The sequence below is a fragment of the Tyto alba genome, unplaced genomic scaffold (assembly GCF_018691265.1).
Source record: "Tyto alba isolate M040663 unplaced genomic scaffold, T.alba_DEE_v4.0 Super-Scaffold_33, whole genome shotgun sequence".
Taxonomy (NCBI): Eukaryota; Metazoa; Chordata; class Aves; order Strigiformes; family Tytonidae; genus Tyto; species Tyto alba.
The window spans coordinates 935,416-1,049,461 of NW_024881308.1; the positions used below are offsets into that span (position 1 = coordinate 935,416).

Consider the following 114,046-nt stretch of genomic DNA (forward strand, 5'->3'; position numbering starts at 1 on the left):
TGGGCCTGGAAGGATGCCCTGGGATGTCCATCACAAATGCTGCAGACATGTTCTTGGAGAGCTTTGCAAAGATCCAGTCATACTATTATTTCCCGATCTCTTATTTTTTTAGAAGTTTTGGGTAGCTGGATGCAGCATCCTTTTTTTTTTTTTTTTTTTAGTAAAGGACAGGTAAATTATGAGAGCCCTGACTGATTTGCCTGCCATTTGTTGGGTGAAACAAAGCACGCACGTTACCTTCCAGCCCTGTGCCTTGCCAGGAGCCACCAGCACTGCCTCCTAAAACCTCCTGGGTGAAGCAGAAGCCAACACAATCACCATCCTATTTTCAACAGTCATCCAAATATACAGAGTGCCACTGGTTATGCACCTGAGCAGCAGAGCCCAAGGCACCTGCTGGTGTAGACTCATCCCTTGACATACCAAGGCTACAGCTAACTCTCCATTACCTGCGGGCAGGTGATGTGCAGTCAGCTGCCTGCTCGCCCTCTCCAGGCACAGCCATCTCGGGCTTTGCAAGTCAACTCACTGCAGCGTGACTTTCTTCAGCTGCCTGATGGCCAGGACAGTCCAGGAGCAAAAGCCAGGTCACCCCCTGTTAGGGTGGGTGTCCCTGCAGCCTACCCCAGGATGCCACATAGAAGTCACTCTGGTTTTCTTTCCCTTATTCAGTGCCAAGAGGCAGTGCTGGCCCCCGGTACCAAAGAGGGGGCCACTCCAACACCCGCAGGCTCTCCTGGCTGGCCTTGTAACACAGCCAGAAGGCAGAGTGACGTGGACCCCAGTTCAGGGTGGCAGCTCAGTCACACACGCAAGGGCTGGGCAACCACAGCTTCCTGATTGCTGTTCCCTGTGCCAGCAAGATCAACGTAGTTTCCCACTGCCATGTAGGCAAGGCTGTCAACCATCGCTTGAGCCCCACGACTGCAGCGCCCAGGGCCAGCAACCTCTGCTGACTGCTCCAGGCTGGTGCAAAGCTCACTCCTCTGCTTTATTGCGTTTGTGGCACCTTTCCCCCAGCAATAAGTCACTGTGGCTAAAAACTCCCCTGGGCGGGGGGCTGCCTCCCTTTTTTTTCAGTAAGAGACCAGGGCAGGGTGGAGGAGAGACTGAAGCATTTCCCATCCTGAAAGGGACAGAGGGTCACCCCATTAAACCAACCCTTCCAGGGTCAGGCCAGTGTGAATGGGATAGTTTACCCTGGGATAAGTTTAACCCTAGCAAGATTTGTTCTGATGCATTTATTTATTTATACCTACAACAGTGGGATTAAAGGTTAATTGATGCACTCCTGCTTCAGCCAGTAAGAGCCGTGTTGTAATCACTCCATGCAAAACAAATACTAATAAAAGAGGCAAAATTAAACTCCCCTGGCAGTATGAGCTGTCTTCAAGCAGGGACCAGATTGGGGGTCAAGCTTCAGTTATGCCATAATTTCTGGGTGTCTCCTGCGGATGCCTTCACTGCTATGCCCGGTGGTGCTGAGCACCTCCAGCTCTTTGTGGCATTAGTTGAAACTGCTGCTGCCCGCTGGAAATGCCCTCCACAGACATCCCAATCTGCTCCCCTCCCAGCAAAGCAGGGTAAGAGCTCTGCTGGGTGGCAGCTCTCCTCCTGAGATGCTTTACATCCTCCTGCAAGGTCCTTCAACTACAGAAGAACATATGTTATTTAACTTGTGACTGTGAGTTGAATAAGGCTCAATTAAATTCTGCCTCTTGTGAATTTGCAATGGGGAATTCTCACCTGTGGGACTGGATGAGTTCTAACTGTACCATGCGTGACTCAGACACTTAAAATGATCTATTAATGACTGTTTTAATAAATGTTCTATCTTTATGTGGACAATTTCCTGCCGTGTGACAAGCCTGGCACGATGTCAAACCGAAGTTTGCTCCTGTGGTCAGCCCACGATGAGGACGAAGGCGAACCTGGTGCTGCCGAGCATCTCGGGGGGGCTGCAACACTCCCCGGGTGTTTCTGTTTACAACCCTCAGGTCCCGGCCAGCCCCTCTGAGCCCCGGCTTGTTTCGGAGGTGGGGGGAAAGCTGGGTGCCACGGCCTGGGGCTTTCGGCTGCTGCACTTACCTCCAACCCTCCTCATTTGTGCCTCGCCAAAGTTTCTCTTTGAACGAGGCCTTGCTGGCGCAGCAGGGAGGACACGGGTGTCCGGCCGAGGCGGGGGGGGGAGCCCCCCAGGCCTCTGTCCTCCCCGCCGCTGCCCACCCTTTCACTTGGCATCTCCCGCCCGCACCCTTCCTGCCTCCCCCCGCTTCCCCGGGCCGCTGCTGCGCCCCGATAGCGGCCAAGACCGGCCACAGCGCAACGGGCTCCACGGCTTCAGCTCTTCTTTTATTTTTTTTTTTTTTCCGGCATTTCCTCCCTCCCTCCGCTCCCGTCGCATCCCGGCGCCGCCGCTCGCCTTTCCGCCCAGCACACCCCCGCGTTCCTCGGCCTCTCGCCGCCCCTCCTTTGCGGCAGCCCTGCCCCTCCCCGTGGGGCCGCTGCCGCGTCCCTCGGGCCGAGGAAGGGGCCCGGGCGGGCTCGGCCTCGGGCACTTGTGTCCCCGCAGGACCGGCCTCGCCGGGTCGCACGGAGCGGGACCCTCCGCTCGCTGCCCGGCCCCCCGGGCCCCGCTGCCGCCGCCTCGGCTCCGCCCCCCCCTCACCCCCCCCCGCCGCCCCCCCCCCCCGCGGGACCCTGCGCCCCCCCTGGGCGGGGCACCGACCCCGCCCTCCCGCCCCCGCCTCCCATTGGCCGCGGCGCCGCCGGCGGGCGGGCCGCTTGGTGACGTCACGATCAGCTGTCGGGAGGTCCCGATTTGTGCGGGGGAGCGGCGGGCGCTCGGCAGAACCGATCGGCACCGGCAGCGCCTCCCGCCGCTCCCCGCCGCGCCGCCGGCACGGGCAGGGTGAGTGTCCCGCCGGGCGGGGAGGGGCGGCGGGCAAGGCTCGGGCTGAGCGGGGTCACCCCACGCGGGGTCCCCCCGTGGGGGCAGGGCGACGAGGGGGGCCGCTTTGGGGGACACTCGCCGGGCACACCCCAACCCCCCCCCCCCCCCCCCCCCCCCCGCGTTGTTTGTTTCTTCATCACCGGATTAAGATTCGAGGTTGGGGTCCGCTCCCATTGGCTCCGCTCTGGTGACGTCTGATTAATTTGCATATGACATTGAGACATCATGAGGCTGCCCCACCCGCTCCCCCCCGCGGTCGGGGCGCGTTGTCCTGCCGTGACCCCGCGGAGCGCGGCCTCTGCCGGCTCCGTGCCCGCGGCTGCCCGGGGAGGTTCCGCTGGTGCTGGGCGGTCCCGGTGCCGGTAACGCGTGTCCGTCCCTCCCGTGTCCGTCCCTCCCGTGTCCCTGCAGCCGTTCGTCCGGTGTCACCCCGCGAGGTTCCGCTGTGGCTTTCCCCAGGCAAGTTGCAAACGTGGGCCCGTCTCCCCGTGTTTATTAGAGGCTCTTTGGGTGAAAAACGTGGCTGTTTGAAAAGGGAATGTAAACATATAATATAGAAATATATGTGATCGAGAAATAGCGGCCTCTGTATTTTCTATTTAATGCATTTATTTGATGCTTTTGAACACCTCCATCTTTAGATCTTAATTTACTTTGTAAATCCCAGTGCTTTTAATGAGATTTGAGGGTGTGCTTAGCTATTTTTCTTGAGCTAACTGTGATGCGTGGGAAGGAGCCGTGGGGCCCTGTGGAGCGGGTGAACGATGCTGTCAGTGCCAGGCTGAGGTCCATGTCGTGGCATCCTGCCGTGCCACCAGTGTGGCACCACCGTGTCCCAGGATGCTGAGCCCATGAGTCCAAATGGTACCACGTGTAGAGGCTACTTTTGTTATTACTGCTCTAAGCGCATCTGCTTTGGGACAGCTCAAAAAATGTCCTAAAAGGTCAACTTTCTTATGAATTTCATGCCTCTCACATCAGGACCTCAGCAGCTTGGCTGAACCTGGAAGGTCCTGGGCACTAAAACTGTTCCCATCTGAGGGGGCTTATCAGCTGAAAAGCTTGGACTCCATGGAGTGTAACTGTAGAAACATGTTAAAAAAGGCATTATAGCTTTTGTAATATTTTAATACATATGCATATATCTAGACGTTTATGTCTCTTGTGTGCAGGGGTGCTACAGCCCTGCTTGGAGTGCCTGAGCAAAGGCACTGGCACCCTGGGGTCCCAAGTTAATGGCTTAAAGTGCCTCTCTTGGGACCAGCAACACCCACTGCTGACAGCAGCACCAGCAAGGGCTGAGCTGGGCAGGTGCTAAGCGCTGGCTCTAATTTGACTAAGGCTTTGCTGGAGTAGGAAACCATCCCCAAAAGGTTCTGGGCTCCAGTACACGACTGTGCTCTACCTTCTTTCCCACCAGGCTTAGTCTACAAAGTTCCAAGAACAATTTTTTTTTTTCTCTAAAATAAATCTGGAAAAACCCGAGACATGAGCTCTTATCTAAGAGCTTTTTAGCAGTAATTGCACAGTGAGCCCTGCACAGGCAAGTCTTGCCCCAGCGCACACATGGCCCTGGGCAGGCTTGGGAGGAGCTGGTGGGGAGCTCCGGGCTCCTGCGGTATCAAAGTCCAACTTGCCAGTTAGTATTCAGCCTGCTGTGATTTATGGAAGGTGTAATGTTGGGGCTGCTCCCCTCTCACTATGCATGCCCCTAGGGATGTTTCGCCTAGTGCATCCCAGAGAGGAAGCTTCTAAAATTTCATAGGACAGCTCATGGCATATCTAAAAACTTCCTGGTTGCTCGGATTCTGCTGGCCACTGACAGATTTTCCAGGATTCTCTGTGATGATGTCAAATAGCAGGTCAGGTTTGTCCTTGGGGCAAGAACCTCCTTCCTACAGCAGTTACACAGGGGAGCATGTGCTGATGGTGACACCAGGTCCAAGGAATTGTGACCCCAATTCCTCTCCTTCAGGTTGGCTATAGAAGAGTACATGGGGACTCCGGTCCATGCTGACCTCCTGGGCTGGCTGGGGAAAGCCCTTCCAGGCGCTGGCTTGGGCTGTCATTAATAATAAGAGTCTCATGATAAAGAGTTTTTGGGAACTACTCTCTATCTCTACTCTACTTCCCTGCTCTGCAGTGGAAGAGGCTCTGGTTGTGAATCAAGCTCTGGTTTGCTGGAGTCAATCTGTCTACTCCGCCAGCACCCTGAGCTCCAGCTCTGCCCCTGTGGCCAGTGCTCCCTGAGGGGAACCCCATAAATGAAGTTGCTGGCCAAAGTAAAGGGATTAGCAGGAGCTGAGGTGCAGTTGAGTGACCAAATGCTTTAATCCAGCCCTGCTAAACTGTCCTGGGCAAGCTCCTGTCAGCTCTGGTCCCTTCTTCAATGGGGATGGATAGAGGATGGTGTAGGGATGCTTCACTGGTCATTTTTGGGGTGATGAGCAGGGCCCTGACTCGAGCTGCTCAGGTGCCAGACCTCCTTCTCCTTCACCTTGTTTCTGTGCCAGGCTTAGGATTTTGGTACATTCAGCACAGCGAAAGCAGCCTGTGAAACATTTGTCTAATTTAGGTAAAATAAGTTGAAAATAACATTTCCCAAGTGGGTTGGAGGAAAGCACCTGATTTATACCTCCAACGCCTGCTGTGATGACTGCACGGGGTATTCTTAGCTCTACCAAGGAAGGACTGCTTCTGCTGCTTGTCAGCAGCATCCCTCCTGCTGCTGAGTATTTATGGAAAGTTTCAGGGAGCCTGTTGCCATTTCCAAGTGGAGTTGCTGTTGTTCTTGCAGCCTGTGACTTTTGGGAGCTGCCAGTCCTATGAAGCTGTGGCTCCCGCCCTGGCGAGCTCCTGGCACATCCTGGGGCATTGCTGCTGATCCTTTTGTCTATTCTTAGCTCCTGGAGTTATTTGCAGTGATAGTGACTCAGAAAACTAATTATTGTGTCAAGGTTTCTGAAGGGGGAAAGAAAAAAATAACTCGGTGCATTATGGTTTCCTTACTCTAACTTTTAATATTTAATATTCTCTGGCTAGTTTTAAAAGGCTGTTGGACTTTCTGTAAGGATCCTGATAATCTTCATTCATTAAGAAACTCAACTGTCCCCAAGGGAGTGTCACCTGTGGGCTGTCCCCTTGTGCTGGCAGTGGCTTGGGATTGGTTTGATATGCCAAGTAAGGGGGCTTGTGGAAGCCTGGGAAGGATGGGAGCTGTCCTGTGATGGTGACCCCGGCTCTGGCAGAGGACAGAGAACGTGTGTGTGGTTTCAGCTCCACCTCAAGGACGTGGTGCACAGGCAGTGCCTTCACACCTCAGCACTGGCCATACATCTTCCACAGATGTCTGGCAAGATATGGGTGGGCTGGAAGAAGGCACCAGAGCCCTGACTGCCCCTGGCCACCACAGGGGCAGAAGCCACCTCCTGGTCCAAACTGCTGCTGTGGGCACCATCTCTGCCTGGTGACAGGGCACTTCTTGGGCAATAGTGTCTCAAATCTCCTGGCAGGGACACATTTGGGTTCCTCCCACACTGCAGTTTCCATGAGGCTGCTGGCCCCAGTTGTCCTGGTACAAATGGGGCAAATGTTTGCCACAGGGGAAGTGAAGGCTTTCCAAAAACCTGGAAAAAATTTGGAGCTTGATCGCCAATGACTGTGGGTTGTCCCAGCCAGAGAAGGGCTTGTGAAAACTGCAGGGACTGAGGTGGTGTGTGGCCATATCGCCACCTGGGTGCTGTTGGTAACAGCTGGCCATGGAGCCTTTTGCCTCGTGAAGAGCTGAGAAAGTCACCCCCAACTCTCTATGATGGTGAAGTTGAGGAGCTGATGTTCTTGGTGGCTTGCAGGGAGGGTCTGGAGTGGCTCCCTTCTAAGGTAGACGGGAGGTCATAGACTCACAGAATCGTTTGGGTGGGAATGGGCCTTCAGAGACCTTCTAGTCCAACCCCTCTGCTGTGGGCCAGGACATCTTTCACTAGATTAGGTTGCTCAAAGCACTGTCCAACCTGACCTTGAACGCTTCCAATGATGGGGCAGCCATAGCTTCTCTGCACAACCTGGTCCACTGTCTCACCACCCTCATTGTAAAACATTTCTTCCTTATGTTCGGTTTAATCCTATCCTCTTTCAGTTTAAAACCGTTGCCCCTTGTCCTGTCACTACAGGCCCTGGTAAAGCCTTTCTCCATCTTTTTCATAAGCGCCCTTTAAGTACTGAAAGGCTGCAATAAGGTCTCCCTGGGGCCTTCTCTTCTCCAGGCTGAAGAATCCCAACTCTCTCAGCATTTCTTCACAGGAGAGGTACTCCGTTTCCGTGACCTCCTTTGGACCCCCTCCAACAGGTCCATGTTTATCTTGCCCTGGGGACCCCAGGGCTGGACGCAGTACTCCAAGTGGGGCCTTGTGAGGATGAGGCAGAAGGGGAGAATCGCCTCTCTCGACCTGCTGGTCGTGCTGTCTGTGATGCCACCCAGGACACGGTCGGCTTTCTGGGCTGTGAGCACACGCTGCCGGCTCACATCCCATTTGTCACCCACCCGTATCCCCTGGTCCTTCCCCGCAAGGCTGCTCTCAGTCCATCCATCCCCTGGTCTGTGCTGGTACTGGGGATCGCCCCAACCCACGTGCAGGACCTTTCACTTGGCCTGGCTGAACTTCATGAGGTTCACCGGAGCCCTCTCCTCCAGCCTGCCAAGGTCCCTCTGGACAGCGTCCCTTCCCTCTGGCAAAGCAACTGCACCACTCAGTTCGGGGACACCCGCAAACTTGCTGAGGGTGGATCTCAGAGACAAAGAGCCTGCCTGGTCCTGCCTCTTTAACCCCGTGTTGCTGAGGATTTCAGAGCAGACAGGATAAAGTGAATGTGAAGATTAAAGCTCATTTGGGTCCTTGCTTGCCAGGATCTAGCTCCTGTCTCCACCCTGCAGGTTTGATCCCGAAGGCTTTGCCAGCTGTGCTGGCAGGAGCTCCCCTGCGGCTCCCCGAGTGCCCCCAGGGACAGCCCTGGGAAGGCTGCTCGGACTCTCAGGAAGCCTTATGCTCTCCTCCTATGAAGCTTGTCTGATCACACTGTCTGTCCCTCTGCCCAGCTCTTGCTCCGGCCAGAACGGGCAGCCGAGGCAGAGCCTGGCCCAGCAGCCCCCGGCAGGCATTCTGCAAGGATCGCGGCGCAGTCCCCTGGCTTCGCTGGGTCTGTCTATGCTGCCACCAACCCGTGGTTGCTCTTGCGGGTTTTACCAGTGAACTGACCTCCCCAAGGTCCTGTTTAGGATTGAAATGTCCCCGAGCATTGGGAACTTGTGGGACTTGCTTTATCCAAGGGGCTGATGCTGCAAGCTCTGCCCTGCCCGTGTAGCCCACCCATGCACCATGGTACCTCCTCGCGCCAGTGGGTGGTTCAGGGCCACCCCGCACTCCTTGGCATGGAGCAGGGGATAGCTGATGAACTTATTCAAGTTCTTTGGGGAATGATCCTTTAAAATGATCCACCTCCACTTTTGCTCTTGGGGGAGCTTTTAACTCTTTCCTGCTGCCCTTAAAGCTATCGCAGCTGCCTGCAAGCCCCCTTGTCCTGCCTGTGAGCCCCCTTCCCTTTTGCCCCAGCCCTCCTGGTGTGCTGTGGGTTTTCTCTGGAGCAGGATGGCCCCTGACAGCCCATGATCATGGGGTTGGCTGTATGTGATGGGAGCGTGGTTATCCCAGGACCTTTAATTATAGAAATGAGTCAAATGAAGTTAAATTTGTGAGAGGAGGCAACTGAAACGAATAGTATCCACTGTGCCTTCAGCAAAAAAATCTTCGGGTTAGGGTGGGCAGCTGTGGAGTTCAGACACTTCAGCTCCTGACCTTCTTGTTGATGCACCCTGTGATTTTATTGGGGACTACTCCTAAGTAGAAGGGTGCTGGGGGAATGAGCCCCACTCCTGGAGGGGAGTGGAGGGGGAGATCAGCTTTACTACTGTCTAGTGAAAGCTGCTGTCAAGTTTTAATGAAATAAAAATAAGAGGTTTTCTGCTCTCTGTTTTGACTGTGTAATTTATCATTTGGCTTTGAACTCTTTTGAGGATGGACTCCTTGCTGGGGGCTCTCCAAACCAAACCCACAGAGTGGAGAGGAGCACGCCAGTGCTGTCCAGGCAAGGAGCTCTGGCAGGGCTGTGCGTGCCGAGCTAGCTTGCAGTCCAGCAGCAAGTTTGTTCCAGGCTGGCTTTGCTGAGGCAATGGGGAGAATCTCTGCCTGGCTCAGACCTTGCCCTGCAGTAGCTGCTTGGATGCAGTGTGTGACCTTCCCCTTGCAGCTGGACTGAGGCCGCCGGTCTCCCAGGGTGCCAGCTCTTGTCCCTAGCTCTCTGCTGTTGTGTGGCATGCACATCTGAGGGTGAAAAAAAAAAAAAAAAAAAATTGAAATTTGCATGTAGGGCACTGGCTGTGGCAGACCAAAAGCATTTCATGTGTCCTCCTCAGCAAGGTGGGCTCAGGGGACCCTGCTGTCCCCAGCCCCCTTCAAGCCCTCGTGGGTCACCCTGGGAAGCTGCATGGTGACACTGGTGTCAGCTTTGGCTCAACACTTCTGCCAGCCTGGGAATGCCACAGGCAGAGCTGCCCCAGCTCAAAAAGCTCATGAACCCACTCCTGGCCTTGCACTGGGACAGGACCACGCTGGCACTGGGGGACTGGAGCCCCCTGTGCCTGCCATGGGCTGCTGAGTGCTTCCTGCCCCCCTCCCTCCTGCTTGGGGACCTGGGAAAGAGCAAACAGCAGGAAGCCCTGAGACATCACCAGCAGGTGCCTGAGAGCAGCAGTGTTTCTGCTGCAATTAGATATTTAATACATTTATTACAAAATTAATATGCTATTAAAAGGTATTTACTAACTAGGCAAGTGTTCCAGGCGGATGCCAGATTTCAGACTGCAGGGAGGGAGAACTGGCGTGTAATGAAACCATGGCTGTGTACTGCAGCCTTCAGGGCTGTCCTGGGTGCCTTTTGCCAGCCTGGCCCAGGAGAGGATGGATGCACACATCGGTCCCATGGGAGAGAAACCCCCACTGTGCTCAGCATGGAGCACATGAGAGAGCCTGATGGGCCAGCTTCCATTCGTCGCCCAGCTGGGTATCAGCTGCTCTTCATGTTGTTTCCCTACCTTATATTATTACCCTACTTTCCCGGAGCATTAAATTGTATCTGGATAATTTAATCATGAGCGCACTGGAGGAGAAGAGAAAAGCTGTGGCTTTGCTACTGTCGTGGTGGTGATGGGGGGCTGGGAGGCGAGAGCTGCTTTCGCTGAGCCTGCAGCTTTTGCTGCAGTTGGAGGAAACAACTCTGTTGTGTCTCAGTGCCCCAAAGCCCTCCACTCAGTGCTTCCAGGGGAAGCCAGGAAACCTCTTAGGACACAGAGCAGGGAATCCTTGCCGACCTCCAGTTCATCATGGCAAGAGGCTCTGTGAGTCTCAGCCAAGCCCGTTTGGAACGGGCCAGCCCAGCCAGGACCCAGCTGGTTTAGCTGCAGCCTTTCCCCTTGGCTGGAGCTGGGCGCAGGATGTGAGTGGGAGGGATGGACCGTGGCGGGGAGGGGGCTGCCATCCTAGAGAGAGTGAGAAGCACATGGTGCTGGGGGGGCTGGACCCCTGAGCACTGGGATCTGGAGCCAGGCACTGTTGTAGCCACGTAGGCTGCTCTGCCCCACCTCTGGGGCAGCTGAAGTCACCTGGGGCTGGAGACCTGCTCAAGGGGACAGGTAGTGTCACGCTGCTGCCCTGGCCGTGCCAGGAAGGGAGAGCTGGGTGTCACAGGGCTGCTTCATGCTCTGACACTCCCTTCTGCATCTGGGATTGGCAGAGCTCAGGATGATTCCCTGAAGCCCAGGGCATCCCATGCGTGGGGAAAGGCTCCCCTTGATTTTCCGTTTTCTGCCTTCTGGAGCAGATGATGTACCTCCTGAGGCATGTAAGAGAAGGCAAAAGAGTGGCCCCATAGCAGATAAATAGAAGCATGCCTGAGCCACAGAACCACAGCAAGCACCCAGGCCAGCTGTCCTTCCCAGCAGTGTTGAAGCTGGAGACACCACTTCATTGGGAGGTGGGTAGCTGAGCTGAAACTTGAGCTGTTGGACTTGCATACAGACCAAGGCTCAGGCACATCGTGCCTCCCATTTCACATGGCCCAGAGCAGGTGGGGCTTCACCAGGGTCCAGGACAACTTGCAGGCTCTCTGCTACCTTGGTCAACAGAGCCATGGTCTGAGGGTTTGCCCTCTGGATGCACCCATGGCAATGCACCAAGCAAGGCAGCACACAGCTGTCCTCTCTCCCTGCATCTAGCTCTTGATGGCCATTTTAATGGCCTTTAATGTCTCTGGACCAAAAAACATTTTCTCCCCACAAATAACACACTGCACCTCGTGACTGCTGTCTGTCTGTACCTCTTCAAGAGTTTTGGTGTCATTAATAAAATTAGTGAGTCCTAACCTCCCCCTGAGTTGGGGTGAATGTGTTTCCCCAGGGGTAAAACAGTGATGAGCATAGATGGAGCACTCACCCAGGGCTGGGATAACGCTGTCATTGCCCTGCCCTGCTATGAGGGTGGTGACACACTCATGGCTGCTCACTCCTGCATGCTGATGCCTGAGCACCTGGGGATGAGACACAACCCATAGCCAAGCTCTTTGTCCTGTGGCTCCTTATAAGGTTCTTGTAAAGGAGCAGCGATGACACTTGTGACACTGTCATCTTTTGGGGCAGAGGGTGGCAATGAAAATGCAGCTGTATCAGAAGAGCATCCTTGCAGATATACACAGACAGCAACTCTAACAGTAATGACTTGCAAAATTAAACCAACCTCCAGCAGGTATCTGCACAGGCAGGGCTTGAGCAAAATGCAGTCAAGGGCTTCTTGGGACCCAGCTTGAGGAGGGAAGGGTGGCCACACTGGCCTGGCTGTCAGTGGGTTGCTGGTGGGTTTTAGGGATGGATTGTGCCATCGGTCCTCAGGTAGGACAGCATCATCACACCCTTTTCCCCGCCCTAACATGCCCACCCTTTGCCCTTAGTGCCATCAGCCGTGCTCAGTGCCAAGGAAGGCAGGTCCCAGCCTGACTTTGGGACAATGTTTGGCTCTACCCCTGGCAGCTCTGGTGGATGGGTCTCCCAGGACACACTGCCTGTGAAGAAGGGGACACGATGCAGGGCTCTGTGCAGGCGGAGGGCTGCAGGGCACGGGCACCCAGCCCTTCACTGCTGCTCTCAGGCAGGGTGTGTGATGCCCTTGGAGATGCCAGCAGCTGGGACAGCCCACAGCACAGATCAGTGCCGGAGCCACCTTTTCACTGTCCCCTCCAGGCTGTCTGAGCCCCCAGGATGCAGGAGGGCCACGTTACCAACCAGTCCAAATGCTTTATTTCTTTTTCTTTCCCTTTTACAGGCCTTTGCACTGAAGCCAAGCGAAGAACCTCAGAATTGCACTACACGCCATTTAACTGAGCTACGATTTCACTAGCAGCAAAGTATCTCCACCACCAAGACCTCAAGTGCTGGTTTTCCCCCTCTGTACCCTTTGATTCTGTCTCCACGCCTGGAAGCCAGTGCTCAGCAGTAGCTCTAACTCACCGTCCATCCCACCAGACTGCTCCCCACCATGCTGCAGCGTCTCACCAGCCTCTTCTTCAGCGACAGCAACACGCCAGAAGGCCTGGAGGAGCCCAAACCCTTTGTCGAAGAGGAGGAAGAGGAGGATGGCTGGCTCATAATTGATCTTGCAGGTGAGAAAAGCAGGGGGGACTGTTTCCCCACAGCCTCTGCTGCACCTTGTCTTTTCAGAGCTGGGCAAACCCCCTGAGATGACAGCAGGTGAGCCTCCACCACGTGTGATCAGCTCTGCCCTACATCCCTCCTCCCCTGGTGCCCTGCCCTGCCCATGGCACCCAGCAGCCCCCAACCTGCTCCTCCTTTTCCCCTTTCCTCTCCCAGTGGTGGTTCCCAGCTGTCTGCCAGTGTGGGGGCAGCAGCAGTGTCCCAGGCTGGGGCTGCTGCTGCCTGGGAGCCTCCAGGTGCCTCTGTGCCAGGATGGGGCCCTGGCACAGCACCAGCCCAGGGGGGTCACCCAGGGTTTTGGTGTGATCCTGCACACCGGGGGTTCGGTGGGGTGGGGGACACCAACCCACGCGGGCTGCCTGTGAGCTGTGGCAGTGCCACGGCCTTGGCTAAGCTGTGCTATGTGCAGCACTTTGCCAGGAGTAGCTGGGCTCAGCTGCTCCCTACGATGTCCCTGCTGGGAGAAAACCGGGAGCCTCTTCCCCTGGGAGAAACCCCTGGACACTGGGGGGGGGGGGGGGGGGGCAGGGCTTTCCCCACGTGAGGGCAGGCAGCAGTGGTGCCTGCCTGTCCCAGCTGGGTACATGCTGCTGGTGATCTGGCCATGTTTGGGTCATATGAGTCCATCAGGGGAACAAATCTCAACTCCAAAGGGCTTATCTTCCGAAATCATTCCCAGTGCCCCTGCCAACTCAGACAAGGGATGTTTGGTGCAAGGTCCCCATCCCCAGAGAGACCTCAGGGACTCCCCGTTCCCAGGGATGGTGGTAACCATCTGGAGTCTCCTGTGACACCAACCAGAAGGATCAAATTCCTTGTGTGCCGAGAGCTTCTTCAGATCCATTAAGACCTTGGTGTTTCTATTGTAGGGTCGATGACTCAAACAATTGCAATGATAATTTTATGACCTTTTGCTTGCAAATAGAGCAGTGGACTTAGACAAACAAGCCTGCCTGTGTGGGAGCTCCTTAATGGCTACGGTCTGCTTTTGGAGCCTCTGTTTAGTTGTAGTGCCCCATCCCTGGGGGACCACAAATATATCCTGCAGGTTTAGGAGGAAGATTTTGTTCTCCCTCTTGCAGGCGCCTGTTCTCCAAGCAGATGCTCCCTGCCTGTCCCCCGTGCACTGAGCAGAGCTTGTTTTTGTGATACGAGTCATTCATTAGGATTTTTCCCCTATATGGTGAGCTGGAGAGGGGACCAGAGCATGGACAAGCCTGGGATGGGGGTCAGGGACAGTCCCATGCCTGGTGGGAGCACTATGGAGAGCTGGTGCAGGTGGGTGTGTGGTGTGGGCATGGGCAGCTGCAGAGGATTTCCTGTCCTCTGGGCTCTCTGGTGACTGTCCCAGGGGGGTCACAGCAGTGACACGGCAGGGAGCTGGTTGCAAGGAGGTCCCTGGAGCAACGGGCACGCAGCTACCACATGTCGGGGCCAGCTGGCAACGGCTGCAGCATGCACAAAGCATGCCAGAAGGAGCCAGGAGTTTCCCCAGACAGAGAAACTCTGGGCTGTGCCCTGATCCCCTGGGTCCGAGGCTGCAGCCAGCTCAGCAGGAATCCAGGGATGACTTTGGTACAAAAAGCTCCCATTTTTTTTTCCAGTCAAGCAGCCAGGCTCTCGGTGCAGAGCTGGCTTTCAGCAGTGTGTCTGCCTGGGACCTGCCACCCCACTGCTAATTCTCACTGGCTCTGCTGCTGCCTTTTCCTGTAGCATTCCCCAGCCAGTGAAGGACTGATTTATTTCAGCCCTATTTCTGAGGCTGGAGTTATGCAAAGCACTTTAAAAACTAAACCCTTTGGCTCTAGCCCCCATCCTTCATCTTGGAGCCACAGCAGCTGGCAAGCATCCCACAGCCTGGCTCCCTCCCAGTGGGAGGGCAGCCTAATGGGCCTCCGAATTCACTCCCTCGCAGCCAGGTCTTTGAGCCACGTGTTGCAAAATGCACCTGAATTAACCAGATCTCCCAGGAGCATTTCAGATGCCCCTCTCACCCCATCGCCCAGCTTGGATCTGCTCAGCACCCAGGGAGGGAACAAAGAGCATTTCCCAGTGCTTAGTGATACAGCTGCAAGTCACCCAGGGATTTGGGGATCCCGAAATATTCCTTCTGACATTAGAACCCGCCTTGGCAAAGGATGGGGACAGGTATCCATGGGTGGCTGGGTCAGTGTTCAGCTGTGCTGGCTCCCCTGCTCCCCGTGCCCGCATTGCAGGAGTGCTGCTGGACTGGGAACGCTCCAGCCAGGCTCAGCGGCTCTCTCCAGGCTGACAAATAATCTCCAGCCCGGCATGTCAGCAGCTATTAATAGCTTGATATCCACTGGCCTGAAGAAAGATGCTGTTGTGTTTGCAAGGCTAATTGTGGCCTGCCCTAAGCCCCGGGTCGAGGCATCACCTGCAGGAGGAGCCGAGGACATGCTGGGTGGTGAGTGCCAGCCCCATACTTCGTGCGCTGCATTTCTCCACCACAAGAACACATTCACCTCTGATTTCTCCTGCATTTGCATCCTCCCATGAGACCAGTTCCCTGGAATACCCCTGATGAGGCTGGGAGTGGGTCTGGGTATCCCAATGAGCCCAACATGAGGCTCAGGCTCCCTTCCCACAATACAACAAGTAATTCTGAGCACAGGCAGCCCAGAAAAGCACCAGCCCAAGTGCTTTTACCAGGCGGAGGTGAGGAAGGGAAGGCACCTGGGGTGTCAGAGGGATGTGGGGGGCAGCCCCTAGATCAACCACCCAAAACTCGGCCTCTAATGGACTGAAGCTGAAGGTGCAGTGAAAACATTTGCTGAAGAATTTATTCCCCTGATTTCTTCCAGAAAAAAAGGTGTGGACTGTTTTTTTCCTCTGTGTTTGCTTGGTTTCAATGTTTGCAAAGTGCCGAGCGGTGTTTGCAAGTGCAGGTGGGCTGACGTTCCTCCGAAAGGACACAGCACAGCTCAGGTGCCGTAAAAACAGGCAAAAGCAGCATTTCTTGCCAGCTGAATTTCTTCCTTCGTCTTGAGAAGGAAAAAAAAAAAAAAAAAAATGGTGTGGTAAACCCTGCTGGTTTCCCCCACATTTTGGTTAAAGTGCCTAGCCAGAAGCATTCCCAACGCTTGCTGGCTTAGCAGAGCTGGGCCCCACAGCCCTGGCAGCTGCCCTGGTGCGGAGGGTGCCGGTCGGGGAGCGGTGCAGGGCAGTGCTGGTGTCTCCCTCCCCACGAGGTCCCGTGGCCGCCGCGCCGGTCTCGAGCGATGGTGATGGTGGTGGGGTGTCTCTTGCACTAACGATGCCCCTTTCTCTCCCCCCCCTCCCCTCCCCACTGTACATGGTATGTGTGTGTGTCCCCGCTGCGCCCCGCATGGCTCTGTACCCCCGCCACCCCCAGGCAGCCGTGCCCGCCCCAGCGCAGCCCGGCGAGTGGGTGCTGGTGGCACCGGGCGCTCGACGCGATCCCGCCCAGCACCCCCCGGTCTGCTGCTGCCGCCGGCCGCTTCCCCGGCTCCGGCCGGTCCCTGCTTGATGGACGAGAGTTGGTTTGTCACCCCTCCCCCCTGTTTTACTGCAGAGGGGCCTGGCCCCGGCGGCGTGGGGAGCAGCCCCATGGAGGACCTGCTCATCGAGCACCCCAGCATGTCCGTCTATGTCACCAGCACCCTCGAGGTGGATGGGGAGGGCCTCGAGGACGATGCTGCCAGGTGAGTGCGGCTCGGGGGTGCTTGCTGGGGGGCTGCTGGCCCCAGAACTCACTGGGCGACTGGGGTGGACAGTCAGTCCCAGCATCCCAAATCACTGTGTGCGCCTGGGATCATTTCACCCGTGCTGCCCACGGATGGAGTGGGGCTGTGTCGGACCTCAATGTCCCCGTGTCCCACCTTAGGGAGCACCCTGAACAGCTGGCAGGGTGCCCTGGCTGGTGCTGTGCAAGGGCGGCGGCCTCTGTGTCCCAAAATACTCTGCTAAGAGGATCTCAGCACCATGTTGATCCTGGCCGTGGGTGCAGGACCGTGAGCTTGGTGCTGGGCTGCAAAGGAGAGGGCTGTGTCCTACCACCCTGCTGCAAGCAGAGTCTCCTGGTGCAGCTGCCAATACTGCCTGTCACCCCACTGCCTGGCTAGGGGGGTTTGCCCTTAAACACAGGGCTTTGCACAAGTATGGCACAAGCACAGCAAACCCACTGGGACAAGGTGGCCTTTGGGCACAGTAGTCCCCTCAGGACCCCCAGGCAGGAGGATGCTGCAGTCCCTCGATCACCCTCCTGGCTCTGTACTGGCTCAGCACAGGGGTGTCCCAGAGTCATGGCGGGGGAAGGTTAAACAGAAATGCCCCAAATGGCCCTACTGCTTTCTCCTGCCCTGGGAGCTGTGGGCTTGAGCTCCCCACCACCCTTCCCCAGGGCTGCAGGCTCTCCCCTCTGCCTGTGCCTGCCCTCCATTGCCCTGGGGCACTGGGAAAGCCCTGATCATGCACATGCTCAGCCCTGCCACTGCCAGCTGACCCCTGGGTCCAACCATGCTGTGGGGTCCCCACTGCTCAGCAGTCCCAGCCCTCCAGCAGCTCCCCCGGGAGCTCCTCACTGGGGCAGGGGAGGAGGAACATTTGGGTTGAACTGCCACCTGAACTAAGGGACACCGTTCCTCCAGGACTTCTCTCTTTGCAGAGTCTCCCTGAGGACCACAGCTTGATCTCAAGAGCTTCAGAGGATCCTCAGTGCTGGAGGGTGCAGAAAGGGGGCCAAAGGGAGCTAGAAATGGGTCAGGAGACCAAATGGGTCACAATGGGGCTGGGCCTGGCTTCCCTCCACCGGGCTCAAGGGGCTTGGCCACTGTGGGGGACTGTGGAGATGCCCCCATTCCTGGTGGTGTCTGGGTTTATCTCGGGTGTCCTAGAGCTTGCCTGTGCTGGAGCATCCCCACTGCTCAGCAGGCTGCTGCGGCGGGAAGGTGGCCGGGTCCATCCTGGGGGCACAGTGTGATGGGGAGGGGGTTGGAGACCCCGGTCCCCTTCTTGCCAGGGCGGGTGAGGGCCGGGTGCCCGTGGCCACCGACGGCTTTTTTTCCTCTGCAGGGAGGTGCCGGAGCCCCGGCTGGAGCGGCACGTGCCCCACCACGGCAGGTCTCTCTCGATGAAGGCGGCTATTTTGGAGAAGGTTGGGCAGGCACGGCGGGTGCAGCGGGCCAAGCAGCTGGCGGAGAAGCACCAGCTCAGCCAGAAGGCACTGCAGCGGCAGAACCGGGCCCGCCAGCGCCCGCTGCGCCGGGCCGAGCAGCACGGTGGGACCTTCATCCACCAGCCCTGCCAGCGCCACTGCAACTACTGACCTCGCCAGCACGCCCGCGCTGCCACCCCCCCCCACCCCCCCCACCGCCTCCCCCGGCAGAAGAAGACTTCACACCCCACCCTGATACCGGCCACCCCGGGGGGCGCCGGCCCCAACGAACGCCCGTGACATGGTTTCACTCCGCACACTCCCACATGGCTGCACACCCGGCCCCCCCCCCACACTCCTTGTCTTCCTCATCCTGCCTTCTGCTCCCCTTGCCCTTTGTCTCCGGCACCAGCTAGGCCAGCGACCCCCAGAGCCGCCAGCCCGGAGGGCTGCACCACCCCCTCCACCCTCGCAGCCGTGCCAGCCTTCACGCCGGAGGTTGGCGTTCCCGGTGAAATCGCCCGTTTCTGAAATCCACGGCAAAGTCTGTCTGTCCTGACAAGCCTGTGACATCAGTGCCTTTCTTCATGTTGTCATCACTCCACGTATAGCCAGGCTGGGATGTCACAAGCAGAGACACCAAGCGCAAGTGAAAAGAAGAACAAAGCAAGAAGATGTGGGATTTTTAGGAAAATCTCATCAATGGCACTAAATAATGCTTCCTCACCCCAAAACCAGCAAATACTGCCCCCCCCTCCCCTTTGATTTCTTAATTACATTTTTATCATGATAAGACAAAAACCCCACTGTCGGTCCCAAAAGGGCTTGTCATGGGGAAGAGCTGATAGTCATCTTCATGGCAGGGTCAGCCGGGCAGCTTGCGGTGCCTCATGGTGTTTTTTTTAAAGACGACCTTAAAAGCAATCTCAGGAACCAAAGCACCGTCCCAGCACCTCTCCAGAGCCCTTTGCCAAACTGGGAGGGAGTGTCCAGCCTGGAGCCAGTGGTAGCATTATCATGACTGGTGGTCCCCCAAGCTGCTGGCTTGTCCGAGCGATCCCCCTTGTCCTGGAGCCACTTATCTGCCCAAGCCGTACCTATATACATGTATATGTGTGTGTATATCTTTCTCTAAATACTTATATTCTTGGATGAAGTGTTAATCCCTGTGAAGGGAGTGGTGGCAGGGACCTGTGGAGCTTCCCTGGGGTGGCAAAAGCACGTCGAAGCTGGTGGTGAGGGGATGCTGAAGAGGAGGCTGGAGGGAAGAGGCTGAAGTAAGGGCAAAGATAGACCTGGGAGCGACTGCAAAGGGTCAGGATGGGGAAAGCCCAGGCAGCAGGGCTGGGCGAGAGGATTGTTGCAGTGGAGCTGTAATGGGAATGCTTTCTTCCCCCGCTAAAAATTGCATCCGTTCCTGCGAAGGGCCAAATTACGTTGTGGGCAATGATGATTTTTAATGCAAATCCCTCCCCAACCCATGACGGACTCATTCTGCCTTTTTAAGGACACGGTTCAGACTTTTCAATGGCTCCAACACCAGCTGAGATGGCTCCAACCACAGAAGAAATTTGCCGATTTCCGACCCAGCTCCCTCCCTTTAGGGATTGGTTTTGTACCCTGTGCCCCTGGGAAGGTCTGGCCATCGCATCCTGCTCATGGCCAGCTCACAGCCTGGATTCCCACTCTTTTAGACAAGAAATAATACACACCTTTCCCAAAAATGCTGATTTCACAGGCGTTTCTTCCATTCATGATGTTACATCCCTTAGTATCATATTGGAACCTAGGTTGAAGGAATTGTGGTAAAACCAACCTCAGACAGCTGTTTAGTGATTTTTTTTTTTTTTTTTTTAATGAGCATATAAACAAAACAAACCCTCTTGCAAGCACCAGCCCTCAGCTCTGTGCCTGGGAGCCTGGACTGTGGGAGAGCTGGCTGATGATGCTCACCTACAGTGTTTATCTTTTGCTCTGGTGACATGGCGTTCCCAAAAGCACAGAAAAAAAAAACCTGAAGAACTGATTTCAAGTATTTCTTTTCAGCCTTTCCCTTTCAATTCTTCCAGGCCAGATTCTTGTTTCAAGACACCAGGCACCCGCCACACTGCTTTGGTCCTCCGCTTTTTCAGCCTCGCTGGTAAGCACAGCAGCTTTGGAGTGGATTTTTTCACAGCCAGTGGTTTATCAGCAGAGAAAGAGCGGGATGGGGGAGCTGGCATTACCCCCAGCCACTCGGTATCACCTGCTACTCCTTGGGCCTCACCGCAATCACCATCCCTCATCGCCGAACCTAAAACCACACTGGAGATCACCCTATTTCATCTCTGGTGTCCTCTTGGTGGAGACTGACAACTCCTTGACTCGAGGGGAACGTTTACATCCTTTGGCTTCCTGGGATTCCCATTAAACGCCTTTAGTTTCCCTCTGAAGTGATGCCTGGTATGAGCCAGGAGCACGGCATTTGTGCTGGCACAGGTGCATGTGAAGACAAGCAGAGGCTAAGCCCGAGCTCTTGGCTGTGCCATGGATGTCTGATGAGGTGCTGCCTTCCCCATGCTGCGATTTCCCGTGTCGCTGGGTGAGATGCTCTGTGGCCACCGGGCAACAGTGTTGGAGGAAGCATTTTCTGTCTAGCCCAAATATACATCAAGAAGTGGACAACTCAAGCAACATCCTGTCTCCCAGCCTGTTCTCCACTGCAGAGTCTCCTGTGCATCCAAGATGCCACCAGTCCCTCCGGAGCACTCCCAAAATCAGGGGCTCACTGCAGCACCGTCACTCCCCCTGCATCTCCCCAGGGAAGACAGGCTTGGGGAGCGGAAAGGCCGGCTGGGAACGGGGTCCCGGGGGGATCCTGCCATGGCTCACCTACCAGGCCTTCCCATGCCCACCAGTCTGCTTGCAAATGGTACCCCAGGAGGAGAAACCCCTCATCGAAATCCTCCTCCGCGTCCTGCTCATCTGCCATGAGCCAGAAACCCTGGGCTGTGGTCCTGGGCGGCTCAGTGCCCTCATGGCTGCCAACCGCCGGCACCCAGCATGCAGTTCACATGGTTTGTGCTGTTCCTCCGTCCTGGTTTTCAGAAGCGAATGTAAGCTGCTTTCTTTCTTCTTTCCGTGCCAGTCTGAGACATCATTCATCACACTGTGCCCAGCCAGCACAGGACATGAAACAGAACTATTATCACACTTTATATTGAGAATATGTTTATAAAGGCTCAATAAATTATTAATAATGTTTTCATGAAGAGGTTAATCCAGAGTCCTAGCATCCTGCAGGTCAACGAAGCGTGCTTACCACAGCGTATATGGGCTCCTGCCATGCCCCCTCTGTTGTTTGCACACTTGCTCCTGTATTAGCATCTAATAATCACTTATTAACCCCCTACAAAGCAACTGTTGATCCTCCAGTGTGACAACCCTTCTTATGCTGCAGCAAAGGTGTGTTCAAATTTGCAGAAGCCGTGCAACACTCCTCTCCTGCCCAACAGTGAGCACAAGACCTGGCCTGATACCAAATCTCCTGCCCAGTGTTGCCAGAGCAAGAAAACCCCTTTACACTGAGGTTACAAGTCTCCTCAGATTTTGAAACAAATGAAAGGTGCTTAAAAACTGAGAACTTTGTGTGCACATGTGTGCATGTGTAGATACTTCACAACACAGTGTGGGTGTTTGGTAGGTTGTTTTGGTGTGTGGGTTTTAGGGGGTTTTTAGGGGATTATTGGGGTTTTTTTTGCACCCAGTATTTTCAATCTGTGACTAGCTGTGCAGTGCTCTCCATGGGAAGGTAAAGCAAACACAGTGCTGGCTGGCAGGGAGGCCCATGGACTGGTGTCCTGCTTGAATGGCTAGGGTGAGTCTTGCTTTCTTTTCTTTACTCGAGTAGGGGGAAACTACACCATGGACTCAGGGACAAACAAATATGCTGGGGTCTTTAAAAATGTGTTTTTTCCATGCTTCTCTGTTCAGATGTGGGGTTTGTTTCTGCCTATGAGGCCTTTGGCTGTGCAAACCTGAAGGATGCTGCAGGGATGTGTTTGTAGCCTTTGGCAGCATGTGTCGATGAAAGGCTGTGCAAGCTGCTGTGCGTTGGAAGAGCTGCAGGGTCTGATGCTCCGACACAGCACCTGCATGGAAAAGGAGCTGTGGCCACTTGTGGTGGAATCATCCCTGAGCAGCAGCCCCTCTTCGTTTGCCTATGTCCGGAAAATTCACCTTACAGTTGCTAGAGTGCGGCTGGACCCTCCCTTGGGCTTGTCTGTGAACAACCAGATATGGATTTTAAGCAATGAGCCCCCGAGGATTTGGGAAGTGGTGCTGCTTTCTGCAGCTGGCCTGGTTCCCACTGTGTTCCTGGGATCAGAAGGCAGCTGGGATGGGGAAAGCCATCGAAGCAATCACATGGAGAAATGCTGATGCAGGTGACAGATTGGTGGGAGGAAATTTTTTTGGAGCTTGGATGGGCTCTGGGCCTGGCAGCAGCTCTCCAGCCCTGCGCTGGTATCGCGGCGAGGGGCAGGCACGGACAGGCAGGCTTGGAGGCATCGGGACACTGGAGCTTGTGGAGGCAGCAGACAGTGACATTCAAAGCCCCTGTGGTGTAGGAGATCTTCTCCGAGCAGCGAACGGGAGATTCACATCTCAGTTGCCTTCTTTCGGTACAGGGCAGGGCAGCCTGGCTCCCTGCCAGTGCAATGGATGAACTCAAGCAAGTAGCAAGGGTCCCGCAGCCATCAGGACAAGATCAGGAGAGGCAGCCCTCCTGGAGAAGTGCCACCTCTCAAGATGAAAACCAGATCATACCAGGGCATGTCTAAACCCATGTACCACCGTGCAACCCCCCTCCCAGGGCAAGTCCCTGTGTGGCTGTGCTTGCCACACTGTGCAGAGGCAGGCTAGTGGCCACGGCACCCGCAGGACACCCCGTTGGCAGCCACATCAGCTGTGACAAAGTCCTTTCACTAAATTTTGGCTCTCGCCTGCACTGCAAGGCTGGGGGGAGCTGCCGGAGGAGGTGCAGCAAAAGTCCTTGTCACCCAATGCTCTGAAACTTGCACTCACAAATGGGCTTTCCAAAAAACTGCTGTAAAAGCTCCATCTGGAAGGAAAACGATTCTTTCCACTGGAATCGGTGTTTCTTTTTCATCATGGATAGCATAAACACATGGCTCATTCCAAAGATCACTGTTGTGGGAATCGTCACTCTTCCTTTAGGCACATTTCTAATCAATAGATAATTTTACATTTACATCTTACTGATACCTTTTGCTCTTCCATCCAGCCCCACTGGGGATTAAAAATAACCCCACTAGATGTCTTGTCATACCACTCAGAACAGAAAAAAAAAAAAAAAAAATTCCAGTGAGGTTCTAGGCTTGAAACACAGAGCTTTGCAATTGCTCCCATGGAATATAAATATTGGTTCCAGTGCCCTGCATAAAGTAAAACTAAATTTTGAGTGAATTTATCAAAAAACAAGTGACTCCCCAAAGATTAAGCCATATTATAACTAGAAAACAGCCAGTAAAAAGCGATAGGACACCTCAAGTCAAGAAATAATGATTCTCAGCATCTGCCTGTTGCTGCCTGCCAGAAGGCAGCACTGAGCCCTGCTCCCCTGTGCTGGGGGGGAGTGATGGCAGTCCCCAAGTCTTCCCTGGGTGTCCAGGTTTAAAACAAGAGGCCACCCATGTCCAGCTGGTGCCATGGTGACTTTCTAGCCACTGAGGATTGTCAACAGCCACCGTTTCCCCATGTGGCACAGATGTGCCTCAAGTTTGCTGTACCTTCTTTGCTGTCTGCACCCAGAAATAACTGGTGCTGGTGGGAGGGACGTGCCAGCACTCCAGCATCCCCCCAACAGTCCTCAGAGCTTCCCCTCAAGTTCTTCTCCACCACAGGACTATGTCTGGTGACCTCCTCAGCACAGCTGCTCACAGGAACCAGAGCCCAAGGACAGCCACCCACCACACTTGCAGCCTCTCCATCCCAGGAGGTTCCCACCATCAGACCAGCCGGGGACATTAATGGAGTTGATCACCACAGGGCTTGTCTTCTTCAAGGTGGAGCTTTCCGTCTCTGCCTATTTCTCTCAGCTCTGCTCAATACAATGTCAAAGTCATCAAGGGCTCAGTTTGTCCTATTGACATGACCAGAGTGGCTGTCGTGAGTTGCATGACTGTGTCTGCAGAAGCTGGATGAAGTGGTGGGACATGCTCTGTGTGGTTGGCAAGTCCTTCTTTTGGTGAGAAGTGTCCTCAAACCTGTCGGAGATGCTGCCTTCTCCTCCGCTCGACTCCAGAATGCCAGTGGTGGGAGCACTCCTCAGCTTGGGCAGGACGTCTTCCCACGGCCTCCCATTTCATGCCATTCATTGATGCATCATCAAGCAGCCTTTCTTTTTGCTTCTTAAAAGAGATCTGTGTCATTAACTAAACCCACAAGTCTTCCCTTATAAGGACGAAGATGACAAAAACGAGCAGCTCCATCTACTAACAGTAGTCCTTTTTAAAATTCTTTTTCACAGAGAGGTGACACAAAGGTGTCCCCCTGTTACACTAGTTGGGGGGGCTTTGCTTTTCCAGCCCCATACCCAGAGCAAGTGCAAAGCTCTGTTAGAGGGATGCTACTGCATGCCCTGGAGCATGAAAACACTGTGGCAAAGCATTGGCTCTGTTACAGCTAACCATGAAAATCCTTCTACGTTTGACTCTGGTTGCATTTTATCACCTCTGCAGGGGGAAGATTTTATTCCTTACAAATGGAGGGGGAAACTAAAACAGTAAATTGTAAGTGTAGCTTAAAAATGGGTTGCACAAGGGATCCCAAAGTTCCTCCGTTCTTTCACGCTCACCTCATGTATCCATGTCAGGGAAGCCAGGAGCAGCTACGTCCAAGTCTCGCTGAAATCTTATCCTCAGCTTTGTGTTGACACAGTTATGCTTTGGAAAATCTAGGGATGAGGGAACAGCACAAGGCACAACAGTATTTTCTCTCATATCATAAATACACCCATAGGGAGAGCCACTGAGCACTGCAATATTTTGTTTGTATGTATCAACCCTAGGTATTCTGCTTGTAAAACTCATCCACGTGCATTATCCATCTCCATGCTGGACTGACTGTACATGTGCCTTTCACCCTTTTTCATGGTTTGTCGTCTTTTTTTAACACAACTGCAGAACTTGAATAAATCAGTGAACTATAGTTAAAAGTCCTATGCAAGAGATGACTGGGGAGTCAGTTTTCAGTATTTCTGTGTTTCTATGTTGTTTTGAAAGTAGATGCTGGGATTTTCAGAGAAGCCTATCAGAATTAATGCCCTAAAAAGCATTTAGGTTGGTTTGGGGTTTTTGTTTTTTTGGGGCTTTTTTGTTTGTTTTTGTTTTGTTTTGTTTTGTTTTAGCTAAAAACCATTTAGCATTTCAGATGCTAAGTCTCTCAGGCAGCTTTGAAAATCTCAGCCTAAACCCCAGTTCCTCAGCGGTTTGTGCGTGGAGAGTGAGCAGTAGCAGGAGACCGAGCAACCGTGCTCCGCCAGGATGAACAGTGCGTTCAGTAGCCAGTGTTTCCTTTCAAGGGAAAGGAGGAGAAAATGTCATTTGGTCAGGAAAGTTTGCCTTAAGCCTTCCCTAAAATGCATCGGAGGCTGTTACTGTCGCGGGCTGCCAGCCCTGCGCCCACCGCTGCCCCGGGGCAGAGCAGCCGCGCGGCTGCCCTGGCCGGGGAGCTGCAGAGGACCCACGCCATCAAGCAGATGCCCACGCAGCAGCTCCCGATCAGCCGTGCTCTGCTGAATGCCTTACAACAGCGGGATCAACCTTCACACCGGGATTTTGAGAAGAGGAAAAAAAAAAAAAAAGCTCCACGTTTTTCTACATGACCTATGCTGTAGGACTGAAACCTCGTCCGAAACTCAATGCTAACAGAATATGTCCTTTATGTGTGTTACATGTTGAATCAGTGTAAGCAAGGTTAGTAGAGAGGGGGTGTCTACTTCTTGTAGGACATTGTTTAAACATTTGCCGTGTGTCAACAGACCGAAGGACATGACTGCCTGGAATACATTATGTAGTGCGCCTGTGTGTATGTAACCTGGTTTTGGTTGTTAGGTTGTAATGCTGTCTTTTGACTGAAAAAAAAAATCTAATATAAAGAAAAACCACAAGAAACATTAAAAAAAATATATATTTAAACTCTACTTTATGTGTATTCCTCTAAAGCCTACAAGTAAACCTGTTTTCAGAAAGCTGTGGTTTTTAAAATAAGCTTTTAAAAGTCAGTGCTGTAACTATCAGAGACAAGTCAATAGAAAAAAGTCCCCTTTGAAGACAAGGATGCGCAGGGGAGGGGATGGTACAGGCTGAGTTGTTTGAGTTTTTTTTTTTTCCCTCCCCATTACCAAACCCTAAAACTCAGTAGATGATTGCAAGGGCTAAAGCAGATGCTAATTGCCCTGAGAAAGATGAGTCCCACATCAGCCGATCTCTACAGCATCAGCTGGTTTCCAAACACGTGAACAACAGCCTGATGTGTTCTTACCACCCACCTTGTAATTGAGAGGCAGACAGATGACTCTAAGATAATTATGAGCTTGGAGCATCTGATGGATGAGGAGAGGCTGAGGGCTGGGACTGGTCAGCCTGGAGAAGACTCTGGGGGATCCCATCCGTGTGTGCAGATACTCGATGAGGAGAGCACAGAAGGTGGTGCCAGACTCTTCTCAGCCCAGGGGCAGGATGAGAGGCACAAATTGAAGTAAAAAAAACAGAAGAGAAATTTCACTAAAACATAAGAAAACACTTTTTTTTTACTGCAAGTGGTGTTGACTACAGGAGCAGGTCGCCTGCTGAAGTTGAGGTCACTGCTCATCCTTGGAGATGCCCAAGTGGCCACGGCCATGAGCACCCTGCTTTGGGCAGGGGTGGCACGGGGCTTTCCGAGCCCAGCAGCAGTGGCTGCACCAGCTCCTCCAGCAGATCAAGGCCAAGGGGTGCTCTGGGTGTTACATCTGCAACCCCCCAGCTGCTGGGAGAAGCACTTCAAGGTATTAGGTTAGATATCGGGAATGAAAAAAATTAGAGCAAATTTTGATCAACCTGCTCATGGGAAAAGCAAATCCGGCAGCAGGAGACAAAGCCCAGGGTCATTCAGGCTGGGATGGACCTCAGGAGGTCTTCAGTCCAACCTCCTGCTCACAGTAGGGTAGGTACCAAATTCAGACCACATTGTACAGGCCTTTGCCCAGCCAATTCTTTAAAATCTCCAAAGAGAGAGATCCCACCACCTCTCTGAGCCCTGGTCCAGTACCCAGCTGTCCCCAGAGAGAATTTTTTGTTCTATCCAGCCAGAACATTCTCTTCTCCCATTTATTCTAGTGATGTCCTCTCCTCCCAGCACCCACCTCTGTAAGAGCTTGGCTCCATCTTCTCCAGTACCTGAAGGGGTGGCAAAAGCCCATCTCTCTCAATCTCCTATTTGGCCAGGTGTTCCCAGCCCCTGGCCATCTGGCAGCCCTCTACTGAGCCCCTTCTACATTATCAACATCTTTCTTGGGCGGGGGGTGTGTGGTGTGGAAGGCAGGTGATATTCCAGATGTGGTCGAACAAGTGCCAAGGAGACACTTGTTGATCACTTCCCTTACCCACCTGCTGCACTCCTGCGAGCACAGCCTGGCAGAGCAGCCCTCGCTGCCTTAAGCCAGGCTTAGCTTGCTCTCCCCGGGGGCTCTGACTGCAGAGCTGCTCCCCAGCCAGTCACTGCCAAGTGCACCAGCGGGCACCAGTACAACGGTTCCGAGGCTCCTTCCCAGGTGTAGGATCTTGCATCTGTCCTTTCCCAAGGTCTGCGCCTCTGTAAACGGTGACCCTGTCCTCAAGCTCACCCGCTTCCCCCCAGCGTGGCGCTTTACACAAAACCCGAGCGCATCCTCTCTCTTCCCCTAGTTGACTGGTACGCGGGCCCCGCCTGTGAAGACAACCTTCCAGTTCTGTGGACTTTGTCCAGCTCCTCATTCTCCAAACCTGCCCCGACCCGCAGTGACAGTGCCGAGGCCGGGCACGGAGCAGGATGACCACCAGGTTACCTGCACGCTTGCCCCTCCCGTTTCGGGCAGACTGAGTGGGCAGGACACCAAACAGCAACACCGCAACGGGGCCTCTCCCACCCCACCAAAGACTTCTGACAGGCGTGGGGCAATCCCGCCTTGTTCCTAGCGCAAACTGGCATGTGGAATAAAACCAATTTTGTCAGCTGGCCAACTAAAGTTGAGGGTTAAGAAGCACAACATGGAGGATGGAAGTGGTAAAAATAGGCCGTTTCAGAAACTGCTTCCTATTGACTGAATTCATGGGTGTGCATGAGCGCAGAGAGAAATATATACATACATATATAAATGTGCATGCATATGTAATCCTAAAGTAGATAACTCTTTGTGGAAACCAGCTTCGTATCATCTCCCCATGCAAAGTATGAGAAGTGAGAGCACCTGGGGGGAAAGCAGGGGCTTCAGAGAACAGAGGCTCTCGGGGAGTGGGAGGAGGCAGCATTCCCACACCAGCATCCAACTTTACCCATGCAGAAGACACTGAGAATCCAAACTGATACTGGGCAAGGCTGTTACCTAGTGCACAGTTTCTGTCATTATAAAAGGTGACCATTTAGATTTAATTTATATCTAATCAGCCTTTTGATATACATAAATACACTTTTTAAATTCTGTAAGAAAAAAGGTTACAGTTATCTCTTTGTGCACAAAGCAACAAGCCATCTGAAAAGACTGGCTTCTCAGTTTCTCACCGTGAGAAGCTTCCCAGAACAAAGAGGCTGACCTACTTTCTGCTGCAGTACACACAAACCAGTCACCACTGATGGCAGTATAGTTATCCAGATAAATATACTGCAGGCTACCACATTTCATTAAGTCGTCAAACCATTTAATACGCCATTTTTCTCTGCCATGCTGAGAAGCTTTATTTGCAGGGAGTGCTGTCTTCTGGGTCTCACTGGGTATTCACTGCACATATCCCGAGGGCAGGAGGGTGGCCTTTGTGTTTTTTCTTGCTTTGGAAGAACAGCTGCATCGGTTAATTCGTTTGTGGTTAAACAAATTCCTTTCTAAAGCTCCATATAAGGAGCTTGCAGGCCTAGAGCTCTAAATAATCCCCTCCAATCTTTCTCTGGAATGTTGCTGTTGTTGCTGCTAATAATAATACAACCCAAATTATAGGACAATAACATTTATTTAGAGCATGAGGGATTCCACATTATACAAACCCTTAAATTTATTTTTTTTTGTTTCACTGGTCCATTTCTACAACAAATACATCAGATCTACTATATAATAAAATTATTTACATTTCCAAACAAGGTAGGGTTTTTTTATAAACCCTCTTACTGCTATTCACATACAGTACTTAAACAACAGCACAATACATTAATACCTAAAAATGACAACCCTGTATTCTAATTTGTTTATGAAAATTGGAAACAAATAAATTTACAATTGTCTTTCCCTCCCCTTCCATTTCATACAAAACACATTAACCTAATGTGCTAACCCTGGACTTCACTTTGTAAATCCAGGGGGTTTTAGAATAACCCAGTTTTTATAACTATTTATCTGTTTTTTAGAAAAAAAATCATTTATTTGGAACAGTATAATATTAAAATGACTTACTGTACAGAATTTTATTTAAAAAAGAAAAATCACAGCTCAAAATTGCTATCGGTAAATTCACACTCATTTACAAGTTTCATGTTTCCATGCAGTAATTTACTTGGATTTTCTTCTTTTTGACTGCATTGCACTGGCACTCGTTTCTGAAATTAAGAGAAGAAAAAAAGCATGGATACGGAGTCGGTAAGCCATTCACCAGAGGTGCACAGATTGCCCTTTTATTTTTCCAAAGTCACACCAGTAGAAACCTCTGAAGATCAGAATTTCCACAGAACCAGGACTGACTCTTCACAAGATGCAACACGAAGGGACCCTTTACCCTGGCGACAGCTGCCAGCAGCGAAACAACACAAACTTCCCCCAAGCTTCTGTTAGGACACTATTTCTGAGTGTTGTTAATTTAACACTTCTGAAGCTCTAACATAATGGCCTTAAAAATAAGAGTTGCCTATTTTTCAACTGGTCTCTAACTTGAGATCCCCACATGCCACAACTTGCTCAGCCGTACCACAGAAGGAAGTCTCCGTGAAACAGCAGTACAGCATTGGGCACAAACTGCATCAATCAGACCTGAGCATCATGGAGATGGTGTTATAAAAAAAACTTAGAACAGTATTTTGGAGCCTGCCATGCAAGTTAAAAATCTAGCTGTTTGAGTCCTTGGAAAGTGAAGTCATTAGAAAACAAGTCTCTTCAGTGTACAGTACGATTCACACAAGAACAGCTTATGCAGAAAGACACAAAACTGCAGCACTGTAGCAGAACAACCAGAAGCACTTGCAGAAGCTACAGTGAAAGCATATGACATTTTCAGTGCACTTACCAAGGCACTAAGTTTCCATTTCAAAACAAAAAAAGAGTAAGGACCAAGGGTATTTGCATCTTTACATCTTTTAAAAATGTGATTTTAAATGTTGGCAAGGTATCTTTGGCTCTCTACAGTATTTTTCAAAAGCTATCAGAGCTGTCTGTATTTTAAGAGTCAAAAGGGAAAAAATTTCCAAGGCATCTAAAACTAGAAAAGCAACGGTACAACTCCATGGCTGTTAAATGTTGTATTAAAAAAACTTCAACATTTCAAAATTTAACACACTCAAAGCTACAGTAAATGCTGAAACAGCCCTTGCCGGAAAGGTGCTCCAAAAAGTGAAAATACCAATACAGTACCAGTTTTCAGAAGTGAAACATCTTAACAGGCATGACTTCCAGTCACCGGAGTTCCCTCCAAGCAGCAATGCAGCTTTAAGTAGCTTGGTCAGCAGCAGCAGCAGCTGTAGCTGTTCCTGCTGCTGCTGAAGTTTCCGTGTTTGGGAGAACAAACGGGTCAGCAGCGGGCAGTACCTGTCCCAGTCCCTTGTGAGCATCACCAGCATCTCCCTCAGTTGCTTCTACCCAAAACCCGCATTCTGAAGTGTGCCATGTACATATGGATGAGGGCTGACTTTCAGTGTGTCCTCTTCTCTTGCAGTTATCCTTCTGCCTCCTCCTTCCTGATGCTTAGCAGGGGAATTCCTACACAAACTGGTGAAAGCCTACTTCTCTCTCCCTGATATATGTAAGCTTCTCATAACTGACATACTTATAATGACCTTAATCAGCCTCTATCTCAAAAGGTAACTTCTCCCACTCCTGCAATCTCTTTAACATGGATTACTGAGTTTCTCAGGACACAGATAATGTAACTATAGGTATCTAGGAGGAGGCCAGAAGCATACAAAACAAATGTGCTTGCTTAAGCTATGATTTACCAATAAAAATGCAGAAGAGAGTAGGCACAAGTGGCAAACCTCATTACACTTCTTCAGCTACCTCACTAATCCCCCAGCCTGTCCTCTTCCACAAGAGAGTCTTGTTTTGCTCATTTTCTCTACAACTTTGAAACAGGCAGTTGCTTGCATGGAGATAAGGTAAATCAAAGCCCAGGGTACTACACGGTAAGCTGGACCTGTATTTTCAAGCAAAACCCTTAGATACTGCAGCGGTTTCAGATGTATGTTTTAAAAACAATTATTTTACTTACAGAGGTAAACAAATAATACAGTCAGTACAAAACCCCTAAGTGAGTTCTGGTATTATTTAAATCTTATGTACTGTCATGTTCCCACATTTTCAGAATTTGACATGCCACTGGTTGTCATCTTTAGGTTTATTCATTACAGTACGTGGGGCAGGTCATACGTTTCAGATCCCCTCAAACTCAGGAAGGTACCACCAAATTGATTTTACATTGGCTTCACATTTTTCAAACTCTTCTTCACAATCATGATAGATAATTTATTTTTACAACACAGACTTAGATTCTTCTGCACAGTCCTGCTACAAGAAGTAAATTTAATTAAATTCAGCAGCCACAGAAGTGCAGAACATATAGGTCCCTCCGTGTAATCTCTGAGAGTCATCGCACAGTTATGTATAGCTGGGAGTCTTCTCTGACACTCTTAAAATGCAAATATTCTTACCATCAAACTTTAGTATCTTCAGTATGGAAAATGGTTGCTGAATTCAACTTGACTTCCTTTTATAATAATTTTATATTAATACCTCTTTGTTCTGCATGTTATCTTTAAAATATTGGTCGAATGTTGGCTCTTGACAGTCTCTCTCTACCCTCCCACACAACTTTTGTCCATCAGAATTTTTCTGACCCTTAAATGTAAGGAGCTGACACAGCTTCAGAATGCAGAATGGCACCGTGGACTGGGCACTCCAGTAATGACCATGTGTATCACACAAATGCTGCATACTTTGTTAAAGATTGTAACCCGTGTAGAAATAAGGCACGTCAGCAACTGCTAATGCGTTAATATCTGTAACTTTAGGATTTCACATGTTCTTGGAAATAACAGCTGAGGCTCCGTGCGCTAGCACACAGCACTCCTCGATGCTGCAGGCTGAACCCAGGCAGCGTTCTGAGCACTCCTGAACCACAGCATTTGGCTTCGCAAGAGCTGACCATGCACTTGGGAAGGCTTAAGCATTTGTCTTGTGTCTTTCAGTCTTCAGGGGAAAAAAAAAAAAAAAAAAAAAAAAGTCACTTTTTTACTTGAGTACAGTCCTTTTAACGGCAACACATTTCTGCCAAGAGAATTCAACTTCAACTAGGCAATCTTGCTGCACACTATGTTGAGGAGTACTGCAGAAAGCAAGTTCCACAAATTTAACAATGGGAATTTCATACAAGATTTACTGCCAGTACAGATGTTGGTAAATACTTCAACGCCAACCTGTGTCTAAATCATTGAAACTAGAGTTAAAAGCACACAACATTTACAAGCTGTAAACCACCGTTATGAGCCAGTTATTGAAAGGGGAAGTACGTTACTTCCTGCCCTCTCCAGAGAAATGATGGCTGTGCATTTTACCTTTTGCAGTGCTGGATGCAGATGCTGGTCTGGAAGACCTCTTGCGCTGTCCATTCTCTACAGTTTCCTGTGAAGCGGCAGAATCCTCTGTTCTTGAATTTCTTCTATTTGGAGTTTTAGACTTTTCACAATTCTCTTTTGTCTCATTACTAATAAAGTGGGACAAAATATTTCTGATGAAGTGTAAGAAGAATTATGTTTTTCTATGCAACTCAGACAAGCTGGAGGATGGACCGACACAGGTACCAGTTCCGGACTATTAGCACTGAAGATATGAAATGCTAGAGATACCAGAAGTTTTATCAGATGAAGAATGACCTGAGTAAGGCAGAGTATAGTCCATTTCTATTAAAAATTATCAGAGGATACAGAACTGAGAAGTCCTCAAAGAGAATATTTTCAACATTAGAAGACCAAGAAATTAGATGCATTATAAATTGTCTGCTCTGTTTTCCACAGGTGCCACCATTACTGAAGTCTAGGAAAAGCAAACAAGTTACATTAGAAACTGCTACGATATGGGAATACAGAGTTGAAATTGCAGATGAACATAAGGAGGTATTATGAACTCTTCAGCGAGTATGCCAGCTTTTGCTTTTACTAAAAAGACTCACTCCACTGATCCAAGTGATTTCCTCACATAGTAAAAAGTTCAAGGTTTATTTAAAACTTTCTTCAAGCTTTAAAGCTTGAAGTTAAAATAATTTTAAGTAGAGTGGAAATCCATGTTTCTTGTCACTGAGATAATAGATGGGAGTGCTGTATTTTGTAATTAAACTCCTCTTTTATTTTATCACTATTAACTCTGTAATTTCAGCCAGAGGTTTGGGTGTTTTCTCCTTAATATATTAATACCAGACAATTTCTGATGACTAAGTTGTTTCTGAAGATTAAACTAAACTTGTCTCCTGAGAATTCAACTGTAAGTAATTAATCAAATAAATAATTGTGCTGATAATGGGAAAGGAGAAAGAAAACTAATTTCATGTCCTTTGGGTGACACTTGCAAGACCGCAAGAAATGCTGCCTTAAATCAGGGAACTGACTGGAAACACACAGAGCAGACCTGTGTGTAACACAGGTTCCTCCACTACAGTGTCACTGTGTCAGAGGAAGTCCTGCTATGAGGGGAAAAACTAATAAAAATACTGGTAGTTTTAAGTAAGAGATATCTAAAATAAAACTCAGTTTGTCAATGAAAGGAGAGATAAACATTCCCAAGCAAGGAAACACGCAGTAGAGGAGAATATGGAAGCATGTGGATTGTCTCATATACAAATACATACTGAAAACTATTTCCCCCTAAGTCAGTATTATGGGCAATCTATAAACCAAATCCCTCAAACAGGTCACAAACTGGTCTTATGCTAAGTGACCAGCAGCTGAAACAACAGCCACCTACTTCAGAGGATACCTGGAGGTAACCAAACAAGCATCATCTGCTGAAGCTTAGTTATTACAGGTAATTTTTACAGATTCTAGTGACTAATTCATAGCTTGGGTTGTCTCATAGGAACCAACACATCAATTCTTTTATAGGAGGAAACCATGTTGGCCCAAGTAAAAATATTTCTAGTGCTTTGTAGGTTGCAACGTTCCTCTAAGGTTTGTACCATATGGTGTTCAACTCCAGGATCTCAAAGCTGACCTCTGTGAGTATCAGCCATCACTAGATTCACAGTTTGCCTGAAAACTTTCCTTCTTTTCTGGTCTTGCTGAGAAAAGCATCAGTTCAAAAAAATCCAAACAGAAAGGCACTTGTGGTAATTTAGTGTGCTGGATGAGTTTAGAGAATGGTCACACAAGGACCCTTCATTTGGAGAATCCACTCATCTGCCAAGTGCCGCACCTTCAGCTTTTTAGAAAAATTCTACCCTAAAGAAAACTTGTCGTGAAATTTCAGTTCATATTTGACACAACTAGAAAGATCCCAATCCATGTGAAGGTATAGTTAAATATTCAATTCAGAGTCATTCCTGATCTGAGTGTATTGCATTACCTCCCTTACAAAAAGAAGACACTGCCTTATTTCCTGATGACCCAAATGAGTGAATTGCACCTCTTACCCTGGCTTAGGGGATCGCTCCACTGACAATGGCAGCATCAAAAACCCAGCCAGTTGTGCCCGCACAGTTATCCAAAAACCTTACTAAGGTCTGTCATTACAGCTGCCTAGACTGACTCTAAGAGCCTGGTGGGTTTCGAATCTAATAACATAAATAGAAGTTGGAAACCCTATTCACTTCTGACAGAACACAACCATTTGAAATTTGATCTTTTAATTACTGACTGGGAACAGGGGCTTTCCTATCAGGCTCTTCAAAGCATTAACAAGCAAACACAGGGAAATTGGAGAAAACAGTCACTAAGGCAGAAGAACCACCTTTAGATAGACCTACTGTCAGAAAACAAAAATTCACGTGACAGCTAAGCTGCAGGCTTTGCAGATTTTAATTTTGATTTGTTTTCAGAAAGTATCGAACAGTGGAACCATCAAAACCCTTCCAGGACATGAAACACTGAGGCCTGAAGGGATAAGAGGAAACACTGCCCAAAGCATGAAGACAGACCCGGGAAAAAGTTACCTTACATTCTGCAGTTCAGCAATGTTTTGAAACATTCAAGTAGCCCAATTTCTTAGCAGGACAGAAAGAGTATGGACAAGAAAATGAAAAGCAGTAGCAGAAGTTGTTCAATTGAAGCAAAGAGAAAGGGATTTCCACCCATAAAGCTATATCTATTCTGAATCTACATAAACTATCTCCTTACCTTTGACCAGCAACTACTGGAGCATTTGTTTCAAGTTCTACAAGAGAAAAAGATAATTTTAAAGTCATCTGTAGAAGTACATACCTGCTGACAAGGCATGACTATCTCACATCTTTCTCATTATGTATTAGGTCTGAAGAATAAACTTCTCTCATCTATAGTTTCTCCGAAAGCAAAGCAAGCTCACATAACAAAGGACCACATCAGCCAAGTGCTCTTTCTGATTATGGCCTGCATCAGCTAAGGCAGAGAAAAGTTAAAAGTAACCCTACAGAAGAAAAATGTAGAGAAACTTCCTGACAAGGGCTACAGTCCTTTCCCTTTTCAATGTCCATTTTAGACAATTTATTCCTTCTAATACTTCTAGGTTTTACTAGTTTTAAACCTTAAAAACACTAATCTAGATCTACTATGCACGTAAAATTTTGCCTTAACCCTCTAATGCAAAGGAAGACAATTTTCTGAAGCCCAATTATACTTCTGCTGAATTGGGAAAAAAAACTCTTGGGAGATGATGATGGGCAAAGTCTGACCTGCCCTTTTTCTCTCATTCTCTTACAGGGATTTTATACATACAGATCAGGTTTCCTTTCGAGCCTTCACCACAATAAACAGCTCTCCTTTTTATCATATAAAATTTCTAATCTTTTTACTGTCCATCTTTTAATTTTCCCCATATCCACCAAATCCTTTGTTATGAAGGAGTATCTATACCTAAACACAGCAATTCTCATAAGAAACTGCCACTGATTTAGGGATTACCATTACAATGTAATGTATTAACTCACTGTTTGTTTGTCACATTGCCTACAGTGTACTCCATCTCACCCTTAAACACCCTACATTCTTTAGGACAGTGGCACACAACACTGTGGCTTTGCCTTTAAGATCAATTTAGTACCCAAAGTAGTTTACTAGAGTGTGCACAAGAAATAAAGGTGTAAAAAAAAAATAAGAAAACAGATAATATCTGCCCTCTTATGATAAATACCCCTTACAATTTGTATTGTTGGAACATCAGACTCTTCAGTGTAAGTGTACACAGCACTGTCTGGGAAAAAACAGATGTCTCGGTAACAAAAGAAAAATTAGACTAAACAGCACAAGGAAAGAGTCACTTTTCTCCCTACCTAAAATTTGAATAGGGAGACAATCCAATAGTAAAAACTGGTAACATCAGTGCTTCCCCCCCAGTAGGAACTCCCTAATAGAGCCACATCAGCACTGGGGCAATGAGTTGGATGTAATGGACAGAGTACATTAATGTCTTTGTTTAAGTGGAAGTTCAAAGACAGCAATTTGGTACAATTTTTACTCTCTGAAAGCTCTACTTCTTATCATATTAGAGGTGGCATATTGATGGAGAGTGGCACTTTCCATGTGCAAGTCCATGTCTATCCATTTTCCCTCCTCATCTTCAAAAATACTTTTTTTTAAACAACACAGAATTGATGGTGAAACACCAGGATAATAGATGGCAACAACAAAAAGTCATCTGCCAGGGCTCTTATCTTTGAAACACTGCCGAGGGTTCATTAAAAGCCGAACAGAAAAAAAAAAGGATTACAATTCTAAAACTTGAGTTCCCAGCATGGCTTTTGGAAATATTTTCAGAAACGTCCAATATAGAAGAAAAACTCCTATTTGCTCTTAACAAAACTTCAGAACTCAAACACAATGCATCATTACAAATACAGTCCCTCCAGCTTATGACTGAATATCCAAAAAACACCTTGGTGATTTTTATATGTTTTACCTGATCCCATACCGAATCTCCAACAAGGCTTTAGAGACTTGTAAAGCACAATGTATCTAACAAAGAAAAGCAATCCCAAAAGCACAAATAATAAAAAAACAACCCAACCCCCAAACTACCAAGCATATTAGTGACCATTAAATATGCATTAAATCAAATGCATTTTTAGTTATAAACATAAAAAATTTAGTTCACCTATATTCTGCTTTTCCAGTGTAAGATTTACCTGTTCTTTGAACAGTACTTTCTGATGTTGCAACTGAACTTTTTTTCTGTGTTAAATGTTGAGAGGATGCTAGAATAAAAGTGAAGGGAAAAAGCATTATTTTAGAGGGAGTCACAAGCATTTTCTGTTGTGTGATTGGGCTGCTTTTACAAAATGCTCTACCTTCCAGCTTACTGCATTTTTCCATTTACAGGTGCAATTTTTTTAACCTATCTTCTACTTTCCCACCACCACACACACTTCCCCAGTTTTTTAAAAAAAAAACTTTGGCAAAACTATCCCAAGCAAGTTTTCTTGAACTAGAGTAAGTGTATCATAAAACACATTTTTAAAGGTAACAGTTTTTCACCAGACTGAGAAATTAAAGAAAGCCCTAGAAATTAAAGAGTTTAGTCTCAGTTTCATGCTCATCTCAACAGAAGCTCTGGGGGAAAACAGCATCTTTGTTAATGCATCAGTGCCCTCAGTCTTTCAATTAAACTGAAAAATATGCTCTAGAGTCTTCCTTGAACTCCTTTGGCAATAATATGATGTGACTTAACGCTTCTTAGGATGCCAAGTTAAAAAATAAGATGGAAAACCAATTCTTGTCATGCGCTAATGCCTTCTAGTCTTCTATGTGATAGTGAAATTATGAAGAACATGAAGACAAAACATTAAATTTATGTTTAAATCAAGAATATTCAGTTCCATTTTTCTCCTAACAAACCAGAATTCCTCTTGTGAAGCTCAAAGAAAACATTTCAGTTCTCTAGTGGCATACAGCTACAACATACATCTAACAGTCACAGGGACATCACATTCAAGCTGAAGTTCTCAGTTCCACTGACTGCTGTGGATTTTATCTTCCATGATTTTATCTTCTGTGTCTGAATTTATGATGCCAAGCACAGTGGATATTTAAACATCTTCAAGAGTGATTGTTTATTTCCACACCATTTTAAACAGATTAAAAATGGCATCAAGAAATAGCAGCAATGTCAGTCTGTCAGATGCTCAAATTAAAATAGTAAAGGAGAAAAAAGTTCAGATGTGAAGATACTTCACATTTTTGAAGTGGGTGTAATTTACTTACAATCACTTTTCCAGTTATTTCCCTGAAATGAGCATTTTAATTTTTCCCTAGACATAATGGGGTTTGTGTGTGTTTGGTTTTTTTGTTTGTTTGTTTTTGTTTTGTTTTTCTTTTTTTTCTTTTTTTTGTTTGTTTTTTTTTTGTTTTGTTTTGGGGTTTTTTTGTTTGGTTTTTTTTTGGGGTTTTTTTGTTTGTTTGTTTTTTGTTTTTTGTTTTTTTTTTTCTCCTGGAGGTTATTCGCTATTCCCCAAGAGAGTTTAGGTTATTCAAAGAGGGAATTAGGATTAACTCAAAATATCATAATTAAGTCAATAAATTGAAATAAATTACAAAAATAGAAAGTCTCTGGCAAGAGTGAAGGAGAATACCAGTGTATCTACCCGTATCAAAGGCACCTTAAGTATTTCTTTTGTCATTACCGATACATCCACTTTTCCTCGCCACTTCTAACAGTTATGTGAAGACACTCCTCTCTTATTGCATCATATGTTCATGACAAATACCTCAATTAAGGAGCAAATGGAAATCAAACACCGGAAACGTGAATCTTAGTGAAATACAAGCCTGTGTATCACCCAGATATTACAAACAAAAAAGCAGTTGTCAGTCTCAGCTACAGTGTCTAAATTTTATTATGTTTGTGGAAAAATGCACCTAGGAAGTTTACAAAAGCAATCTCATTTCTTCCATTTATGCAGGGTAGCATTGGACTTACCTGCAATTTGTAGCAGTTCCTGATGCGCTCCTGCTTTTTCCTCTGCCACACCAACCCCCGCTTGCTCAGCTGGTAAGCCGCTGTGGTTACTACCATTAGTGCTGGGTGCTGCAGCCGCAGGGTCTGGGACTGCAGGAGTGGTTACAACCGACAGTACACTTGTAGGAGGAGTGCTTGTTGATACACTTGGAGACAAGGAGGCAGGAGCAGCAGCTGCAGTGCTGACACTCGAATTGCCAGGCCCAGAAGTGCTCTGTTTTATAAGACTGGGTGCTGGAGGTATCACAGTTTTATTATCTAGTTCTGCTGGTGATTGCTCTGTTCCCAAACTATTTGAGACTGATGTTTCCAGTCCCTGACCTTCTGCTTCTCCATCCAGAGCATATTGCTCTTCCCCTTTCTCAAGGGAGCCAGTGACTTTCTTGCATGCTTTAGTCAGCAAGAGTTGGCCAATCTTGTCTACTTTTCCTTTTCCCTTACTCGATGAAACAGGGCTGCGTCTGTTCCCAGATCCCGGACTACTCGTAAGAAGAGGTGAAACAACAGGCCCAGACTGCGTTGCTGTAACAGAGCCCTGCTCACTTGACCCACCGCTTTGAGAAGAAGTCTCCTCTGGGCTGAAGTCTTTGACTCGCTGAGCGGGAAGATGGGAAGGAACACTGGAAGCAGTTGTAGCGGGAGAAGGCAGCTGAACAGGAGGTGCCAAGGGATTAAGAACAAGCGGCCTGCTGGTGGGAATACTAGAAACAGGACTGCTGGATGACGTGCTGGGAGGAGTGGGCCCAGAGGAAAACTTTATATTCTGTGGTATGTGCAAAGGACCAACAACTGCGACCGACTGAGGCATCAGACTAGAGTTAGAAGTCATGGGGGCTGCTGGAATAGTACTTGACTGAGAGCCCTTCATTACCTGAATTATTGACGATGAGTTTATAAAAACGGGTGTAATAAACTGTGGCCGGGCATTAGACTGAACTCCTGACTGTCCCTCAGAAACCATAACTTTGCTCCCTACGTTGGGCATTGTGACAACAGTTGACACTAACGCAGGTTGCAAGTGAGATGGCAACGGTGCTGATGTATTAGCAGAAGATGTAATAGGGTTTGAAGTTACAAAAACTGTTATCTGGTTGGGGGGCAAAGGACCTGAAATAGAAGAAGAGCTGACAGGCCTTTGCATTACTGGAGGAACACTCTGTGCAACATTTGAGTTTATTTCTCCCAAGTCCTGGTGCCCTGTATTTGTACCGGGCTCATTATTTTGAGGCAAGCTAAGTGAGTTAGATGGCTCTTTGCCTGAGAATGAATCTTGCAGTGGAGGAATGACAGCTACCTTCTTTAGCTCCTCACCAGTGGTGACTATTGGTGCCATTTCAAGACCAGTCAGCCCAGGGGGCTTAATGGTTACGTTAGGAGCTCCAGAATTATCAAGAAGTTGACTTAAAGAAGTTGGTGCCTCCCTCATAGCTGGAGAGACCATGGTTTTACTTTCCTCCAAGACTGGAAGCTTAGTGGTGTCTAAGGCTTGCCCATCTTTTTTTGACTGTTCTTCTGGAACCAACATTTTAATTTCTGGAGTAGGGATACCTTTTAGTTCAATACTGGGCTGGTCTTTGTTACCTTGGACACCTTGTACACTTTGACACTCATTATCTTGAGGCACACTAAGGCTCTCTTTATTGTCTTCAGGAATGCCAGTCATAGCAGGTACAGAAATTGCAGGATTCTGATTATTTAGCATGTTATTATTTTGAAAACTTGTAGTCACAGGTGTTGGCAAAGAAGAGGGACCAGCCATCATACTTCTTTGTAATTCCATGTTCTGCAGGAGAGGTGGATTCTGCTGAGCTGTCAATGATAATTTAGCTGCTTTTGAATTCTGTCTGCCAGGGCTTGGTGTAGTTTTTCTACTGGATCCAGGACTGGACCTTCGACTATTGCTTGGACTTGCTCTCTTTGTTCCTCCAGAGTTGGTTTGTTTTCCTGAATTAATGACCACGCCTTCCAATTTGTGTGACTGTGGGGCAGCAAAACTAGACTGATTGTTAATCGTGAGATTTGATGGGGCCTGTCCAATGGCCTTCAAAGTAGTGGGATTAAGACCCTGCTGATCAAATCCTCTATTGAGATTAGGTCTGGGAGGTAAAGGAATATTAATCTGGGGAGGGAAAAGACCAGCTATAGAAGCATTGAGTCTCTCTGGAGACAAGCTAATTTCTGATGGTTCTGTGCTAGGCGGACGGTTATTAGGAGTCTGAGGATAGTATGGCCTTGGGCTTGCTCTGTTTGGGGTTTTAGGCCTTGAAGTTTGAGATGGGGTGGCAACATTTGGAAAATGGTGTGTAAGAGCGCCAGGCAGAGTATTAGACTGCTGCTGGGGACTTGCACCTTGGGCAGTTGAAAGTGGGGATGGTCCAGGCTTGGGTCCTGTCATCAGTACTTGGTTCTGTGAAACTACTAAATGAGACGTCAAATTATTCTGAGCTCCTGATGCTGGGGGGCCTTCAGCTCCACTTCCTTCTGGAAGGGAGGATACTGATGAAACCTCTCCGAGGGGTGAGCTGGAAGGATTCTGTACGTTATCTTGATAAACCATTTTTCTTGCATTATTTCCCAGAGGAGGATTGCCAGGCAAGGAAATCCTTTGTTTATCAGGAGATGGAGGCACTGATCCAGGACCTTGGATGTTAACCATTACTGGCATGTTACCACTCTGCTGCATTGGCATTCGTTGAACATCTGGATTCAGAGGCCCTCTAGGTGGGTGAACTCCTTGTGGTACAGGAAGCCTGACTGATTTGGGATCCTGCTGCATCATAAGCATCATCATCATCTGCTGCTGCTGCTGCTGTGGTGTTTGTGGTGGTGCCTGGGCTTGCTGTGGTGGCGGCTGTGGCTGCTGCGCCTGCGGCTGCTGTGTATGTGGCATGAGTTGAGGTGGCATCTGCTGAAGTGGCCTTTGTTCCACTGGCTGAGATGGATAACCTAAGATGACAAAATGATACATTCATTAAAAACAACAAAAAAAAAAATCAGAAAAAGCAGAACTTGTTTAATGAACAGAATCAAATAAAATGTATAGCCAGGAGCCTGTTTCTCTTCTGCGAGAGCCACATTAATACAACAAGTTTATAAATACGGACAAAGATTTTACTTAATTTTTAAAGGTATTTTTACTTAATGTATGAATGGCTTGCATGACATTTAATTGGAGATCTCTTCGTGTACTTTACCAGCCACTAGCTATTACTCCAGATTCACGTCACCTGCAAAGTCTCTGCAACTGTCCATGGGCTTGCTTTTACTTACTAATGCAGAGCTGGATTTTCACTAATTAATACTCCTTAAAACAAAGAGTATGACAGGCCCTGTGGTACATGGACCAGCATATGTGCTACAGAGCTGACATTTTCTGGTGTACAAAGTAGAATCTGCCATGTATTACTTGGCCAAAAACAGTGCTAAAAACGACCCACGTGGCTTATAATATAAATTCCTTCACAGACTTTGGGTTTAATACTCCCTATGTGCAAATGGTAATTCGAACTGCAACCTCTACTTCTTAATTCTGAAAAATCAGCTATTGATTAATGTTTAATTTTTAAGGCATTAGTCTGTGCTACAGCTAGAAATACAGAAATTTTTTATCAATTGTGTTATGGCTGAGTAACTCTCCAGTATTCAATATGATACCTACAGGATGATACATCAGAATGTGGCCACCTCTTCATTTTGACCTAATTCAAAGAAAACAATTAAATAATGGTACCAGTACTTACTAGGAAGAAAAAACTCTGGATTTGAATGTGTGATAACACAAATAAAATAGAACTGTCACAAAGATTAGTTAAAAGCTCTTATAGTTAGTACATTCAGATAATCCACAGAAAAATCCTACTACCTGGTGGCCTACTTGCAAAATCTGAAAGTTTAGGGCCTGAATTATCTAAATTCATTCCTTGTTCTCCAGACATTGACGACTGATCACTCTCCTCCAGGCCAGCTGGACGTGGTTCTGAAGAACTGAAAGAAAAATAATTTCAATTAAGACCTAGCCCTCACATCAGTGTTTCACTTCTGCTTCCATAACTAAGTACTCAAGCAATTAATTCCTAGCACTTTTCACAGACCTGCAACTCACTAAAATGCACCACTACCTCTGATATAACGTAACAAACTTGAACACAGAGCCCAGGTCTGCTGACAGTTACTTCTATGCCCTAAATGCTACAGAAAAGGAAACGATTTGCCTGGTACTCTACTGATCTTAAACATTTCTTTCCTTTGTTTCTACCTTGAATCTGAGTTTTGTAACTAAGAGAATGACAATGGATATTTCAAATGACACAGACATATATATTTAATCAGCTTCCCTCTAATATCTTTGTGATGTCTGTATAGATTAGCAAGTATCATGAGTAGATGCACAGAAATTTATTTTAATGGTAGCACCATTTCTTCCAGTGTTGGACCCAGAAGTGACTAGCTCAGGGTATCAGAAACCTCTGTTAACATGTCAGCAAAAATGCACTGACATACCAGACATTGTAAGTCACCTGCCAGAGAACAGACCTTTGTGGGATACAGAGGCTCTGTGAGTGATCACAGAATGGTTTGGGTTGGAAGGGACCTTAAAGCCCCCCCAGTGCCATCCCCTGCCCCGGGCAGGGCCCCCTTCCCCCAGCCCAGGGGGCTCCCAGCCCCGTCCAACCTGGCCTTGAACCCTTCCAGGGAGGGGGCAGCCACAGCTGCTTTGGGCACCCTGGGCCAGCGCCTCACCCCCCGCACAGGGAAGGATTTCTGCCTTACCTGTCATCTAAATCTGCCCTCTTTCAGTTTAAACCCGTCACCCCTCATCCTATCCCCATCCCCTGACCCAGAGTCCCCCCCCACCTCTCCTGCCCCCCCCTTTAAGCCCTGGGAGGCCGCTCGAAGGGCTCCCCGGAGCCTTCTCTTCTCCAGGCTGAACCCCCCCAACTCTCTCAGCCCGGCCTCCCAGGGGAGCTGCTCCAGCCCCCCCAGCATCTTCGTGGCCTCCTCTGGCCCCGCTCGAGCAGCTCCGGGTCCTTCTGCTGTTGGGGGCCCCCGAGCTGGCCCCGGCACTGCAGGGGGGTCTCCCCAGAGCGGAGCAGAGGGGGAGAATCCCCTCCCTGGCCCTGCTGCCCCCCCTGCTCTGGCTGCAGCCCAGGGCACAGGTGGGTTCTGGGCTGAGAGCGCACGGGGCTGGCTCACAGGCAGTTTTCCATCCACTAATACCCCCATGTTGTTCTCCAGGGGTACCTGATGCACCAGGAGACTGTAGGACAATTTAAAATTGTTCAGATTCAATGCCCAATACTTCCACTGAATCAAGACAGCTTCTGCAGACTTAGAATAAAACAAGTTTCTATAGCAATCAATATATATATATGGTCAGAGGATGTAAGATAAAGAGAGATGAAAAGACTTTAACTGCTTATTGGCTTCATGAAGGCTATAGGGAGATCTATGTAATAAAAGCTCCAAGTTAACATTAAAGATGTCAAAATAAGTCCACTGACAACAAAGAGAGGCAGAATCACGCAGAAATGCCAAGGACAAAAGAAATTTTCAGCAAAAGAAGAATGTGAAGCATATAAAGGCAGAGATCTATCGTATTTGATATGAGAGTTAACAGTTTCTGGGATCCATGCAGCTGACATGGAAAGACCCAGGCCTGTCCTAATGTCCTATTAACTACTCGACCAACGTCCAAAAAGCAGTATGTGACTTGAAAATCCCTGAACTTTCACAGGTCAAAACTGGGTAGAACATAAACCAAGAGAGAAGAAAGATAAGAAATGGGGCAAACACAGAACCATTCCAAGCACTGCTGCTGAGTGGGCAAGTATTGCCAAGGAAAGCAGCTGGAGTGAACCCTTTTGTCTAATCCAGCACACCACCAACTTTTGTGACTCAGTTGTTGTATGTTTACATGCCTCCACCAATAAATTTGATGGAAACTGGTAAAATGCATACACATGCCCCAGAAGCATTCTATTAGCAGCCACAAATAAACAAAAATTCTGGCAGCAAAATCACCCAAAGGAACTGCAGCCTTTGATGCAGGTGCCAGCAACATGACCTCGAATAACTGCCTAAAATTGCGAATACAAACTTAAATTTGTAATTTTGCTATTTATGATTTCTTTATAATGGTGGGAGATGAAAAACGCTACATTTAAAGGTCAGATAAAAGCTGATGCAGAGTATCAATGCACAAACGGGTTTAACCTAGAACACAATCATAGTACAAAATCAATTCTTAGAAAACATCTCCTTCCAGATGGGCCTAATTGGGCAAGCTACACAAACCTTGCAAAACAGGCATGAGTTTTATTTGCTAGCAAAGAAGAGCAGTTACTATAGGAAAGATTGCTACTGTAATTGCTGGAAAATGTAAACATAACTTCAATTTTGAATGTAGCTGAAATTCACTGGGCATATTTAGCAACCACCACTCACCAATAAAACCCAAATTTTGAATACAGATAACAAGCAAGATGAGAAGTTTCTGTAAGAGGGACAAATATTCCATATTTTTTCTTCTTTCCTATTGCTCTGGATGTTAAAAAAACCCAAACAAACTACATTAAGTACAGCATGGATTGTCATAAGTGAACCCTTTGTTCCACCAGCTGCATTCTCAAGCACAACCTTCAGATACAAAATCCTTCATCAGAGTAGAGAGAGAAGTCCAGAAGACAAAAAAAAACCCAAAACAAAACCAAAAAGGGCTGCAGATGCTGAAATAAGGTGTGCAAAAATAAAATTACACTACAGATGCAAGCAGAACCAGCCCTGCCAACACAGTACAACGCTCTGAAACAACCTGCCCTTACAGAAAGGCACTTGTCCTCTGATATTAAATGAGCTTCATTTCCCATGTTTACAGGGGGACTGTCACCTCCAGACCTACAGTTAAAAGCTCTCTGAATCTGGTTGAGAAAAACTTCTTTGTCCTGCAGTGCTGTCCACCATCTGCACATCACACTTCACACTGAATACTGCAATCACTTTTAAACAACCTACTTTTCCTGATGTTGAGTTGCTCAATTAAGCAAACCCTTAAAACTATTTTAGTCAGCTGAATAAACTCTTTCAATAGCTCACTTATCCTATTTACATTCCAATATGGCTCAGTCTACAAACCATATTACTAATGGTACTTTTGTTACTGTATTATTACAACTCAGAAATTATTTCTATGCAAAAAAAAACCAGTAATTTTTAGCATGTTCATCAAATTAGCTGCATTTCCACACAAGGTTTGCTGTTCTGAATTCTAAAATTTCTGAGGCAGAATGACAAAGAAGAAGAGATGAAAAGCATCCTATTTGTTTCTGATGCAGAAGGAAGTGATCCAAATCAGATTTAACAGAATCAGCAATTCCAAGATAGGAAAATGCTGAGCTTGCCTAATGATGCTGGGGAAGCCAAGAACGAATGAGGCAGGAAGGTATTACAGCCAGCTTTCACTGCAGTCGCCCTCCTTTTGCTGGAGAATAATCTCAAAAAACATTTATAAGTATAGCTCCCTTCTTAATGCTCCTGCAAGGATAAAATTATTAATATATAGCCCATTAAGAAACAAAATGCTAATCCATATCAGGTGCCAAAACAGTATTCTGCAGGTAGCAATGGCAAGAGAACACTCACTGAAAATTTAAGTGATAGAATACGTACAAAGTGGTATTTCCTTTGTTAAGCATACTGAAATCTGATTAAAAGCCTTAAGAGCTAAGAATTCTTTTGAATTGTCATACTTCAGTCGGAAAGCTGTAATTTAGGCTGCTTTTATTGCGAACACTTTTTACCAAGCAAAGAGTCTTGTGGGGCTTTGTAAGCTCAGAGGAGAGCTTTATATATACATTTATTAATATTCCCAGGCCACATTGAATCTGGGTGATCATCAGTAAGAACAGTGAAAGCAAAATCCTAACAAGGCTTTTCTTTAACAACGGATTTTCTTTTCAGAAGAGAGTGCCAACTCATTTGCTCTATCTGAACCCTCCATCATCTCCATGGTAAGACAGTTTGCTACAGTAGTGGTTACTATTATTTTATTGGAAACTATTTAGAATTGAAGCATTTTATTTTTTACACATAGCACCAGATCTTTCCTACCTAGAAATGTAAGACATTGTTATTGTTTGAAAGATGTCTGGATAGCTCTGAATGTCAGCTGAACAACAAACAGGAAAATATCTGCTTGCTATTTATTTGAGACTCCCTGCAGAATCTAAAGTACCAAAAGCAGGAAGATGCACATTCTACTATTCTTTACAACTGGATCACGACACTGCCTTGTGCAATACACTCTTACAACCCACTCTTGCTAAATTACTTGCACTTAAAATTTCTGGAATGGCAAAATGAAGACACCTACATGCCTTCATGTATCTCCCTTCCATGTAGCCCCAGTACCACAGCTAGAAAGCTTGGCACACCACCACGTACAGCCCTGCCCTGCTCCTCGCAGCAGCACTGCAGCAGGATGGGCCATGGTTCCCCGGGCCCACCCACCGCGGCACAAAGGAGCCCCGTTCTACACAGTTCAGAAGCTGATGAGGCATAACAAGTGAGGCACTGCAAGAGATGAGCTGGTATCTCAGTTATGGTTTCCAAGTCACCCCGAAGTTGCAGTCTGTTCACACCTTGGCCACTTAGTTCTAGCTGAGTTAGTTTGCACAGCTGGCCATAGACTGTACTCCTTCAGATTTAATCTGACATCGTGGCTTGTTTTGCAAGCACTGAGCTGACAAGCCATACCATGACCTCATGTAATTATACAGCATGTATTTAAAAGACTTCTTTCAAGACCTATTAAATTATACCATGCTTTGCTTTACACCTTTGCTATGCAGCATTTCTGCACCTCCAAAGTGCACATAACAGCTCCTGCATTTTATTTTAGTACTAATTAAGCCAATTAATGATCGTCACAAAACATCACTTGCTATAGATGACTTGAGTGGTTTCAGTCCAGAACCAAAATGTCCATGAGAAAATCAATTCCATCTTCATGAAGGAATCTTGACATTGTGCAGAAAATGCAGGCTGGGGCTATGCACTGAATAACCAAGGGAAAAAATAAAATATTGAATAATTCTTAGTACTTGAATGCCATCCACTCTTTGCACTGAACTGGACATCTGTCTCTGGAAAAGGTAGCATAAACTTCAGGTTAAAGACTTATAATGACTATTCAAAGGAATGTGACTGGTGGAATCAGAGCCACGCCAGTAGCTTAATGTGCCATTGCTACATTTTTGTTTGTTTTTAAGAATTTAACGTTGAAAATTGGATATTCATGTGTTAAAATTTTCTGTGCCAAGTTTTTCCTTTTTTTTTTTTCTAAAGCAAACTGGAAACGGTCCCCAGAAGTTCCATCAGGTGGATTCCCATCAATGCCCCTGTGGCCCATCTGCACCATCAGAATAATGAGAATCATATCTGCCTTTACCATTTTAGCTGAATAATGGTACAGCAGCAGTTGTCTACCACTCTGTCCTGGTATTAGTAGACTGCCAACAGCAAAAGGTTACAAGACAGCTGGCCAGTGAAGAATATGCTGGCCAAAAAGTAATGAAGAGATTCAGCAATCTCATATTTCCACTGAACAGGTACATTCATTATCTCTCAATATTATCAATTTGCCTCTTCCCTCTCAAGAGTTGTGGGTTTTTTTCCTTCCCAAACTCTCCTAGGCCAGGCACTGCTTGGGCTTGTTATCCTCATACTCAGAAAGTACCAGATTCCTCCCTCTACATTCTAGCTGCAGCTTCAACTGAAAGAGAAGTCTGGCTCAGCTCCAGACAGGATATACATATAATTCAGGAAACAACCCTGCAAAAACCTCTACTGCACATATTATATGGAGGCTTCTAGTTCTTCTGAAAGTACTTCCCAACCTCTGATTGTAGCTATCAGACCGCTTAAAAAAGGCAGCCTCCTCTTTCCAGGGCTGTGGCACCGTGTGCCACATTCTACACTTCCTTTACCCAGTAAATGTAAGGAACAGTGCTCTTGTAATTGGGTTTATAACCGAGCAGGGACGTTGGCATGGTTTTTTTTAAATCTTGAACGAACTTTCCAGTGGCAGACTTGCCAGCAGGTTATCATTTAACTCTTGAGAGAAATGGCTAAAATATGAAATAATACAGGTCCTTTCCCACCCCATACTTGCTGAAAAAATATTGACATTGTCTACGGAGCTTCCCCATGCCCCTTATAAAAATAATGCAATATTAAACATACGTTGCTTGTTCTAGTTGTTGATTATTTTTCTTCTTCCTTGGAGGCTTCTTCTTCTTTGGCTTGTTAGCATTCTGATTATTTTGTTTGTTGTTCACACCAAAGTGTCCTGCTGATATATCGCTTTGTAGAAGGTTAACCAAGAGTGGACTTGTGAGCGTAACATCTTTATTGACAGGAAAAACAGGATTCTGCCCACAGGAAATCTGATTCCCATTTGGCGTTCCACTAAACCCCGTATTGAAAGGCAGCCCATGGCCAGAGAAATGACTCCCTGAAGCACTGTTGTTTCCTTGCATTGCTTGCATATGAGAAGGCACCATGTTTGGCTGCTGCACAGGAACATCAGGTAACATCTGTGACAAGTTCACATCATTATTTGTTGTAGTAGCAGTATCCCCAAGTTGCTGAGATATGTGAGGACCAGGTCCAGTGGGTCTTAAAACTTGCCCTTGAATTCCCATAACCTGAGAAGGATTACCATTCACAGGGCCTTGCTGTGCCATCATCTGCCCAGTGAACTGCACCATGTTTCCTTGCATGTTTGGGGTTGGTCCTCTCATCAGTTGAGCTGGCCCCGTCATAACACTGGATTGGTTTTGAGTACTAAAGGGCTGTTTATTTCCTTGCATCTGAGTGGTCATCATCTGTTCCATCATCGAGTTTTGCTGCAACAAGACCTGGCCCTGAGGTCCCATCATCTGATTGTGTGTAGACATCATCTGTTGTCCCTGCTGGGGAATCATCTGTTTGGGTGGGGTCATCCTTTGGGGAGAAGGACCAAGATTTTGGTTTTGCGGTGTCACCATCATTTGGCCTTGCGGCATGAGCTGAGTTCGAGAAAGTATCATCTGGTTTTGAGGGTTCAGCGATCCCTGAGCCTGAATGTTTACCATCTGTCCTTGAGAGGATACAATTTGCTGATGCATTCCCATAAGCTGAGACTGTGGTCCTTGCTGAGGCTGTCCTTGTATGTTGCCCATGTTAACTTGTGGCACTCCACTAGCACCAGCCTGCTGGTTGTTCATGTTTCCATGAAGTCCCATTAGATTGGTCTGCATCATATTTGGTGGGCCATGTGGTGCTTGCATCTGATTTTGAGGAGGTCCAGATCCTTGACCACCTTAAAAAAAAAAACAAACCAAACAAAAAAAAAGCGCCAGTAAGAAACTGATTGGAGTGGTATAAGGGATTTCACAACTTTTGATGTTGAGTAAGTAATCCAAAATTGTTTTTCTCCCTTTACCAATGAACTTGAATATCTGACATATTTGCACTGCTGTGATGCAATGTTTGACGATACAGATACATGTTAGTTGTCAAAACAGAACACCATACTTCTAAAAATAAACACTTAGACCAGTACTTCACATGTACCCCACTGCAGAAGACATAAAAGAAGCTTAATTTCAGTTATCTGTATGCAAGTTTGAAAATCTTCCATAATATCACCTAACTCAACAGAGTAATTCCTAACCAAAATAAGCTTCAAACCTTTAGGTTATTTCATAATGGGTTAAAAAAATAAATATACATGGAGTTCTGATAACATGACATTATCAGGGTATCCATAATCCAGATAAAACAATAATAATTGCATTGTTAAATGGAAACCTTTGTGAACTAAAGATTTTTTTACACGCCTGACTGTAAGGAGTCTTCCAAAACTTTCAAAGTAACTAATAAATAATCTTTTCAAAGCAGAACGAGATTATGTTGTCATTCTGCTTCTAAAATAATAGCACACTTCTGGTTTTTTTTTTTCCTGCGCAAGAAGTTCCTTTTGTGTTGTATCTTTATTACCCCTAGCCTCCCAATTTCAGTGCTAGTTCCATTCAATTTCTTAACAGATACTTCTGGATCCTAGTATCACAGTCCTGATCAATAATAGTTGGGTTCTCTGAAAAACATGACCAGCCTCCTGCTTTTCTTTTCCCTATTTAGCAATATACACAGAATGCTCCTGAAGTCCCAGCTACCTAACTCCCTATTAATGACTACAGTTTATCATTTTGGTATCTGTATTACACAAGTAAAAGTGTAATTTTCTACAAAAAAGAAAAAACTGAGGAACACCACATTCCAAACAGACCTGTGTGCTGCACATTTTGGCTAGTTTGCAGCTGTGGCGCTCCGCTGTTCACCGGTGCTCCTGGAGCTGTGGAAGGCACCTGACCTTGCATGAAGTTCTGGTTGGCCTGGCCTGCAGGGAACCCTGGGGGGAGGCGCTTGGGCATTCCTGAACACAAGAATTTTCTTATTAGTAAGTATGGAAAATGGGAACAACAACAACAACAAAAGATAAAATCTATAATTGGAGTATGATAGGAAGAATACCTCAGAGTCTGTATTGCCACACTGCAAGTTTAGGCAGAAAGTCTTTTTTGCCAATATACAAAACCCACAATATATTTCTAGTTCGTATCTGTGTAATAATTCTGTCTAACAAGCTACTATGACTCAGTTCAAACTGTAATTTAAGTACACAACCCACATAGAAGGCAAAAAGTTCATGTTTGACTTCTTAAAAACTGAAAATTAAAGTAACATAGTTTGCTGTTTTCTTCTCTACTGCATCTCAACTCTAATCAGGCCCTTAACTTACTCCATGTACACAAACACAAATAACTTGCATTTTTGCTACAGTGATGTGCTCCTCTCAACAACAACTCTCACTATAACACACCAGATACACACTCCTTTGCACTGCTGTGGTATATACACACACTCAAAGCAACTTCTCAACCCAGACTGGTCTGAATAACCTCATGAGACACCATGTTCAGGCTCCAGAACGGCTGCTCATTCAGGTAACCCTGCTATTCCTCCTGCAAGAGCAAGGAATTCTATCAGGCCCCTATCTGGCATAATGCCCACACTTCTGACATATCAAAACATCACCACTACCCTGGCACAAGAGAGTAAAAATTCCCCTCTGCCAACTTCAGCAGCAGCATAAATGGGTTTAACAGAACCCACTTCTTTTTAACTTGCTGTCAAACATACGATGCCACAGACCTAGAAAGCAACCCTCTCCTCCCTTATTTTTCTGACCCACGACAGACAGACAGAATTTGGCTTCGGTTCGTTCTACAGTTACAGATTTCTTGCACGCTTAATTGTATTGCTTGTGTTAAGTCATTTGGTCTTAGATTTGTAACTAATATTTCAAGATAATCAAGTTTCCAGGTTAAGCAAGACACATGTGCAAATATGGAACGTATACTTCTTGAAATACCACATCACTAGACTCCAGTATCAGTTCTGCCAAGCTTTTAGGGAAGTTTTGCATATAGAGATGCTTGATCTGAGAAAAAAGAAGTGTTAACTCGGCCTACTCCAAATCTAATGCAAATTCTGATTTGTTAAATTAACTAGGTAAAATGGAAAGCGTTTGAATGTATTCATTTACTGCAAACTTTTAAATGCAAGATGGTTTAAAAATTGAAAAGTATGCTATTACAACTTAATTAACACAATACAAGATGGCTTAATAATGGAAATATCCATAATTACAACTTAATTAACATATGAATTACAGCAAGCAATAAGCATGCGCAGAAGGCAGGCAAAAATCTCAGCAAGTAGAAACAACACAGCTTCGTTGAAACCAATGGAATCCTGTCTTCTAAAATCAGCTGAGGATAGAGCTCACAGCAGGATTACTGATTTTAGCACTCTAGGGTGAGTCCAAGTAACGTATTTTGATAGTTTATTTTGGGTGCCATTTTTAACTCAAAATAGTAGGGTTTTGTTTGTAGTAGGCTTACTTAGAAAGGAAGGAGAATACAGAGGTTATACTATCTAAAGGTCGTGGCTATGACATCTAGAGAAAATGACTCCTGATGGGGACATATGGCTGGTGAGGCAAAACCGTAGAGAAACGTGACCGTAATAAATAATAAATAACTGCTTCCAGATGGAGACAAGATAAGATATACCAAGTATAGGGCACTGGCAGGTCCTAAGAACAGTCTGGAAGAGGAGAACCCTGAAACTGAGACAATTATTCTGAATCAAATTCATCTGAATTCAAATGAGACCCACGGTACAGAGAGTGAAAAGAAGCTTGTCCAGATCAGCAGACCAAGAAATGGGTATTCCTTACAGCTTCCTGGATGGATTTCAGATGTACAATGTGAGAATGAAAGAAATTAGAATATATATGTGTGCGTGTGGGCAGACAAAGAATATGGCTTATCATCTCTAAGTACATAAAGAAAATATTTCCAAGGTTTAAGTAAGAGCTTCTGTATGGGTATCTGAGAGCAGCCATTCAAGGGAAAGATGAACAAATGAGTGAGCAGAGAAGTGCTACAAGCCTGGCACAGAACTACAAAAAGCTCAAGGGGAAAAATCCACCAAGGACACAAAAGAGATCTTGGGATTGACAAATGAAATTCCTTCACTGTCAGAGAGGAATTCTAGGAGTAGTAAGTAAAAGACGTGAGTGCAGAGGTCTGAGAAGAGAACTAAAAACAACACAGCCAAAGGGGAAGTTAAAACATGCCTTGACCTCTTAATTTTAGAATAGGGAGTATAACAGCACGGCAATAAAAAGCTCTTTCTTCTTTTATATGGGAAGAAACTGATGACAAATAAAGACAAGGTCAAGAAGAGACATCCACAGCTTAGTAAGAAAGATGTAAAATAATGCCTCACTTCTGCTGTAGAAAATGGAAACATGGTGACAGAGGAAGCTGAAGAGAGAAAGAAAATGTTAATTTGTTCTTATTACACTCTTTCTCAAAAAAAAATGCCACCCCCCAAAAAAAAACAATAACCCCAAACCGAAACAAAAAACCTACACCATCTCTCAATATCCTGAATTTGCTTAAAGGCAAGAGACAAATGGCAGCCGTAACAAGCAACTGTATACAGCAATTTCTTTCTGCAGTGGCCCATGGTCTACCCTTAGGTTATCACTGCGACACTGCAGGATAGAGATACATAGTAGAAATTAAGTGATGCTGATGATAATTCACCTACGCTCACTTTATACTCAATCTATGCCTTTATTCTGTCTTTTAAAGGATCTTTTCAAAAGTAACAGCAACATCAGTTCTAGCCATTTTATGTTTCTTTTCTTTTTAAAATAAAAGAAGGTCTCAGTACTTCTTACCTCCTAAACCAGGGTGTAAACCTTGTGGACCTTGGTTTTGCTGCTGCATCACCATGAAGTTGGGGGGTACGTTCCCCTGTTGCACCATAGGATTACGACTAGGAGAACTGACAGGCTGCTGAAATCCCTGGGGAAGCGTGCTACTCTGGGGAGGCCTTGGTCCCATCTGCTGCTGCGTCTGGTTAACTGTTGGAGATGATGCAGGAGATCCCTGCTGGAAGGAGGAGGGAGAGGAAGCAGGAGACTTGTTGGTCAGGTGGGGTTGTTGCAGTGGTGTAGGAACCCGTGAGGGCCCTCCCTGAAGGCTTTTCATTTGAGGAGCAGTAAACTGGCCAGGATTGCTCATTTGGGGAAAGTTTGAGTGAGCCTGGGAAGCTTGCTGGCTTCCAAAAGGATATGGAGGTGGAGGATGAGTAGGAGTTTGTACTGTTGCTAGAGATGGTCTTGCTTGAAGCTGCTGCTGCATTTGTCCAGGCAATGGGGCCTTTTTCCAGCCCTGGTTTACTGTCAATGTACCCAATGCTCCCTGGGTTGGAGGAGGTTGAAGTGCTCCAGAAGGAAGCTGGTTCCAGCCAGGGGGAACTGGAACCTGTGCTGGTGAAGTAAATGAAGGTCGAATACCCTGCTGTGGCTGTTGATGTGGCTGGGGAGGACGTGTCTGCAACTGCGTCTGCTGCTGCAGCTGCTGAAAGTTGGCTGAGTTCATCTGCCTGTTTACAGGAACTGACTGCATTGAATGGAGCTGGGGAGCTAGAGATCCAGATGGATGGTTTTGCTGCTGGATATTTAGCCCAGATAAGAGTGGGTCCATTGCATCTATTAAAATAGCAAAGAAAAATATATAAAAAAAAAAAAAAATAACCTACTGTAGACAAAACCCACCCCAAACCAAGAGAGGGTAAATTGCTTGCTTGCATTTGCTTACTCCGCATAAAAATTCACACTCCAGTCTTCCAATTTCTCCAACAGACAGAACAGGCAATGCTCTACAAATTTTCAAAATGTTTGAGAATCCTAAGAAGCGAAGTCTTATCAATTTATAACCTCTACAATAAAGTACAATAGCTCCACAGCTCTTGCTGCTACAGACTAATGTACACCTTCTACATACTTAGAATTGCAGAATCACAGAATACCTCAAGTTGGCAGGGACCCATAAGGATAATCGAGTCCAACTCCCTGCTCCTCGCAGGGCTACCTAAAACTAAACCATACGACCAAGAGCATCGTCCAGATGCGCCTTGAACTCTGCCAGGCTTGGTGCTGTGACCACTTCCCTGGGGAGCCTGTTCCAGGGACCCACCACCCTCCCAGTGAAGAACCTTTTCCTAATGTCCAATCTGAACTTCCCCTGACGCAGCTCCATTCCATTTCCTCGTGTCCTATCGCTGGTCACCAGAGAGAGGAGATCAGCACCTCCCCCTCCGCTGCCCCCCTTGAGGAAGTTGTAGACTGCGATGAGGGCACCCCTCAGCCTTCTCTTCTCCAAGCTGAACAAGCCAAGTGACCTCAGCCGCTCCTCGTAAGTCTTGCCCTCGAGACCTTTCACCATCTTGGTCGCCCTCCTCCGGACACACTCTAGTAGTTTGATGTCCTGCATACACTGAGGTGCCCCAAACTGCACACAGTGCTCGAGGTGTGGTGCAGCGTAGAGGGGGACAGTCACCTCCCTCGACGGGCCAGCGATGCTGTGCTTGAGGCACCCCAGGGCACAGCTGGCCCTTTTGGCTGCCAGGGCTCGCTGTTGACTCTTACTCAACTTGCCATCAACCCAAACCCGCAGATTTCTTTCCATTGGGCTGCCCTCTAGTCTCTTATTCTCCAGCTTGTATGTATAACCCACTTGTTGGGGCTATTATCCCTGCCAGTTAAAAAAAGCGGCATGAGGAATTAAGGTAGTATCATAAATTAATATTCCCAGAACATTTAAAACATGCTGTCTGTAAGAATAAATACTGCAGAAGTTGGCAAGTACTGCCACCATTTCATAGACGGACAAGTAATAATCCCCTCTCTTTTTCCGCAGTGCCAAAACGCAAGTAACTTGAACTAGCAGAACTGTGAAGAATAAACCCTAAACATTCACAACCCCCCGAACCCCCAATCCTTAAACTTTGAGTCTACCTACCCCTCCTGGAAAGCACTTGTCCTCAAGTCTAGTGCATTTGCTTCCTACTGGAGACTTCTGCCTCATTCAACCAACCCTTCTCCTACCTTTATCTAAACATAAATCTCAGTCACAACAGTTTTACTGCAAAAATACCACTGCCACTGCTCAACGCATTTGAACAAAATACCAGGCAAGCTCGTGACTTATTAGGCACCTGAATTAATTGAAAAGTTTTACCAGATTCATGGGGGCAGGGAGGGTTGCACAGAAAGAGTAACTCCCAGAAAGGACAGGGGAAATATGCCAGGTCAGTTCTGGAGTGCTCTTATGAGTACACACACAAGCCTGTGTGCTGAAGAATAAAAATTCAAGAAAGTTTTCAGGTCAGTACTGGGACTAAATTTTACCACCTGGCTGTGAGGAAGGCCGAGGTGTTCTTGGCTGCAGCTCAGCACTAGCACCACTTGCCACCATAGAGGAGGGCACATTTCCACTCTGGGACATCATGACAGCTGCAGCATTGCTCATTCTTATTAAACCTTAAAAAATAAAAATAAAAATTATCAAGTCTTGCAATTTTTACATAGAGAAGAATTTTAGATATTATTTTTTTAACAATAAAAAGTTTTATTTATTAATAAAACACTTCCTTAGACTTTAAGAATTGTTTGTTCAAAATAACTCGAGGACACATATCTCAATCTGAAAGCTTAGGTTCCCTATCATAAAACAAGTCAAGGTCATGCTGAAGCTTCTCCCTTAGCACCAAACCTTTAAAAAGGCTATAGAAGAAAATACCACCAACTCATTAATTATTTGAGCCTGACTTGCCACGGAAGTCACCAAGTGACAAGATGGTATCAAAGTTACACATGTACTAAGGTTTTTGCAAAATCCAATATTAGAAAGTAACAGAGGTGTTATAAGAGAGAAAAATGTCAGTGTTTCACTTCAACAGGCTGCTATTTTATAAAACCATTTATATCATTGACCTGTTGGTTATATTGTTGTTATACTTATACTGTTCACATTTATATTGTTGACCTGCAGGCAGTAAATTAATCTTACGATCATCACAATGAAGATTAGAGCAGCTGCTTTCAAAGCAAACCTTTCTTTAAATGTTTTACATTCCTTGTTAAGCACAGTGATTTAACTACTGTTTAATCAGGTTTCTAGAGAGGTGAAATGTTCTTTCCATTTCTTCTGATCAACAGCTACACATGCATCTTTCATTAACTGTGACAAAAAAAGCACCCAGTTATTTTTAATTGCTTAAATCTTACTTACTAAAATACTAATTATTTTGCCTTATGAGTCAGCTGTTAAAATAAATTACATAGTAACTTTCTTTTAACTCTCCATAAAGTCTGATTTTGTAGTTAAAAATTATTTGTCATGCATATACAATGCTCTAAAATGCAGAGTTTAATAAAACTACACCTCCCCGCCAAAATATGTGCTTTATGATCAGACCTCAAAAGTTTATGAGAAAATAAAAAGAGGAACCAACAGTGATAGTGCCCTGTCCTTCCTATAATTATAATGGATTTAATCTAAAATAATTGATTATTGTACACTGAATAAAGGCTTATGCTCATTTTCATAAAGGTAGCCAAACCGAAAACTGTGGTATTTTGTACACATTTCAAAGTGAATTCACTATACTAGACCCATCTGCTTTAGCATTCCTTATGTAAAAAAAACAAAACACCAAAACCCAAACCACCAAACCCTTAAAAAAACCCAAAACAGACTAATCTGCCCCACCCAAATCACTTCAGTGTTTGTGGAACAAAATGCAGCCAACTATTTAGTTTACATAATGTGGGACATGGTTTGACAGTACAGTAACAAGAACACACATTAATTAAAATGGCAATTATAATTCTGCAAACAATAGCTGCTATAATCGGTGAAAACTTATGATTAGCTTAGTAACAAATTTCAAAGTGTATAAAGCTAAACAAATAAAAACCAAAGGAATTTACCTTGTCCCCCTTGCATGGGAAACCCTGTCTCCATTCGCACAGAGTTGCCTGTTCCCAAGGGCCCGTTGATTCGGACATCTTGACTTCTGTTTTGAGCTAAGGCTAAATTGATAGCACCTTCCCCTAAAAATAATGCACAGTTTGGGTGAACTGAATGATATACAGAAAAGCAGAATACAGACATTTTCAAAAGGACATTTAAAAGATGTCAAGGAAGGAAGAACAAACTTTTACGTATAAAAAGTTCTTCAGAAGGACAGTTATGTGTCGTACTACCCTTACCTTCCGGATTTCAACTTTAAGAAAAACAAACACCATGACAAGCATTAAATGCCCTTGGTCTCATCCCGAGTGTGCTCTTGGACAATTGTTCATAATGGATATTTTAATCGTGAAATCCACTGAAAACTTGTTTTTAAGAAAGCCTCATATGAAACAATTAGGGGAAAAAAAAATCAGGGCGCATTTTGTTGGCTAGCACTCAAAAAACATTTCTTAGGAGGTGTCTCAGAGGATTTTCAGCTATCATTTTTATCATTAAACCTATTCTTGAAAGAATAAAAGTTTTCAGCTACGTTTTCACTGAAGTCATTCTCCTACTTACTAAATTAGAAGTTTTGCAACATTAACCAAGTACAGAAAATTGTTTGTTGAGTATACTTAAATTTTAGCTTAACGCCTTTGAAAGCAAATTAGGTGTGTAATACCTTCAATTTGAACTGAGAGAATTCCCAGGTCACGAAGTTGTTGGTTATTATTCTGAGCCAGAATGCGCAGCCGCTCAGCAGCTTCACGGGGTATATTGAAGGTAACACGAACACTGTTCCAAGGTTCTATCTTCTGCAGTTTTAGCTTTTTGGATTCTTAAAAGAAAAATGGTCAGAGTCAGTGCAAAGGCAGTTTTCAAACACATATGATGAAATAACATGGTAAAAAAAGCACAGTTGAAAAAACTGAAACACTTATTTGGCTTTGAAAATTATCAGTGCTTAGTCTACAGGTACAGGAGATTTCTCCATCAGTATTGGTGCCATGACCGATACTGCCAAACCACTTTAGGGATTTTCCAAAAATTAGCAACGTAAAAACTACTCGATTGATAGCCAATGCAATAGCCTACACAACCACTTGATAATATTACTCAAAAATTGAAACATTCTGTGGATAAACTACTTTGGAAAGATATGAAAACATCTAATAAAACAGATTTAGCAAATCTGTTACTGAATCAGATGGATGCGTGAAAAAAACAACTAAAAGAATGAAACCCTCATTCTTGAAATATCTGCTCTACAAATGCTTGTGAAACCATCTTTCATTTTAGAAGCCCAGTGCCAACAGAGCCAAAACAGTATTTCACTAATTTCTACCATATTATTTAGTTTTTCTGCATATATATGTTCAATCCACTGCAAAAAAAGAATATTGAAGTCACACAAAATATTTAGTTGCAGGTTTTCTGCAAACCTATTCTACATACAAGTGTTTCTACATAGATCAGTTGTTTCAAAAGTAACAAGCGGGAATTAGCAAAAAGGTAGGGTGGTCATGCTGAATATATTAATCTGAAGTGGTACTTAATTAAATTATTGCTACAAAACTCATTCAAGGATAATTAAAAATATATTCCTAATATAGGTTTATAAGCTTCCAGTTTCTAGCTTTCTGAAGTCTCTTTGAAAACAGTGAACATTGGCCCAAATTTTAATCAGCCAGTTCTTCCACTGTAACATCAGATTTACTAAAAGTTTACTAACTTTTTGATTCTGAAGAATGTATCATTTAAGAACGCCAATAACTCATTCCTATTTAGAAATCTTAACTAATTCACCAAGTCCCTTCTGTTGCTACAGTAATGGTATTATTAAATTCATCCTCTTTCTGCCTATAAACACATTTTTGGCTAGAAACATGACAGGAGTAGTTTTGAAACCTCATTTTGTGGAGGTTTGAACAGTCCTATATTTACCGTTACTAATGTTCCAATATTTTACATATAAAAATTACATTATCAATTTCAATATATCCAGATATTAGTAACAGTTTAATTTTTCAAACACTGCATCTGCTAAGTCTAAATCAATGTTATTTACTAACTCAACATTCTGAATATCCTATTTTGCTCTGAATAAGTTTAAATAACTTGTCACATGGATAATTTTTAAATTAATTTGACACTGATTTTAAAATTTTGCTTTCTGCTTTCTCAGCTGAGGTCTGAATCATGTTTATTAATCCTGCCATCAATATTTATAACAAACCCAACACACAGATGACTCCGTATAAAAAAAAAGCAACTCCATACAGCTACAGATTTGTTTCCGTTCAAAAACTACGCAATTTGTCTGTGGTATTAACACATATCCTTTTACACCAGTAACTATCTGTTAGTTTTACATTAGTTTTACATCTACTTCCAACTGTTTATAAGATACAGCTCAAAACAATGGTATTTCTTCACAGCATTTTTGCCTTATCCCAGTTTTTTTATCTCCCCAAGAGGTAACAGCAAGGACTCCAACAACTGATGCCAGACTCAAATGACTACAACTGGACAAAATGAAAAGAAAAGAACAAAGTGACAAGGAAATACGGTTCGGTTATTCAGAAGTCACAGGTTATTCTTCTGAGAAGGTATTTTACATTATTAAAAAAACAAGCAATGTAATGAACATTTTAAAACCTAGTCTAGAAAATTCGTTTTGTTTAAACACAAAAACTGCCTGCCTGAAGAAGAAAGGTGGATTCTCTTCATTGGACAGTGTGATTTCAAAAGACCACGCACTGGAAGAGCAGCGTGCTGGGACGGCACCTATAGTTACCAGGAAAAGCTTGGTTCACAAACAGCAGGAAAAGGGAGAGAGGGAGTATGGGCAATTACATAGCTTTTAGACTGCAGTTACACGACATCACGTCAAGTCAGATCAGCGCTGCTGCGGCCCCGGTCTCCAAAGCTCTTTTGGTTATGTGTTCCTGCCACCGCGCTTAAAGCAACCTGAATAGCTTTACCTGTTTCTACAGCAAACTGCACTAATGGCAAGAAATTAAGCCATGGGGAAACTGGCAGTGAGGAGGGAACATATCATTGGTCCAAGCACACTGACCAGGACCATCACAACACTGCACCCTTACTACACTTGAGAGTGAACCTATTCTCAGATTAACTGCAGTGGTTTAAATTGGATGGTTTTGGCAGTAAAAAAACATCTCCTGTGTGGACAAGTTTGGTTTTACTTGCCTATAACACAGCAATGCATAACAGAGGGAAATGAAAGAGGGGGAAAAAAAAACCACACAAACAAGTAAAACATGGGAACCGAATAGGAATAAATGAACTCACTAATGAAATCAGTCTTAAACAATAAAATAATTGCAGAAACTTGAACTCTGTGTCCTTGAGAACAGCTCCCAAATTCACTAAGAATAACCCAGCACATTTTAGTACAAACTAAGTAACTAAAAAAAATTATTTCTTTTTACAAGCACCCTGACTATGTAAATAAATATTTTAAGGACAGTTGAAAAATGACAAGAAGGTACATTACCCATGTGTAAAAGGCCAGGTACATTCTCCAGTATGATATCTAGTTTCTGCTCAAAGTCTCTGTCACCTATATTTCCTTTAAAAGCAACAAAGATTGTGGAATCCTCAGGAGCAGCCTCCTGTTTCAGTTCATCTTCCTCCAGTCCTGAATCAAAATCCACCTCTAAGTCTTCCATAACTGAGGAGTACAAGGAGGCATATGTATCTTTTAAGGTAGGCAGATCATCCAAAACCATTGTATCCAACAACGGGAGCCTGTCAGACGTTAAGATGATGCTTGGAAGGGGAAAAAAAAAACAATTATAGTAAGTATAATAACAAGTGAGTAAGCATAGTAAGTGTGTAAAGACATTAACAACTGCTTTCAATGGCACATAAGATCATTGACAGAAAAACCTACCGGGTGACCGAATGCTAGGGTCTGCGAGACAAACTGTGTGACTTTGAAAACAGTGGCCATTGCAGTATCCAAGCTGTTCATCCACTAGAACAAACAGAAGTGGTTTCCTGACAGAAACCTGCTGCACATGACTTGAGAAGTATTCCAGTTGACCTAAACAATAGTCAAGTAGAAAGGAAGGTAGAGAGGAACAAAAATATTAAGAAAATCAATTACATTCATCTCTGTATCGTACAGAGGACAAGCAAGCACTGAATACCAATTCTGCAGTGCCTGACTGCCAGGAAATTAGAAGACTCACAGCAAAATTTTAATTATGGAAAGACTGGAAAACCCCCCAAATTTAGTTTTAGGGACTGCAGATTCAATAGGCACTTCTTTGTCCAGCAAAAGAGAAGGAAAGCCACGGTACATTTTCCCCAGGAAAAAATTAGCATCTGACATATTTTACTGACATCCAATGAAATCTCAGGCATACCATGCCTTCTTTCTAAAAGTTTGTAAAGATTGGGGTGTTTTCAGCTGCTTATGCACATTACAGCCTGAAATTTGTTCCCCTTGTGCTAGCTCACAACTCCCTCCATGCCCCTGTTGAGCTTGGGTAAGAATGATTTCAGTAAATCAAGTCACACACCTGATGTTATTTTACTTTATAAAACGTCTAGACTTTGCAATAAATATCACCTGACATTATGATAGTAATCTATGCGGTTATGTGTACACAAATACAACCCACGATAAATGCTATCCCTACATCTACAGTGTAGATGTATCTCAGTTAAGATACACATTTTTCCCCTCCAACACAAGCTGTTACAAGGGCTACAGCACTAACTCCTCCAGGCAAGACTATTCTCACACTCAACACTAAGTATTGCTAAAGGACTAAAACCATCTACACCAACAGCCAAAGCTGTTGTCAAAACCAAAAAAGGGACTTGTTCCTGACCACTGCTGTCCAAACCAAATCAGTTCAACAGCCAGAACTGTCAAAACCTCATAACCTCAAAGCTGTTGGTATTCAGCACAACCCACCCAAAACATTTAGATCCCGATGACTTACCCTTCAATAGGATATAGATTGAGATTTTGGCAGAGGTTCAAATTCTCAACACAAATTAAAACCACAACTCTGAGATTAAAGGTGAGCCACAGATACTGGCTAGAAAAAAAAGCCATTTCTAATTAAAAAATGTCACTATGTTAGACAAGCTTAGATTCAGTCCTACATTGTTTGCACACTCACATAACATTGCTGAAGGGACAGTATTAAAATGAAGAAAAAAGGACTCGGAAGTCATAAAATACCCTCAGCTTTTGGTTAGGTCTCTACGCACACACTGTGCTTTTACAAAATACAGGGTTTTTTCTCCCTTGAAACCCTACACTACAATAGGCAGGCTAAACGGCATTAAGGAATAATCACCTATTTTACATATAGTTACTGCCTTCACACTGCAGCACCAGGCCTTCATTCTCAAACATGACTCAAATCTTGGATTAAAAACAAAGCTACTTCTGTCTCACAAGCTCTTCTGCAGTCCTGCAACAGAAAGTAAGTAAAAACGTTTCACTGTCTCTGGTCTATTTCCATAGTGCTCTCCTAAGTTACTTATTATTACTACGGGAATTTTAAAGGTGGGGAATAGAGACAAAAATTCATTCCCAGGTGAACATGGAGACAATTAAATCTTTTTTTACCTCCCAGACTCCTTGCTGCTAAGCTCTGTATGTAAATTACAGGTCTGAGTGTCTCTGGCATCTGCATTAAGTTAAAACTACTCAATTTCACGTCAGGTACCCAGAAAATGAGAATGACAATTAATAGGCATCTGTGAAAAACTGTTTTAATTGGTTTTCACACATAATTTCTTGGACAGGGAACTTCTTTACCAGAGCTGGCTTTACACCAATCAGGAGAGAATTGATTCTCCTTCTGCATCCCTACATCATTCATTACACATACACTGACTTCAGAAAGAAAGGAGCTGGGAGTCCTACACAAATAATCTTTTTAACAACCAAGCACAGTCATTCTGTCCACTGAGGCGAGCATCCTGTGAAATACAAGCACTATATTTTGAAGAAATTTACACAGAAAATTGCTTATCTGAAAATCTTGACTAAGCTTTTCCAGAAGATAAATCTCAGCTCAATATACAAGCTCTTATGTGTTGAAAAATCACAATTACTTAGAGGGGATTAGGTGTTCCACCCGCAGCAAGAAACACTGAGTACCTCTGACAATCCCTGACACCGAAGAAATAAAAATTTCTCTATAAGAACACAAACATTTCAATTTTTTTTTTAATGGAAATGTCTGAAGCACCCATCTTCGTGAAAGAGCAGAAGACTTCCAGGTTGCTTAAACTATGGTTTTAAAGATTTCATGAAAATGCTGCAGCTTAGACCAGATTCCACCAACCTCACCTCAACGTGCCAAAATCTGACAGGATTTGTTTAACCTATTGCCATTCATGAACACTATTAAAATATAGTTTGCTAAATCCTGAAGGACCACAGGCCTTGCTTCATTTGACTCAGAAAATCATAGGTCTGTAGGGAAAGCTTGAGTTAAGGAAAAAACCCCACAGACTGAGCTTTAAATTTTACTTTCCAGATAAGAACATGTAGCTACAGCTCCCTTTGTTTTTTGGTTTTTTATTTTTTTTGTTTTGTTTTGTTTGCGTGTTTGTTTGGTTTTTTTTTGCATTACACTCCTTAAGGGTCTCTGCTACATCCATCTTCCCTCTCTCCCTCTCCATTCCTGCATTCAGATATAGTTTATCTCCAGTATGACAGGAGGAAGTAATGATTTGTGAAATTTTTGTCTTTGGGCAGAGCGCAGCACGCCGTCCATCTCAAACCAAATGAATCCCAGCTACATCCCTTGTCCTAACAAATTCTGTAATTCCTGATTATAGGGTTGACTTCCATAAATCATGAGCCAGCACATGACCATAATTAGCATGTACCTTCACTCAACACTTTCACATAAACACAAAAAGCCTTTAGCATAGGCACACACAAGTAAAACTCTGATCATTCAACAATTCCTGTAAACTAGATGAACTCCCAGCGGGTGATGGGGTATCTCTGATGAGTAAGAACCATACCTGAATTGGATCTGCACGACCACAGCACATTTCATGAACCTAAGCATTAATGCACACAAGGCAACACAAAAAGGTCTCTGAATAATATTCTCCATTCGAAGAATACGCATGGCCTCCTTCCTGCCCCTGCACCCTGCTGTTTTAGTTTTCAACTTAGTATTTCCCATTACACAATTGTTTCTGGAAACTCAGAGCAAGTCCAGTGCTACAACGTGGCAACCATGTACCCATGAACCTGGCCTGGGACAGGCTACAGCAGCATAAAAAGTGTCATGCCTGCCTAGTATAAAGTTGGTTTTATCCAGTATAGTCTAACTATTAGAAATATTTAACTGAGGTAAGAGAGGTGAGGAAAAATTGCCAGATAACAGGACTAATAACCAAAATGCACCTGCAGCATTGTGTGGGGGTAAGGGGTAGCAGGGGATAGCCCATGAAGACCAGAGTCTCCAAACTGAAGGATACAGGGCACACCCTGGGCTGCTGGAGGCTAGTGCTCCCAGGTACACTCAGCATATTGATAAAACAATTGACTGACTCAAATGTGCAAGATAGAGGCTCTCCAGAGGAAGAATTAATGTAGGAAACAGCAATGCCACAGTCCAGTTCTGGGCTGATGGACAGCTGGGAACCCAGAAGGCAGCTCGTCATGCCGTGTGTCGTTCGCAACCAACAGCCCTGATAGTAGAAGTAAACCTGCATAACAAACCCAGTGCCCTGTGACTGGGCAATACTTAGAAAATCCCGTTCAGTCCCTGGGAGAAATGGGATCAGAGCAAAATCTGAAACAGCCAGTTGTCGCTAACTGGGGAGCAGCTGAACACTAAAGCCGGCAGGCTCTGGAGTGCCAGCATCACCAGATGGAAGTGCTGGTCTCTGGGGTTAAAAGAAACAAAGGAGGCAAAAACACCCAAAAACTGGTTATATTGGTATCCTCATCCTAGATCTGCTCAACTGATCCAAACTTAGGGTTATGTCCATTTGTTTCTTAAACAGAACTCAAAGCCTCTTCTGTTGCTTTCTTCTAATCATTGCACTACACAAAGCAAATAAACCAAACTAGACAAAGCCTTGTTAACTTGTCCGAGGTTTCCTGCCACACAGTCTATTGATTTATAAGCTGTTTATACATTTTGGGCAACTCAGAATAAACACTTTCACAACCAATGTCGCATCAGAACATGCACCCTCTCAAAACAAATATGCACGGAGCCCAATTAAATAAAAAGTATTAAAATCCCATTCTAAACCTGAAAAAGCACTCTTATAATAACACAGAAGACTGGAAAGGGTGAGAGCAGAAGGAAGGATGGCCTGATGGCCTTCACTAGCAGATGGCAGAAGTTAGCACTGAGCAGGGCCCTCACCCTTACACTGGCTGTTATTTCAAGCTGCAACAGGGAAGACAGAGAAAAATCAGTCCAGAAATGAGACTACACCAGTGAAGTTCTTTGGTGAATCCAGAACTGAGAGAAGAAAAAGTCTTTGACAGTAGTAGCAACATAATTTCTGAAGGATGCAGAACTCTCCCTGCTTCTGTCTCCATTGAAAAATGGTTTTCAAGCAACTTAATAGGAAAAAAAAAAAAAAAAAGGAAATCGGAAAAAAAATGCATGTCTTAAATAATACACTTGAAAGCTTTCTTGTTTCCTTTGTTGTACATATTTTCTCACTGGCACCTAAAGGCATTTATTCAGTTTTTCAGGATGGAGACAGAGGAGGTTTACCATTGGCAGAATACTGCTGAGAAGACGGCTTTCTTTTAATATGTAACATAGACACACATGCTCCCACCACACAGGTATACTTTTAAAGCGTACCACTTATAAAACCCAGAAACACTACGATCATGATATTGTTTTTATTGCAAATTTGTAAACAGTGTATTACCTTCCTACAATTCTTTCAACCATTTTGTTGCCTAGCACAGTGATCTTGGAGCATGCTAAATCTGATCAATGAGTAAACCGATATACACACAACCATTCTATGATACAAGATTAAAATAACATAATTGGTTTTGGCAAAAATACACAAAAAAAGACTTTTAAACAAATTCTAGACAAGTGTCATATTGTTACACGAGGAGATTAAATAGGGCTAAGAATCACAGTTATAATACAAAAGAATACCTAAAACTAAACTTAACAGCACAGTAAAATTTCCTCTGAAACAACTTAGCTATGGGTAGTTCCAGTAATTTGGAACTTCAAACTTCGGCATTAAAGAGGGCTAACACCACAAAAGTGTTTCAACCGTTCTCTTTAGGAGGTAGATCTGAGAACAGCTACAAAGTTGATGGCAAATGCCCGTAGTCCTCTACCGCAGTCTGAAAAGTCAGCTCTGGAGACAGCCCAGCCCCTCAAAAACACACACACAAACATCAGAGGCAAGGACCTATTAGTGGGACAGTTAGGAGGAGAATATCTAAGAGAGATATTCAAATGCATCAAATGGTTATTTTACCTACCAAAACAAATTCCACAACTTCAGTATTTTGTGACATGTGACAGGTCTTCAGGTAATTCCAGACTGGCAAACATGGTTAAACAGCAACTCCCAAAAATGTGATCCTGAAAGAAAAGCATCATTTTCATCGATGATGCAAAATAACAAAAATACGGAATATAACAGTGAGAATCTTGATTTTTAATATGCAGTTTTGCACCAAATCCAACTCTCTCCTTAGTAATGCAAAAAGCACATATTCAAATATTAACAGCAAAAACTGAGGATCTGGGAGAATCAACCTTTCATTATAGGCAAAAAACTGAACACTCCCTTTGGCTAGAAATATAACTTTACTCTTTTAAAGACTGCAAATTTTATCTAGAATAATGTATTTATTTAAGTCTTAAGATAAACTCTTCTAGATTAAATTCATCTTCAGAAAAGAGAAACTGGCACAATTAGGATGCACTTCAGCTCATCCTAAGTAGGTGTCTAAACCAGCTCAGGCTCAGCCTGTTCCAGAAACATGTTATGAGCCCACACAACCACCTCAGATGGACATTTTTATTGCGGGTGGTCAAAGCAGTGAGATGAATCCATCTCCAGAAACTGCTCCTGTTCACAGTCCCATCAGGTTGCACTCAAACCTCTCAGGATAATTAAAATGCAGCAGTAAAGCTAACGGCTTCAGCAAAAACAAAAAAACGCCCCTCAAATAAAGATGATTTATATTAACATCCCAGTGTTGCTCTTCAAGCAGATTTTCTGCTCACATGCCAGCCTGCTCATCAGTGGGGAGGGGGACTACCCAACAGCAAACTGGGGAAGCAGAACAGGGAAGAAGACCCTGAAAGAAGATAGCAAAGTTCTGCTTTGTCTATCTAAATGACAAAGTAAAATTGCTTTAAAAGCCTTACTGCTGTGCCACAGACTTTGCACTTCTGCCACCCCAGCAACTCGAAGAGAAGGAAAGAATGATTAAATCAGATCATATATGCTTTGTAGCACTTTTAATAGTCATCTGACACTTTTCAACCCCTGCTATCTTATTTCTAAATAAGCACTGTAATTCAAGAAGCAGTAGAGTACCAAGTAGAAGACCTGAGTGGTTAAATCATAAGCAGTAACTTCGCTGGTTCCAGCTGTATGCAAACTTGCCTAAATACCATGACCAGACACCAAGCTGACAAGCAAAATCAAAATCCGAAATATTAAATTTTAATATCATGTAGTAAGCGCAAGCCAAAACTAAAAAAGCTTTCCACGTTCTATAGCAGATACTGCAGCAGTTCTATTTTTTCACCTTTTTTATTATAGGATGTTCCACAGACTATTTTAGATGGCCTAAAACTGAGGCATGTAACAAACTGGCTGGTTACCTCCAAAGCCATGCTAAGAGTTCACATGAAGGGACGGTCCTTACCTGCCCAGTAAAAGCTGTTTCTAAGAAGGCCTCAAAGCTGACAGAAGTCAGCTCCCATTCAAACTATCCATGCCTTGATGAGGCAGGGGTAAGAGTCGACATTTGGCTGAAGGGTGGTGAACTGGGGAGAAAAATCATCTGAACTCCTTGGTGCAATGAACTGAGAGGCTTTTTGTTCCTCCAATTCTCCCTTCAAGGGAAAGGGTGACCCTGCCTCACCACTGGTGGAGGGTATGAGATGGTTTGTGGACACCCAACTGCTCCAGAGAAGAGAGGACTGGGAAAGACAGGCTGCCCTAGTAAACTCCGGTAAGAAACTTAGGATGCTCAGCCCAGGCTATGGAAGGAACTGCTGCCATCTCCATTCCTGTTGTACACATGAGATGATATCAAATTTGGTTAAGGAAAATAATTAATCAACATTGGTTCATTAACTCCAGCTTTCATTACAATAAATTATCTGATAAAGACCTTGGGAATGCCTAGAGACTGAACACCTGCCTTAGTAGACACCAATGAACCCATAAAAGCAGCCCTGTGAAGTGTTCTGGCTATGCAGAGTTCTGGTTAGAGCTTACATTTTGCCAAATGTCAAGAAAACAAAATAACTAAGTCTACAAGAAGACAGGCTTCATTCACTCATTCTGATACAGAACTACTCACCACTCTTCACACTGTTCTGCTGCACTCCCAAAGCCCTCAAGCATAAAACACCTAAAACCAAGTGTTTCCCACAAGGAGAAAATTACAGCTTGTTCTAACACATATGACCTTTTGCAGTGATATCTCGATGTATTTTGACAGCAAGTTTAGTGCAACATTGGTTTGTTAAAGTTTCATCAAGTTTGTTGACACCCCCACAACTCATGCCAAGCTGCAATGGATACGTCTCAACTGAGCCATTAATTCTTATTTCAAGAGAATTTGACTGACAAGATCATCAGGGTTACTTTAAAAGCAAGATGATAACTCCAGAACAAGATTCAACTGCAACTAAGTTAGCCACGTAGAAATTCCCACTTTTGGCAGTTGAGATACCAACACAAGAAGGCTGCCAGCCTTCTTCCTAAGACACAAGTTAACATGGAATCAGCAATTTTCTTGGAAGCTGTAGCCTACACAATGTAATCTTTGATCAATCATTTTCCATTAGCTGAAATATTAATTTCACATATTAAGGATATTCCCATTTGGAAGAAATACACCATAGCTTGTAACAGATTAATACTACAACAGAGCTTTGCAGTATGTAACTTTTCACAAAGATCCACTGATGCAATCAGCAAATATGAGATGTTATTTAAAATTAGATGCATCTTGACGAGAAACTGTATTTTATCTTGCCTTCCAAAGGCTGTGAGAAAACTCCTTTTCGAGTAGCAATCTACTCATTGTTTGTGTTGCGACGAGCTTTTTATTTAAAGTCGAGTTTAATGACTACCAAACCTTTCTGGGCTGACATGCCCCAGAGGTACTCCTTTATCACCAAATTTTCACCGAGCTTCATAAACGCCAATATAACCAGTCCAGGTATCCTTGTGATTACCAGTCCTGAACTAAGGTTTGACTGAAAACTGTACCTCTTTTTATTCTTCCTTCTCACATGTAATAAAAGTCTGGGAAACTAACTAAAGTTTTAAAAATTCTGAAATGTTATAGAGCATGAAGAAAAGATTTAAGCTAAAATGAACAGCTTAACACTAAACCCTTTGATATGAAAGCACTCAATAACATGGAGACTGTTTTCTCTGACTGAAACAAAATAATCTTCATATAACAGAAGTAGGTATAGCTTTTGTTAAAATCAAGATTGTGCTGAGTTTCCTGACTGTATAAAAACTTGCAGCTTTTTTTGTGCTGCTCTGGGCTTCCAGAAGAATCAAATGTCAAAAGTGTTATTTATTGTCACTACTGCTATTAAGAACCACGTAATCACTGGCCAACTTTGCACCTCCCAGTAAAACTAGGATGTAGCAGAACTAGATGGCAATGCATTCTTGCTGGGATGGGAAGAGCACCCCAAAACACCCTCAGAAGGAACATTTTCCCATCCTGCAACCAAAAGATGAGAAACTATTTCCTGTCCGGTATTATTCTTAATTGAGCCTCACTAAAAAGAAGGGTAACATTTTTGCCTTGGGAGGTTCAGCTCCTACAGCCATAGTCCCAAGACTGCAACTGCTAGCTCCTCAACTTCTCTGGGAAAGAGACCCATCAGAATTGCCAGTATGAGGCTTGTACCTCATCTCACTGATGGGAAAAATGACCTTGTTACAGATGCCAAAGCTTCCGATTTATCAGGAAGCAAGGAAGAAATAACTCCTCACATTTTCCTTGTCCTTTCCAGCCAGAAGGGAGGCTTGTGAGAGTGTGCCTGTGCAGATGTATGCACAGCACTGAGGCTTGCATCTAATTCATTCTCTTTAAGTACTACCCAGAAACCATGATAAGAAACACCATCTCATACCAGCTGCACAGTCTTGGTAGGTCATCTGATTTTAAAAAGAATAAAAATTATAAAATGAAAATTATATGCACAGGACTTGGAGAATTTAATAGCATGCATCTTTTGGTGGGAATAATTAGATCATTCCCTTTCATACACCAAACCTAATGCTCAGGCTCCCACATACACAACTCAGTATAAGCAACTTCCTGTCCCAAATTATCGGTTTACATGGAAGACAAATGAATTTAGACAAGGCATCATTCATCTTCTGTACTTTTCAATTTTCATACTAATCTGATCCAAACACCTGTGCAGGGTTATGTTTCACGTCTACTCACTGAAGCTGGAGAAGCAGGAAACAGTCCTCTCAGTACCAAAAAGACGATGGCTCTCACAATCTGTGGGGTCCCCCGCGCACCTCCCTCCCTCACCCCAGCTCCCAAACCAGCTACACTGTGCCATGCACTGGCCGCCTTTCTTTGTTCCAAAATCTGTAAGGAAAGGATATTTACTGTGACACAACCTCAAGGCTGTAACATATACATGACAGAATGCACTTCTCGTTTATATTTTCAATTCCAACAACAGCAATTTTTGATGGGTTATTCAGAGTGCAGGCTGGATGCTGTTAATAGCATCAAGTAATGACAGAGGACACACTGGACAGAAAATGACTCGCAATGGACTGAGAAAAACCCCAGGCTCTGGGACCTCTGGTAAACTTCCACTGCTATCCCTCTGTGTAATCCAAAGCTTAGATGAACTTTCAACTCCAGCGACATCACAGACAAAACATCTTTCCTTCCTTCCTTCTAATTATCCAGGACACTAGACAAACTGAGTTTCATACACCATCTCGAGACAGACCTTCAGCTGTCAACACGTACAAACTAAGGAACATGTTGCCTGTGTGGCTGAAACGGTCAGTTATCTGCAAGAAGTAATTCCCGCTGAAGAACATCAGTGATCCATCCTGGAGGGGACCGCAGAGTTCATAACAGCATCAAGACAAAACACAAAATATCCATGGCTTCAGCAGAGCAAAGGTGAGTTGGTCATCTGGCTAACAGATAGACAACATCTCACCCGGAGTTTGGCGATGCATCTTCCCTGCTTCACGTCCATGTCATCTCAAATTATTTCTCCTCCCACTTCTGCCCCTTAACTTTTCCCAACCCTATGCATTCTCTGTCATTACTTCTGCTCTAGCCCAACACTAAGGAACAAATTTATGCTTGAACACAGTTTTTACAATACACAGGATTAAGTCTTCCCGTTGAATGATCTACACACTAACAGGCCTTCTGCTCACACATTCTCTCTACGCTACAGCGTCTGTATTTCTCAATCGACCACATGATTTTGAAACAGACACCACCATCATGCCTTCTGCCCTTCAGAGGTACACTAGTGACCTATAAAATTTCACTATTCCCAATGCAATCAAAACGTTACAGCCACATTAACTCTTTGATATCTTCAGTAGCAAACCCTTTGCCACTGCAAATCTATTAAATTTAATGTGTCTGTGTAACTCAGTTATAACTCCAGCTTCCATTCGAAAGCAATCAATATTGTATTAGAAAAAAAAAAATACTGTAGATCTGCTTAACAGTTTAGTTATCGGTTTGAAATATTTAACATCTACTACAAAGGCACATAATCTTTGACAGTATCATACTTAAAGAGAATTAAGAACGGCATTACAATCATTCAGCAGAATTTATCTCTACATCCCCTGTATTTTCAACTACTTAAGCCACTGAAAAACGAAAACACTAACACTTAGTTTAGAGATGCACAGAGAGGGCCTGGATTTCTCAGGTTTCCCCACACACAGTTGTTTTTTATTTTAAGGAAACACCTATGTTTTTACTAGAATAGTGTAAAATCACTCAGCTGGAAGCCTACTGTAAACAACTCCTCCCTCCAAGTTCTATAGAATAGGACTTCTGGAGAGAATGGCTGGGGAGCGCTGCTGGGAGTTTTTCCAGCCAAAATCCAAAGCCTAACACAGTATCTTTTTGTACGTTTAAAATATTAAGAAGTGTAATTTCTCAATAGAAGATCAGGTTTGTGTGCAGACACCTCGTTTTATTTTTTCCTCACGGGAGTCAGGATACAGTATTACTGTGAGAAATTTCCTGGTAAAGCCAATTAGCTTGCAAAGGAAGCCATGTGGCCTGGTGAATATGTGAAGAGCACATGAATTTCTAGCAAACACCCTGATGTCTCGCTGTAGGTAGCACATTTAGCACAGAGGCTTGTAGACCTGGCCATTTTGGGTATGTGCCTTGAGACCTTTGTTTCTCTCTCCACAAGATGCACAGAAAAGCTGGGACTGCTTGCTATTGATGAAAAAGAGCTGCTAAATCCAAAAGTTGTCATTATTACACTTGGGGACCTTTTTCTCACATGGGAAATGCTGAAAGATGTTTCAGCTAAAGGACCAGTCATAAAGACTACAATGCACAATAATTACAAATACCAACAAGAGGCACTGTCTTTCCTCTAATGAAATTCAAAGGAGGAAGGTTTCGCTACAGTTTTCAGTTAGTGGAATGAGCACAAATCTGCATGCCTGGAAGCTGAGGGGTTATGAAGAGACAAAGCTCATAATGCTACAAGTTGCAGTCCGCTTTCAACACCACAGAGGTGAGTGACAGAAAAGCTCTCGGCTTCCCATTCCCCGAAGAAGTCTGAAGGAACTGGAACCTTGACTCTTCCGAGATGTTCTAAAAGTAGATGAAATTTAGAGAAATGCAGAAATCAGGCCAAAGGACTAAGTCACATAGCCTTTCTCTAACTATTTTAAAGAGGTACCGAGGAATTAAAACAAAAGCTTGGGTTCAAAGAAATATCAACACATCCTCACTGACATCTTACAAAGACGTCAACACCCACAAGAGGTCAAGGTGGAGAAACTAAAATCAGAAACAATGTCCTAAGTCGGCTGACAGCACCCTGACTGCCTTCCGCATCTAGCTCAGAAACGCTTTCCTCCCCCAGGAAATAAAAGGCTGCTCTCGCGTGGTGCTGCAGCCCCGAACGACCACCTCTTGGCCTCAGGCCGCGACCGAGGGCGTAGGGCTGATTCAGGGTTTAACAGGTTGCAGCAGAAGGTTGAGATTTGAGCGTCAGGGGAAACGGGGCCAGTCCAGCAGCCGGCTCGGCCGGGGGCAGCTCCGGCGCGACGGAGCGAGGGCAGGCTGCAGGCCGCGGCGCCCCGCAGCGCGCTGACAGGCTCCTGCCGAGCCGCCCCCGACGCCCCTCGGCCTGGGCATCCCGGCCCGGCCCGGCCCGGCCCCGCGGGGCGCTCCGCCGGCGGCGGGCCGGGCCCTCGCTCCGCTCCGCGCCCCGCCCCGCCAGGCCCCGCTGCCCCTTCCCGCCGCGCCGCCCGCCTGCGGCCCGCGCCCGCCGCCACCCGCGGGCCCGGCCTCGCTCCCCGCCTCAGCCGCCGTCGGCCCCGCCGTTTCCGGGGCGCCGCTTCCGCCCCGTCGCCCCTGTCACGGCCGCCGCCGGGTCCCCGCGGGCGGCGGAAAGGCCTCGCCGCGGGCCCGCCCCGCCCTCACCTGGCGCTGCCGCCGCTGCTGGCGGCCGCGACGCCTCCGCCGCCTCCGCCGCCGCGCCCGGGCCGCGAGCGCGCGCAGGAGGGGCGGGGGCCGCCTCGGCGGGCGAGGGGCGCGCGCGGGGCCGGGGGGGCGGGGGGGGGGGGGGGGCGGGGGTCGCGCGCGGGGCCGGGGCCGCCCGGGACACCCAGCGCAGGCCGGCGCCGCTCCGCCGCCTCCCTCCGCCGCCGCGGCACGTGACCCGGCCCGCCCCGCGCCGCCCGCGCGCGCCTGCGTCCGAGCGCGCGGAGCCGGGGCGGGGGGGCGGGCGCGCGCGCGCGCCCCCGCGGGTGGACGGACGTGCCCGCCCCGCGCTGGGTGTGTCCCGTCGCGCTCCCCCCGCAGCGTGGGGCGGCGGGCACAGGGGCCGCGGGGCGTGGGGCCGGCCGCGTGCGTGGGAGCGGGGGGGGGGGGGGGGCGGCCGCGGGGCTGCGCGCCCGCTGCTGCAAACGCGTGTGCGGGAGCGTTTCCTGGATGGAGTCTGAGGGAAACGTAATTGCGGCCTTTGGAGGCAATCGATAGGAAGCGAGGCTGTTAATTCAGAGCAATTTTAATTCAGAGGAACTTTCCATCTGCAGGTTTCGGACTTTATAAATATCAATGAATTATACTTCATTTAGTTTTACCACTGGGTAGATGGAAAAGAAGCCAGAGAGTGACCTGACACCAATTCAGCAAAGGCCACAATGCTGAATTTTAATTAAAAGTCTCTGGGTAATGAGCGGGCCCGCGGTCCCCAGCGCGCAGTGCTCACTCCCTAAAAAGACACTGCAGCGTGTGGGGGTTACAACAGAGGCGATCCCCACCAAACAGCTTGCAGGACACAGCCCTCCAGTTTGCCCCTTCGTACAAACCCGGATTAATATGAGAAAATATAAATTAATACAAAAAGACAGTGGCACTGCAGAAATGTCAGATTTTCCTCCTGCCAGTTACTGTTTTAAGCAGAAAGCTGTTACCTGGCAATGGTAAAGAAACACGTGGCAATTACTATTTCAGGCTAGTAAACCAATCAAAAGTTCTTTGTTGGAAAAACACTTTGGTCCTGCAAAAATACATATGATTGACGTCAGTAACTGGAGTAGGTTCTCCTGGCTTCAGGAGGGGTGGTGCAGGCCTGTGGAGCAGCACAGCTGGAGCCAGCTGTCGCTGACCCCTGACATCAGCTTTGTGCAGATTACTGCAGGATAAATGTCATGAAAAGAGGAAAAACGTTTTTTTTTTTTCATTCTGCAAAACCTTTCTTTAATTATTTAATACAATAATCCCACATCTCCTTTGTCACTATAGCTTGCAACACAGAAAAAAAACTTTTTTTCAAGTTGACATATAAATGCATTCCATCAACACTCCCCCCCTCAAAAAAAAAAAAAAACAAAAACCCAAAAAAAAACCCCACAATAATGAACATCATAGTTATTATATGACTTATCTTAATAATTAAATATTGTTGATGTGTGGAAAGCTGCAAGCAGATTGCTTGTTTCCTTCACATTTGCATGTCTAAAGCTCCCTGCCGGCAGACAATCATTGAGTAATTCCTTACTAAAGGATTGTTCTGTTCATGCCTTTTTCTATTTATGCCTTTTCCAGCTTCCGGGATAGGGACCCCGCCTCCAGGACCCCTCCGGTGTGTTACTGACAGGGGAAAAGCACTTCCCCAAGCCCCTGGAGACCCTCAGAGGTGTCAAAAGAAGGGCCGGGGTGTCAGTCACAGGGGTGGTAACGAGGAACGTTCATTACACCTGATTGACTCTCAGGGAGTTTGTTGGCATGAGCAGAATGCTTCCTGTGCTTTGCCTCACCCTGCTCCTGTCTGTTGAGACAGGCTGGAAACCCAAGGAAGCTGAGAGAAGATTTCTTCAGTGCCCGAGAACTGCATTTCTTGCCCACTTGTCTTCACGCTTTCCTCTATTTCAGGAGACGCTTCTAAACCCGACTGCATTTAACTTCCTCCTCCAGCCTGATCTTCCCCAAAAGGCTCATGCATTTCCCGCTCTGGTGCAGTTTGATCAGAGTGCTGCTTGCAAAGAACCCCCGTGTTTCCCACCGATCCTGCTGTGCGTGTCTTGCAAGGCTGTCCTTCAGGTTTTTTTGTTTGCTTGGTTTTGTATGTATTATCTACATTTATACTGGGCACATCTCATACACTGTAGCAAACAAGAGCAGGTAGAACGTTATTTTTCAAAACCTGAGTTTTCCGGAAGCACAATATTGAGGTATCTCACTAAGACCTGCCTGAGCCATTTAAGTGCTGTGACTTTCTGATCTGGGCTGGAGAGGTCCCACGCAAATAACCTTCCTGTGCCTAATCATACATGGAGTTTGCATACAAGCCCTTCCTTCGTTAGCAGCTTGGTGTGTCATACAACCACTTAGCACTGTGTAGCATGCTGCTTCTGGTGGCTTTTTCTCATGCTTCTGCTCACTGTCGGGAAAGACCAGAACTGGCACAAACTCCACACGTTTAAAATTAATCCCCATTCTCTCAAAATAGCTTTGCCACAAATGTAAGGAAGTAAAGGGAAAGTAGAGCTGAAGGGACACCAGGGTGACAGGACATGACCGAGAGCCCTTCTGAGGCATCTCTGCTTAAGACCAGCAGCTGGAGGAACCCAAAGTGGGTTTGCCACCCTGCATATTGCAGCTAGTGAAAGGCACGCGGCTCACTGGCCACCAATGTGTGTGGCAGGAGAGCAACAGGCACCTGACAGTGGTGATAAGGGAACAACAAGGTGTGGAGGACTGCAAGGGGGAAGAAATACAGGACAGCTCATGTACTAGCACCCTGGCATCCTGCTGCTTGCACATGGAGGAGCATCTCTGCAGCAAGGTGCACTATCAGCAGATCTCCAGAGCTGAGCACAGCCTGGATCCACGCTGTGTAGCTTAAACATTTCCAGATCTTGCCTGGTCTCCATACACCATAACCAATACAGGAGATTTTTGGGGGCTGGATCTGTCCCGTTATTCTGTGTGGAACCCTTCCATAAACGGACTCTCATTTTGGTTTGGATTCTGAAGCTTTGCTGCAAAACAAGTGATATGTACTAATACATGATCACCTGCAGAGGAGGGATACGTACAGCACACAAAGACAGCTGTTTGAGCTGCTTCATTGTCTGCAAACAGAACAGAGAAATGCATTTGAGAGCATAACAATCAAAATTATGGTTATATTTACATGCGTTTACATATGACACTATTTTCAAAGGAAAGGTATTATACAGAAAAAGTAGGTAGATTCACGACCAGCTTTAGATGTTTCCAAACTTAAGTATTATACAACAACTTGAACAAAATAATTTCTCCTCTGATACCAGTACAATACCTTAGAGGGAAGGAAGGGAGACCTGTTGCATTGCAGTCCCAATCACTTTTGATGTAGGACTTTGTTAACCTGTGAGTGTGGCGAGAAAAACAGAGGTGGGAAATTGTCTACAGACGTGATAGATAGGGTGGGGGTACACAGAAGTCATCCTCTCCTTCTCAGCTCCAAGGAGATAGAGAGGTGAGAGCCGCTGGGTGGGGAGCCCTGGCCGTGCTGGGGCCAGTCCTGGTGGATGAAGGGTCACAACTGCCAAGAAGCTGTTGTCAAATGGGATGTTCCCCCCAGGCAGCAGGGTCAGCTCTGCCAGGACGAGCTGCATCTCAAAATGCTGTGGCCACTGGAGGTCCCTTCTTGGACAGTGTGTTTCAGTGCTCAGCTCCTCCTACTCCATAGGCTCTTCTGCCCTCCACGCAGCTGTGTTTCATTTTTACCTAGTGCTGTGCTTCCCCAAGAACAAGCTCTGCCTGTCAGAGCTCTCTTTTCCCTGGTTAGCATGCAGATGTCCGTCACTGAAGTACAGAAGATCTTTCCAAAACCACTGTGATGTCAATACCTGGGTGCTACACGAGCTCTTCCTGCTCCACCTGATTCTTTACAAAACCTTACAAAATCTTTAGTGTTTTTGACGTGTTCCTGAAAGAGATGCAGGTTTCATCTCATGGTGTTTACCAAGTCCTGACTTCCCTTTCTCTCCAAGTCAGTGTCCGGGATCAGTCCGTGGAAGCCTGCCGAGTTGTGCAGTGGGTGGAAGGAGGCTCTGAGATGGTCCAGCCAGAGAGACCCAGCAGGCGCCTGGTGGGTCCAGCTCCCCCTGGCAGCCAGCCGGCTGGCTCCTGCTGAACAGGCGCTCTCGGACTCGCTGGCGCAGCTGAGGGACCCCTCGGAGAGACGCTGGCGGGGCTGCAGCAGAGCTGGAGGACAACAGTCATCATCCCTGAAGACTGGGGACCTGAACCTGCTGCCCCGGCTATGGTGCCCTCCCCTGCCCCTGGCAGCCCCCGCGCCCCAAGGCACGGAGAGGACCATGCTGCCGGAGCAGCTCGCTGGAGTGCAGAAACCCGTGGTGTGCCCGGGGCTGCTCTTCAGCTGGTCTCACACCCATGTCCGGGGGTAGCAGGGGATCCCCAGCCCTTCGTGTGCTGCGCCGAGCCACACTGGCAGCGTGGCTCTGACTACCGCGACAACCCCAGCAGCATCTGTCCCCATCCAGACTGGTAGGAGCAAGGCAGGCTCCAGCCCCTCTCAGTGTCTAGGCACTGAGCAGGACAGTAATGGGAACAAAATGGTGCAGCTGAGGTGCTGGAGCATCCTCATCCCCCCAGCTGCAGGATGGTGGCGCTGACTTCTGCCTCATGCCCCCTTTAGGCTTTTATATACAGCTTGATGCACACAGGTGAACAGTGGTATCTAAAGCTAGCGAAGCACTGCTTGTTATCTGTGCTCATGAATGGCATCGAGCCTTTGTGACAAATCCTGATAAATTGAGCTAACACTTAGCAGCCGAGCCTGTCTCCAGCTTATCCCAATGTAAAAACCAGTATATGTTGCTGGGAAGCAATGCAAACATGGGCAGAGACAAGCTGATCACCTTCCAGATCACAGTAGTCACATTTGGCAAAGGCATCCTTTTTTTTTTTTTTTTTTTTTCCCCTCTTTATTTTGCTTGGGTTTATTTTGTTCCTTTGAAAATGCTCTTTATTGTTTTCCTCAGACACTTTGTATTTTGTGTTCTGAGCTCCTCACTGGCACTTTCATATAAGTTTCAGGACAAATTCTGCTTCAGAGCTGTTAGACCTCTACAATAGCTGGGTTGAAATCAGTGCAGTTACTCTGCACACACACATCTCCAGAATATGGCCCTTTATTTCACAATGTCTATCTCACCTGTACAGAAGGAAACATTGGGTATTTCTTGGTACCTCACATTAAATTAATCAGATCTTGTCACAACAGATGGACTCAAAGTATCAGAGACACTGGGCCAATTAGCAGATTAAAGGTTTCCATATTGAATACATCTGTGCTACACTGATGCTGTTTTTAAACAGAGGAAATGGAAAATAATTTAAAATATCTCTATGTCTCTTATCTATAACCTAGGGGCCTAAGTCCCATCTTCCAATTATTTTGAATTTTCTCTTTTTTGCAACACAGGCCATTATCCAGCGGAATACTTAGGAACATGCTTTATTTTAAGATTCTGAATAATTGCTTTGAAATTGTACCTTGGGGTGTTTAAGTGCCCTTTTGAATCAAGACCAGAGTCTTTAACTTGAAAATGAATACAAAGTTTCCAGCATCAGAAGCGAGTTGGCAAATTCAGTTAATAAGGAGGAATCTTATATTTCAAAGAGTTTTGTGATATGCCATGCAAAGTACCGAAACGACGATGAATTGACCACTTATTTTGCAGCTATGCACACTAAACTTCTGTGCCCAAGGAACAGATCACTGCTGTACCATACCAGGAAACCCCAAATTTCCACCATTGTTCAATGCACAAAACTGCATCTGTCCCTTCCCGTGAAACCTGAAGAGGTCTGCTCCAGGACACACAGCTTTATGAACGCTCCAACTTCAGGCAGTGGCCAGCTCTAGTGCTGATGACAGAAAAATCAATAAGTAGGTTTGATGTCCCTATGGTGAAGAAAGTCTCTCTTGCCTTATGGGCAGTGTGGTGGCACAGAAGAAAATTTCCTAAAGACAATGTTGTACTTCCCTCATCTCTCAGCTGAGGCCACTGATGCATCTGTAACAGAAAATACCACTGATGTTCCCGTCTGCTAGGTAGCTGCCGTGCTCGTCTCACGGGTGGCTGCGCTTCAGCGGAGCATAAAAGCATCTCTGTCCTTCCTGGGCACAGCATGCAAGGCTCCACGTAAGATGCTTGGACATCCTCAGCTGGCAGGTGGCAGGAATGATTAGTCGGATTATCCGCTGTAGTGCCCTGCCTGCCTTCCAAAGGAGCCACACACTCCCCGTGCCAAATGGCAGCGAGTGTTAGAAGGTGCGTTACAAACAGATGGGTGTTGGGGGCTCCCTCGGGAGGAAGGCTGGGAGTAACGGGTGTAAGCATCAAATGAAAGACCAAGACAAGCATAAGCAGACATACATATATAATATGTACAGTGGCCATAGATGCATTTGCACCATGAAGGAAATCGTCAAAGTTTAGACCACAGAAAATGATCAAATTCCAGAGTTTTTGAGTGCCAGGTGTCTCTGTCTAACTTACTAGTAAAAAGAGAAGGAAACGTCCAAATGTGGGTTGAATGAAGTGGTGCAGCTGTCAGTTGGGGTATTATTTCTTCACTCTACTTCAGACAAGGAATGCAGAAGTATACTTACATATGTATTATATATATATTTTATATATATGTTCTTTTTTATATATATATTCTTATATATATATATTTGCGCTACATGCTGCGGACAGAAAATTATCTCAGTAGTGTTTGGTTTGGTTTGTACCTTCCCTCTCACTCTCTTCAGCTTTTCCAATAGAACCACCAGTATCAAAATACAGAGCAGAAGTACAGGCTTGAATTTAGTAAGCAGAAAATCCCAAGCCTCTCTGTAGGGATTACATGATTCAAGCTTTCAGAGCAGATCAAGATAAAGTGGTGTAAGGAAAGTTCTGAACCTACCTAAATGCTCTCCATGTGGTCTTTAGACCGTGGACTGTGGATTTTTATAGGTCTGTAGATTTTCACAAGTCTGTGGAGTACTGCTAAGATACCTCCAAAAAGTATCTAAGAGAATTAACCCCATTACCACTAAGCTTAAATTCACCATGGAGGAGGCTGAACCTCTCTAAGAACACTATTGCAGGGTCCACAAGTTCTTAGAAGTTGAAAACCATTGCTCTGGTTACAAAATCAGACTGCCGGTGAATCTGCACAGTGACTTGATTCAAAATATTTACTCCTGAAATTGAAGGTATGTAGCGATGTGAGAAAAGGAATTAACACAGGAGGCTGCATGCTGGTAAAAATCAGATGGCCCATCTGGAGTATTAAAGGACTCCCTGACATTCGAGCTACAGGCACCTACAAACACTAGGCTAGGCTGTATTAATTACTGGCTTACAAAAGAGGCAAAGAATAAACTTGGGAAAGACAGGGAGATGAAGATGACAGTATCATCAGCAGCTGTTTTTTTTCCTTTGCTAATGCTCCTACTCACTAAAATTAAGATGTTGGCTAGAATTGGGCTTTTGAAAAGACTGAATTAGTAACAAGACTCTGCCAAAAGAAAAGTGTGCTCCCTGCATTCCTGCAACAAGGCCTGGGCTTCTTGTAATTCAAATCATTTAAAAATAAAAGAAAAAAACCCACAATGCTGTATGTTGGTGCTGCTAACTCCTCTGGTGTCATCCTGGGTGGGGAATATAGAAAGTCTACTCAGTTGCGTGTGAGTGGAGCTCCTGCCCCGGGAATGGAGCAGGGGCCATTTCAGAACACACACACACCACTTGGGCTGATTTGTCTAAGCCTTGTTCAGTGACACGTCATCTGGGAGGTGCTACAATATTGTGGCTCCGGCAGCATCCACGCTCCGGGGGTCCTTCAGTCCAATGATGAAACTGTTGGTTCTCCTGGCCCCATGAACTAGGGCGACCACTTTGACTTTATCCACGTGATGGCCCCGGGCTACAAGAAGTTCAATATCGTCTTCAGGAAACTCACCTGTAGGGATTTTAAAAGAGGAGTTTGTAACCGTAAGCCGCTGTTGCCTTTAATGCCAAGCTCTGGTCTAACCCTGCTGGGATCTGCAGTGTGAAGGAAACTGCCTGCAGCCTCCTCAGAAGGTGCCCCAGCCAGGGCCAGGGCGAGCCCAGAGGCCGAGGAGGACCAGCACTCACCGCTCCGAGGAGCGCTCTGCCAGCTCACAGCAGCAAAGGCTGTTCGGAGCTGGGCAAGGCTCTGTGTGGGAGCAGAATTGAGGGGATCCAGAAGATCATTTAAAGATGTGGAAGATCCTCCTCTTTGGAAAAAGGGCAAAATATGTTGTTGGCAGCTAATTGTAGTTATTCTTCTTACAGAACACAAGGCAGTCCCCACTCTTAAGATCGTAGTTACAAATAACAGTATTAAGAGTTGTTAGTCAAAGTAAGATGCAAGACAGCTCAAAACAAGTCATAGTAAAACAAGTTGCCAAATGACACTTCATGATAAGACTTCCAACTTCCCCTTCACATATTTCTTAATCTCCCAGCCATCTACTTTAGGTTGCTTGCTCTCCTGCTTTTATTTTGTTTATTTGATGTTCTGTAATTTCTTTGTGAATAGAAGTGCCTGAGGATACAAAGCTCAGGATGCAGCTGGACAAACCGAGCAGGCACACCAAAACCCCACAGTTATTTATGCTATATACATTGCAGATGTGTCTTAACATACATCTTGTTGATGCCAAATGTCCAAATCCACAAATTAGGACCTATTAAAGTTTTGGATTTGTTTTAATTACGTTCTAGTTTCCAAGTCTGCAGGTCACACTCAACAGACATTTTTAGATTTTCATCTGAAATGGGAAGGCCTAGATACTTTGGCTATTTTGTGTGAAATAGGAACGAAACTTCACTCGTGGTTTACTCTGGTAAGGTATGGGGCTTTGTGAAAAACACCAAATAGACCAAGACTTGTAGGAACAAGGACAAGAGCTGGCAGTACAGCCTCCAGAGTGTCAGCACTGATGCTGTATTTCCAGAACTTTCAAGCTACAAGCCTTGCCATAAGCCTTATCTTCTCCCCAGCTGGTAGACTTAGGGGACACAGACTGGAAAGCGGAAAGAATATAATTTATGTCAGTGGTAATAAAGTGTAGGAAGATCTGCTAGCTTCTAGGTCCTGTCTGGGTGAAGCTGTGGTTGCAGTCTTGTTTATTTGGATATCCTCAGATCACCAAAAGGTTTTAAGGGGAGGACAAGGCTGCTACCAGGAGGTAAGCTGGGACAGAGGGAGGGTTGGGGAGAAGCACCTGGAAGAGTTTGGACAGGTGGCATTGGAGGGGCCAGGGAGCATTCACAAGACAAGTGCGAGAGGGCATGGCTCAGCAAGGGCTCCAAGCTCTGAAGAAGCTAGCTTGCTGCTTTCTGTCTTCCCCAAAACCCTCTGCACTAGAACATGGTAAGCAGTGTGCTGGGCTGCTGCACTTCCACAGCAGTGTGCTAAGAAAATCCTGCTCCTTTTCTAAACACGCTAGATTTGTAGGCTGCACCACACCCAGTGTTCATACTCACTGTCAACCTGCAAGGTGTTGGACTGAAGCTGTGGATGAAGTCGACCAAGTGACAAACTTTCACTCAGATTCTTGTTAAATGTTAAAACATTTACCAAAACCTGCAAGAGAATAAAAGATTCCTCAAAATGAGAATAGGAGAAGCCAACTTCTCAAGCATCCCCCCTAAGTTGTGGCTCCAACATCTGCAGATGAAGCAGGAAAAGGTTTTGAAACATTTACTGAACTGCGTGGACTAATGCAGGGTTTTGCACATAAGAAGAGGCCCGTGAAATATGTCCTGTATTAGTGTTGGTGGAAAAGTGGTACTTTTCAGGATTGCATAGGCTTTTTTTTGTCACATAGTTCCTGCTAAATTAGGAGAAATGCATATCTGGAACATGATGTAATCTCTAAATACCTGTTTGTTGCATCCAAAAGTTCAGCAGGTGACTTCTCCAAACAAAGTATCAGAAAGCAATGGTTGGCTTTAGTTTTGCTCTGAATAATGCCTTTCAAAAGGTAAGGAAAATGTGAGCCATTCTTGTTGTGCCTTTCTTTTTAGCAATCCATTGCTGCTGTTCATGCAATCAAACTTTTGGCAAGTACGTCACCTCATTCAAAATCATAAATTGGGAGGAGCTGCCCAATTTATGGCAAGTGCTGCCAGTCTTCTGCAATTTTCTGAATTACAAAATGCTCTTTTTTTCCCTAATGATCCTTAAGATGAGATTTGAAGAGGTATCAGAATGACACAAAACCATTACAGATTTTGCAAAGATGCTTTTCCTCTACAATTATGAGTGGTGCCACCAGGAAAGGTGCAACCTGGTAGCTCTTCGAGATTTGACAAACCAAATGTGTGGAACTGGTGACATCAAAGACTGAACTGGTAATCCTGTGGCCACTAGTTTCAACACAGCCTGGGACACGAGGAGGGGAAGGCCTGTACTGCAGCAGGGGACCCTGCTCAGCACTGAGCTCAACAGCTGCTGTGAGAGGGCAGGTGCCTGAACACAGCACTGACCTGAACAATGCTGCTCAAAGCTTTGTCTCCGTTGTTAGCTCCCAGACACAGGTATGTCCCACACATCCCCTCAGATGGTCTCACGATGGTGGGCAACAGGAAAGACAGGGGCCGTTTCTGAGGCTGAATGAGATTTTGCTGCAGTTTAAGAAAAGACACACCAAAAAAATTTCAACAAGCCAGCTAAACCTTTGCTGGAGCTCAAGTTGCACAGGTTAACTTCTTACTCTTTGTGCTTCAGCCAGCAATTGCACTTGTGTAGTTTTACAAGGCTGACATCCTCATTGCTAGGACAATGCTCTCTGATGCTAATAGGATCTATCCCATTTCACGCTGTGGATCTATTTTACAGAAGGTATATGGAGCCTTTCACCCACTTCCAAAGTACCAACCCAGCAAAGTGGGATGGTTTTACAATACTTGTCAAGAAGAAACAAGAAGGCAGCACTCGAAACCACCAGTACTGGTCTGTAATTGTTTCTTTCCAAGACCTGAAGATTTTTTTTCTTCTACCTGTTACTTTTAAACCTGCAGAGCTGCAATTCATAGAGTTCTTAATTCTGCAGAAAAGGACAGTTGCTTTAAAGTGCATCTGGACTGCAGGGAAAATAGGTAGCTGAGATGTGCAGCATCATTTGATAAAACTGCATTATAATGATAACTGATACACATAAAGCCTTCTGTTAACTCTGTTTCAGTGGCTCATATAATGAAAAACCAGGAGCTTTCTACAGATTGTTGTCTCAGTTATTAATAAGGCATTAAATAGCCTCCCTATTGTGGAGATGAGAATAAAATTATAAAAATGGTACAGACAGCTCAGATAACAAATTTGTCATGTCATTCATTACCGGCCTGGGAATCGAGTGGTTTGTTGTTTTATTTTGCCAGGAGAAGTCTAACATCTGGCTGTTCAGGAGGACTCCAGAGGATGTTATTATTCCACTGCCAAAGGGACGATTCAAAGAACTGAAAAGAAACACAAAGAAATCTTGTAAAAATTCTCCCAGATATTTTTGTACATCTTGAGGTTTTCAGGGCTCCAATGTTCTGTCCCATTTTGGCTTGACAGAGTCTCTTTGGTAGTTCTTTCGGGCTGGTTAGATGTGGAGTGAAAGTCTCCATGTACTTAGGAGCAGGAACCATGTGGGTGATAGCAGCTCTGTCCCAGCCTGTGTTTAAGGATTCCCCTCTAGGCAATGGATCTGTCTCCATGCCCCCATCAGTCCTCAGATTTGGCCATCACCTCTTCTCCAGGGAGCAGATTCAGGCCAGTCCAGACTTGTCTCACTGAGAGGGCTGTAGAATTGCACAGGGCAGAGCAGCACGAGCTCACACACCCCCACCCCATCCTCCCCATTTCACCTGTTGCAGGACTAACTGGGACAGAGCAGCCCCGCTGCTCCAGGTCTGGTCCCATCCTGTCCTGTTGAACCTGCTTTCTTCTCCCTGCTCCCACCCTCTGAGTACATTATGGAGGGAAGAAGTAAATCCTTTACCTTACAACCGCAACAATGAAGTCATCAGGTCCCATGACAAGGACCTGGCTAGCAGCAGGTCCACTCTCCATGGAGAAGTGAGGCATGCGGAGATCAGACAAGAAGGACTGGGAGTCATTAATCAGCTGGCGCAGAGAATTAGCTTCTGATTTACTTCAGCAGTGAGGGAGGGAAAGAGGAAAGAAAGACATGGGCCTAGGAAGCTGAGCATCTCATGGTCTCTCTGTGGGGGTACACCTACATGGCTACTGGTAGTATCTCCCTGTGGGGGCTGGCACTGAGGACAGGGAGCTCCTTTGGTTCACACAATGGAAGGAGACAAGATGGCTCAGTCCGCACGGAGGGGCAATGCCAAGCACCTCCCAGGCTCTGTCTACAGTGGTAAACTCAGCCTGGATGGACAAGGGGTGGCACCACCTGGCTGAATGCCAGTCCTCCAGAAGAAGGGCAAGTCAGGTCCAGCTCTGGCCACCAACTGTGGCTGAACCTGGCTCTGAGGTGGGAGGCTGGGCTGAAACCTCTCCCATGTGTCTGGGTGTTCTGCAAAGGCACCGAGGCCCACAGTGGGGAAGGGAGATCCAGAAACTACACGTGGTGATGACCACATGGGTGGCCGTTTGAGGGGTAAGGAAGTGGCAGGAACCCTCAAGATCAAGCTGGCTCCAGGAAACCTCTGTGTGAGGACATCCCATGATCCTCCCACGAAGGCCCATGGTATCAGCTGTGATCCTAGTGGAAGAGTGAGCCCTAGGAGGACACTCAAGGACTGACCTTTCCTCAGTAAAACAGGTAGAAAAACCTCATGTTTCCCTGTGCACCAAAAAGAACAAATCTAGGAACGATATCCAAATCACACGTCTTGCAACTGTTACCATGCTTCTCAGCCTCAGACCTACCTCACCATGCCTTCTGCAGTGTGAGTGACGGACACATCATCAGATGGGTCTCCCAGGTTGCTAGCTAGACTCAGGGCTATTTTTAATGTCTAAATGAAAGAAAGAAAAGAAAGAAAAGAAAGAAAAGAAAGAAAAGAAAGGAAGGGAGGAAGGGAGAAAGAAAAGAAAGGAAGGGAGAAAGAAAGAGAGAAAGAGAGGGAGGAAGGGAGGAAGGCAGGGAGGGCGGAAGGCAGGAAGGCAGGCAGGAAGGCAGGCAGGAAGGCAGGCAGGCAGGCAGGCAGGCAGGCAGGCAGGAAGGAAGGAAGGAAGGCAGGAAGGCAGGAAGGCAGGAAGGCAGGAAGGCAGGAAGGAAGGCAGGAAGGAAGGCAGGAAGGAAGGCAGGAAGGAAGGCAGGAAGGAAGGAAGGAAGGAAGGAAGGAAGGAAGGAAGGAAGGAAGGAAGGAAGGAAGGAAGGAAGGAAGGAAGGAAGGAAGGAAGGAAGGAAGGAAGGAAGGAAGGAAGGAAGGAAGGAAGGAAGGAAGGAAGGAAGGAAGGAAGGAAGGAAGGAAGGAAGGAAGGAAGGAAGGAAGGAAGGAAGGAAGGAAGGAAGGAAGGAAGGAAGGAAGGAAGGAAGGAAGGAAAAGGAAAACATTTAGGTGGCACTGCAAATACAATTTCTGATACTCCACACAGGAGTATCCGGTCTCCTGGCATGTTGGCAATAGCCTATGAAGAAAAATGTCTAAAAGCCTGGTCCTGGGAATACCTCAGTGCAAAGGGGTGCCACACGTGGGTAGGGGGGCCAGAGGGTATCCGCCTGGCATGGCAAACTGTGTAAGGGGAGCCGAGCATGCCCAGCAGTGTGTGTACAAGGTGGAATATGCCCGTGGGGAGCTGACCAGCTGGCTCAGCCCAGCTCAATGGTTCAGCTGCATTGCCAGCTGGCAGACAGGGTAACCAGGATGCCATTTACTATTTCCATTCCTGAGTGGTCACCACAACAGCAGAGATCACACTGAATCCCAGTGGGACAGTGGGTCCTGGGCTTGCTGTTGCCTCTGGATGGCAGCTTCACTGGCACAGCACCAGTGCCAAGCAGAAATTAGTTGTTCTGCTCACCAGCTGCTACCTGTGTTCCTAGTTATAAGTCATCCAAAGTGTTTGATCAGAAAGCATTAGTCCCAGCACACTTAAGGGAATGATGGTGTAAAAAGAAGGGATCTGGTTTCTCATACACGCAGAATCCTGCCTAAGCCAGTCCATTAAAAATGGGAAGATGCAATTTCAAAAGTGATGGTTTATCCAGCCCTGGTTTTACAGCGGGTAGCCAGAGGACAGCCACAAGGAGAAATTTCTTCAATCAAGCCAGCTTGTGCCCAGCAGAAATGCAAAAGACTTTCTGCTTGCATGCCATGCCATTTTCATTCAAGATTCAAGACAGTACATTGCCCTGCAGGTAGATAGCTAGATGTGACTTCTGTTTTGATATGTGCCACACATCAACAACTTCTCCTGAAGTGTCATCATTTATCTTCTGATGGACAGGGTAAAACACGATCAACTTCTGGAGAAGGTGGCATTTCCATGAAACAGCCTCCTGACCACCATACCATATGGGGGATGTACAAGAGGCTTGGTGGCAAAGGAGCTCCACTGAAACAAGCAGACCACATCCAACCCATAGGCACAGGTTAAGGACCTCTTGGTCATGGCTGTCCCAGGGCTGGACTATCTGGTGCTGACTTAGCACTGAATCTCAGCCCTGTGATCCCAAGTAATCAGGGTTACTCATCTCTGCAGTGACTGCCCTTTATCTGGAGGTTGTTGTTCCTCAGATGGGATATGATAACCAATAAGTGCAACTCTTGGCCTGGTGCAAACACAGAGCAAATAGATTCATCCAGAGCTTCCTGAAGAGAGCTCAAAAATAACTTAGGTGAGTCAACCTTCTCTGTCTCTCTACAGGCCTAGCAGCATGTAACACCTCCAGTTATTGCATTTTTGGTGAGAGGCAATAACTTCCAAGCGCCCACTGCCCTGTCTCCTACAAGGATGTGGTTACATCCTTTCTTAAAATTCCCAACCTGTAAAACTCAGCTGTGGATCTGTTAAGCATCTAAGAACATAACTGCTTATAGAGCAGGAAACAGAGCACTTGCTTGACTTCCTGGGAAGCTGCAATGTTTTAGTAGGACTGGCAGCCCTAAATACTGGAAAAGTCATGATCTGGACCACTGAGATCATGAGGTGGGCTAAAATGTAAAGGTTTTAAAAAAAATATAAAGCGTTAGGTCAGTTTCCCTTGTCATCACCACATTTAGGATTTTGCTTGCAGAATCACATTGCTGACTCTCCTTGCAGTGCCCTAGCAGTGCCCTGGTACGGTCAGGGCAACTGGAGCATAAGAGGTGGAGGAAATAGATGGGACTACTCTCATCTGATGTGGGGTGATTCTGAAGAGATGATCACATACAAGAAATGGCCAGTTTGTTCTTCTGAAAGAGCTCTGCCAAAGTAAGAAAGAGCTCAGCTGAGTGGGAGGCTCCATCATCTGCACCTACCTGAGGCAGCAGCACAGCTCAGATTTACATCTTAGCAGTCTATTTGCTCATTCTCCTCTAGGAATTACCTACAAACATTTTTGTACAACCAAGGAATAAACAAATTACTCTCTAGCAGCACAAGAAATTCAGCCAAATGTTGAACCTCCTCTTACCTCTGCCATCCAGTGCAAGATATTCCCCCTGGATACTTGACTTGTGATGTTAAAGCCCTCAAGGATGTTCAGTGCTGTGATCAGTGCAGGACCTGCGTGTGGAGGTGGGGGACTGAAAACAAGATGACCTGTGAAGGGAAGAGGAGAGGAACGAAGCTGCTTTTGTCAGATTCTGTCCAGTTATAATACTTGCCCATAAGCTAGTGTTCCGGAGGACAGGGAAGCCCTTCCTGATTTAAGGGGGAATAATGGAAAGCAACATGATTTGAAAAGTATTTCCCAAAATGTTCCTGTTGTATCTTTCTGTTTCTTTATATTGGATGAAGGAAGCCCAACTAGGGATGTTTTTTTTACATCTGAAATTCAGTTATTGTTGGTTGGCTGGTTGGTTTTTGGACTGCAGTATGGAAGAACGGAGATAAAATGGATTTGTAGCATTACAGCTATAAGGAGAGTAAATACAGGTTTTTCTAGAAAAGAATGACATTTTAGAAACTTTTTGCATAAAGTAAGTTCTTCTCCCTTGTAGATCAACTTTGGGAACTGTATTCAGGTGTAGGTGCTGGCCTATGGTCCAGCTTCTATCTAGACGTTGCATCAATATGTAATCATGTTGCATCTTTACACTCTAATGCTATCAAAATACCGTCAGTCACTATCAAGGCAAAAACAGGCCCATTTCAAAATGATGAAGACCTCCCGAACTGCCTATGATGCATCAGCATCAGTAGGCAATAGCAGGAAACTCCCTGGAGCGCTTTTTTGCAGGTGCCTCAGCACAGCTTTGACTTCAACTCTTGTTAAACACTGTCACCACCTCTTGCCAGGTGAAGCAAACTTTAACTGGAGTTGCATGGCAATGGGTCAGGCATTTACCTCGATAGACTGTGTGGACAGGATTCTCCACTGTGACACTGTAATTGCTGAAGTCTTCCTCCACCAAGACTCCTCCGTTGTTGTGGACCTGTGTAGGAAGACAAAGCAGCACACACTGAGAAAGCTGGGTCAAGGCTTTCTGTGTTCCTTGTGCTGGACCAGGTGAACACATCACCACACTAAAACAAATACCATTGAGGTTCCCAAGCCAAGTGCCAGGTTCTTCAGGATACCCTGAAAATCTCTTCTTTCGTGGCCTCGGTGGCCTGGCTCACCATTCACCACTGCTGGAAGGCTCTGCAGCTCACCCTCCTAAAGCTCACCCGCCCCATGGGTGCTTTGAAGATGTTCTGCCTACCTGTGAAGATGGGGATTGGCACTGCCTCACAGCCATCTCCTCCCCAGGTGGCAAGCACGAGCATGGCAAAGGTTATGAAGTATTTGAATATTGCCAGGATAAAAGATATATATGGATCCAGGAGAGAAGGAACCTGGGTGTAGCAGGTTGCCATCACTAGAAATCTTTAGCATACAATTCCCACCCTATTTTTAATTATTGCAGGTGACAGTGGGTCTGCTGTCGCCTCGGTCTTTTTGTAAGACTTGCCTGGAGCTACAAGTTACTGGGATTGGTAATTTTCATGAGCACATTAAATACAGGTGATTCACTCCATTTCAGGTCTTCTGCAGCTGAGTCATGATGGATGTGAGGTAGGACCATCATAACTGCACTTTGCTGATCTTAAAATCACCTGAAGTAGGCAATACTCTGCCAGCGCACAGGTGCCACTATGGTCACGAAGTAACTCTTTCCTTCCACCCAGGAGAAGCCATGCAACCTGGTGTGAGGTCCTCCTGGGGTGAGTTGCTGCTATGAGTCCTCTGGATTTCCATCAAAAAATGAGCAATAACTTGTGCATGCTCCAATTTCTAAACTAGCCAGCTAACTTGGCAAAGCATGGATGAATCACTGGACCAGGAAAGCTAACGCAGGGCACGTTGTGAGGGACAGCATGTCAAACCACCCCAAAGCTGCAAAAGATGTATCCCCTGCCTGGGATCCCTGCCCCTTTCCGAGCTGTCCCAGAGCACAGGCCAGGCTGAACCCGAGGGCTGAGAGGAGCAGGCGGGTGCCCGTGCCAGGAGCTGGCTCCCTCGGCTCAGCCAGCGCAAAGCCGGGGCAGAGCACCAGGGAGTGGGGCAGGAGGAGCCTGGTGGCACAGGGAGGGGAGAAGCCCCACTCAGCCACACACTGCAGACACCATCTCCAATTCCTCAGAGAACACTTTTTTGCACCTGTGCCCTCCCACCCTGGGGTGGAAATAAAGGGTAGGGTATTTTGGAGATTTACTCGATTTCACCACGTTGCTGCCCGCTCCCTTGGCTGGAACAATAAACACTGTGAGAAGCCAGCACTTTGCTCTGCTCTGCAACCAAAGCTGGAATTGCACACTTGATCACAGAGCTTGGCAGGGTCTTTGCTGTTACAACCCGGGGCCTTGCTCCTCCATAGATAGTTTGTGCTTCCCTGCAGCAGCCCTCGGGTCAGGGGAGCGGGATGATAAAGCAGGGGTTAGCTGTGGAGATGCACCACAAGCTTGGGACTTTTCCTGTTTCTTGTTCCCCACCTCTACTGTTGTTCAGGTGAACCATAGGAGATTTCCAAACACAGAGCTCACAAATGCCTAAGGCTTGAGCTGAATGAACTTATTCCAGATTACCAACATGTTGAAGGTACATCACTTGAGCCATGGTGGTAAGGGAAAATGGTGCCACCAACCACCCCAACTGCAGCTACACAGGTATAAAAGTTGGGTGCTTTTTTTTTACCAGAATAATTACTTTGTTGTTGCTATTTTTTCCATAGCACCTCTAATGACAGGAATTCAACTGGGACAACCCTAAGTGGGACCAAGGCTGTCTGATCCTCTGCTCACAAGGTTCACAATTTTATTTTAAAACCATCTTCTCGGAGTCTCTATCTTACAGTCCCATTATCAAGAAAAATTGTTCTCAACAGTGCGGCACCTCTCATTATGGGGAGAAAGGGGTTGTCACTAATACTAACACAGTCCAGAGGAGGCCTTGAAATTGAGATTTTTTTTTTTCCTTTGAAAAAAGTCCATCTTGATTATAAATAAAATGGAGGTTTCACTTCTGTAGGCTCTGGAAGTGACCTGTGTGTCACTTACACCACTGCAGTGACAGGGACAGGAAAGATAAAGGAGGCTCCATGCATTTTTCCCCATTATTGTGCCAACACTTTGCTATGGCTTATCTCCAGGCTGTCACCTTAAGCAGGTGACTTGTCTGGGGCGACAGGGACAGACGTGGCTCACCTCGGAGATTATCTCCTGGGTCAAGTTTCCACTGTAGAAAGCTGACACCCCTTCTGCCCCCACCAGCTCCAGGACGGCCGCGAGGTCCAGGCGCCTGACGAACATACCGGGCAGCAAGGGCTGGCCCTCCGGCAGAAAGACCTCCCGAAATTTGTCTGAGTAGTTCAGGTCCTTCAGTTCACTTATGGCTTTAGCTGCAGGTGAGAAGGGGAAGGACATCCAGAAAAGCCAGGGTGCAGGAATGAGCAGGGGACCTGGAGCCACCGTGCACCTGATGGGGGTGTTGGAGGCTTGCTGCTGACTCCTGCCCTATTTCAAAACTAGAGGGACACTGAATCATGCATCCATTAGAGCTGAGAAGGAAACACACACAAACCCCAGCACCCTTCCCCGGCCGGCCCTGGGCAGCTGCCCAGGATGGGCTGCTCTGACCTGTCCCTGAGCAGCCCTCGGAAACGGCTCCAGTTTTGTTGGCATCACACTCTCCCCTTGCAGACCCAGAGCTCATGCATTGCTCAGCTCCCAACACCATTCATCTCCAGGTCCAAAGAGCCTTAATTTCCCGTGAATATCGACCTACATCCCCAGCTGCCTCGCACCCAAGCACAGCGGCCAGTGCGCTCCTCCATGCTGAGCAGCCACTCTTGGCTCCCCACCAGGTACTCACCCAAATCATGTGTGACATTAAACCCATCCTGGGCGACACGGGCTGCGAGGCCCAGCAGCTCGGACCAGGTGAGCCTGCCAGAGGAGAAAGGGCAAGGAGAAGCATGCCTTGGAGGGGTGCTGCAGGGCAGGGCGGTGGGGAGCAAGCACAGGGCTTGGCCCTGCAGTCAGAGGGCTCCTGAAAGACCAGGCTGTGGGGCCAGTGGTGGCCAAAAGGAGCACTGAGCTTTCAGGGGGTTGTTTCTTTTTAGCAGGATCACCTCAGTGCTCCATTATGTGCACCAGAGAGTAATGTCAGTGCAAGGGCAGGGGAAGAGGCATCTCTGGGGCAAAATCTCAAGCCAGGCTCTGGCCCTGAGCAAGACATTCAGATCCCTTCCTGTCTGTCCTAATAGGGCATCGAGGGCCATCACACTTCTTAGGGCCCAGCTAAAGAGAGAATGGAAATACACATACATGCACAAAAATGTCCTGCGCCTATTTCTAAGAGAACATTTACTGTCCATCTTGTTAGCCAAAATTTCGCTTTGCAGAAAACCTGATCAAACTGAATTCTTTCTTTTGTTAAATGAAGTACAAAAAAATGAACATCTTTTTCAACACAAGCCTCCAAGTACCCCTTAGCTAATGGTTTTGACTGGTGGCTGAGAACAGGGTCTGATGGCGAGGGCTCGTGTGCTCCCACCTCCCCCTCAGGGATCCCAGGGCACAGCCTGTGCAGCACAAGGACAGCCTGCCTGTGCCAGCCTCATGTCTTACCTCCCATTTAACTGGTGTGCCTGGTGCATTCCTTGTATCATGCCTGGCACCCCCACGAGCAGACCTGGCTGTAAAATAGAAAGGATAAAAAGGAAGAGTAGTCTCCTTCTTATGAGGACATGGGACATGGTCCCCGACTGCAAGTCAAGGAGATGCACATCATATACACATGGGAAGTGTCTGCACAGTCTTCAGGAGAGGGGAAGAGGTCTGTAGCAACACACTAAATTAGGGAATAAAAGGTTTTGGAAGGAAAGGCAAATTCAATCCTGATCTCAACCCAGTTTTGTCAGGAGAAATAACTCAGAATGACACAGGACTGTGCTCCTCCCTGGGACTCCTGTTCTCCCAGCTCCCCAGTGCCAGAAGGACATGCCTCTTTACTCCCCAAGCCCTGCAGGCTCCAGGCATTCTGAGGCTGCCAAAAAAGGATTTTCCCTGGGCTCCTCATGTCTGCAGGGTCCAGGATCTCCCATGGTGGGAGAGACCTCCTGTCACTTCCCCGGGCATCTCCCCCTTGGCCCAAGAGTTGTGGGGAGAGGAGAGCTGGAGACATCAGCCAGCTACAGCCCTGGAGGGGTCAGCTGTGGGACACCGGGCCTCACCTTGGCGTCCTTCTGCAGGTCCCACTCCAGTGGGACGCCCATGGGAGCCACCTCGCGGAAGTCTATCACCCAGCTCCTGTTCTTCCGGATGTCGTGGACCAGCATCACCCCACCCCTGCAGCGAGACACCGGTCACAGCACGGCACCGGCTGTCCCCACAACAGCCGCTGCCGTAAAGCCAAAATGAAGAGTGTGGGTGCCACTGGGGCTGGGGCCAGTCCTGGCATGATGGGGCCAGTATAGTGGGTCACCAGCCTCAGTAGTGACCCAGGGCTGGCCAGTGGTGCAGGGGAACGCTGCTGCCCATCCCCAGAGAGCAGCTCAGGACAACTAAGCCAAGGCCAGGGCAGGATGCAGGCAGCCCCTGTGCTGAGCCTTCAGCAAGGCTAGATCAGTCCCTGCCAGTCTGGCCAGAGGCCATTGGCTCTGTTCAACTGCCAGGCTGGGACTATCTGGGATTTTCTTTCTAATCCGAGCAGTTTTGCAACAAAACAGGGTTTTTGCTTACAACAGCAATCCATGGCACAGCCCTGAGAAGCTATCAGGTGGCAGTGTTTTATGCAACACTCCTGAGACCTCCTGCAGAGCCGAGAGCATCAGGATCACATATGCCACCCTGGGGATGAGGGCTGGGAGGAGCCCACCCCTCGCTGCCATGCCTCCCGTGGCTGCTGTCTGGAGCTGGGCTCGGAAACTCGGCCTCCTGTTGCAGCAGGGGCAGAGCTTATGGAGGGAAGCACTCAACTTCTGAAAACAATGGGACTGAGCCCAGGGCACTGCAAGCTCCTGGCACACTCGCAGAGGGGGTCGGCAGCCTGTGGTCACTTTTTCAACCCATTTGAGTGTGGGGCTTGGACTTTCCTGGCAGCCACTAATGGCAGACGCAGCTTTTCCCTCCCTGGGGGTCTCTGCCCCTCGCTGTCCCCATCCCTGTGCAGATGTAGACACGTCCACTGCCTGATGTCAGAGACTTTGTACCACATGCTGGGATTCAGGCTACCATGAAGGCACGTCTCAACCGGTGGGGAAACCACCTGCTTGAGGACAACCGCAGCCAAAAGCCTGAGGGTGAGCGATCAACACTTGCCCGCCGATCCCTGACGTGTGGGGGTTGACGATCCCTGCACAGAGGGCCGAGGCGATGGCCGCATCCACCGAGGAGCCCTGCTTGTTGAGCACCTCTATGCCGAGGGCAGTGCAGCGGGCAGCGTCCGTGACCACGGCACCGCGGTGGAAGATCTGCCGGAAGAGGAGAGCGGTTGTGCCCGGGGAGGGGTGCTGGGGCCACCCAGATCTGGGGCACCTGAAGCCTGAGGCCAGCACCAAGGCTGTGGCCAATCTTCATTTTCAGGTGCCTCCAAATGCTGGTGGGAGTAGTATGTCCCTTGGCATGTCCCTGTAGCAGGGCAGCTGTGGCTGCTCTGCATGTAGCCATGGCCATCAGCCCAGCTGGCTTTCAGCAGTAGACATGCTAAGCTGTTGGGCCACAACTCATCCTGTCCTCCACCACCCCAGAGCAGGGTCGGACTAATCCTCAAATGCAATGGGTGACAGTGTGCTGTCACTGTGGCAGCAACGCAGTCACTGGAAACAGGAATGTAGCATCCCCCCGAGTACCACAGCTTGTTCTCATCCTTCTCTGGTGCCAGCACCAGTGCTAATGCAGTCACAGGAAGTTTTAAAAGGTTAATTTTAACCCTATGGTACAAATTGCAGCATCTCAGCGTGAGCTAGAGTGGCCCTGGGAAGCGCAAAAACGGAAGGGCCACGGCAGGCTGGCGGGCAGAACTGGCACTTCCAGTGGTGCCACAAAAGGGGCTGTGTTGCACAGCCTCCCTCCGGCACTGCACCCCAGCCGGCCACAGGGCCAAGCCACTCCACTCCCAACAGCTGCATTTTGCATGCCAGTGAGAGAGAAATAAATTTAAAAAAAGTAAATCTCCTTCACATGGACTCACAGGCAGCTCTGCCCTGCTGGGTGGCATACAGAGAAGATGATGGTGACTACTGGCTGCCCCTTGGGCCTTCTCGGGCAAGAGATGTTTTGCAGGAAGGTATGACCCCATGGCCATGCTGCCTTTGCTCTGCAATTTAGCACTGGTCTGTGGGACATATTAGCAGGAGGTTCAGCTCTGTTTTCAGATATACCCCTGCTTTGTGCAGAGGTGAGCCTAGGTGTACAGATCCATAAAACTCTCTCCAAGAGGGGATGTATGAAAGATGTCTGCTGCTTAACTAAGGATTGCTTTCTGAGAGCATTTACACCTGGCTCAAACCACAATCATCCAGCAGCAGGTCTGCCCACTTCTCTCTGGCAGCACCCCCAAACCTGCCAGACACAGCCACCCACACCCCAGACGTGGGGCAGCTCACCTCTCCGAGCACGACCCCCAACCACAGGAAAAAGATTTTGAGACAATTTGGGGTGGAATTGCAGAGAAAGACTCAGCACCCAGGGTCTCACTGACACCAGCTGGAGCTCACCAGTACTCACCCCGCCAAACTGCTGGCAAGGAGGAAACTTAGGGAGGTTCTCCTGTTTTTGGAGTCAAAGCCCAACTGCAAAGATATCGTTTCATCTTACCTGAGAGTCCCCAAAATAGATCTGCATAATCAGGGCCACTGTGACGCCCGTGGCGAAGGTCAGGCAGGCAGTGATGATCACAGTCAGCCCATCCTGCTGGCAGCTGCAGTCTCCAGAAAAAGGGTCCTTGCTTGTCTCCTGGAGAGGGGACACGTCCTGGCTTCCCATCTCTGATGAGGATGAGGGCAGACGCTGGAGACGTGCCGACTTCAGGAAGGAGTCCGGGTCTTTGTGGGCAGCAGGGAGAAAACAAGTGTTAGATATTGAGCAACATGAGGCTCTTATTGCAGTGTTTATCCAGTGCTAACATTACACCATGCCCCTTCCAGCAAAGCTATTACCTTCCCTATTGATCCCAGCTCTCATGAGACTTTCTGGCTCAGATGCTGCTTTACGTCATTTACTGATCCCTTGTTTTAGCTCTAGTTATTCCAAACTTACTTCCCTGGAGATTAAGAGGGGCAAAAAACCCTGAATCTTGCTCCTTTTCAGTCCTTTCATCAGTCTTCAGTGATGAGCCCACAGTTACTGCTCCATTTGGAGGGGTTCTTAACACAGCACTGACTTGCAAACAGATCTCTGAAATGCAGCAGGACTGAAGAAGAGGAAATTAAAAAAAAAAAAAAAAAAACCAAAACAATCCAGCAGCCTTATTTGGAGCTATGCTTGAGTTAAAGCACCTGAGCAAAACAGAGGCGAAGCAAAACGTGTGGCCTGGGTGCAGGAAATATCTCTTCAGAAGCATGACAAAGAGAGGGCAGAGAGGAGCAAACCTGCAAACCAGAGGGCCTCGGGGTGCCCACCCGCTCTGATGGCAGGAAAGGCTCTGCTTTAATTTCTTGCTTCCTCCAGCTGACAAGGCCCACTGTGAAATCAAGGCACTCACCAAACACCCAGCTCCAAGATGTCAAATGCAACGGGGCAGAGTTTTGCTGGGCATCCACCAGATGGCAAACAATGCTCGGTGGGATGAAAAAGTCTCTCTTCTCCTCTGAAAGATGCCTTGAATCTCTGCTTGCATCCCTTGTGGTGGGGGGAACGCCTGCTGAGCATGCCCTGCCTGTGCACAGGCACTGCCTGGCACACAGAGCTGCTGTGGGGACATGCCTGTCCTTGCTGGGCACTGAATGGGACCAAGCGGCTCAGGGCATCATGCAAAACTCCTGGATGAGTTTTTTCAGGGACTGCTGAGAGTCAGTGGCGGCTGCAGTGCCCTGTGCATCTGTGGTGGGAAGAGGAGCACCAAGTTGAAAAGACAAGATAAAAAGCTTGTCCCTCCACACAGGGGACGTTTCCCAGGTTTGGGGTGAGGGAGGAGGGAGTGAGCAGGAAAACCCACATCCCTCATCACCCCGCCATGCCTCCAGCTCCTCTGGCAGACAGCCTCTCCCTGCAGACCACCAGCCCTGTCCTTGCCACGACATTAAAAAAGACTCTTGGGTGCAGCTCTCCTGGGACGAGGCAAGGAGTTAGTTTTAATTTTAGTAATGCTGCAACCACGAGGAAACCCCCTGCAGCCAAGGAATCACCTTATGGTGAATTTAATCTCATTCATGCGGTGGTGATTCAGGAGCACTACTGGGAAAGACTCAGCTTTGCCAGCCTGCACCTCTGAGTTCCTCACTGCTACTCCTGGTCTGAGTGAGCTGGGGCTGCAGCATACAGGCAGAGTGGAAGGCCTGGCTGGGGTGCGGGCGATGGGCTGAGGTGCCTCCAGAGGGGGCTGTGACTGGCCTGGCAGGGGATGCCACCGGGGAGGAATGGCACATACAGCCCCTGGCAGCCCCCTCAGTGGGGAAACAGGGAGTGAGCTGGGCTCCTCCGCCTGACCCCTCCAGGATGCGGTCCCTCTGATCTGCTCCTGCAGCACTGGTGACAGGCCAGCCCAGCGCAACGGGACACGAGCATCCAGGCAGTCACCACAGGAGAGGACAGGCCACAGCCCTCCAGCACGTGGCCTCTCCCACCCATGCAGAAGTCCCTTTGTTTTCCGCCACAGACACCCCACATGGCCTTGACCAAGTCACTTAGTCTCTGTGACCACCGATGCTGCATGGAGACAGCAGGGCTGCGGTTTGGGGACAGGAGCGGCTGGAAGGGGTCCATCGGGAACACAGAGAGTAATAAGCAGCCTGCGAGGCCAGCGAACAGGTGCCCATCCCACCACCAATGTCCAAGCTTGAAAGAAGCCACCAAACCCTATTTGGCTTCCATGGGAACTGTGAAGGAGACGTAGCTTCACGGGGGAACCAGCACTTTGGGGAACCAGGGTCACCTCAGCTCTGGAGCCACTGCAGAGGGGACAGCAGAGACTGGAGCCGCTCAGGGGCTCTGGCAGGTGCTGCAATGTGCGACCATTCAGGCCTTTGCAAGGTCTGTCCCTAGCACCGACAGCACAACAGAGGCATCCTCCTTTTAATGAGAGCTTCTGGGCGGTAGAAACCAAAGGTCTGGGTTCCCTCCCTGCCAGTCCGGCAGATAACGTGGCATGGAGAAGCACGGCTGGCTTTTCCAAAGCAGACACAGTGCTGGATGAGCATGAGTTTCCACGCGGCAGGAGAGCGGCAGCTCTTCCAGCCACCCCACTCGCAGGCACCCGAGGAGACTGAGACCCTGTGCCTGGTGAGGCATCGGCACAGCCAAAACTGCACCAAGCTCTGCTCGTGCTCCACATGCAAGATGAGAGGCTTTGTGCTTTTGGAAGAGCTGTTCTGTCAAACCCGCGCGCGGCAGGTTCGCCCCAGCAGCGTGGGATGGCCCGAGATGAGAAAAGGCAGCAGGAGCTTCACGCGGCAGTCGCAGGGGAACGGGGCAGAGGACAAGCGGTGCCTGCTCAAACATGGGCCTCGGGGTTTTGGGGTCCATGAGGCAGAGACCTGCCTGTGGGTTATGAAGCAGGCCTGGGGGGTGAAAGGCAATATTGCTTGGAGAAACTTGGCATGGGGGAGAAAAAAACGTTTCTCTTAACTGCTGAGAAGGAAGCAATCAATTAAAAACAGACCAAGGGTTTTCTCGAGGATCAAAAGACCGCCTGCCTTTATTACAGTAGTGCAGCTAGCTGGAGGAACTGCTAACTCCGTGACAGACCCCTGGTATCTCTGGCTATCTTCCGTGCTCACGGCACGTCCCCGGAAGGTAAACGAGGGGCCGGGGGGAGCCCGGCGAGCCCCGACTCCCTGCGTGGGGCCGGGGAGACAAGAGCCCTTTGGGCAGGTGGAGCCCGCGCTCCGGGCCTGGTCCGGGGCCGCTGGCGCAGCTGGGGCCCGCGGGGACCGGGGGCATGCGGGGCCGCGGGCGGGCTCGGCCGCCGCCCCTCACCCGTGTCCTGCTCGCCCAGGAACGCGTCCTCCTCCTTCCGGGCGCGGAGGCCGCCCTCCGCCGCGCCGCCCGCCTCCTCCTCCGGTAGCCGGGGGAAGCTGGTGATGCTCATGTAGTCCACGGGCGAGCCGACGGCCAGGGCCCGCTGCCGGCCTGCCCCCGCCTCCGCCGGCACCGGCACCGCCATCGCCGCCGCCGCCGCCGCCGGAAGGGGCGGGGCCGGGCCGGGCCGCACCGCCCGCCGCGGCGGGGCCCGGGGGCGGGCTGAGGCGGCGGCGGGGCGGGGAAGGGCGCGGGGCCCCGGGCCCGCTGCGGGCGCTTTGCCGCAGCCCGAGCGCTGGAGGCGGCAGCCGTGGTCGGGGGCCGCCGTGGTCGGGGGCCGCCGTGGTCGGGGGCCGCCGTGGTCGGGGGCCGCCGTGGTCGGGGGCCGCCGTGGTCGGGGGCCGCCGTGGTCGGGGGCCGCCGTGGTCGGGGGCCGCCGTGGTCGGGGGCCGCCGTGGTCGGGGGCCGCCGTGGTCGGGGGCCGCCGTGGTCGGGGGCCGCCGTGGTCGGGGGCCGCCGTGGTCGGGGGCCGCCGTGGTCGGGGGCCGGAGGAGCGCGGCCGGGCGGGTCTGGGCCGCTCCTTGCTCCGTACGCTGGGTCAGAGCCGGCGGAGGGGGTGGATCAGCCCCGGTCCCCTTCAGACCGGGGGCGTCGGCTTTCCAGGCCTGATCAGAGATATCATAGCCTTGTCTCCCAGAGGTTGGGAGGGTTTTCTAAATGACGTGCATGCTCTTTGTGCTTATTCAAGCAAACTTTTAGCAGGGAGGCTCTCATGCTGCCGTTTCACCCGTTACCGCAGCGGCAGGGGGGGTCCAGGCACCCAGTTCAGCATCCAACAACCGCAGGCGAGAGACCCTGTGGCAGTGCCACAGAGCAGACTGGTGTGCTCTTTCTCACAGCCAGCTTGGCCTTCCAACACGGACCTCTTGTGTGCGGGGGCATCTGGAGACGAGAGCTGAAGATCATGGTTCTCGTCATGGCACGACAGGTTCTGGCTGGTGTTTGCAGGTGAAGCTGGCCAGGCCCAGCCCGGGCTCCAGCAGCCCCAACACACGCCAGGACAGGCTGAGGCTGAGCCTGAACTGGGGCCACAGAACCGGCCGTGCCCGAGGCAAACCTGAGCTATGGTTACCAACAGCTCCGGTCTGGCGAAGGGTTTTGATTGAAATACACAGAGCGGGGGAGCCCTGGTTTGCATGGACATTTCTGAAATCAAACTGGCTGAAACATCACATTTTTCTCCCCTACACTTCTTTCAGAGGTTGACCGAAAAAATGCCAGTAAAATAACTGGAAGACGGGAGAGGTTGTTTCATTCTGGACTGAACAAAATGCTTCAGGGTTGTGTAAATTACTTCCCTCCCCCCCACCCCCCCCCAACACCACCCGCCTCTACCTCTCAGCTTGGCACACATGCTTGGCTGTTCAGCTGCCAGATCTGAAAAATCCGTCCTCTGCCCTGGTCTATCCCAGACATATGTCGTTTTGGGAGACAGAGCATGTTGACTGCTGGGCTGTTTGGCTCTGGAGAAGTCACCTGAGAGGTACACATCCTACTTTCTCATTCGCCAATAAGCTGGCTAGTGCCCCATGCTTTTCCCTGCATGAGCAGCTACACTAGCTCACTCAATGCTTCTTAATGCAGGGAGGTGTAAACCTTCCTCTGCTGTGGCAGTGGCAAGGTTTTGTTAGTGTCCTCCAGCAGCCTGAGGGCATAATGGGCACTCCCAGTTATTAACTAAATACTCCTGAGAGCATAGCTTGGCTTTTGCAAGGCAGTCTCAGCCTGCTCCATTTTCAGATATCTCTCCAGCCTTCCCCTCCACAGCAGTTAGAGGTGGTCCCTTCCCCATCAAAGCAACTCCTCCAAAGCCAGGAGCTTTGTGCATACTGCATCCTCCTCCACCCATTTGCCTGGAGGAGTATTAACAGACATCCTTGAAACGAAACACCCTAGGAAGTGTGGGCAGGGACACACTGCTGTCCCAGGTCTCAGCAAACAGTTGTCAGATCTAAGTGTGCTTGAAGACAAAGCTTTACTTCCTGCTTCTTGGGCTTTCAGGACCCTGCTTTCCTCATACCAACCCAGCCCCGGCTACTCTTGTGTTTCTGACAAACCAAAACCATTCAGCTCTGTCAGCTGTGAGCAGCTGAATCATAGCAACTGTGAGCACAGCCTTTGCAAGCTTAGAAATCAAGCTGGGGAAACACAGATGACAACACCTCCACGGAGGGGATAGAGGCTCCTCAGCGGTGTGCCCCCAGCCCCAACAGGCACCACTAACTTTAAGGACAGCCCAAGCTCTGTTAAAAACAAGTGACATCAGCAACTTTCCCTTGCTGAACCAAAACCACAGGTAACAAATTTACATCATGCTACCTGCTCAACCATCACCACTGCAGAGCTACCCTGTGGCAGGCTGCAGCTCTTTTAGCTGGAGTCTGACAACTGATGTTGCCAAGACACAAGATGCCCAGCCCAGCCACCTCTCAACACCTGTTAGCACATCTTTGCACCCACGTTGGTTTTCCCTTTAACTCCAAAAATATCTTGCATTAAAGTTTTAACAGATACTATGCTTGAAGCCCAAGACAGAGCACAAGAAATTTCTCTGCCAGTTTCACACCAGAACACACTTGCTCCTCTCCTCACAATGAGGTTAGGCCAGGGAATATTTCACTCTCCTTCCTGCCAGGGACTGGCTTCTTTTTGCTGGAAGCCAAAGTGATGTTACTCCCGGTCTGCAGCTAGCAGTGAGCTTCACAAAGCCTGCAGGCAGTACAGCCTCTTCTCTGCACCGTCATGTAGACCCCATAAGGATGCAGCTTCCTGGTGGAACTATATCCCAGTGGCTGTGGCTCCCACAGCTCAGCTCTCCAGCACAGAAAAGACCTTTTTCTCCCCAAGTTGCTGCTCCATGGTAGTGCAGACGCCCTATCAGCCATAGGTTTAGTCCCCTGCCCTTCAAGGAGAGCAAAAGTACAGAGCAAGCATACGCTTTGTGCCAACACCAAAACTGCTAAGGACAGAGGTGCTGCCCAAGCCCCTGTTCCCCCCACCGTAGTGCCTACTCTCAGCTGCTGCTCTTCTGTCCTCCTAACACTCAGCTTCATGCTGCTAGACCATCCTTATGTCAATCTCTCAAGTCTATGCAAAAACTCCTTGTTTTTACAGTGCTCATAATTGCAAGATGCTCAGTTCCATTGCACAGCCTGCCACATCCCCCTGAGCTTCTTAAAATTAGCCTCATTTCTTCAGGGGCAGATGCCATAGCTTTAGTTCTCTTGGTGATCAGCACTGGGGATACCTGCTTCTAGCCACCAAAACACCCCTTAAAACAGAAACCTTTAGAGATTAAAAGCTTGCAGCTGGGCACCTGCAATCACTAACTTACCAGGAGCCTTGAGGAGGCCAATGTCTCTTCCGCATGGTCACACTCCTCCTCAAGGATCCTCCTCAACTCAGGTTCTGCCTCAGCTTCCAGCCACTAAAACTGTATAAAACTGCAAAGACCAAGAGACTCAGCTGGTGGGACTGCAGGCAAGCAAGGAATAGAGCAAAGAGGCAGTTAAGCAACTCTCCAGTTCTGCACATTTTACAGCAGTGCTTGAAGTCCTGGTCTGGACCCGACTTGGGCACTCTGCAATGCAGCAGTGGCTCTGACATGATTGCGTGTCACGGGACAGGGACAGCAGCTGAAGGAGCAGAACAGTTTACATAGAGGCAACACTTGGCTTAACCACCCATTAAAGCATGGGTCTAAACATTAGCTACTACTTCCACTACAAATGCTTCTGGCCCCTTCTTAAAGTGCAGAACTTAAGCCGGCAGCACAAGAGACCTGAGAATCCCAAAGAGCTGCTGGCTTAAGTATTTACCAAAAATCAAACTCTTATAGGAATCCCATACTCCCACCACTTTACAAAACTTCAAAGACCAGAGGATACGGAAGCTGCACAGTGGATTATCCAGGCGACATTTATTAGAGCATTTCAAGTATACAATGATTTTACTGACGGTTGTGAGCAGCTAAGATGCAAACAGATGCCAGTAGGAAAAGGTGACCTAAAAGCAGCAGGCTATGCAATTCTTGTAGGAAATTAATGCTTTCAGCTGAAAGAAGAGGAAAATAAAGTATCAGACTAGAAGACGGAGCAAATTGGGGGATATGGAAGAGAAAATATGCAAATTTTTATTTGAGATCACTTACTTAAATTGGCAACTCACAAGTAGCAGAAGCTGCCTGCTATTGCACTCTTCCCTTGGCATCCCAAGGACCTAAAATAGCCAGGTGTGTTTTCCCCACCAAGAACAGACAGCATTTTCCCTGATAAGAATGGAGGCCTACACTGGTGGGTGATTCTGGAGCCCTAGCCCAGCACTTGGATATTTAGATCCCTGGCTTGGCATCCTCACGTGTGAGAACCAGGCTGTTAGACTTCCACCAGTGAGGAAGCAATGCAGACTTTCAGCAAGAGCACACTAGAACTATCAACTCTTCACTCTAAGGCAGCTTTAGGGCAGGACTCTTTTTGGGTGCCTGAGCTGTTGTTTAGAAAAGCAAGGACCACATGGCAACAAGACTACAAGGTCCTCTGGCAATAACAAGGACTGTGCGTGTTTCCCAAGAGTTATTTCTGAAAGACACATCCCTAAAAATATCTTAAAGCAGAGACTCCCCCATTCATGCACAAAAAGAGCACGACTAGGGAGGAACTGAACTATGAAATGATCAACTCATAAAAAGCACCTCACAAACCAGAGGCTGTATACTTTGCCTGATTTGCAAGTTAGTAATTCTGCATTTAAGATAATAGCTGCCTCAATTGTGTCTTAGACTCCTGCATTTATTAACAAGGAGCAGTTGAATTCAAGAGCTTAAAAAAAAAGCATTTAAACGCTTAACATTTAAAAGAGTATCACCAGAATGACTGTCCTTCAAGACTACTAAGCTCTGAGGTATGTGATGGCAACTTAGTAGCCAGGCTAGCAGAATGCAGCAGAGTTTCTAAGCCTCCTGAATACACCTTCGTTAACCAAATGAATCACAATTGTTTCTAGCAAAATTGCTTAAAAATTTGTCTTCGGCAAAGACCATTTAAAAATTCTGGTTGACAACTGATTTGCAAGTAAACCAAAAAAATATTAGAAATGGTAACAACATAGTCTGCTTAATCAAATCAGATCTGGTTACTACAAAAACATGCTAAAGACAGCCACTCAACTCATATCCTGGATGCTGCAGTGCCTTCCTCCCACGTACCCTACAACTGCTTTTTAAAAACTTGTTTGTCTAAAGGACAACAATGGAAGACAATTCAGGATTTAATGACAGATTTCAAACAGAAGGGCATACATACATTAAATTAACAGATTCAACCTTCAGCACACAGGAGTTTGACAGAGTTACTGGCTAGAGTCACAGAAAGTTCCAAATTTGAACAGTCTTGAACCACTTCCAAAAATTCCAATGGCTTTTTAATAGTTCCAACAATTAATGGGTATATAAAATAGAGACGGACTTCTCCAGAAGAAGAGCTGGGGCTCTTCCAGGCTAATCAGACCGCTGGTACAGAAGGGAGTTGATTTGACCTCCCCCACCTTCCCACCAGTCCACTAAAAACTATGATTTATTAAAACCTTCTTGATTTACTGACGACTGATTTAAGAGGCAAAAGCTGCAGACTGTGTCAATCATAGTGGATGGCAGTATAGAAGATTATCCAAACAACCTGCAGAGAGGAAAGGAAGTGAAGGTTATTTTGATGCTTCTGGACACAGTTCAGACACAGAAAACAATCCTCACACCTCGCTCTCAAGAGAGGACTGGACACTGAATTTCAGCATTGAGAGGGTCTTGGAGAGATGTTAGGATCACCACATGCCACAAATGGTGGCACTCAACATGCTCGCCTTCTAGGGTGACTAGCCTCTCCACATTAAAATCTCACCACAGTCCTTCTATTGATTTAGAAACACCAAATCAAGTGCTGAGTGTATTCAGAGACTTGCGGGAGGGGGGTAAGGGAAAAACAAAGACACCCAAAACACCAGTTCCGGTGTAACTAGCTCTAGATTAAACTCCACCAGGACATCTAGGACAGAGGATGGGAAGACACAGAAGTTAAGTGGTAGTTGCAGAAGTATAACTGTTCCTACATCCTTTCCTACAGAGAAATCCCAGGCATTGATACTGTATTTCATAGCCAGTAGCCATCAGATTTTGGGATTTTCTTTCCCAATCAACTCCACTCATGAGCTGATGTTAACACATCTCTCTTCTATCAGCACATCACCTTGCCTGCTTTTCTCCCAGGTCTTTTCCCTCAGAAAGTATACCAACACAATTCAGTAATCAACTTAAAGAAAGCAAGAGGCATTACCAGAAACAGTGCAAAAGATGTCATGAATCCTTCCTTTGTTAGCTCCCATGTCCCACCATACTCCTCCTCATCTATCTGCTGGAAGCTACTGAAGTAGAGGTACAGAACGCCAGCATTGATCAAGCAGAATCTGGAAGAATGATATTAGGAACAGTCATTTTGGTGATAAAGAGTGCAGGTATCCAACATCCCATACAGCAATGGAGCAGTGAAATGTCTTTCATTCACAGCAGAGAGGCAACAAAGAGGAACACTTCCTGCAACACTTCCCAGGCAGCTCAGTCACTTCCTTAAAAGAGCAATTCCAGGTCAGCTTGCCATAGTATGCTAGGTTTGGATGAAGGTCACCTCAGAAGGCACAACCTGCTCCTAGTGAGGCTCAGTAGACATTAGTCAAAAGCTGGAAGTATCAGCAGAGTAGCAGCAGTCCTGCTCCCATACAGAATCCAATTTCCTTGTACGTGCTACTTGATCTTGAGACTGCTAAGAGGAAAGACTGTTAGACTCTATGCTCGGTGTTAGATCCCTGTTAGCGTCCCATGACCCAATGCAGTGACTTAGAGATGAGATCCAGAGAAGACTTGACAGCACCCTCAGAGCAATAGCACTGGGGTTCAACTTGAGACAACTCCTAGCGCTCTCTAGTCTCTGCCAATAGTTACACTGCAATGGAGAGAAAAAATGTGATCTGCTGTTTGTCCTTAGACATGTTTGGATTTACACCGCCCCAACTTAGGGCTGCGACAACCTGGGAAGTGACAGGCACATTTCCTGGAAAGAAGGCTGCGTAGGAAAGGCAATGCAGGAAGACAAATGCCCAAGTTCAGTGACTGGCAGCAAACTGTGAGCTGCTGTGCAACTGCATACCACAGAAACCATGCACTCAGTTCTATAAGCTTTTAGTTTTTCCACTGTACACCAAATCACTTCTATTTCTTATTAACATTTAGCACAGGAATTGGCTTAGGTGGCTGAAGGTGCCTTGTGAATTAATGGATGACTAAGTAAGAACAATGCTTCTCAGCTACTCTGCATCTGTTCCCGGGAGCACTTTAGATTGAACTGTTTGCATGTAGCTGTAGCTACTGAGTTCCTGTTGGAGCACCACTGCTTTACAGCCCCTTGTATCTAAATTTTTTTTTTTTCTATTTCTTTGAGACACTTGCTGTTACTCCCTCCACTTTCTTGACACAGCCAGGACACTCAGGAGGAGGGAGAAGATAACAAGTCAATTTTGCCTAGGAAAAGCTGTGTGGTTGTGAGCTTCACTAGGAGACCTTGACTAGGCAGAGACTTTTACAAACAGGAAGTCCCCAGAGCAGACACAGCATCTTCCTACACCTGGTGTTTAGAGAACAGGGCTGTGTTTCCCACCTCTGGTGTCCCTCTAGAGGCTTTCAGGCACATGCAAGGGCCAAACAAATTTTCATTTCATAACACAAGAGTGCTCATTGCAGCCTTCAGACACCTGCTGGGAGGTGACCTGAATCCCACTACTCAGTGGGGATCTGATGTGTACATACTCTTCTAGGCACCGCCTTCCCCCCAACACCATGGCTGAAAGAACAACTTCAGCAAGCGGGGAGTGCTGCAGGAGCACTGCAGCAAAGGTGCCACTTTGCCTGCTTGTTAGCTACAGTCTCTGGTGTTTTGAAGAAACCTTTTATTTTGCAAAGAGAAGCTGCCCCTCTTGTCTACTAACAGAACCTCCCCTCTGAGAAGGGCTCCTGACTCAAAGAGGACCACCACACCTTCCCTTCTATAGGCCTTCCTTCTTATGTGGTCACACTAGGCACCACACTCTCAGCCCCTATTCACACATGCAGGAACAGGCCACTTCACGAGGCAATTGAACCTTTTGTTCCCTCCTTCTACCCCCACCCCCTTTAATAATAATAAAATAAATCATTATTTTAAAAAGCATTAATCAGGCTGAAGGGAGAGAAAGAGGCTAATGAAGACATGTTATGATTCATATGAATTTCAAGACAAATAACAGTCTGGAATGTGATGCTAGCTTTAAGATGCACAGCAGACAGAGACTGTGCTTGGCCAGCCCATTGTTTATAGCACAACTTTAAGCCAGACACCAAGTAAAGTCCAAACGTGGGAAAGTACATGAGACAGAAAAGGAAATAAACCTTACACTGCTATTCCCACGAATCCCTTCAGTGGAACTACTCCCCAGATGATTCCCAAAATAACTGCAATGATCTGCCGGAACCAGTAGATCACATCTAAAAACTCGTCCTGAAGAGATAAAACACAAGAAAGATTTTGGCATTTACTATGTTTCCTTTTTTTAAAGCATCATACAATTAACAGGTAAAACTCTAACACACTAAACACTTAGTTTTCCATTCAAAGTATAAGATACTGTACTCTGAACTGATGAAGGCAGCTTATGGCATCATGTACTCTGTATTTCTCTGCTTTCAAATTAAATACACAGCTTTGTCCTCCAATGGGCTACCTGCAGAGGTGAACAAGTGCCTAATCCCCTTGCTTACTAGAGATTGAATTCTTTAAACTTTTATTCCAGTGATTTTTTTTATAGAACTGTTTATGCTTTAAGACTGTTATTACCACTCTCAGTGCCCCAGGCCTTCCCCTAACCAGAAACAAGTGCTACTACCAGTAGCCAGTACTCACGCCAACTCCAAACCTCAAATCATCTCTCACGTGTCCTACAAGTGCATCTGCATTCTTTGAGGGCAGCAGCGAAGTGGCCATTCCTGTCTGTCCACAGGGCCACTGCAACTGTAAGTATTGCAGCTGGATGATACTGACTCATGCTTTAAATAAAATTAACTTCTGCTCGCATCTTTTTTTCTAGCCTCCCCAAGGATGGGATTGCCCCGGCATACCCCCAAACACCAACAACCTTCGCGATTTTACTGTAGGATGTACAAAGTTGTTTGGCTCCAGGTGAAAGACTGGCATCCATGTCAGATAGAGTAATTTCTCTCAGTCACTACACTCCTCAGTCATTTTAGCCTTCAGTTCACATCCTGCTGCATCAAAACATTGGGACAGCCTGTCGTTGCTCCCCTTGCTAACTCTAAAATTCCTGCCCAAATTGTTCCGAGGGGGATGAGGCTGAGCACAGGAGAAGCCCATCAGTTCTGTGAGCAACAGCGACTGATAACAAAAAAGTGACACATATTCATGTCTGTCCCCCCAAGAAAAGCAGGGCAGGGTCCACACCTTCTCCACGCTGAAAGGCAAAGCCAGCAAACCAGGGAGCAGAGGTCCCTGGCACGTGGGCCCTGGGCCCAGGCCACGCTAGAGAGATGCTGCAGGAGCTGGGAGCACTGTGGGGGTGTGCTGCTGGGGGGCAGCAGCAGGAAGAGGCTCTGACCCAGGGGCATTAAAGCTCCCTGGAGATACGCACATTGAAGAAAGCTTCACTAGTGCTAAAAACACTGGGAAGTCTGTAGCTGACATACTTTCACTCATACTTGGAAGGTTTGCTGACAAACACGAGCGAATCATGCAAGTTGAGTACACACATGAAATTCTGCGAAAAATCCAATCTGGTTTTGCACATGAGACGGCGAGGCTAGGAACAGCAAAGCAGACCACAAATGGCTAAACAACCACAGCTCTCACAAGCCTGATCTTGCTGCTGCCCTTTCCCTTCAGGCCTCTCAGCTGGATTTGCAAATATATTTTTCCTATAACTTCTTAAAGTAGATTATGCTCCTAATTTTCTTTTAAATACACGAAGTAAATGTTCATTTAATCCCAGAAAAATGTAATCCAAAAGCCAAATTGAACTGAGGTATCTTAATACGATCTTAATATAAATTAATAATATAATATATCTTAATATGAGGCATTTTACGTTTTCTTTGGCTCCACGCCCAAGTACCAGAAAAAGAACTGGGTCTGCTGTAGGCACCGGCACACCAGACACGCCACATCTGCCTTCAGGAAGCACTCGGAGGGGAAGTCCTCTGAGTGAGAACGGACACAGCCCCACTGCACGCCGGCTGGCCAGCGCGGGAGCCACAGCTGGGTTTAAACAAGCGCTGTGTTTGCCCGGGACGTGCGCCCAGGGCACCCCCGGGGCTCGCCCCAGTGCTGCGGGTCGCAGGGCGCTGCCGAGCCCGCGGCACAGCAGCGCCCACCGGCGCTTCCCGCAACGGGGACTTCGACGAACCGGGGAGGCGTCCGCCCGCCACCCGCGGGGACGCTGCCCCGGCCCCTTCCGCCGTCCTTCGAGGGCGGGATGGGAGCCGCCGCCGCCGCTCCGGCCGTGCCAGGGGCTGCCCGGCGACCGCCGAGCCCCACCGGACGACCGGCGCCGGTCCCGCCGCGCTCCCCGCGGGATGCCCCCGCACCTTGTCGTGCCAAGCGGAGTCGCTGCGCAGCGCTTTGCCCCACACCGACCCGCGCCCGGCCGCGCCGCCGTTGGCCACCGCGTGCTGCTGCGCGTGCGGCGGCTCCTCCCGGCGCCGCGCGCCGCTCATCCTCCCTCCCGGCCCCGGCCCCGCCGCCGGCCCGGAAGTGGCCGCCGCGCAGCGTCCCCCGCTCCGCCAATCGCGGCGGCGCCCCGCGGCGCACGTGACGAAGGCGAGCGCCGCTCCCCCTACGGCAGGGGAGAGGGGCCGGGCGGAAGCACCGCCCCCGTCAGGCTCGGGGAGGGGGCGGGGCTGGGGCGCGGCCTGGGCGCGGAGAGGGGAGGGGCTCTCCGCGCCCCGCCCCCGCCTCACCCCGCGCCCCGCCCCCGCCTCACCCCGCGCCCCGCCCCCGCCTCACCCCGCGCCCCGCCGCCCAGTGGGGCCCCGCGGTGTGCGGGGGGACCCGGGGTGTGCGGGGGGACCCGGGG

General features: G+C 47.2%; 4 protein-coding genes across 7 annotated transcripts; 1 reads left to right on the top strand and 3 right to left on the bottom strand.

The window, feature by feature from the left end:
* The first annotated feature begins 2,776 nt into the window (after positions 1–2,776).
* Positions 2,777–23,285, top strand: TP53INP2 (tumor protein p53 inducible nuclear protein 2). 2 transcript variants are annotated; one of them, XM_032992948.2, is made up of 4 exons: positions 2,777–2,911; positions 12,376–12,712; positions 16,141–16,450; positions 17,820–23,285. In XM_032992948.2, exons 2-4 carry the CDS (start codon positions 12,589–12,591, stop codon positions 18,070–18,072), a joined length of 687 nt encoding a protein of 228 aa, XP_032848839.2. In that variant the 5' UTR covers positions 2,777–2,911; positions 12,376–12,588; the 3' UTR covers positions 18,073–23,285. The 2 variants fall into 2 exon arrangements, with proteins under 2 accessions (XP_032848839.2, XP_032848840.2); XM_032992949.2 differs by having other exon boundaries at positions 2,781–2,911; positions 16,321–16,450.
* A 5,840-nt stretch (positions 23,286–29,125) lies between these two features.
* On the bottom strand, positions 29,126–75,987 carry NCOA6 (nuclear receptor coactivator 6). Of its 2 annotated transcripts, XM_042800800.1 has the most exons (16): positions 75,938–75,987; positions 68,513–68,615; positions 62,927–63,079; positions 62,528–62,802; positions 59,690–59,845; positions 58,983–59,105; positions 57,402–57,530; positions 54,882–55,697; positions 51,852–51,998; positions 49,763–50,882; positions 43,386–43,507; positions 39,485–42,469; positions 37,695–37,763; positions 35,713–35,749; positions 32,944–33,092; positions 29,126–29,724 (listed from the first exon to the last, which is right to left on the bottom strand). In XM_042800800.1, exons 4-16 carry the CDS (start codon positions 62,760–62,762, stop codon positions 29,678–29,680), a joined length of 6,135 nt encoding a protein of 2,044 aa, XP_042656734.1. In that variant the 5' UTR covers positions 62,763–62,802; positions 62,927–63,079; positions 68,513–68,615; positions 75,938–75,987; the 3' UTR covers positions 29,126–29,677. The 2 variants fall into 2 exon arrangements, with proteins under 2 accessions (XP_042656734.1, XP_042656736.1); XM_042800802.1 differs by lacking the exon at positions 29,126–29,724 and having other exon boundaries at positions 32,985–33,421.
* Positions 75,988–81,475: 5,488 nt separating this feature from the next.
* GGT7 (gamma-glutamyltransferase 7) lies at positions 81,476–103,006 on the bottom strand. Its single transcript, XM_032992970.2, has 15 exons — positions 102,788–103,006; positions 99,470–99,696; positions 97,973–98,124; positions 96,886–97,000; positions 96,281–96,348; positions 95,523–95,596; positions 94,856–95,049; positions 92,517–92,604; positions 91,641–91,768; positions 88,946–89,034; positions 88,050–88,202; positions 87,402–87,519; positions 86,551–86,688; positions 85,546–85,645; positions 81,476–83,992 (listed from the first exon to the last, which is right to left on the bottom strand). The coding sequence occupies exons 1-15, from the start codon at positions 102,972–102,974 to the stop codon at positions 83,829–83,831; spliced, it is 1,995 nt and encodes a 664-aa protein (XP_032848861.2). The 5' UTR covers positions 102,975–103,006; the 3' UTR covers positions 81,476–83,828.
* Positions 103,007–106,788: 3,782 nt separating this feature from the next.
* RAB5IF (RAB5 interacting factor) lies at positions 106,789–113,744 on the bottom strand. 2 transcript variants are annotated; one of them, XM_042801189.1, is made up of 4 exons: positions 113,559–113,744; positions 111,359–111,462; positions 109,213–109,342; positions 106,789–108,561 (listed from the first exon to the last, which is right to left on the bottom strand). In XM_042801189.1, exons 1-4 carry the CDS (start codon positions 113,685–113,687, stop codon positions 108,520–108,522), a joined length of 405 nt encoding a protein of 134 aa, XP_042657123.1. In that variant the 5' UTR covers positions 113,688–113,744; the 3' UTR covers positions 106,789–108,519. The 2 variants fall into 2 exon arrangements, with proteins under 2 accessions (XP_042657123.1, XP_042657124.1); XM_042801190.1 differs by lacking the exon at positions 113,559–113,744 and adding an exon at positions 111,865–112,467.
* Between the last annotated feature and the right edge of the window lie 302 nt (positions 113,745–114,046).

Bases quoted from the DNA above. Each gene is read 5' to 3' on its own strand.
- TP53INP2 (XM_032992948.2), top strand. From the start codon at position 12,589: ATGCTGCAGCGTCTCACCAGCCTCTTCTTCAGCGACAGCAACACGCCA. The intron at 12,713-16,140 runs GTGAGAAAAGCA...CGCCACCCCCAG, and splicing joins GCTCATAATTGATCTTGCAG to GCAGCCGTGCCCGCCCCAGC. The intron at 16,451-17,819 runs GTGAGTGCGGCT...TTTCCTCTGCAG, and splicing joins CTCGAGGACGATGCTGCCAG to GGAGGTGCCGGAGCCCCGGC.
- NCOA6 (XM_042800800.1), bottom strand. From the start codon at position 62,762: ATGGTTTTGGATGATCTGCCTACCTTAAAAGATACATATGCCTCCTTG. The intron at 42,470-43,385 runs GTAGTAGGATTT...TTGTCATCTTAG, and splicing joins TTTTGCAAGTAGGCCACCAG to GTTATCCATCTCAGCCAGTG. The intron at 29,725-32,943 runs GTAAAATGCACA...TCTTAATTTCAG, and splicing joins TGCATCCAGCACTGCAAAAG to AAACGAGTGCCAGTGCAATG.
- GGT7 (XM_032992970.2), bottom strand. From the start codon at position 102,974: ATGGCGGTGCCGGTGCCGGCGGAGGCGGGGGCAGGCCGGCAGCGGGCC. The intron at 99,697-102,787 runs GTGAGGGGCGGC...CTGCCCACAAAG, and splicing joins CCTGGGCGAGCAGGACACGG to ACCCGGACTCCTTCCTGAAG. The intron at 85,646-86,550 runs GTCAGTGCTGTG...ATTCTCTTGCAG, and splicing joins CTTTGAGCAGCATTGTTCAG to GTTTTGGTAAATGTTTTAAC.
- RAB5IF (XM_042801189.1), bottom strand. From the start codon at position 113,687: ATGAGCGGCGCGCGGCGCCGGGAGGAGCCGCCGCACGCGCAGCAGCAC. The intron at 111,463-113,558 runs GTGCGGGGGCAT...TTATCTCTTCAG, and splicing joins ACTCCGCTTGGCACGACAAG to GACGAGTTTTTAGATGTGAT. The intron at 109,343-111,358 runs GTAAGGTTTATT...TCATTCTTCCAG, and splicing joins GGATTCGTGGGAATAGCAGT to ATTCTGCTTGATCAATGCTG.